This window comes from Phacochoerus africanus, chromosome 8, assembly GCF_016906955.1.
Source record: "Phacochoerus africanus isolate WHEZ1 chromosome 8, ROS_Pafr_v1, whole genome shotgun sequence".
In the NCBI taxonomy this organism is placed as follows: domain Eukaryota; kingdom Metazoa; phylum Chordata; class Mammalia; order Artiodactyla; family Suidae; genus Phacochoerus; species Phacochoerus africanus.
The window spans coordinates 146,739,086-146,871,671 of record NC_062551.1 but is presented as its reverse complement, the minus strand read 5'-3'; the positions used below and the strand labels follow the sequence as shown (position 1 = coordinate 146,871,671).

Genomic DNA, 132,586 nt, shown 5'->3' with positions numbered 1-132,586 from the left:
CTGAACTAGATGGATCGTTGAAACCATCTAGTCTCAGATACTGCCTCCTTCCTGTCTTGCGTGCTACAGAGGCTAAACAAGAGACTCAAGAGGAAGTTTGTGAAAGTGGTTCGTAAATTATGAAGTCTTTATGGTGGTAATTTAGGATGGAGACTAATTACAAGCTCTTTCATCTGGTCCTGTACATGAAAACCTCTCTCTGATATGCTCTGGGAGTTCGCATTGTGCTCAGCTGAAACAAATCTGACTAGGATCCATGAGGACGCAGGTTCAATATGTGGCCTCACTCAGTGGGTTAAGGATCCGGCATTGCCGGCAATGTCGTGAGCTGCTGTGTAGGTCACAGATATGGCTTGGATCCTGCATTGCTGTGGCTGTGGCATAGGCCAGCAGCTGCAGTTCCGATTCGACCCGTAGCCTGGGAACCTCCATATGCCACAGGTGTGGCTCTAAAAGACAGAATAGACTAGAACAGAACAAAACAAAATAAAACAAAATGCTCTGGATCTCTCTGTATCTGCTCATATCTGGTGATAGATGATGCTGAAAATCATGTGGAAATTTTTCCAAATGTCCTCTAAATTTCATTAGTGCACTCAACCACCCTAGCTATTGCATTATGAATGGATCTGGACCAGCGGCTTTAATTTTTAAAATTTTAATTTTATGATCCAGGACGCACCCCTTCATGACCAAAACCAAAGTCTCATGAACTACATCATTCTCTGTGTGTGTAATAAACTCTGATATTTTCTATTCTCTTTCATCTCTTAACAATTGGTCAACCCATCAAGTTAATTTCATCACTTTGTGCAACCTCCACCAGGAACCACCTTGCCCACAAAAGGAGTTGAGCCACCTCAGCTGAGGCAAGTCACAGTTGTCCATTTTGATAAAATCAGTAAGCCGAGTACTGCAGCCAGACTTTCTAACCTGCCTGAGGGTAGTATACAAAATTCCTTGCAAGGCCTTTTATAAAAAGGGTTAGCTGCAGAATTATCACAAATGGCAACTATAGTCATCTTAGAATAGAGGGATATGTGCAGGGAGAGGGGTAATTTTTTCTCAAACTTAAAAAAAAAATTAAGAGTTGCCGTCGTGGCGCAGTGGTTCACAAATCCGACTAGGAACCATGAGGTTGTGGGTTCGATCCCTGGCCTCGCTCAGTGGATGGAGGATCTGGGGTTGCCCTGAGCTGTGGTGTGGGTCACAGACGTGGCTCGGATCCTGCGTTGCTGTGGCTCTGGTGTAGGCCGGTGGCTACAACTCCGATTCAACCCCTAGCCTGGGAACCTCCATATGCTGCAGGTGCAGCCCTGGAAAAGACCAAAAAAAAGACCAAAAAAAAAATTTCTCTTAAGAGAGCAAGCCAAGAGGAATTAGAGCAGCTAATGTAGACCACCATTTGGATACAAAGCCTTACAGAGAAATAACGTGGTGATCAAATAAGGGAAATCAAGTCAAGGGGAGATTTTGTTTATTTGTCTTTGAAGTGCTTGAAAAAAATTCATACACTGATGGAAATGATCCAAGAGAGGGAAAGTTGATGATGTAGGATGGAGGGAGGATTTGCAGGTCTGGTGTCCTGAGTGTGCTGGGGGAGGGAGAGAATGCATAAGCGGAAGATTTATGTAGGATCACTAGGTGTGCAGGGAGCACAGGGTATGGACATGTGGACGTGGTAAGAGTGAGCGGAAGTTCTTTTCTGATTCTTCAGTTTTCTCCATGAGGGAAGAAGCACAGTCCTCAGCTGAGAGCGAAGGTGGGGGTCCAGAGAGGCACAAGGGTAAAACGGCCCCTGAACAGAAAGTGACCCTATGCGTGTAGAATGCAGGGAATTGAATAGATCAGGAAGATGTAGGATGTTAGCTGGGCAACAGTGAGGCCCTCTTTAAGTTCCTGGCGGCAAGCTTAAAATGAGAGCAGTATAGGGAGAAAGTTGAATTTACAGGGTTGTGATTTCGCAACCAGCAGGATAGAATTAAGGTGACCAAGGGAGTTTAGGGAGTGATTAGATTATTGATTTTTTTTTTTTTGCCTTTTTAGGGCCACACCCAAGGCATATGGAGGTTCCCAGACTAGGGGTCAAATCGGAGCTGTAGCTGCTGGCCTACACCACAGCCACAGCAACGTGGGATCCAAGCTGCATCTTCAACCTACACAGCAGCTCACGGCAACAGTGGATCCTTAACCCACTGAGCGAGACCAGGGATGGAACCTGTGTCCTCATGGATGCCAGTCAGATTTGTTTCCGCTGAGCCACGACGGGAACTCCTATTCTGAATTTTAAGTTGAATTAGAGGGAATGCAGGGCCACCAGGGGTGAAGGACAATATTAAAAAAAAAAAAAAAAAAGGTGTCTAAGATGCTCCTCCCTCTGCTCTTTGCATGACTGGCTCCCTCTTGTGGTTCAGCCGTTCTCTGACGTTACCCTTGTCATTCTCTTCCGAGTACTTTCCGTATCTTCTTTTCGCCCATACTTTGGAGACATTATGAGTTAGGTTTCAAACCACCTCAATAAAGCGAATATTGCAAAAAAGCTAGTCACACGCAGTTTTTTGGTTTCTCAGTGACTCTAAAAGTTATGGTTACACTGTACTGTAGTCTAGTAAGTATGCCATAGCATCATGTCCAAACAAATGTACACACCTTAATTTTAAAATATTTTATCGCTAAAAAAATGCTAACCATCATCTGAGCCTTCAGGGAGTCCTAATCTTTTTGCTGGTAGAGCACCTTGCCCTGATGTTGAGCGCTGCTGACTGCTCAGGGTGGTTGTTGCTGAAGGCTGGGCTGCTGCAATTTCTTAAAACATAGCAGTGAGGAGTTCCCGTCGTGGCGCAGTGGTTAACGAATCCGACTAGGACCCATGAGGTTGCGGGTTCGGTCCCTGCCCTTGCTCAGTGGGTTAACGATCCGGCGTTGCCGTGAGCTGTGGTGTAGGTTGCAGACGCGGCTCGGATCCCACGTTGCTGTGGCTCTGGCGTAGGCCGGTGGCTACAGCTCCGATTCGACCCCTAGCCTGGGAACCTCCATATGCCGCGGGAGCGGCCCAAGAAATAGCAACAACAACAACAACAACAAAGACAAAAGACAAAAAAAAAAACCATAGCAGTGAAATTTGCCACGTTGACTTTTGCTTCCTCTTTGCCCACTCTTGCAGCTTATGGAAGTTCCCATAAGGGAACTGAATTCAGGGACTGAATCGAGCTGCAGCTGGGACCTACATCACAGCTTCAACAACACCTGATTGTTGACCAGCTGTGCCGCAGAGGAAACTCCTGCCATATTGACTGACTCTTCCTTTCACGAAAGATTTCTCTGTGAGCATGAAATGCTGTTTGATAACTTCTTTCAAAATTGGAGTCAAAGGAGTCCCCTTGTGTCTCACTGGTTTCAGGATCTAGCATTGTCACCGCTGTGGTTCGTTGTTGCTGCTGTGGCCTGGGTTTGATCCCTGGCCAAGGAACTTCAACATGCCACGTGTGCAGATTAAAAAAAAAAAAAAAATTGGAGTTAATTCTCTCAAACCCTGCTACTCCTTGATCAACTAAGTAAGTTTACCTAATATTCTAAATCTTTTGTTGTCATTTCAACAATCCTCCCAATATCTTTATCAGGAACAGATTCCATTTCAAGAAACCACTTTCATGGTAATTTAGAATTCAGCACTTTTACCACTTCAGCCCTGGTTCAATTCCTTGTCTAGGAATTGAGATCCCATATCATATCATTCCATGGCCAAAAAAACCCCACAAAAAAACAGAAAACCTCTCTCTTTCCTCACCCATAAGAAGTAACTCTTCATCCACTAAAAGTTTTATCATGAGATTGCAGCAATTCAGTTATATCTTTAGGCTCCACTTTTTTTTTTTTTTTAGCCCCGCCCAAGGTATATGGAAGTTCCCAGGCCAGGCATCAAACCTCTTTGATCGATCTATCTATCTATCTATCTATCTATCATCTATCTTTGCCTTTTCTAGGGCCGCACCCGTGGCATATGGAGGTTCCCAGGCTAGGGATCTAATCAGAGCTATAGCCGCCAGCCTACACCAAAGCCACAGCAATGCAGGATCCAAGGCATGTCTGTGACCTACACCATAGCTCAGGGCAACTCCAGATCCTTAACCCACTGTGCTAGGCCGGGGATCGAACCCTCAACCTCATGGTTCCTAGTCAGATTGGGTAACCACTGAACCACAACAGGAACTCCTTTATCTCTATACTTATCTGCATCTTTATCTCTTAGCTGTCATCTATTTATCTTTTTTATCCATTCATCCATCTATTTATTTATATGTATCTATCATCTATCCATCTACCTGTCTGTCTGTCTGTCTGTCTATCTATCTATCTATCTATCTCTGGTATATTTCACACTACTAGACTATAAGCCCCCTACGAACAAGGACTTTGCTCATTCATTTTCATCCTTTGATGCCACAGCACTTCTCTGGCATAGAAAAGACCAAAAGCATATGAATAGAAGAACAATGAATGACTAGACTATGATTTGAAGGTCTTTATTGTTCCTTTCCTGCTCTTCCGCCTATGCCCCTGTTTGTCGGTTTTCTCCTTCTAATCTCTACCGAGAAAAAGGAGATCCACCCCGACCACCATCAGAGCCATCTGCTGACCTGTCCACTTCAGGCCTCCTCCGAGGCGTTCTAAGGTGAGGAGAGGCACACTCAAGGAGAATTTCACCACAGTTATGCAGGCCTTGGATATTTCAGAGGTGAGCTGGAAAGGGTGCCAGAAAGACACATTAGCTTTCCATTTCGTTTTCTTTAAAACATGTTAATTAGCATTATGGCTGTGGTACAACAGGATCAGTGGCGTCTCTGAAGCACCAGGATGCAGGTTTGATCCCTGGCCGGGCACAGTGGGTTAAAGGATCTAGTGTTGCCGAAACTCGGGCCTAGGTCGCAACTGTGGCTTGGATCTGATCCCTGGCCTGGGAACTCCATGTGCCACGGGGCGTCTAAAAAAGAAAGAAAAAAAATCGTGTATTGAGGTTTAATTTACATGCCATAAAATTCATCCATTTTAAGTGTAAACTTTGTTAAATTGTGGTGAGTTCATACAATTATAGAACCATAATAACCACAATTCAGTTTTAGAACACTCACACCACCCTTGTGGCCTATTTGCAATCCATCTCTGCTCCCACCCCCAGCCCTAGGCAACTGTCTCTACAGTTTTGCATTTCCTGGAATTTTCATGGAAGTGCAATCATACCATAGGTAGTCTTTTGTGACTGCCTCCGTCCATTTAGCATGACACTTTTATTATGTGTAATAGCTCTATACATGTATAACATTTTGTTTATTGATTTACCAGTTGATAAACACTGCTTCCAGTTGGAGGACTATTATGAATAATAGCCATATGACTATGCGTATATGGAGTTCCCATTGTGGCTCAGTGGTAATGAACCCGACTGGTACCCATGAGGATGCGGGTTTGATCTCTGGCCTTGCTCAGTCAGTTAAGGATCTGCTGTTGCCATGAGCTGTGGTGTAGGTCACAGATGTGGCTCAGGTCCAGCGTTGCTGTGGCTGTGGTGTAGGCTGGCAGCTACAGCTCTAATTTGACCTGGGAACTTCCATATGCCACAGGTGTGGCCATAAAAAGACAAAGGAAAAAAAAAAAAAAGACTATTTGTATAGACGTGTTTTTGTGGGCATTTTCATTTCTCCTGGGTAGATACCTAGAAATTTAATTGCTACGTCAAATGATTAGTATATGTTTAACTTTTTTTTTGTCTTTTGTTGTTGTTGTTATTGTTGTTGTTGTTGTTGCTATTTCTTGGGCCGCTCCTGCGGCATATGGAGGTTCCCAGGCTAGGGGTCCAATCAGAGCTGTAGCCACCGGCCTACGCCAGAGCCACAGCAACTCGGGATCCGAGCCGCGTCTGCAACCTACACCACAGCTCACGGCAACGCCGGATCGTTAACCCACTGAGCAAGGGCAGGGACCGAACCCGCAACCTCATGGTTCCTAGTCGGATTCGTTAACCACTGCGCCACGACGGGAACTCCTGAGCAAACATCTTTTCATGTACTTATTTGCCACTTGTATATCTTCATGGTGAGGTGATAATTAAAATATTTTGATCACTTTTTATTGGGTGGTTTGTCTTCTTGCTGAATTACCAAAGTTCTTTTCATATTCTGGTCTTAAGTCCTTTATCAAATACATGTTTTGCAAATATTTTCACTTTCTTAGTGATTTTTTTTTTTTTTCTTTTACAGTCATCGCCCGAGCATTTGGAAGTTCCCAGGCCAGGGATCAAATCTGAGCAGGAGCTGGGACCTATGCCACAGCTGGGGCAACACTGGATCTTTAATCCCCTGTGTCTGGCTGAGGATTGAGGATCGAACTGGTGCCTCCACAGAGACAAACCAGATCATTAACCCACTGTACCATAGGGGAACTCCAATGATGTTTCTTAAAGGGCAAAAGTTTTAATTTTGATGAAGTTCAATGTGTTGATTTTGTCTTTGATGGTTCATGCTTTTTGTATCACATATAAGAACTCTTTGGAGTTCCCTCGAGGCTCAGTGGCTTAAGGATCTGGCATTGTTACTGCTATGGCCTCGGTTATAGCTGTAGTTCAGGTTTGATCACTGGGCCAGGAACTTCTGCATATTGCAGGCATAGAAAAGAAAAAAAAAAAAGAAGTAAGAATTAGTTTTTGTGTGTTGCTGTTGTATCCTGTGAACTTATTAAACACACTATTAGTTTTAGTCATTTTTTTCATGGATTCTTTGTAATTAAAAGAAAAACTTTTTTCAGCTCTATTAAGGTGTGTATAACTGGGAGTTCCTGTCATGGCTCAGCGAAAACGAATCTGACTAGCATCCATGAGGATGCAGGTTCGATCCCTGGCCTTGCTCAGTGGGTTAAGGATCTGGCATTGCCGTGAGCTGTGGTGTAGGTCACAGATGAGGCTCGGATCCCAGGTTGCTGTGGCTGTGGTGTAGGCCAGCAGCTGTAGCTCTGATTCGACCCCTAGCCTGAGAACCTCCATATGCTTCGGGTACAGCCCTAAAAAGACAAAAAAAAAAAAGGTATAATTGACAAAAATTTAATATAGTTAAAGTGTATGACATGATGATTTGATATACATTGTGAAAAGATTCCCATCATCAAATTAACATATCCATCACCTCATGCCTTTACATTTTTCTTTTGTGTTGTAGACACAAGTTTTACTCTCAGCAAATTGCAATTTTACAATATAGTATACAACGCAACACAATACAGTATCACCATGTTATATATTAGATTCTAAGACCTTACTCATTTTATAACTGAAAGTTTGTACCTTTTTACCAGCGTCTCCTATTTCCCCCACCCTCCAAGCCCCTGATAGCCACTATTCTTCTCTTTGTTTCTATGAGGTTGACGTTTTTTGGCAGCACCCACACCATGTCGAAGTTTCCAGTCCAGGGATCAAACCCGAGCCACTGTTGCAACCTGCACCACAGCTGCATCCGCAACGGATGCTTAACTGCTGTGCTACAAGGAACTTCCCATCCTGTGTAATTTATCCCACCAAATTCATGCATTCCCATATTTGCACAGTAGATCACAGTCTTTTGGGGGGAGGGAGGAGGTGTGCCCACAGAATGTTTAAGTTTCCAGGCCAGATTGAACCCAAAGCACAGCAGCGATTCACGCCACAACAGTGACAACTCCAGATTCTAAACCTCTAGGCCACCAGGGAACTCCAATCATAGTCTTTATCCAAGTAAGTTGTGAACAAAACTTAGGGCAGAGACAGCTCACTGTGGCATGCCGTTGGAGACCTTTCCTCTGGTCACCTGTGGTCAGCAATGAACACTCTCTAGGAAGGGTTGCTCAGTCCAGTATGTATTGACTTACTTAACCTGTGCGTCCCTTTCTTCTGCTATTAAATGCGGATAATTATACCTAATGCAGAGGACTGCTGTAAGGATTATATGGTGAAACACCTACCATGCAGTTAGAACAAGGTATGTGCTCAAAAATTTGAGTCATTATTACTGGGAAGGCAAGAGTTTTATAGTCAACAGCTTGGCCTTTATCTTTTTTTTTTTTTGTCTTTTTGGGGCCACACTCAAGACATATGAAGGTTCCCAGACTAGGGGTCAAATCAGAGCTGTAGTTGCTGGCCTATATCACAGCCACAGCAATGTGGGATCTGAGCCACGTCTGCAACCCACACCACAGCTCACAGCAACGTGGGATCCTTAACCCACGGAGCAAGACCAGGGTTCGAACCTGCATCCTCATGGATACTAATCAGATTCATTTCTGCTGAGCCATGCAGGAACTCCTATCTTTTTTCTTTTTTTTTTTTTTTTTTTGGCGTTACCACGGCATGTGGAGGTTCCTGGGGCCAGGGATCGAACCCAAGACACAGCAGCAACCCAAGTTGCTGTAGTGACAATTCAGATCCTTAATCCAGTGCACCACAGGGAACTCCAGCTTGGCCTTTATCTTCATCTTGTAATTTCCTACTGTACCTCCTTAGACAAGTTGTTTAACTTCTCTAAACTTCAATTTTTCATTTTAAAATAATTGTAAGAGCAGAGCCTTTGTTACAAAGTTGTTGTGATGGTTGAATGAAATCATATAAAGTGTTTCACATGTTGCATTACATTCAGTAAGTGTTTGTTGCCATGATTCTTCATGACATTTATCTTGTACACATTTTAATCTCCTCCCTCCACTCTCTAGCCAAGATACTTTGAAAAGCTTGATGATACCAGATTATATCTATAGCATTTCCCTGATCAACCTGTTTGGTAACTGAATTGCTAGTTTGCAGCATTAAGGTTCATTTACTTTTTTTTTTATTTGTCTTTTTAGGGCCACATCCTTGGGATATGGAAGTTCCCAGGCTAGGGTTCTAATCGGAGCTACAGCTGCTGGGCTACATCACAGCCACATCAACATGGGATCCAAGATGCATCTGTGACCTACACCACAGCTCCTTCCAATGCCAGATCCCCAACCCACTGAGCGACGTCACGATTGAAACCGCATCCTCACAGATACTGGTCTGATTCTGTTCTCACGGCACCCCAGCGGAATTCCTAGAGAAGTTCTTTAGCTGATTCCTGTTTGGTCTTCCCTGTGCCTGCTTTTATTATTCTTATACAGTTACTAAGAGTTTGTAACTTCTAACAGTCCCATGTGGGTGCTGCTGTGGAGAATGAAGGAGAAAGAGAATGTTGGGGTGGAGGGGTGCAGAGGGGCAGAAAGGAGAGCACTCTCTGGGGGCTCGAGACTATACAGGGTGGTCAAGAGGAATCAAGCTGCTCGCAGGGAGGCTGAGTGAGCCATGGAAGGAAACTTCCAGCCACCATCTCGGGAGGAGCCCCCTGAAATCTTGGGGAGGTGCTGGACTTCCACAAGCCCTGAGATCAGGGACCCAGCTTAAACATATACACATCTAATATATGTGTGTGTGTGTATGCATATACACATATATGTATGTATGTATGTATTACATATGTGTATTCATGTATTATACACATTTTTTTGGGTCTTTTTAGGACCGCACCCGCAGTATATGGATGTTCCCAGGCTAGGGGTCCAATCGGAGCTGTAGCTGCCAGCCTGCACCAGAGCCATAGCAATTCGGGATCCGAGCTGCATCTGCAACCTACACCACAGCTCTTGGCAACACCGGATCCTTAACCCACTAAGTGAGGCCAGGGATCAAACCCGCAACCTCATGGTTCCTAGTCGGATTCGTTTCCACTGCGCCATGACGGGAATGCCGTCGCGTGTTATATATACCTATACATCGTGTGTATGTATATATTTATATTATACATATAAATATAGCCAAAAGGCAAGTGTACTTGAATGCTTCTGTGTCCAAAACACAATTCAGGCCCTTTTATAAGCATCCAGAAAACTAATAATGTGACCCAACTTCTACCTTGCTGTGAATTCCCCGAGGGTGGAAACAAATCCTTTTAGAGTTTCTTAGAACAGAGAAAATCCAACTGTGACGCTGCAGAATATTGGCTCCTCTGTCCTGCTCTTGGTTTTCCTCTCAGCAGTCATTTGCTTAGGTTACAGGTACGATTAGCGAGCTAAGGCTTTAATGTGTGGGTTGAGGCTTGTTATTACTCCCGGCTTTACCGTGACTGTGGCTTAAGTCTTATTATTCTTGGATTTCAGTCATTACTGCCATTATTAGATCTGCTGATCATCAGTCATTTCAGAGCCAAAACCAATAAAATCCCAGCAACTGGAATACAGAGGACAATGTAATCAACTCTGTTATTCAGGGGTTCATTAATTCAAATCCCCAATTTAGAATTTATTAGAATTTCCCCCTTGGATATGCATTTGAGTTTAACTATGTTCTGTCAGTGGCAAAAGACTTTGCAAAGTGATAAGCAAGATTGCCAGAGGAATGATTGTCCCACTAAAGAAAACAGTAGGCTGAGGACATTGGGCCCTCATTAGAGGTTTCCACGTACTGAAACAATTAGAAGCATGCATGTATACACAAAGATATCACAGTGTATTTTGCTGATTTATTTTCCTCTCTGTCTCCCTCATGACACAGGGCTTTGTTAAGGGCAGGAGCAATACTCTTGCACAAAGTAGTACTTAGCACACGTGAGCTAAATGAAGAGATTTTTCCGTGGTGTATGGATGGCTCAGGTGTTAGACTCACAGATCTTTCACTCGTGTGTGTGTGTGTGTGTGTGTGTGTGTGTGTGTTAAACTCTCAGTCCACTGAGCTGGAGTTGAGAGTACAAGAGATTTGTTGGAGATAATTGGAGATAATGTCTATACAAGATAAAAAAAGGGGGGAAGAGGCAGGACTGTGCAGAAAGAACCTCAGACCATGAGCTGAGAACGTCTTGGATGATCCACTGTGAAGCGCCGGAACAAAGTTTGCCCAATAAAAGAGGCCTGAACTGGGCAAAGACAACCAGGCCCTAGAATCCCATCAGGCTTAGTTCTTGGCTAGGGGCTGCAGAAAAAGAGCATGCCTTTAGCTCACAAGCTGATCCTGAGGCAGATCCTGAAGACACTGACAACTGGAAGCTGTCAGCTCACAGCACTCCATGCCGCTGGCAGCAACTGCTTTCTTTCTTTTCTTTTTTTTTTCTTTCTTTTTTTTTTTTTTTTTGGTCTTTTAGGGCCGCACTCGTGGCATATGGAGGTTCCCAGGCTAGGGGTCTAATCAGAGATGTTGCTGCAGCCTATGCCAGAGCCACAGCAATGCAGGATCTGAGCCGCATCTACAACCTACACCTCAGCTCACGGCAACGCCGGATCCTTAACCCATTGAGCGAGGCCAAGGATCGAACCTGCAACCTCATGGTTCCTAGTCAGATTCGTTTCTGCTGTGCCACAATGGGAACTCCAGCAACTGCTTTCTTAAAGGGAGATCTGTGTAGGCTGCACTTCTGTGATTGCCACAGCTTCCCAAGGTCATGGCTCTTCCCCATGACCCTAATACAGATATGAGGAGCTCCCATTGTGGCTCAGGGGAAGCTAATCTGACTAGCATCCTTGAGGACACAGGATTGATCCCTGGCCTTGCTCAGTGGGTTAAGAATCCAGCGTTGCTGAGAGCTGTAGTTCAAGTTGCAGAGTCAGCTCGGATCCCGCATTGCTGTAGCTGCCATAGGCCAGCAGCTACAGCTCTGATTTGACCCCTAGCCTGGGAACCTCCATATGGATGCGGCCCTAAAAAAAAAAAAAAAAAAAGCAAACAGAGGCAACTGATTCTGCCTTATGCTTCCACAAACATCTCTCCCCCCCCTTCTCTGATGAGTTGTGAATGGAGAGAGAGAAAGCTCCAGTGTCCCCAGTATTGGGTTGACGTTATGAGGGTCAGACAGCCAATTGGAAAAGTCTGGGAATTGCTGCTGTTGTCCACCACCAGTAGGAAGTGCTGGGAGTTCCCGTCGTGGCTCAGTGGTTAACGAATCCGACTAAGAACCATGAGGTTGCAGGTTCAATCCCTGGCCTTGCTCAGTGGGTTAAGGATCCGGCGTTGCTGTGAGCTGTGGTGTAGGTTGTAGACGCAGCTGAGATCCTGCATTGCTGTGGCTCTGGCGTAGGCTGGCAGCTACAGCTCCGATTGGACCCCTAGCCTGGGAACATCCACATGCCGAGGGAGCGGCCCAAAAAATGGCAAAAAGACAAAAAAAAAAAAAGGAAGTGCCAAACCCCAGCCAGGGCAGGGACAGATTTGGATGGCTCCCAGTTACCCCGAGTGACTGATAGTTTTGCCCTGGTCATTTCAGTAACCTTACAATCCCGAGGTCCCTTATTTTATAGAAATGAATTTTGTGGTTCCACCTAGGATGCTATGGTGGGGTTTTATTGTATCTTTATTTTCTTTCTTCTTTTTTTTTTCTTTCGTCCGCACCCACGGCATATGGAAGTTCTCAGGCCAGGGATGGTACCCACACCACAGCACTAACCAGAGTCACAGCAGTGACCACACCAGATCCTTAAATCGCCAGACCACCAGGGAACTCCTGTGCCTTTATTTTCAATTATACAAGTCAAACATGGTCTGTGCAGAAAATCTAGACAATGTAACCTATTCTGGGGAATAAAGTAAAAATCATTCATAATATTGGAGTTCCCATTGTGGCTCAGTGGGTTTTGAACCAAACTAGTATCCATGAGGATGCGGGTTCAATCCCTGGCCTTGCTCAGTGGGTTAAAGATCCGGCATTGCCATGAGCTGTAGTCTAGGTCACAGATGTGGCTCAGATCCTGAGTTGCTGTGGCTGTGGTGTAGGCCGGCAGCTCTAGCTCCAATTCAACCCCTAGTCTGGGAATTTCCATTTGCCTAAGGCGCAGCCCTAAAAAGAAAAAAAAAAAAAAAAGCCATTCTTAATATCACCTCCCTAAGACAATTAGCAATTTGCATTTTCTCTTCCGGTCACATTTATGACAAAGTAAACCCCTCCCCCATCTGTCAAATGTCATGTACATTTCTCAAAGATAGACCATTCTTGGAGTTCCCTTCGTGGCTCAGTGGTTAGCACATCTGACTAGGAACCGTGAGGTTGTGGGTTCGATCCCTGGCCTTGCTTGGAGAGTTAAGGATCCGGCGTTGCTGTGAGCTGTGGTGTAGTTTGCAGACGAGGCTTGGATCCCGAGTTGCTGTAGCTCTGGTGTAGGCCAGTGGCTACAGCTCTGATTGGACCCCTAGCCTGGGAACCTCCATATGCCTCGGGAGAGGCCCTAGAAATGGCAAAAAGACAAAAAAAAAAAAAAAGATAGACCATTCACCATTCTTGTTCATTCTTTCATGCAGCTGAGACTGGCCTGAGGTTCCTAGTGCTGTGGTTAGATAGCAGTGGCTTAGAGGAAGGCAGGCGGGCTGAGAGAATTGGAGCCGCCAGCTTCCAAAGCTGTATTTTGCTTCAGGCCCTCTTTGAGGGTAGATCTAAGAATCCTGGGACCTTATCGCGAACAGACCTCCTTCCTCTCTTTGGCTTGGAGTCAGGCTAGGCTTGTGGTTGTTCATGGGTCTGGGAAAAACACAGGGCTAAGGCAAATTCATGCTTTGGGTCCATACATGCATGTGACGGCTGTGCGTGTCACCATGCAGAACGGCAGGCTGACTCATCTAGCTGGCATTTACTGAGTGCCTACTGTGTGATGGAACCCTTTTTATGCCCTCAAGGAGTATAAAGTCTAATGAGGGTGATAGGAAAACTGACCTTTAAAATACATTTTGGGGGAGTTCCCATTGTGGCCCAGCAGACTAAACCTGATTAATATCCATGAAAATGCAGGTTTGATCCCTGGTCTCACTCAGTGGATTAAGGATCTGGCGGTGCTGCAAGTTGCAGGGTAGCTCACAGAGGTAGCTGGAATCTGGCATTGCTGTGGCTGTGGGGTAGGCCAGAAGCTGCAGCTCTGATTTGTCCCCTAGCCTGGGAACCTCCATATGCTGCAGGTGCGGCCATAACGTTTAAAAATAAATAAATAAATACATACATACATTCTGATATCCACTGAGCAGTAAGAGGTACTTGGTGCAACATGAGAATAAAGGAGGGAGTATTTATCTGTAGCATATATGTCGGGTCTCCATGGCTGTGGTGGCTTTCTGGGGAAAAGGGCAGTCAAGTGTGAGACAGCACCATGTATAAAATACAAGAGTGGGAGTTCCTGTCGTGGCTCAGTGGTTAATGAACCCAACTAGCAACCATGAGGTTGCTGGTTCCATCCCTGGCCTCAGTCAGTGGGTTAAGGTCCCGGTTTTACCGTGAGAGGTGGTGTAGGTGGCAGACACAGCTCGGATCCCATGCTGCTGCGGCTCTGGCGTAGGCCAGCAGCAACAGCTCCGATTTGACCCCTAGCCTGGGAACCTCCATATGCCACAGGAGCGGCCCTAGAAAAGGCAAAAAGACAAAAAAAATAAATAAATACTTTTTAAAAATTAAAAAAAAAAGTCTCAGTCTATGTCACTTTGTTATGGCAGCCTCAAAAACTATCATACATGTGATCTGGTCAGTTGTGCACACACATTTTAACCTATATTCTAATATATTTAGCATATACTCATAGCGACAAAATCAAATCTGTGTTCTTCTAGAAAACCCTGGGAGTTCCCTAGTGGCTCAGCAGGTTAAGGATCTGGTATGGTCCTGGCTATGGCTTGGGTCACTGTTGTGGTGCAGGTTTGATCTGTGGCCAGGGAACTTCTGCAGGCAAAAAAAAAAAAAAAAAAGAAAAGAAAACAGAAAAGAAAAGATCAGGGTTCAGACCCTGGCTTGTTTTAAGGGCTTGTGATTTGATATTGCTCTAGGCTTTTTACTCCTCTGGCCTTTGATCTGCCCATCTGTAGAATGGAGAGAAGAAGAATACTAACAGTTATCAGTCCTCTTATGTCCAAGACACTGTATATTTATTATCTTATTCTATACTCAGAATAAATCTATGACATATTACTCTATGTTTGACAGATGAAAAAAATCTTAGTTTGCCCAAGAAGGCAGAATTTCAGCTCAGGTCTAAATAAAGCTCCATTGTGGGAATTCCCTGGTGGTTAAGTGGTTAGGACTTGGTGCTTTCACCACGGCAGCCCTGGTTCAAGCCCTGGTCTGGGAACTGACGTCCTACATCAAGCCGCTGCACACCGCAGACAAGAAAATAAATAAATAAATAAATAAATAAATAAATAACCATAAAAAATAAAGCTCCACAGTGGAATCTAAAAAAAGGACAAAATGAACTTCTTTGCAGAACAGACACTGACTCACAGACTTTGCAAAATGTATGGTTTCCAAAGGAAACAGGTTGGGGGGTGGTGAGGGGATGCGCTGGGGGTGTGGGATAGAAATGCTGTAAAATTTGGTTGTGATGATTGTTGCACACCTATAAATGTAATGAAAGTCATTAAGGATTAAAAAAAAATAAAGCTCCATAGCCCATGATTTCTAAGTTTCCTTCCAAGGCCAAAATGCTATAATTCACATGTGCCTGAAATATTTAGGCTGAATAAACACTAATGACTAATCAAGCTGCACTAGTAAACACAATAGATTCTCCCGTGATTACTAAGTGGCTACGGAAGAACCACTAACTCTGCAGGGAAATGTGGTTTCTCAATGAAAGAGAATGTAGCAGATAAAGTGTGGCCCACAATAAATTTTTGAGCAGCAAATGGCATTTTCTTAGGTTGAAATTATAGGAGCCTGGAATTTGGCAAGTGCTCCAGGCATTGTAAAGAATAAATGCCCTGAATCTCTGATGGCTTTAGGAGAGGATCAGGCATGTTAGATCCAGATAAAGAGGTAGCTTACAGCCACAGCAACACCAGACCTGGGCCAAGTCTGTGACCTGCACCTTAGCTCACAGCAATGTTGGATCATTAACCCACTGAGCAAGGCCAGGGATCAAACCCCATATCCTCATGGATACTAGTCGATTCTTAACCTGCTGAGCCACAACGGGAACTCCAAGGGGCATCTTTTTTCTTTCTAATTTATTTTATTAAAGTCTAGTTGATTTACAATGTTGTGTTAATTTCTACTCTACAGCAAAGTGATTCAGTTATATGTATGCTTTTTCATAGTCTTTTCTGTTATGGTTTATCCATGATGGTTTATGCCATGGCATATGGAGATTCCCAGGCTAGGGGTCCAAGCAGAGTTATAGCCACTAGCCTACACCACAGCCATAGCCACACCAGATCTTTAACCCACTGAGCGAGGCCAGGAATTGAACCTGCGTCCTCATGGATACTAGTCAGATTCATTTCTGCTGAGCCACAGTGGGAACTCCTATCACAGGATATTGAATATAGCTCCCTGTTCTATACAGTAGGACCTTTTTTTTTTTTTTTGGCTTTTCGGGGCTGCACCCATGGCATATGGAGGTTCCCAGGCTAGGGGTCCAATAGAAGCTACAGCTGCCAGCCTACACCACAACCACAGCAACATCAGATCCGATCTACACCACAGCTCTCGGCAATGCCAGATCCTTAACCCACTGAGCAAGGCCAATGATCAAACCTGCAACCTCATGGTTTCTACTCGGATTGGTTTCCTTTGTGCTATGTCCAAGGGACGTCTTTTAATGTTGCTGCTAAAAAGATCTCCTTCTATACTGACACGAAACAAGGGATTATCCAGATCCTGCCATTCCAAGGCAGATACCATATGATATTGCTTATATCTGATATACAATATACAGCACAAATGAACCTTTCTACAGAAAAGAAACTCATGAACTTAGAGAATAGACTTGTGGTTGATAAGGTAACCGGGAGTCTACGAGAGCAGAGGGGACCTCTGAAGACAGAAAGGAACAGGCACCTGCAGGGAACAGCAAGTCGTTTGAAATGCACAGATGGGGGGAAATGAAGTGTGATTGTGGAAGTCTTTTTTGTTTATTTTTTTTGTCTTTTTTTTTTTTGCTATTTCTTGGGCTGCTCCCGCGGCATATGGAGGTTCCCAGGCTAGGGGTCAAATCGGAGCTGTAGCCACCAGCCTACGCCAGAGCCACAGCAACGCAGGATCCGAGCCGCATCTGCAACCTACACCACAGCTCACGGCAACGCCGGATCTTTAACCCACTGAGCAAGGGCAGGGACCGAACCCGCAACCTCATGGTTCCCAGTCAGATTCGTTAACCACTGCGCCACGACGGGAACTCCGGAGTCTTTTTTATATTTTAAGTTTTATTGCAGTATAGTTGATTTACAAGTTTGTGATTATTTCTGATGCATGACAGAGGGATTCAGTTATACATGTACACACATCCATTCTCTTTCAGATTCTTTTTTTTTTTTAAGGCCGCACCCGTGGCATATGGAAGTTCTCCATACGAATTGGAGCTGCAGCTGCCCCCCTATGCCACAGCCACAGCAATGCCAGATCCAAGCTGCGTCCGCGACCTACGCCAATGCCGGATCCCGGATCCACTGAGCAAGGCCAGGGGTCGAACCTACATCTTCATGGATACTAGTCAGGTTCGTTACCATTGAGCCATAATGGGAGCTCCCGTTCAGATTATTTTCCCACATAGATGAAGACAGAAATATTGGGTAGAATTCCCTCTGTGACACAGCAGTTCCTCGTTGGCCAATCATTCCATATACCTCAGTGTATGTATGCCAATCCCAAACCCCTGATTGTGTGGTTCTGACACAAGCACACTCAGAGACAGGAAATGTTGGGAGTTTCCTTGTGACACAGTGAGTTAAGGATCTGATGTAGTCACTACAGCAGCTTGAGTGGCTGCTGTGGCTTGGGTTCAGTCCCTGGCTTGGGAACTTCCATATGCCATGGGTACGGCAATAAAGAGAGAGAGAGAGAGACAGGAGACATTGTTAACAGCAACAATGATAATACCTTATATTTTTACAGCACTTTACCGTCTGTGAAGTGCTTTCTCAGGTCTTATCTCTCAGTGTCAACAGAAGTTGAACGATTTCATACCCTTGGCAGGTAAGAGTCAAGAGGCTAAATGGCTTGGCTGCAGCCTTACGGGAAGCTAGTGGAAGAGTTGGGTCTAAAGCTCAGGGCACTTTCCTCCCAATTACGAGTGGGATGGAGGGTCAGAGGGCCTTTCACCAAGCTCAGCTCTGTTTCCTTGCCTCTGACCTTGCTCTTTGAGCTGCCCGCAAGGCAGCCTGGGGATAGGAGCGGCTCAGGTTCTGTGGGTCCTCCTGGACAGGAAGGAGTTGGGGTAGAGCCCAGGACATCCTAAATACACCACCTCCTAGGGCAGGAAAAAGATCTCTGGCCTCTGCTTATCATCTCATTCATTCTGTCCCTGACTTTTTTTTTTTTTTTTTGGTCTTTTTTGCCATTTCTTGGGCCCCTCCCATGGCATAGGGAGGTTCCCAGGCTGGGGGGCCAATCGGAGCTGTAGCCACCGGCCTACACCAGAGCCACAGCAATGCAGGATCCGAGCCGAGTCTGCAACCTACGTCACAGCTCACGGCAACGCCGGATCCTTAACCCACTGAGCAAGGCCAGGGATCGAACCCACAACCTCATGGTTCCTAGTCGGATTCATTAACCACTGAGCCATGACAGGAACTCCTCATTCTGTCCCTAACTTAGGAGTGTTGAAGGTCAGAGGAAAACCAGGGTAATGACACCTCTTTTCCACAGCAGCTCTCCTGCCTGGCCTGGCTCTCAGGCAGGTTATTTTGTAATTCCAGGAACCCTATCCAGGGATGGACATTGTGCAACACGCCAGGGGAATACCCTCAGGGTTGATGTGCTGGAAACGTAAAAGAGGAAATGCTAGGTGTTTTACAAATGTCAGAGAGTACTTTTATCTAAAATGCTAGGTGTTTTACAAATGCAAAAGAGTCCTTTTACCTAAAATTCAAGGTGTTTTTGCAAATATCAGAGAGTACATTTACCTAAAATGCTAGGTGTTTTACAGGTGCAAAAGTGTCCTTTATCTGTTTGGAAGAGATTGTGGTCCTTTCTCTCTCCCTCTGCCTGCATCCCTGCAGCAGATGCTCTGGGGCCCGTCCCTCCTCCCACCCCCATCCCTTGGGCCATAACCACTTCCAGGGTCTCTGGGCTGAAGGTCAACCGCTGGTGCCTGGGTGTTTGGCAGAGGACATTTGCCAGATGCAGTGACCACTGTGCCCTGTCCTGCTGCAGGCTGCAGCTTCCGGAGTTCACGCCTCCTGGGAACAGCGTTCCATTAACGGGATTTGGTGGATAAATACACCAGCTCCTTCCCCTCTTGTGGGGTAACTGCGCTGACTCCTGGAGTGCTCCAGTTGAAAGGATTTCTGGTGGTCCATAGCGGTGACTTGCTTAGCGTTACAGCTGTCACTGGCATCTGGTCCCTCCATCTCTCACTTTCCCACTCCTCTACCAGTGTCTTCCAGAGTCACCTTCCAAATATACGACTCATGATTTGCTCCTAGCAAAACCCAAACCAGGACAGCCCTCCCTGTCCAGTGAACTTTTTGTTGCTTTGGACATTGTGAAAGCAGATGGAGAGGAGGAAGGGCAGAGACACAGACAAATCATTCAGATGTTCCCCACTCAGCACGCACGTGCTTATTAAGTGTAGCTCTCATGCCAGGCAGTTGGGTCAGTTGGAAATCTCATCTCCTAGGGCTCTGAAGAACCATCTGGGAATTCCTGTTGTGGCTCCGTGGTAACGAGCCGGACTAATATGCGTGACGATGCGGGTTCGATTCCTGGCCTTGGTCAGTGGGTTAAGGATCTGGCGTTGTCGTGAGCTGTGGTATAGGTTGCAGATGTGTGGTATAGGTTGCAGATGTGTGGCTCAGATTTGGCATTGCTGTGGCTGCAGTGTAGGCCAGCAGCTGCTGCTCGGATTCAACCCCTAGCCTGGGAACTTCCATATGCCTCAGGTGTGGCCCTAAAAAGCAAAAAAAAAAAAAAAGAGAGAGAGAGAGAAAGAAAAAGAAAAAGAAAAAGAAAGAAAGAAAGAAAGAAAGAAAGAAAGAAAGAAAGAAAGAAAGAAAGAAAGAAAGAAAGAAAACTATCCAACACTCAAATCCTAGCTCATACATCCAGGCCAGCACTACCTGGATTGGAGGTGGGAGTGGTACTGGGGGAGGCTAAGGGTGAAGGAGGTGGGGCTTCAAAAAGCGGAGTGGAAGGAGTTCCCTGTTAGCCTGGTGGTTAAGGATTCGGTGTTGTCACTGCTGTGGCTCAGATTCCACCCCTGCAGCAGACAGAGGTCCTGGGAGTGGGGGACGGGTGACAAGCATAAACAGGGCCAGTGGATGGGCAAAGGCTCTGGGCAAGTTGAGTGCATCCCTGTGGGCCTGTTGAGCACCCAGTTGTTCAGGGCATCAGCTGTCAGGGCTGAGGTCACAAGCAGAGCTCCCTCATTTTCCTGTCCTGGAAACTGAGGACCAAAGAAGAGAAAATGATTCCTGTGACCCTTTATGCTGAAGTGTTCTTTCTCTTCCTTAAACTTTTTGTCATTGTAGCCCAGGAACCTTTTCAGACATTTTTCCTAATTGCCCCCTCTCCAGAGAAATCTTAACACAGGAGTTCCCATAGTGGCACAGCGGAAACGGATCTGACTAGGAACCATGAGGTTGCGGGTTCAATCCCTGGCCTCGCTCAGCGGGTTAAGCATCCGGCATTGCTGAGAGCTGTGGTGTAGGTTCCAGACACGGCTTGGATCTGGCATTGCTCTGGCTGTGGTGTAGGCCAGCAGCTGTAGCTCTGATTGGACCCCTAGCGTGGGAACCTCCATATGCCACGGGTGCCACCCGAAAAAAGCAAAAAAGCCAAAAGAAATCTTAATAACACAGATATTTGTATATCTCTTCTGTACTATGGATCTCTTTATGTGCTATATATATTTAAAAAAAAAGAGAGATTTTTTCAGCCCCCAAGAACCAATATTTGCCCCATTGGGGGTGATACTGCGCTTGTTGAGGATGCATAGGACAGAGAGACCCAGTGTGGCCAGGTTATCAAGGCCTTGAAATTCAGGCAAAGAAACTGAACTTGGTGCAGTAAGCGACAGGGAACCATAGTAGGTTCTTGAGCAAGAGAGGCATAGGGAGGACAGAGGTGAAAAGCCTACCCTGTTGTAATAGTATCCATCAAACACTATGTGCCAGCTGCTCTGCCAGCACAGAAGTTATCAAAGGCCAGGGAGTTCCCATCGTGGCGCAGCGGAAGCAAATCCGACTAGGAACTATGAGGTTGTGGGTTCGATCCCTGGCCTCACTCAGTGGGTTAAGGATCTGGCGTTGCTGTGAGCTGTGGTTTAGGTTGCAGATGTGGCTTGGATCCCACGTTGCTGTGGCTCTGGTATAGGCTGGCGGCTACAGCTCCGATTGGACCCCCTAGCCAGGGAACCTCCATATGGCGCGGGAGCGGCCCAAGAAATGGTAAAAAGACAAAAAAAAAAAAAAAGGCCAACATGGCCCTCCTGTGCCCTTACAAGCTAGGGAGAGATGGTGTTAAATATATGCACCATAATTATTTATTAGAGTTGTAATGAATGCTACAACCAGCTTTATTTTTGTTTTATTTAACCAACATTTATTTAGTCCTTGTTATGTTCCAGAGACTATGCTAGGCATTATATAAGTATTAGCTCATTTAATCCTACGAGAGAGGATAGACAGCTATTATATCCATTTTACAGATGGGGAACCTGAGTCGTGGAAAGTGGCTTGTATAAGTGGAGCTGAGATTCAAACCCGGGCAGTCTGGCTCCAGAGTCAGTGTTCTAAACCACTATACTAGGATCTGGAAAATATAGTACATGTGTGTGCACACGTGTAACTGTAATTTGGGCTGCACAGGGCAGGGGGCCAAGAGAGATTTGCAGAACTCTTGCAATAACGCTAATGGAGCCAAGGGCTGAAAGTTAGAGACTGGTGAACTACTTGACTCTAAAATTCATAATCCCTGGAGTTCCTGTCATGGCTCAGTGGTTAACGAATCCGACTAGGAACCATGAGGTTGTGGGTTCGATCCCTGGCCTCACTCAGTGGATTAAGGATCCAGCACTGCTGTGAGCTATGGTTTAGGTTGCAGATGCGGCTCAGATCCCGAGTTGCTGTGGCTCTGGCGTAGGCTGGTGGCTACAGCTCTGATTAGACCCCTAGCCTGGGAACCTCCATATGCCATGGGTGCGGCCCTAGAAAAGACAAAAAATTAAAAATTAAAATTAAAAAAATAAAATAAAATTTATAATCCCTGTAGAATTAAAAAACAAAACAAAACAAAACACACCCGGGTGAGCATTAAGGTTCTCTCAGCTTCAGCTCGTGTAACCAGAACAAGCCAACTGACCTCTGGCTCCCTTCTCAGCAGAGAGTGAGCAGAAGAGGCCCCCCTCTCTGTGCTATAGGCAGAGCAAATGTAATACAGGGACTGTAATTAAGTCACATACGTGAGTGCGCAGTGAAGGACGTATGTGCCCCTGCCCTTGAAACTGGAGAGGCAATGAAACCCAAACCATGTGCTCAGGCTTTGACCTTTTAAGCCACCTTGGACCTTTTCCCTCCCCCACTCTTTCGACTGTTCCCAGTGAATGAAATTGACTTTTTGTTATGATAATTTTAGCTTACATAAGACTTGCCATAATTCTGCAGTTTTTTTTCCTTGGTTAAAAAGAAAATCTGTTTCCCGGAGTTCCCATCGTGGCTCAGTGGTTAACGAATCCGACTAGGACCCATGAGGTTGCGGGTTCGATCCCTGGCCTTGCTCAGTGGGTTAAGGACCAGGCGTTGCCGTGAGCTGTGACGTAGGTTGCAGACTCGGCTCAGATCCTGTGTTGCTGTGGCTGTAGTGTAGGCCAGCAGCTACAGTTCCAATTCAACCCCTAGCCTGGGAACCTTCAGATGCCGTGGGAGCGGCCTAAGAAAAGGCAAAAAGACGAAAAAAAAAAAAAAAACCCAAAAAAGCTGTTTCCCTAATGGTCTTATTCTATTGCTCTAGAGGGGTGTCCAAGATACTGGTTTGAAGGACCATGAGCTAAACCCAGAAGAAATCCCTCCCCGAACCTATCTTCTTGTTGCTGTCCTGTCTGTTTACTTACTGACCTCCGACTAAAAGCCAGGCACTGTGCTGGGGGTGGGAAATAGAGATCAAGTCGTAGTCCTGCCTCTTGGGCATCACAGATGAGGAGGGGAGGCAGATAGGCACAGTGATCATTGCAAGACAGGGATGTATTCACATATATACACCATCTGCTCCCTGATGTCTTTACCTTGTAGACGTTTGCATGTATTGTTTCTAAGGCTGGGAATGTGTTTCCTTGGCATTTCAGCAGGCTGATTCCTGTGACATAAAGCATCAAACAGGAGCCCCTAACCTGGTAGAGGGACATCAGAGAAGGGGGAGGAATGTCAGGCTGAGACGGAAAAGATTAGCATTCAACTTGGACGTCATTATCTCTGGTTAGTCTTCTCCTCTTTGGCTGAGGGAGGTGTGCCACTTTGATACTCCTTAGCGTCTGGCTTAAACCCTTATTCCAGCAAATATATTTGTGACTGCCGAATAAATGGCACTTAGCGATATCTTGGACTTGTCTCTCAACTGGATGTCTCCTCCCTAGCACTCTGATCTCTCTGAGAAAGGAATGTGTAGAATTTACTTTTTATCTTCATCAGTGAGGAGAGGTCTTACCAAAACAAGCTCTCACTAAGTGTCTGCAGATTCTGGGCTGGATGGAGGCATGGACCGATGGATGGATGGATGGATGAGTGCAGACAGATGACAGCAGGAGGAGACAGTAAATAACAGTGCCCACACGGAGGTAAATGGGCCCTGGGTGGGAGCATCAATGACACTTCCATAGGAGTGATGACCTTGAGTGAAGTCCTAAAGAATAGGAATCCTCTTGCGGCTCAGCGGTAACCAACCCAACTAGTATCTATGAGGGTGTAGGTTCTACCCCTGGCCTTGTGCAGTGGGTGAAGGGTCCCGTGTTGCTGTGAGCTGTGGTGTAGGTCACAGATGCAGCTTGGATGCTGCGTGGTTGTGGCTGTAGTGTAGGCCAGCAGCTGCAGCTCTGATTCAACCCCTAGCCTGGGAACGTCCAAGCTTTAGTTGATTGAGGTCAAGAAGGGTCAATATCATTTAGGTGGGGCCCTAAAAAGAAAAATAAGAAAATAAATAATCTAGTGCAGTGCTTTTCAAACCTTAGTGCATTTATGAGTCACCCGGAGATCTTGTTAAAATGCAGTAGCTGGAGTTCCCTGGTGACCTAGTGCTTAAGGATTTAGCATTGACACTGCTGTGGCTTGGGTTACTGCTATAGCTTGGGTTCATTTCCTGGCCTGGGAACTTCTGAAGGCAGCAGGCAGAGCCAAAGAAAAAAAAAAGGTAGTAGCTAATTCCGAAGGTCTGGGGAGGGGCACCGTGCTCCCCATTTCCTAACAAGCTGCTGCTGCTGGCCCTCAGGCCGAACTCTGAGTACCAAGGATGCTTGGGAGTGTGGGGAGAGGGAAGAAGTCAAGAAGGAGGAAAGGCGATCCAGGTAGGGGTCAGTGTTGGGGTCAGTGCTGGCTCCACTAGGGTACCAGCAGAGACCTCAGGGGCACAGGTGGGGGAGGAAGATGAGGGAGAGGAGAAGCCCTGTCTTCAAGGGTGTTGTTGCCCAAAAACTGGGTTTGCCTCTGGTGGGTGTGGAGCCAATAGACACAACCAAGCCAGAGACAGGGAGTCGGAAGGATTTATTATTGTTGTAGCGAGTAAAGAGAACACAGAGGATCTTTCCCAAAGCCATGTCTCCCCAGCCTCAAAACTGGCGAAGCTTTAAGCTAAGGATACATGCATATTCATGAGGGGGCTGAGCAGAGGGGAATTCACCACAGAATTGGGGCAAAAGGTCAACAGAGTCCAAGATTTAGTTGATTGAAGGCAAGGAAGGTCAATATTATTCTGTCCTCCCACTGGGGAGGGGGGCTTAGTTCCTGCTGAACTCAAGGATACATTATTATGTATGTCCTTCAAGAACTAGGACCTTGCCCCAAGGCTGCACTATTGTTTCTTTCTTTCTTTCTTTTTTTTTTTTTGGTCTTTTTGCTATTTCTTGGGCCGCTCCCGCAGCATATGGAGGTTCCCAGGCTAGGGGTCTAATCAGAGCTGTAGCTGCCAGCCTACGCCAGAGCCACAGCAACACGGGATCCGAGTCGCGTCTGCAACCTACACCACAGCTCACGGTAACGCTGGATCGTTAACCCACTGAGCAAGAGCAGGGATCGAACCTGCAACCTCATGGTTCCCAGTCAGATTCGTTAACCATTGCGCCACCACGGGAACTCCTCTTTCTCTTTTTTTGGGCAGGGGACCTGCTGCACTAGAGCATCTGGACATTCCCAGGATAGGGGTTGAATAAGGAGCTGCAGCTGCTGACCTCACACAGCAACGCCAGATCCCAGCCGCATTTGCGAACTACAGCACAGCTCACAGCCACGCTGGATCCTTAATCCACTGAGCTGGGCCAGGGATTGAAACTACATCCTCATGGATACTAGTTGTGTTCATAACCCCCAGAGCCACAAAGGGAACTCTTCTATTGTTTCTTTGTTTGCTTGTTTTTGTTTTGTCCTAGCCCAGGGCATGCAGAAGTTTCTGGGCCAGGGATCAAACCACACCACAGCAGCTATCCAAGTCCTGGCAGTGACAACACCAGATCCTTAACCAGCTGCACCACCAAGGAACTCCTGTAGTATTGTCTTTTGACTGCTCTTTTTTTTTTAAGAGCATTAATTACTGAGACCTGTTCAAGGGCCAGCATTGTGGCCAGGCTTAGATCACAAGATGGCTTAAGCCAAAATGGGTTCTCTCAGCCATTTCTTAAAAAAAAAGAAAGCCATTCATGGTTTTCTTTCTCCAGGAACCCCCTGACCTAACTGCTTACCAGATACATGAAAAAAAGATTGAAGTGAAAAAAGAAAAGAAAATGGAGATTCAGGAAGCTTAGGTTACTTGTCCCAGGTTTCACAACTAGTGGGAGGTGGGATTCCAGCAAGGGCTGAGCAGGGTGTGAAGACCCAAACAGGCAGAGAGAGGTTCAGAGAAGAATTCTCAGCCCCGTTGGAGAATTCAAGTATAAATGAGAAATTTGCAGCCCTCATGCAGCTGCTGCAGAGGTGAGGTCAATAGATGGGGAGTTTGAAAGGCTAGAGTCCGAGGGTGGGCTAGGGCGGAGCCTGGGGCTCTTCGAAGATTCAGAGAGCAGCCCGATTCCAATTACCAGACTCTGGCAAAGCAAGGGAGGAAATTGTGTTGGGGAACCGATTGACTAAAACTGCCCACCTTGGCCTGGCATGATAATAGCCACCTGCATGCGTTATCTCTCAACAGGAGGCTCTTATAAGGATGGCGCTGCCCTGAAGCCTAACCTGGAGGGCTTGGGAGGGGCCAATAGTGATACCAGAAAGATGATACTGGAATCCGGGTTCTTGTTCACGGTAGTCAAAGAAGGAACTCTGCAAGCACACAGGCAGCAAGCAGGCAAAGTCTTTATTAAAGAAAAGCAAATAGCTCCCAGGACAGCTGGGAGGGAGGAGGAGAGCCCCTTTTTGCTATTATCCTAAAGGGGTTTTTATCCCTTAAAGATGGAGGGGGTACAATTGTGGGGTCCAGAAAGATGTGGTTTTCTTGCATTGGCCTTGTTCAATTACCTATATCAGTCCTTGTCCAATAGGAAGTTTAGGGTTGGAAATATCCCATAAGTTTTATGGTTTCTTTGTCCTTTTTTTCCTCCGGTAAACTGAGTCACAGGGGCTTAGGAATTAATGTCCCTCTGGGTGTAGGTACACTCCTGATCGTAAAGAAGGCCTGTGGGGCTGTTACTCCCTGGAGCTCTTAAGCCACAAAGGTTAATCAATGGCCATATCAAAGGATGCATCGAAGCCCAGGCTCCTACACTGACTCCCTGAGTTAATCTTCTGCCTCAATAGGAGGGAGGAGATGACCAACCTCCCAGGATCCTTAGCCCCAGAATCCACCTTGGCTGAGAGGTGTGGGAAGGACCCTGAGCCAGACCAAGTACAGGCTGCGCAAGATGACTGGCCAGAGACAGCCTGGAAACTGACCCCATTCCCATAAATCCAGACACGGTGAGCCACGAGGCAGAGCAGTTCTCCAGGGGTCCCTCACCCTGCTCCACCCAGGCGTCCCTTCCCAATAAAGTCTTTTGCTTTGTCAGCACTCGTGTCTCCTTGGACAATTCATTTCCTCGTGTTAGGCAAGAGCCTGCTCTCGGGCCCTGGAAGGGGTCCCCCTCCCTGCAGCAGCTGGGGGAGTCACTTGGTCCAGATGGCTAGAGGACACCATGGTGAAAACTGCAGAAGGCTCCATGATGGAGAGTAAGGAGGCCTGGAAAAGACGAGAGAGAGGGAGTGAGGAGCATTTTGTTAACTTGGAAAACAAAAGGATGGGAGAATCTGGAAGAGAAGAGACTTACTTGGCTTATAACAGTGTTCCTGTCTCTTGTCATAATAAAATCACAACCTTCTTGAGATGTACATAGATCATTTCATAGCTGCACAATGCACAGGCTCTCTCTAACCCCATCCATTCATTTCATGTTAAATAGACCACCTGTTGGGAGTTCCTCTGGGGCTCTGTGGGCTAAGGACCTGGTGTCACTGCTGCTGCTCCGGTTGCTGCTATGACGTGGGTTCAGTCCCTGGCTAGGGAAATTCCACATGCAGCCAAAAAAAAAAAAAAAAGAGAGAGAGATTACCTATTTAATCTCCAAGAACTGCAACATTCACCTAAGAAACATCCAGAATATGTTTATCTAGGAACAGAATTGAGTCACTTCATTTATAACGAGCTCTGTTCTTCCAGCCCACTATGTGATGACTCATTTAGTCCCTTTATCAGAAAAACTGAAAACAGATTCAGAAATCAAAGTTTGTGGCACAAAGAATCCGTCTGTAGTGGCTCGGGTGGCAGTGGAGGTGTGGGTTTGATCTCCAGTCCATTAGGGTGGGTTAAAGGATCTGGCGTTGCTTCAGCTGCAGCAACAGCTCGGATTCAGTCTCTGGCCCAGGAAGTTGCATGTGCCTCAGGTACTGCCATGAAAGAAGGAAAAAGGGAAGGTAGGAAGGGATCAAAGTTTTGGAGTTCCCATCGTGGCGCAGCGGAAACGAATCCAACTAGGAACCATGAGGTTACGGGTTCCATCCCTGGCCTCGCTCAGTGGGTTAAGGATCTGGTGTTGCCATGAGCTGTGGTGTAGGTGGCAGATGCGGCTCAGATCTGGCGTTGCTATGGCTCTGGTGTAAGCCAGCAGCTGCAGCTCCAATTAGACCCCTAGCCTAGGAACCTCCATATGCTGCGGGTGCAGCCCTAGAAAAAGTCAAAAAGACACAAACACACACACACACACACACACACACACATACACAAAAAGTCTTATACATAGCACTGTACTAACTAGGAATACGTAGGAACTCCCTAAGTCAACATAGGAATAAACTGCATTCTGTCGAAAATCAAAATGACAAAATAGCATTTAGAATGTGACCCATGCATATGAGCCCCTCAGGTAGGATAGAGAGAAGGGTGAGAAGTCCCGGATGAAGAGACAGGGACACCAGAAGAATCATCTATGTGGATAAAGAAATCACAAGGATAGCAGTGGGAGTAGTGTTGGGAAGAGTCGTAGAGAACCAGAAGCTAAACCAGGTACCCAGCATTAGAGGATGTCTGCAGCTAGCAGGGTCCTGGGCAGTGTGGTCTGATGATAAGAGGTTCACTGCTGAGGTTTGTAAGGTCTTTGAAAAGCCCTTTAATTCCCTTCACTAAGAAGTTGAAAATAGGACTTGGTGAAAAACAATTAGGATAGTTACATTTTATCTATCTATCTATCACATCTTTTCTAGTGTACATGGAGGTTTCCAGGCTAGGGGTCTAATCGGAGCTGTTGTTGCCAGCCTACACCACAGCCACAGCAACGCCAGATCTGAGCCACGTCTGCGACCTACACCACAGCTCACGGCAATGCCGGATCCTTAACCCACTGAGCAAGGCCAGGGATTGAACCGGCAACCTCATGGTTCCTAGTCGGATTCCTTAACCACTGAGCCACCATGGGAACTCCTAGTTACATTTCATTTAACAGATGCACAGTGCTTATTATGAATCTCGTATTGTTTGGAATACTGTAACAAATATTGAGTCCTTGAATCCTATGAAACAGGTATATGAGACAGGCCTTTCTTTTTAAGGTCACACCTGTGGCCTGTGGAAGTTCCCAGGCTAGGGATCAAATCAGAGCTGCAGCTGCCAGCCTATCCTACAGCCGTGGCAACACCAGATGCCAGCCACATCTACCACCTATGCAGCAGCTTGAGACAATGCTGGATCCTTAACCCACTGAGCAAGGCCAGAGATCGAACCTGCATTCTCACGGACACCCTGTCAGGTTCTTAACCTGCTGAGCCACAACAGGAACTCCTGAGACAGGAATTATTACTATTCCAATTTTACAGGAAACTTAGCTTAGGTCACTGCTTGAACCTTAAGAAATATATACAGCATTCAACTGAGACGCTAAGGCCCAAAGAGGTGAAACTATTTGAGCAAAAGCAGAGTAAGCAGGAAGGGATTGGAATGCCTTTCTTTTGAGGCTCAGCTCACTGCTTTTTTTTTTTTTTTTCTTGCCACACCCACAGCCTGTGGAAGTTCCCAGGGCAGAGATCCAACTCCTGCCACTGCAGTGACAACACCAGATCCTTAACCCACTGCACCACAAGGGAACTCCCAGCTCCCTGCTTTTCATGCATAACATCTTGCCTGTTGCTCACACATAAGCTCTTAGAAACAATTGGGTCATTCTTTGATGTCCCTTGCAGTCTTTTGTCTCCACTAGAATGCAAATTCCGTTTGTGCACTTACCCTATTGCCCTGTGAACATTTGTGTTCTGGTGTTCCCTAAAACATCGAACTGCCGGTGGATAGCGATTAATTCTTTCTCCTTTCCATCTGGACAGCACTGAACACAGAACCCCCCCATACATGAGGCACTCTATAATATTTATTAAGTGAATTGATTAAATCCCGGAAAACCCACCCTGATTCTTGCCTGACTTCTGGTGCTTTACAGGCTCAGATTTATCGTTCTGGCATCGAGGAAGCCTGGAGGGATCACCTGTCTCACCCGATGGTGCTCTGTGCCATCCGTGTTTCATTACTGCAGGATGTGTGTGGCTCGTTCTGGGCCTGAAGCTATGCCAGAGAGGTATCTCACCGATAGCTGATCTTCTGCAGAGCAGCCTTGATTGTCTGTTTTTCCAGGTGTTTTAGTTCCTAGGTCTTGTTTTCTTCACAGAAGCACCAGGAGATTCAGACACCCTTCTTTGTCTCTGCTTTGCAGACTGAATGCAATGTCCTTGAGTCATTAAGTTGTGTAAGAATTTAAGATAGAAATTTGTCTTGAGTAAATTGACAATCTATCAGACATTTCTTATATGTTGGGTATCTTGCATCTGTTATCTCATTTAATCCACAGGAAATTTCTGTGAGTGAGGTGGTGGTGTTCTCATTTTACAGATGTTGAAAATAGAGGAGTTCCCATCGTGGCTCAGTGGAAACGAATCTGACTAGCATCCATGAGAATGCAGGTTCGATCCCTGGCCTTGCTCAGTGGGTTAGGCATTGCCCGGAGCCATGGTCTAGGCTGCAGACATGGCTCGGATCTGGTGTGGCTGTGGCTGTGGCTGTGGTGTAGGCCGGCAGCTACAACTCCGATTTGACCCCTAGACTGGGAACCTCCACAGGCCATGGGTGCGGCCCTAAAAAGACCAAAAAAAAAAAAAAATTGTCATGGCTAGAACTGAAAAAACAAACTACCCAATTGTAAATTCCAGATGGCAGAGAACGTATCTGTCTTGCTCATCAAATAGAGCAAGTCTCTCTTCTCCTGCTGGATGCCGTCAAAGCTGGCTGATGCCATCTAGCTCACTGTTAGTTTATTGACAGTCCCCTCACCCAGAGTTCACTGTCCCTCAAATCACTGATGGTTTCTAAAAAAAAAAATGCTGGGGAGTTCCCTGATGGCGCAGCAGGTTAAGGATGGGGCATTGTCCCTGCAGCATTTCAGGTCACTGCTGTAGCATAAGTTTGATCCCTGACCTAGGAACATGCCATGAGTGCAGCCAAAAAGAAAAAAAAAAAAAGACATTAAAAAAAAAATACTGGCACATAGCCAAGCACATCTTACTCAAACAGTTCTTATGAAATAGATTTTAATTTTTTGCCTCTAGATACAATGTGCTATAGTGGAAGGAGCATACTTTTGGGCCACATACTTACATATGTTTACCGGTTGCATAATCTTGGGTCCATCATTTAGCTGTTTGGCACCTCTATTTTCTTGTTCTTTTTAGGGCCATGCCTGTTGCTTAATCCACGCAGCAAGGCCAGGGATGGAACCCATGTCCTCATGGACCCTAGTCGGGTTCGTTAACTGCTGAGCCACAACAGGAACTCCTAGCCATGGCAATTAAGTTGGGAAGCTGACAATAACAGAGTGTACAGAGAAATAAAACCAGGATAGTAAGAAACAGGAAGGAACAGTTGAAAGAACTAAACAGAGTCTAGGGCTATACCACCCTGAACATACCTGATCGCATCTGATCTCTGAAGCTAAGCAGGGTCAGGCCTGGTTAGTACATGGATGGGAGTACATAGAAAGAACTACGAAGAGAAAACAGAAGCTCTAGAGATTAGATAAATGCTGGCTTATCCTTGAAGGTATAAACATGGACAATATAAACAGTAGACAACCAGCATTTAAAAAAAAAGAGAAGTCGGGAGTTCCCATCAGGGCTCTGTGGTTAAGGAACCCAACTAGTATCCATGAGGATGCAGATTCAATCCTTGGCCATGCTTAGTGGGTTAAAGATCCAGCATTGCTGTGAGCTGTGGTGTAGGTCCAGAAACGGCTTGGATCCTGCGTGGCTGTGGCTGTGGCTGTGGCTGTGACTGTGGCTGCAGTGTAGCCCGGAAGTTGTAGCTCCGATTCGACCCCTAGCCTGGGAACTTCCATATGACGTTGGTGTGGCCCTAAAAAGACAAAATAAATAAATGAATAAAAATTAAGCCAAAGTCCTCATGATTAGCAAAGGATTGCCTCTAAAAATAGGGAGCCTCTCGTGACCGGAGGTGTCCAAGCAGAGACGGTGCTCATGTTTCAGTGACATCATAGAGAGAGGCCGTGTACCTGGGGCAGGTACAAAGACCATGGGCAAAGAGCGTGGAATCTGGTGGTCGGCTGCCTCTTCATAATAATGTATTGCCAGAGTGACTCTGGAAAGTTCCTCAGCTTGTTTCTTCACCTGTAAAGCTGGGAAGATGAAGCCCCTTCTGGCCAGGGATGCTGTGGGGATGGTGTCCAGTGACAGAGCACGGAGCTGACAGTAATCCCCCAGAAAATGGTGTCAGGCAGCAGCCGTGTAGAGGGGGGTGTGTACGCTTCTGTGTCTCCACATTCACCACAGACTTTTTCTCCCAAGTGAAATTTTATGATGGTTTCTGAAGGTCCATGGTTCCTCTCCAAATACCCTGGTTGGGAGAGAGTGGGAGAAGATGTAGGGTCAGGAGCCCCCCCTTGGGGACCCTCAAGTCCCCCACAACAGCTGCTGTCCTTAGTGAGGACGAGTTTAGTGAGGTAACAAATGTCTGCTTCTTCGAGAGGATGGAGCTTTCCTTGTGGAACCAATGATCCTCCACATTGGTTGTCTTTTTTTTTTTAACTGGTGGCCTGACTCTCTTTTGCGTTTCCATTAATAACGATCAGGGAGTTCCCATCGTGGCACAGTGGTTAACGAATCCGACTAGGAACCATGAGGTTGCGGGTTCGGTCCCTGGCCTTGCTCAGTGGGTTAAGGATCCGGCGTTGCCATGAGCTGTGGTGTAGGTTGCAGACATGGCTCAGATCCTGCGTTGCTGTGGCTCTGGCCTCGGCCGGGGGCTACGGCTCCGATTAGACTCCTAGTCTGGGAACCTCCATATGCCTCGGGAGCGGCCCTAGAAAAGGCAAAAAAAACAAAAACAAAAAAAAAACAAACGATCAGGAATGCCACGTTTCTAGGGCATTTGCATTTTAGGGAGAAATACCTTCACACTTGAAGGCAAAAAAAGGAAAGAGAGAGAGAGAGAAAGGAGGCAAGAGAAGATTCCTAATAGTGAAAATCAAGGCATGACCCCGCGAGCATGCTCCTGTTATGAACAGCAAGGGCCCTGAGATCTTCCTGAATAAATAGGGCTCTCCGTGTAGGAAATGTGATCTGATTTTTCCTCTTCCTTTGCCATGGAAAAATTCCACTCCCACCACGAGCAACTTCTTTGGCTGAGAGCCAAGAAGCAATCAGGCTGCGTTTTTCTACTTTTCTCCTTTCCTAGAACACAGAGTTCCGAGGGACCATTCCGGAGCTTGGGCTTCCAGAGCCCTCAATGCTGCCACTCAGCAGGCGGGTCCATTTAAAAAGAGATTTATGCGGCCCAGCCAGAGGGTGTTAGCCTCTTTTTTCTCCAGGTGTACTACATAACAAGCTAACCAAAGCGCCTTTAGGAGACGTCAAAGGGATCCTGCTTGTTAAAATGTTTTTTAGATTTAAAGCTCCCATTGGTGACTTAAAAGGGTGCGCGCGTGTGTGCGCGTGCGCGTTTGCTTTGAAATTTTAGATCGTCGTTTCAAAATACAGAAATAACGTCAGCTTGAAGCAACCAATCAAACAATATCCCCTTCTGCTTAATCTTCCTGTCCCCTAACTCCCATCATAACAAATGTGAACATTTTGGTACATGTTTTTTCACACCCTTATCTATGCATATATATACATGTGTTCTTGTATATGTACATACACTGTGTATATATATATATGTATATGCACATATAGTCACATATTTAGAGAGTTTTGTCATATTCTTTTACAATGGAACTTATAAGCGCATAAAAATAACTTGCTGTTTTCACCTATATTTCATTCCAACCCTTCCAGGTAAATACAGATTGAACATTATTTTTATGCATAATGTCTATAGCTTGGATATATCATATTTAATTTCTCTATTCCCCTATAATAAATGTCCAAGCAGTTTCTAGTGTTCTTATCTCTTGCTGCTTCAAAGAACAGTTTGCATAAAACAGTCCCGTCTCTATCCTCTTATTTTCTCAGACTTTTAGTTTAGTAGGAGAGGTTTTGAATTTCCGGGTTCACCTGAGGATTTTCGCTGTTACCAGAGGGAAGGATTCAGTGCCTAGCAAAACACACAGCCCTTTGGCGACAGCTTTTTCCTCTTTGTTGGGGAAAGAGGCCTGGAAAAATAATGTCCCTTTCTCTTTCTTCCCCACACCATTATTCTCCTGCAGTAGAATGGGCAGGGATAATATATCCTTTGTAATTCAGCATGGAATAAGAATTATTAGTTTGCTGGGTGACTGGAGGATACAAGAGAGGCCCAAATTAAACAACCACATATTCCTCCAGTAAGCCTTTTGTTCCTTTTTTCTCCTTTATGAAAAGGCAGATAATAAGAAAGAGGAGGCACGGAAAGATTGTGCATTGCTGAGCTTTAATAGGCAAAGAGCGAAATGATGGCACCTGCGAAAGCATTGGCTTCTTCCTCGTTCAGGGTCTGAATATATCTTTCTTCTCTTTGCAGATCAGAGAAGAGAGGGAGTGAGATGAATGAGATGAATCACAGTGAAAGTTCCCTTTCATTATTATGCTTTTTCTCACCCCAGAAACTCCTCAGAGCTCAAGGTTGGAAGGGGTCTTAGGTTCATCTGCTCTGTTCTTCCCATTGTACCTGGCTTCATCTTGTTCCTAGTTTCTATATTTCTCCTGAATGCAGTTGTGTTGGGTTACTTCTTTCTTCCTCCCTCGGCCTTTCAAAAGCACACTTATTGAGAAGTTCACTTGTGGCACAGCTGGTTAAGGATCCAGAGTTGTCACTGCAGCGGTGCTGGTCAATGCTGTAGCATGGGTTCGATCCTTAGCCCCAGGAATTTTCACGTGCTGCCAGGGCAGACCCCCAAAAATAAATAAATAAAAAATAAAAGTAATGATAACTAGGTGTTATAGCGTGTCTACTTTATGCATTAAACATCTATTATTTCTTTTTTCTTTCTTTTTTTTTTTTGTCTTTTTAGGGCCATACCTGCGGCATATGGAGGTTCCGAGGCTAGGGGTCTGGTCAGAGCTGTGGCCACCGGCCTACCCCAGAGCCACAGCAACTCCAGATCCAAGCCACGTCTGCGACCTACACCACAGCTCACAGCAACGCTAGATCCTTAACCCACTGAGCAAGGCCAGGGATCCAATCTGCAACCTCACGGTCCCTTGCTGGATTCGCCTGTGCTGCGCCACGATGGGAACGCCCAGCATCTACTATTTCTAACTGTGACAACTCCAGAAAGGGTAGAGATAACGGTCCTCAAATTGGGGGCATGTTTACCTCCGCAAGTCAGGAAGATTTTCAAGGACAACACAATCATGGATAGTTTTTTTAAAAAAATCAATTTTCTGGAGTTCCTGCATGACGCAGTGGGTTAAGGATCTGACTGCAGTGTCTTGAGTTGCCGCTGAAATGTGGGTTTGATCCCTGGCCCAGTGCAGTGAGTTAAGAATCTGGTATTGCTGCAGCTGTGGTGTAGGTCACAGCTGCAGCTTGGATTTGATTCCTGGCCTGGGAATGTCCATAGGCCACAGGTCCAGCCAAAAAGAAGAAAAAGAAAATCAGTTTTCATATCCTGATGTTTCGTGTGTTCTGGTCCCAAACTGATCTTCCTGCAAAGTGACCTGAAGATCCTCTTTCCTTACATCCACTTCCACAGTCAGCTCTCTTTCCATTTCAAGAAAAGAAAAATATGCACCCCTCCCACCTCAGTTTGCTTTGGTGCATGACAGTGGAGTGTAAAAATATCCAGAGAAGCAACTCCAAGTATTGGTAACAGTGATTCTAATGACTGGGTGTTAATTCCTTTTCAAGTCAGATGGTTTCCAATTTTTTATTTTTAACAAAATTGAAGGATGACCTGATCAAGTCGATAGCCAACAGGTTATTAATGTTTTCTGATGACATGTAATTATGTGATTCTCTTTTTTTTGGTCTCACCAGTGGTGTTTGGATGTTCCTGGGCCAGGAATCCAACCCGCACTACAGCAGTGACCCAAGCAGCTGCAGTGACAACACCAGATCCTTAACCCGCTGCTCCACGAGAAAATTCCAACTATGTGAAATGAGCAGGACCCTGTGGAGCCCTCCCAGGTACAAATCCTTTCCACGTCCCCATTTCTTGTTGTAGGAAATAGGCTACATTCAGCCTCCTAGATCTTCTCCAAGTTCCAAAAGGCAGATTCACATAGTTGCTAATCAGGGAAGGGAGAGAATGCAGAAATAAAGGAGAAGTCAGATACAAGTCTGCCTTCTCCCCAGGTAAAGAGGTTTACAGGAAAAGATGGGCCTCCTCAATAAAGCAAAGCTTCCTTTCAAACCAATAATTGTCTCTTGAGTATTGGCTTTTGAGCTGTGAGCAGCCAATCCTGAATTCCATAACAGATATACTACTCAGGAGTTCAAAGAATGAAGTGACATACGGTCATAAAACTCCTTCCATTTCTGTCTATTTATTTATATGAACAGGTTTCTTAGCTCTTATATCCATAAAATAGGGATAGAACTGAAAGGCAATCTTCTCTATTCTAGCAATAGTTTATATTAATCCATGGATTTATGAATTAATTAAAAACAAAAATGCAACTAGGTCAATGAAAGATGGATTTCCAGGAGTTCCTGTGTGACGTGGCAGGTTAAGTATCTGGTGTTGTTACTGCTGTGGCACAGGTTCAATCCCTGGCCCTGGAACTTCAGCATGCCATGTGTGTGACCAAAAAAAAAAAAAAGAGAGAGAGAGAGAAAGAGATTTCAATATAATTTTCTTTAAATATGTAATAATTGACCAATTTTCAATACACATTGCAAGAAGGAAAATTAATGATTAATGCAATGTAGTGTCAATTAGATGTGCATTATTGAAGTCTTCTAATGGTTGTAGCTTTTTCCTTTTCCTTTTGTTGCATTAGGCATATTGCCCTGATTTGCAAATTGTGGGAGTACCAGCAATTTTAAATATTAAGACATTTTTAACTACCCCCTCCCACCCAGCCAAAGAAAGGTGATGCAATGATTTTAAAATGTCAATATTTATAATACCCAGGAAATTATAGCCTTTACAATTACTTAAACTAATGATCAAAAATTCTAGATGTCAGGATTCCCACTCTATCTCAGCAGGTTAAGAATCTGACCAGTGTCCATGAGGATGTGGGTTTGATCCCTGGCCTTGCTCAGTGGGTTAAGGATCCAGCATTGCCATAAGCTGTGGCACAGGTTGCAGATGCGGCTCAGATCTGGCATTGCTGTGGCTGTGGTGTAGGCCGGCAGCTGCAGCTCTGATTCCACCCCTAGCCTGGGAACTTCCATGTGTTGCAGGTGTGGCCCTTAAAGAAAAAAAAAGAAAATTCTGGATGTCAACATAAAGAGGTATAAGGTGAGCAAAAATGTCTAAAGACCGCAGGTATAGAGAAAAGAACATGGGTTTTGACGTGAGGCGTCGTGGAGGCTTTTTGTCGGTGTGAATCACTGGGCGAGTTTCTTTACCTGGGTTTCCTGCTTCTGTGTATGCTAGCATTAACTTGGATTTGATAACAGCACGTACTTCATAGGAGGATCAAGTGAGATAAGACACAAAAGAGCATGAAACATGGTAGGGTCATAAATAGTATTTTCTCCTTAGCACAGGGATGCAAGAAAAAGTATTGATTGATTCATTCAACTGTTATTTTTAGCACCCACGTGTCAGCCACTATTCTACCCCCTGAAGATACAGGCTGAATAAGATAAACAAGGTCTCTAGGTCATGGATAAGAGTGGACTCTTGGAGCCAGATTGTCTGGATTTGAATCCACTCTTTACTAGCTGTATAATCATTGACAACCTAATTTGTCTCGGTTTCATGACCTGCAAAACAAGATCATAACGGTACCTTGAAGGGTCCGTGGGTTGACTGGTAAAGGAGCCAGGCACATGGTAAACACTCAGTAAATGTTAGCTATTAATTAACATTATTGTTCACGAAGCTACCGTCTGATATGGAGAAAACAGGAGTGAGGATGTTTATCTGCACTTTACAGGTAAAGAAACGGAGGTTCAGAGAGGTTAAGTAAACGGTCGAAGTCAGATAGTAGTGGGGAGGTCAGACTTCATCCTCTGTTCCATTGGACCTCAAAGCTTATGTGCACAACTATTTCTATGTCACTGAGTAGACTCTTTCATGATCTGTCTTCCCTAGGACAGTCCCCTCTATAGATTCTGTTGGTGGGGCCAGGAGTTTTAACGAGTTTTCATTGCAGGACATAGAAACATCTAAGAATACAATTCGTAAACCTCCAGAGCGCTTCATTATTGGATCGGGTCTATCGGCTGTAAAGTCTAGCTTCTGTCCCTTTGGAGGAAAAAGAGCATCAAACAAGAATTCCCATTGTGGCTCAGTGGAAAGGAACCCAACTAGTATCCATGAGGATGGGGGTTCGGTCCCTGTCTGCTCAGTGGGTTAAGGATCCGGCATTGCCGTGAGCTGGGTTGAAGGTTGCAGACGCAGCTCAGATCCCGAGTTGCTGTAGCTGTGGTGTAGGCTGGCAGCTGTAGCTCAGATTCCACCCCTAGCCTGGGAACTTCCACATGCCCCACCTGTGGCCCTAAAAAAAGCAAAATAAAGAGCCTCAAAGAAATCATCAAAGAAATTCTGAGTCTCTGGAAACATGCCATGCATGGAGGTTGTGATTTCTTAGATTCAGTGTATTATCAACTGGCATTTTTTTGCTTGTTTTAAATTTTGGCAGTGCCAGGTTCCAGGTACTTTCCTACACAAAGAGGCTATCAGGTCAAATACAACAGTCTCGGCCTCTTTCCAGTACCCAGAGTCCCACACATAAAACCAGAAATCTCTGCACCAGTGGCCTCTATCTTATGAGAATGATAATACAGAAAACCAGCAGTAGGACTCTTGAGAAGGAAGCATCGATCTATAGGGCCGGGCGAGACTCCAGAGGAGTCGACATGCAAGCTGGACCTGGGGCAGGAGTAGGCTCTCTCTGGGTGGAGAAGGGGAAGCAGAATATTCTGGGGCCTGAACAAAGATGAGGCAGTCTGAGAAGGAAGGAGAGTTGGATGGAAGGGGCTGAGACCCCCCATGCAGGGAGGAAGTAAGGGCGAGGCAAGAGGCTGCAGCTCCATGAAGGCAGGGACACTCCTTCTTAACCACCATGCCTGAGATGGCCCCTGACCATGGTTGGCACTCATTAGTTCCCTACTGGCTAATTGATTGCTCAGATACTGTACCTACTTCCAGAGATTCTGACTTACTTGATCAGGAATAGAACCAGGGCATGGGTATGTTGAAAAGACTCCCCAGATGGAATTTCCATATTAGCTCAGCAGTAATGAACCCGACCAATATCTATGAGGCCTCTGGTTCTATCCCTGGCCCCACTCAGTGGGTTAAGGATCTGGCATTGCCGTGAGCTGGGGTATAGGTCACAGATTTGGCTCAGGTCCAGCATTCGTGTGGTTGTGGTGTAGGCTGGCAGCTGTGGCCATTTCAACCCTTCACCTGGGGACTTCCATATGCCTGGGGTGCAGCCCCAAAAAGGCAAAAAAATAAAAGCGGGTACAGTGGTATTTTCCTGTTTTATGGAAAGGGGACATGTAAGCTGCCAAAGATTTATTTAAAAATAAGCTTCGGAGTTCCCATTGTGGCTCAGTGGAAACATCCGACTAGGACCCATGTGGTTGTGGGTTTGATCCCTGGCCTTGCTCAGTGGGTAAAGGATCCAGCATTGTCATGAGCTGTGGTGTAGGTCACAGATGAAGCTTGGATCCCATATTGCTGTGGCTGTGGCCTAGGCCGATTAGACCCCTAGCCTGGGAACCTCCATGAGTGAGGCTCTAAAAAGCAAAATAAAATAAAATAAAATAAAATAAAATAAAATAAAATAAAATAAAATAAAAATAAAATAAAATACTAGGGTAGAAGTTTCCTTGTGTCTCATTGGGTTAAGGATCTGGCGTTATCACTGCCGCAGCCCAGGTTGCTGCTGTGGCTCAGGTTTGATCCCTGGCCTGGGAATTTCCACATGCTGGAGGCACGGCAAAAAAAAAAAAAAAAACTTAAAAAATAACAAATAAAATAAAATACTAAGGTAGGCCAAGCCTCTTTTAATTTAGGCTGCATGTAAGGCTTGTGTTCTTTCCTGATTTATGCACATCCTATGAAGAAGGAAAGGTGGCATCTGGAATGGACTATTTTGGCCCCTGTTGGGATGTTTTGAATTCAGTTCATTACACTGTAGCATAGGGACATGATGGCAATTTTTATTTAACAACCACAGCCTTGGAGTTTCCTTGTGACTCAGCAGGAATGAACCCAACTAGTATCCATGAAGACGTGGTTTTGATCCCTGGTCTCTCTCAGTGGGTTAAGGATCTGGCCAGCATTGCCTCGAGCTCTGGTGGAAGTTGCTCCTGGAGCTTGGATCTGGCATTGCTGTGGCTGTGGTGTAGGCCTCAGCTGCAGCTCTGATTCGACCCCTAGCCCAGGGTGTGGCCATAGAAAGAACAAAAGTGATTAAGCAGGATGGCACTCTTTGTACTTTATTTCATTCAGGAACAAATTCTCAGCAAGATCCTCTCTCTCTTTTTGAATTCAGAAGTGAGATGGTTGTCATGGGGATGTGTCTTAACATGTTTATTTGGATAGAAAAATGTAGTCAGATCGTTTCTGACAGAAAAAAAAACCTGATTTGGCTGGTTGTTTTGACAGTGAGGGCTGACTTTGCAGTTAGGTATTAGGTGGATATTTTCATAAATTAAATGCGCTAGAAATACAGCACCAAGATTTTTTTTTTTTTTTTTTCTGTTTTTGGCCACGCCGCTGGCATGTGGAAGTTCCCAGGCCAGGGATCAAACCCGTACCACAGCAGCAGCCTAAGCCACAGCAATGACAACCTGAATCCTTAACCTGCTGCTCCACAAGAGAACTCTAGCACTAAGATTTTTGAATAAAATTTATTTATTTATTTATTTTTATTTTTTAAGGGCTGCACCCACAGCATATGGAGGTTCCCAGGCTAGGGGTTGAATCGGAGCTGCAGCCACCTGCCTACACCAGAGCCACAGCAATGCCAGATCTGAGCCTCATCTTCGACCTACACCACAGCTCATGGCAACGCCGGATCCTTAACCCACTGAGCCAGGCCAGGGATCGAACCCACAACCTTATGGTTACTCGTTGGGTTTGTTAACCACTGAGACATGACAGGAACTCCTGAAATTTATAGTATTTGCATTTCCTAAACATTTCTGAACATACCAAGTTAATCCAAATGCCTCTAGGTGGAGAAGTAACAGTTCTGATTTAATAATTCTTTGATAATTCTTGAGAAAAACCTTTTTGATAAACTTCCCAGAAATCCAGAAGGTGAATGGCTGTCCTGACTATATAACAAATGCTTTTGCAAGAGAGTTGCTTTCTAGTTCTTCGCTCACAACAGAATTGAGGGAAGAATCAAGTTTCAGCTAACACATGACTAAAAAATGCATTTTTAAAAAATTTTATAATGATTTTTATTTTTTCTATGATAGCTGCTGTCAATTTTCTACTGTACAGCAAGGTGACCCAGTCACACATACATGCATACATTCTTTTTCTCACATTATCATCCTCCATCATAAAAAATGCATTTTAATGATAGATCATGCCGTAGTTTTGGGAATTTGGAAGGACTTCAAAGAACTGACTGATAACTGCTGAAACAAAACTTCTATTCCCAGAGTTCCCCTTGTGGTGCAGTGGGATTGGCAGCATCTTGAGTGTGCCTGGACTCGGGTTCGATCCCCAGCCCAGCGCAGTGGTTTAAGGACCCAGTGTTACTGCAGCTGCGGCTTAGGTCGAGACTGTGGCTCTGATCTGATGCCTAGCTGGGGAGCTCCATGTGCTTAAGGTGGCGAAAAATGAAAAAAACAAAAAGCAAAAAACTTCTATCCTCTGATTTGTGTGGAAATTTCCTTAATACCTAATGTATCAGAATGCAAAATAGTGCGGTATTAGTGCTGAATATTATCTCAACCTAGCAATAATACTTACACGAATTCATATTTAAAATTATAATTTCTCTTAGTAAGAGAGGTATTTATAATAAAATATTAATTTTATTAGTAGAGCAGAGCTGTCGTTTCCTCACCAGTATCCCCTTAACCCTCCTGTGAGATCACCTGCAGTTAATTCCTATGCTCACAGATGGCTTCCTGTGTTTTCCTGATTGAGCTTCAGAAATGACCTTCTACCAATGAAAACAAGTTGGCAGACTAACAGCCCAGGACAGTTCTGAGGTGTGTTTGACACAGTCATTCAAAAAGTCCCTGTTCGGAGTTCCTGTGGTGGCTCAGTGGTTAACGAATCCGACTAAGAACCATGAGGTTGCGGGTTCGATCCCTGGCCTTGCTCCGTGGGTTAACGATCCAGCGTTGCCGTGAGCTGTGGTGTAGGTCACAGACGAGGCTCGGCTCCCACGTTGCTGTGACTCTGGCATAGGCTTGGCGGGTACAACTCCGATTGCACCCTTAGCATGGGAACCTCCATATGCCTCGGGTGCGGCCCTAGGAAAGGTAAAAAGCCAAAAGAAACAAACAAAAGCAAACAAACCAAAAAAAAAAAAACCACAAAAAGTTCCTGTGAGGGAGGTCCCATCGTGGCTCAGCAAACGAACCTGACTAGGATCCAAGAGGACACAGGTTTGATCCCTGGCCTCACTCAGTGGGTTAAGGATCTGGTGTTGCCCTGAGCTGTGGCATAGATTACAGACATGGCTTGGATCCCCTGTCACTGTGGCTGTGGTCAAAGCTGGTGGCTACAGCTCCGACTTGACCCCTAGGCTAGGAACTTCCATATGCAGCCATTTCGGCCTCCCCCCACCCCCAAAAAAAATAAAGCCCCTGTGAGAATGAGCTCAGTTGTTCAGTTGCTCCTTGAGGTGACCCAGTACTTCATGTGCACGGAACTGGCTTTTCTCTTTTTCCCTTTTTCACGTCTTTCCCTCACCATGGTTTCTAAGATCACCTCTCAAAAAAAAATAAAAAATAAAAAATAACTTACACTATATTTCTTTGTTCAGGATCTGGGAGAATCCCAAGTTAAGAAAGCCAAATTCTAGGAGTTTCCTGGTGGCTCAGCAGGTTAAATATCTAGTGTTGTCACTGCTGTGTGGTGGGGGTTGGATCCCTGGCCCGAGAATTTCCGCATGCCACAGGCCTGGCCAAAAAAAAAAAAAAAAAAAGAAAGAAAGAAAGATTCTAAGAATGTAACGGTGAGCTTTCATCATATACATTTCATTGTATTATTATTATTATCATCATCTCCTTTTCAGGGCTGCACCCTTGGCATATGCAAGTTCCCAGGCTAGCGGGGGAATTAGAGCTACAGCTGCTGGCCTACACCATAGCCACAGCAATGTGGGATCCCGGCTGGGTCTGCGATCTACCCCACAGTTCACGGCAACGCCAAAGCCTTAGCCCACTGAGCGAGGCCAGGGATTGAACCTGGGTCCTCATGGATCCTAGTCAGGTTCGTTAACCGCTGAGCCGCAAAGAGAACTCCTTCATTGTATGTATTATAATGCATGAAAATAGTAAGGTAAGGTACCCAAGGACAGAGATTCTGTTTTATTCACTGATGTATCATAAATATTTAACACAGTGCTTGAATCATAGTGCTTAGTGAATAATAGTAATAGCTAATATTTATTGCGTGCTGATTATATGTTTGATACATGATTTTTTCAGAAAGCACTTAATCCTCAAAAAAAAACCTTATGAAATAGGTACTATGAGGAGTTCCCGTCGTGGCGCAGTGGTTAACGAATCCGACTAGGAACCATGAGGTTGCGGGTTTGATCCCTGCCCTTGCTCAGTGGGTACATGGCTCAGATCCCGCGTTGCTGTGGCTCTGGCATAGGCTGGCGGGTGCAGCTCCGTATTCGACCCCTAGCCTGGGAACCTCCATATGCCGCAGGAGCAGCCCAAGAAATAGCAAAAAGACAAAAAAAAAAAAAAGAAATAGGTACTATGACTGTTATTCCCCTTTTAGATATAAAGGAATTGAGGTGAATCAGGGGATGCAAATCACCCAGCCTCTAAATGATGGATCTCGGTTTCTAATTAAGGTCCTTTTGACACTGGAGCCCATTCTTTCAAACTTTTTGTTTTTGTTGTTCTATGTGTGGCTCCTCAATTAACCTTAAACTTTATTCAAGGCAGGGACTCTATTCAACTCTGTATCCCTAACATCTCGCCTAGAGTTGGAATAAAGTAGAAATTCGGTACTGTTTGTTAAATGAGTAAAGTGAATAGTGGCTTATTTGTACATATTTAAGTTGAGAAAGAAAGGAAAACAATGTTTTTTGGATCCAGTTGGAGAAAAGTCTTGAATATAAACTGAGATATGGTCTACTTTACGACAAGGAATTTTTTTTTTCTTTTCAGGGCTGTACCTGGAGCATAAGGAAGGTCCCAGGCTAGGGTGTGAATCGGAGCTGCAGCTGCCAGTCTACACCACAGCCACAGCAATGTGCGAGCCGAGCAGTATCTGTGACCCACACCACAGTTTGTGGAAATACCTGCTGAGTAAGGCCAGGGATTAAATCCGAATCCTCATAGATACTATGTTGGGTTCTTTTTTTTTTTTTTTGCTTTTTAGGGCCACACCCACAACATATGGAAGCTCCTAGGCTAGGGCCCAAATTGGAGCTGTAGCTGCTGGCCTACCCCACAGCCACAGCAATGCAGAATCCTCAACCCCCTGAGTGAGGCCAGGGATCGAACCCATGTCCTCATGGATACTAGTTGGGTTCATTACCACTGAGCCACAACGGGAACTCCAAGACGAGGCATTCTTAGGATGCTCCCATTTAAAACTCTGCTAGATTTTTTGACTTCATCACAAATTCAACCTGCTCTCCGTTTGGCTAGTGTTTGGATCTGTCTTCCTTGCTCAGTTTTCCTTCATCTAAGAATTTAGTTGATATTACTTTCTTTCATTTAGAGATTTCCTGGCAGAGTATTTAAGCCACTTCTGAACCTGAATTCCTTGTATCTGATAATCTGTAAGTCAATGAAAACAGGGGACTCTTTTGACCATTATTGTAACCTCAGAGCTGATGCAGTGCCTGACATGCAGGAGGCACTCGATAAAAGCTGTTAAATGAATGAATGAGGCAGCAGTAGAGGGTGGAAATCGTCTAGTTCGCAGTGATTATCCACAAACAATTGAAAAAATGAGGAGTTCCTGCTGTGGCTCAGCAGTAAGGAACCCAACTAGTATCCATGAAGATGTGGGTTCGATCCCTGGCCTTGCTCAATGGGTTAAGGACCCTGCGTTGCTGCAAGCTGCAGTGTAGGTCAAAGATGTGGCTTGGATCTGGTGTACCTGTGGCTGTGACATAGGTTGGCAGCTGCAGCTCAGATTCCACCCCTTGCCTGGGAACCTCCATAGACCGCAGGTGCAGCCCTGAAAAAGCTGAAGAAAAAAAAAATGGACACACAATAATAGGCCATCTATGGCACAGGGCTGCTGTAAGAATTAAGATTATATATAACATGTAATAATATACTTATGATGCTACTTGTATATATTATCACTGAGAGAGAGAGAACACAGGCGCAGAGCAAATACTCAATAAATGTTAATTATAGTCTTTACTGCCCGTTTCAGAAGACCAAACTTAGAAGGCTCCCAACAAGCGGTATCCCCTTCACCCATCCAGTCTTGATAAGCTAGACTTGGGTAGAATAAACTCAGTATTCAGTTCCAGTTCCTTCATGGCAGTTGGAGCAGGAAGAAAGTTGCACTCCTCCTAAGCCATTAACTTTGCACAGAGGCAACACACCTAAAGGCAACCAAAGAAGAGACTTGCCTCCTAACCCCAAGGCAACTTGGAGAAGGGCTGCTATTGACTGTGTTTAGAAAGGTGGGGTGGAGTTCCCGTCGTGGCACAGTGGTTAACGAATCCGACTAGGAATCATGAGGTTGCAGGTTCCATTCCTGGCCTTGCTCAGTGGATTGAGGATCCGGCGTTGCCGTGAGCTGTGGTGTAGGTCGCAGACGTGGCTCGGATCCCGCGTTGCTGTGGCTCTGGTGTAGGCCGGTGGCTATAGCTCCGATTGGACCCTTAGCCTGGGAACCTCCATGTGCCGTGGGAGCAGCCCTAGAAGTGGCAAAAAGACAAAAAAAAGAAGAAGAAGAAGAAGAAGAAAGGTGGGGTGAAGAGTGGAAATGACACAGTCTTGTCCATCCCCACAATCAAAGTTCTGAACAAGACATCACCGTTATATTGTTGTATTGGGAGGGTGGAGCGTAAGACATTGTTACTTTTTTTAGTGTTTCACAGTGAAAAGACCAAGGGTGGGAGTTCAACTTCTTCATCTCCAGAGGGAGCACCTTGGTCACAGACTGCTATTCCAGAAGCAATTTGTAAGCTGTGCTCAAGGACCATATGGGTTGTATGCCAGGTACAAATGAAGAATGTTGATTTCTTTCCTCCCAGTTCTTGTTTTTAATTTTTTTTAAAGGGCTGAACCCAGGGTATATGGAAGTTCCCAGGCTAGGGGTCGAATCAGAGCTGTAGCCTCCAAACTACACCACAGCCACAGCAATGCCAGATCCGACCCTCATTCTGTGACTTACACCACAGCTCTCGGCAATGCCGGGTCCTTAACCCACTGAGCAGGACCAAGGATGGAACCCATGTCCTCATGGATATTAGTCAGGTTCATTGTCGCTGAGCCACAATGGGAACTCCTCCTCCCAGTTCTTTATTTAACTGCTTGGGAAGCTTTTTTTTTTTTTTTTTTGGTCTGAGATGCAAGCTTGTAAAATAAATACTGCTGCTGCTTTTCAATAACTCTTAAGATGTTAGAGGTTAATAACCATGTGGACTAGTAAAATTTAGAGATAAGATGATTCTTTCACCTATTAATAATGTACTATTGCAACACATACTGCCACGTTAGTCCTTAAGCCACCATTTATTCTTCTCTCAATATAACCTTTTGGCTTCTTAAGTATTTCATGAGTGCCCACAGGGAGAAAGAAGCCAGACATCTTGGGCTGATATCTTGTGTCTTCTTCCCATTGTATTAATTATATCATTCTTTTCTAATTTGTCATTTCCAAGTCACTAGCCTTTCTTCTGTCCAGAGAAGCCACACAAAAGGCGAAGAGCGAAATAACTTTATCCACTCTTCATTCGGCTGTGTGTCAGTCATTCAATAATGTTTGCTCTCCACTGCTGGACTCTGTACCGAGCTGTGTGGAGGCCATGATGAACAAGATGAAGCCACTGGAGTTCCCACCGTGTGGCTCAGCAGAAACGAATCTGACTGGTACCCATGAGGACGCAGGTTCGATCCCTGACCTCGATCAGTGAGTTAAGGATCCAACATTGCTGTGAGCTGTGGTATAGGTCACAAACATGGCTCAGATCTGGCACTGTGGCTGTGGCATAGGCCAGCGACTACAGCTCTGATTTGACTCCTAGCCTGGGAACTTTCATATGTCACGGATATGGCCCTAAAAAGACTAAAAAAAAAAGTTGAAGCCACCGTGTAAGCAGATAGTTAGGGGGGGTCCCCAGAGAAAGAGAGCAAGGAATGGTTTTCTTTTTTCTTTTTCTTTTTCTTTTTTTTTTTTTGCTTATTTAGGCTGCACCCCCGGCATATGGAGTTTCCCAGGCTGCCAGCCACAGCCACAGCCACAGCCACAGCCATGCCAGATCTGAGCCGCATCTGCAACCTACACAACCAACACCGGATCCTTAACCCACTGAGTGAGACCAGGGATCAAACCCGCAAACCTCATGGTTCCTAGTCAGATTTGTTTCCACTGCGCCACAATAGGAACTCCAGGAATGGTTTTCTTGACATGACAGAACCCAGTTTGGCTTAAGCCATTTCATGACCTAAGCCTGGCCTCAATGCTTGCCCTTGAATGGATCTTAGTAATTAATGATCTTAAGGGAAAAAAGGAATGCAAGAACAGAGAAAAGGCAAACAATAGCGCAGTGCTAAAGCAGATCCAACTTCCTCCTCAAGGGATATACATAATAATATATCTTTTCTTTTTAAATTTTTGGTCATGCGCAGGCATGTGGAAGTTCCCAGGGCAGGGATCAAACCCGCACCACAGCAATGATAACACCAGATCATTAACCAGCTGAGCCACCAGGGAACTCCACATCATAATATATCTTTGAGGAGTTCCCATTGTGACTCAGTGCTAATGAACCCCACTGGTATCCATAAAGATGTGGGTTTGGTCCCTGGCCTCGCTCAGTGGGTTAAGGATCTGGTGTTGCCGTGAGCTGTGGTGTAGGTCACAGAAGCGGCTCAGGTCCCGTGTTGCTATGGCTGTGGTGTAGGCTGGCAGCTATAGCTGCCTATTCAACCCCTAGGCTGGGAACTCCCATATGCCATGGGTGTGGCCCTAAAAAAGACCAAAAAAAACCCCCCAAAAAACAAATGAAAAATAAATAAAAAAAGATACCTATATATGTATGTGTGTGTGTGTGTGTGTGTGTGTATAAAATCATCTTTGAGTTCTGCAGGAATTAAGGCCCCCACCCAAGTGGAGAACAGAATGATGATGACCCTCCTGACTTCAATCAACTGAGACATGGACTTTGTCCGCCTTTTGCCCAATTCTATGATGAATTTTCTGCTCAAGCCCCTTCTTCAACAAGCATGTACCTTTAGAGGTTCCCGTCGTGGCTCAGAGCTTAATGAATCGGACTAGGAACCAGGAGGTTTCGGGTTCGATCCCTGGCCTCGCTCAGTGGGTTAGGGATCCGGCGTTGCCATGAGCTGTGGTGTAGGTTGCAGATGTGGCTTGGATCCCAAGTTGCTGTGGCTCTGGCGTAGGCCGGCGGCTACAGCTCTGATTAGACTCCTAGCCTGGGAAACTCCATATGCTTTGGGAGCAGCCCTAGAAAAGGCAAAAAGACAAAAAAAAAAAAAGCTTGTACATTTAGCTTAAGACTTCCCCAAAAGACAAACAAAACAAAACAAAACAACTACAACAACAAAAAAAACCTTCCCCAATTTTGCTGTCTGGGGAGACAGTGCTTTGGGAATGATACCCACTGTTCTCCTTATTTGCTGCAACTAATTATAAATCCTTACTTCTCCCTGTCTTTGGCTTGGTTGTGTCTATTGGCTCCACACCCACCAAGAAGCAAACCCAGTGTTTGGGTAAGGACTTTGTTCAAGGAGCTTACTGTCTACATCAAATACAACAGATGGAAGTTTGAAATGCGGATAAAAAGAGAGCAACGGAGAGTGACAGCTCTTAGAACCACAGGGAGGGATGGGGTGGGGTGGTGTCCAGCTGTGCGTGTGTTAGTATTTGAAGTGGGATAGGCATAATATCTGCCACATCTTTAAAGAAAATCCTGGTGAGATATATGAAACGACATTTCAAGAGTGCGCTCTTAAGTACATTAGAGTATGTAAAAGCATCTCTGATGATGCAAGAGATAATTTAAAGTGCCGCTAGAGCCGATTCTAAGTGGTACATGGATCTGGCTTTAGATAATAATAAGCTAACTGTTAAGAAAGTATTCTCTTTCTAATTCCATTCTAAGTTGTGTGTTTATAGACAAACAGAAAGTCCTATTTACACGCTGCATGTCTTAAACACCTCTGACATTTGGTAAACAAACCGCCCTTACCTTTTTTTGCTGTTGTTGTTTACAAAGATTAGGCTCAGAAACTCAACAGGCAGATTTCAGCTGGAATTTGGTAGCTTTATTTTGTCTTTCTTGCATTTATTCTAGCATTATCATTTTATTTATGGTTAGTGAGTTATATACAGTTTCTTTTTCAAATAAATTATTTAAACAAATTAAGTCGATATAAGAAACATGATAAGCAGGTTAGAGCCAAGGTGGTACAAGGTTATGGCGAAACTGTGAAAGTAGTACGGAAATGACTAAAGTTGGGTAAACAAGAGCACCATGCTTGGAATGAGAAAATCTGAGTTCGAACTCCTGCTGCACCACCAAATAGCTCTGCGACCTTGCTCACCTAACATCTCAGCACCTTGGTTTTTCTCATCTGTAAAACGGGGACAAGAGTCTCTACATGACCCTCTTTGCAAGCTGGTGAGACTATGATGCAGGAAATGCAGGAATGTGTAAAGTATGAACAAATGTAGACCTTATATTACCATCTAGTAAAGCTGCTGAGAGGCACCAGGGTTTGATGGTGAGTCTGGATGGGGAGGGAGATTTGCCAACATTAACAGAGTACTTGCTGTGGGCAAAGTGGTATATATACATTCTTTTTTTTTTTTTTTTTATGGAAGACATATGGAAGTTCCCAGGCTAGGGGTCGAATTGGAGCTGCATCGCTGCCCACCTCCACCACAGCTCACAGCAACACCAGATCCTTAACCCACTGCGCAAGGCCAGGGATCGAACCGGCATTCTCATGGATACTAGTCATGTTCTTAACCTGCCGAGCCACAAAGGGAACGCCCCAAAATGGTGTATATTTTTGAAAATAGAAAAATGAATACAGGAGTTCCCATCATGGCACAGCGGAAATGGATCCGACTAGGAACCATGAGGTTGTGGGTTCGACCCCTGGTCTCGCTCAGTGGGTTAAGGATCCAGAGTTGTCCTGAGCTGTGGTGTAGGTCACAGATGCCGCACGGATCCGGCATGGCTGTGGCTGTGGCATAGGCTGGCAGCTATAGCTGTGATTTGACCCCTAGCCTGGGAACCTCCATATGCTGCCGGTGTGGCCCTAAAAAGCCAAAAAAAAAAAAAGATGTGTTTTTTTTGTAGACTGTGATGCTTAGTATAAATGGGTTTGAAACCCTAGGCAAAGGACACAGGAAGAAGCCTGATTACATGAGTCTTTGGGATAAACTATCCCATTATGGGATATCTTTCGAGGGCTGGGGAGCCTGCTCGGTGCTTTATCTCCCAGTTTGGGAACTGAGATCAGAGAGGCTACGTAACTGTCCCATGGTTAGTCGTGGTGATGATGCTCAGGAATAAAGACTTATTATATGCCCAGTGCTGTGCTAAATCCTCATAGACATTATCTCATTTAAACCTTACCCCAAGCCTATGAGATAAGTGTTATCAGCCTTTAATAGATAAGCAAACCAAGGCTCCAGAGGCTCACAGAGTTTGTGAACGGTGTGTTGTTTGACTCTAAAACCCATTTCTTCCAGTTCTGCTGCTTCCAATCAGCAGCTGAGTCATGGGACCATGAGGAAGGCTGTGCACAGGAGGGTCCATTCAGGGCTCTTGTGAAATGTTAGGTTCCAATCTCAGCCGGGCTTCTCTAGGGTCATCGATGTCACAACTCCTCTTTCCATTTCAAAATACATGTTCCTCAACTCCTAAAGCACCACTTCCTAGGGCCGTGTGAGTGGCTCCTACAGCTGCCTGACACCATAAGGTGATGTCGGTTAAGACATTTCAAAAGTAAGCAAAAGCACTGGCGGAGAGGGCAAGGGACGATGTCCACATCTAATTTGTGGGGGCTAGAAGCTTTAGTTCCTGTGGGAACTTAAAGAATCAATTCTCAGGAGTTCCCGTCGTGGCACAGTGGTTAACGAATCCGACTAGGAACCATGAGGTTGCGGGTTCGGTCCCTGCCCTTGCTCAGTGGGTTAACGATCTGGCGTTGCCGTGAGCTGTGGTGTAGGTTGCAGACGCGGCTCGGATCCCGCGTTGCTGTGGCTCTGGGTAGGCCGGTGGCTACAGCTCCAATTCGACCCCTGGCCTGGGAACCTCCATATACCGTGGGAGCGGCCCTAGAAACGGCAAAAAGACAAAAAAAAAAAAAAAAAAAAAGAAGAAAAAAGAATCAATTCTCAGTAAATACAAAGGGAACTTTGGCTTGTGCTAAATCCAATCTCATTTTAGAAAGAGAACAGGTTAAGGGCCAAAGGCCTATAAGCAGGCAGAGGAATCAATAGACTGCATATCTCCCGGGTCTCAATGCTTATTTCCCAAGAGCATTGGTTTTCAAAGAGGGCTCCCATGTCGGGAGCCCTAGAATTACCTGGGAATTTGTTAGAAATGCCCACTTCAGGGTTAGGGATCTGGTGTTGCTGTGAGCTGTGGTGTAGGCTGCAGGCATGGCTCAGATCCCATGCTGCTGTGGCTCTGGCGCAGGCTGGCAGCTATGGCTCTGATGAAACCCCCAACCTGGGAACCTCCATATGCCAAAGGTGCGGCCCTAAAAAAAAAAAAAAGCAGACTTCAGTCTTACAGAATCTGAAACTGTGAACATGGGTCTCATCAATCTTTTTTTTTTTTTTTAAGGGCTGCACCTGCAGCATATGGAAGTTCGCAGGGTCAAAGTGGAGCTGCAGCTGCCAGCCTAGGCCTCAGCCACAGCAGTGCCAGGTCCGAGCCACATCTTCAACCCACACAGCAGCTCACAGCAACACTAGATCCTTAACCCGCTGAGCGAGGCCAGAGATCAAACCTCACAGATACCAGTTGGGTCCTTAACTTGCTGAGCCACAGCTGGAACTCTTCAGCAATCTGTTTTAACAAGCCCTCAGAGTCATTGTGCTTGCATGCTCAGGTTTGAGAATGACTGCAAAGTAATTGCTATACATTATGCAGCACATGGCTGGAAGAATAGGGGAGATTTAAGTTACCCCCTACCCCCCAGAAGCTCTTTCCCCTCTTTGTTCCCAGGACAAGGACCGAAGGGGCTCAGTGTAACAACCTCCTGAGGTCTACAGTACACTTATTTTATTTTTATTTATTTATTTTTGCTTTTTAGGGCCGCACCCCTGGCATATGGAGGTTCCTAGTAGGAGTCGAATCAGCGCTCCAGCTGTCAGTCTACACCACAGCCACGGCAATACCAGATCCAAGCCGAGTCTTCGACCTACACCAGAACTCATGGCAATGCCAGATCCTTAACCCACTGAGCTTGATCAGGGATTGAACCCACAATCTCATGATTACTAGTCAAATTCGTTTCCACTGTGCCACAGTGGGAACTCCCACACTCAGATATTTTAGACAGGGATATGAGCCTATGGAACTGGTCTAAAACTGGGGGGAGGGAGTGGTGCTGGGTGTGCTCTCAGGTGGCCAGAGACCCTCTGGCCATGAGTGTGTGGAGGAGGGAATGGAGGGGAATGGCTAGGCTCTGGGGCATCATACTAGGCACCCTCAGCCCCTAGCCCCTTAACACAGACAGAGCAGCCAGGAATCTAGAGAATGCTCTTCCCCACACTGTCCCTCCAAATCTGAGAGCCAGGGCTGGAGGCACTAAGTACCCCGCAGGGGTTTCCCCAAAGGCGGGAGGCGGGATCCAGGAGGCCAGTGGAAGGAGGGCAAAGGAGCTGAGCAAAGGGATGCAAAGGTGCATGGGAGGCACCTGTGTGCCCTGCTGACGATTTTTTGCTTTATGCTAAAGGGATAATAATATCTGAGGCGAAGAAATAGAAATTGATTTGCACTTAAGCAGTATCTCTGGCAGCTGCATCACGGATGGCCTAGCGGAAGCCAGAGACTTGTGGGCTGGCCGTTATCACACCAAGTCCGACTGGGAAATGATGGCTGTGTGTGGGGTGGGAACAGATTTGAGAGAATATGGGTTGGGATATGCCGGCCAAGCGAGGGAGGAGATGGCACCCACTGGGACTTCGTGAGTTGTAAGTACAGTGCCAACATCGTGGCTTCGGAAGTCCTGGAACCGGAGGCTCTAAGACCCTGAGCACAGGTCAGTGATTATGCTCCCCTTTCCCTTGTGGGCTTTGGAGTCTGGCAGTTGAGAATTCAAAACTCCTGCGGGAATGTAACTTCCACTTGGGCAGGATTCAATCTCTTTTGGTTCACAGCTATATGCGGAGAGACTAAAACATAGTAGGCGCTCAATAAATATTTGTTGAACGAATGAATCAAGGAATGCATGGCTACACTCCAAGCCTCCCTTCCTCCGCTGTGTGTTCCCACCTGGAACGGGAGATGCATAAGAAAATCACCTAGCTCCAAACTTGACGCACAGTAGGCGCTCAACAAGTTGTATTTTTCCTTCCTCTCCACAGTGGACCGGGTCCCTTAAACGATTGCGAAAGAGGGTTTCTGTCCCCTGTGTCTTCTGCACCTCCCTTTGCTCCCGCGGGCCCCACAGGGGTCTCGGGGAGCACGTGAGCCGAGGAGGCCGTGCAGGGAGCGGGCGCGGGCGGGCGGCTAAGCGCGGAGCCAGTCTCCCGGCTTACGTAAGGCGCGAGTCCCGCGCGCCCGGCCGGGGCTCCGAGTGGGGGCGGGCGGAGGCGGCGCCGCCCAGCGGGATCCGGGCTGGAAGCCTAGCGGAGTGCCGCGTCCCGGCCGAGGTGTGTGTTTATTTGGCCACTCGGGGTGGAGAGGCGCCGGTCTCCGGCTCCTCGCGGCGGGAAGCGCATCCGTCTCCCCTCGGCGGAGGTGGGCGCTGGGCTGGCCCGCTGCTTCTCCCGGGATGCAACGGCGGCCGAGGAGGGGCCGAGGCGCGGACCAAACGCTGCCCACGTGCGGGGACCCGGGTTGGGGCTGGGCCCCTAGGTTGCCCTGGGCGTGGGGCGACGGGGATCCTGCCTGGGGTCACCGCCTCTTCTGGCTCCCGCACTCGGTAGAGACTGGCGTTGGGGATGCCCGGCCGGCCGGCCCCCTCCCCGGACGGGGCGTGGGGCGCGAGATCTAGTAAGGGATAGAGATGGGAGGGGCCGGGCTGACCCCCGAGTTTTTCAGGGCTGCCCCCGCTAGGGGCAGGCGCTTGGGAGTTCTTCGGAGTCGCAGCCTAGGGGCGAGGAGGGCGGGGAGCTGTAGCGTGGCGCTTACTCCGCCTTCGAGCCGCCCCGACGCGCGGCTGAGGGGAGGGGTTGTCTCAAAAGTCTCTCCTTCCCCTGCAGGGGCGGCGGCGAGTCCCCGCGGGAGCCCAGGGTGTCAGAAGCAGGGGCAGAAGCAACAAAGTTCCCGGGTTGTGTCCGAGGCCGCGGTCTGGGTTGCTCGTTCGGCCTCCCCTTCCTCACCAAGGCAATGGCTTCCAAACTCCTGCGCGCGGTCATCCTTGGGCCGCCCGGCTCGGGCAAGGGCACCGTGTGCCAGAGGATCGCCCAGAACTTTGGCCTCCAGCATCTCTCCAGCGGCCACTTCCTGCGGGAGAACATCAAGGCCAACACGGGTAAGGGGGTGCGGGGGTGAGGGGCGGGGTGAGCCGACGCGGGATCGGGTGAGGCCGGGAGGCGAAGGGCTAGCGAGCGGCTGGGTCTCTTCGGTCCCCGGGCGCCCTTCCCCCGCCCGAGTGTGGTCGTGCAAGCTCCTACGTGCCGGGGCGCATGCAGCCGGGTGCCCGCGGCTGTGCGGCTTAACCGCGCCCGGGGAGGAGGCCGAGGCTGGCTGGCAGAGGGTGGAAGTGCACGGGGCCACTCTCTTCGCCTGGGCTCCTCTTGCCGTGGGGAAAAGCCGGTGACTACCCTGCTGAGTGAGCGAGATCCAGACAGCTGAAAACCCCGAGCTTCCTTCTCGCCCTGCTTCCTTAAGGCCAAGCCATCCCCGCCCCTTGGCCGTCTCCCGCCCCCTCCTCCGCGTCTCTGGGGACCTGCAGCGCCCCCTTCTCTCGGCAAAGCCCCCACGGGCCGAGCGCCGCCCACCTGTGGGAGTCGGGCACGGCCGCGCGCTGGGGAACCTGTGGCGCCGCGGGGCTCGCAGCCACGCGTCGCTTCGGGCCTCGGGGCAGAGCCCTAGGTGGCTTTGAAAGGCCTGTCTGTTCGCTGCAGCCTTCTAAGGTAAACTCTCACCACTAACTCCCCCTCCTCCCCAAGCCCGGGCTTGGCCCTTGGGAGACTGGATCATGTTAAATCCAGCTTCCCTGGATGTGTCTTGTTGAGAATGACTCCCACGGCTTGCGTGGTGCACTTGGAGCTCTAAGACCGCCCGCTCTTATCTTTCAGCGCGGCCCTTCTCACATCTCTTCCCACCCCTCGCTCACACCAGTTCCTGATGAATTGGCATTAAAAGGCGCGAGGTAGCTGTGGGGCCCTGCAAGGTACATAGCCCTTCTGGGATGTAGATGCTCACAATTAGCAACTCCTTTGTGAAAACTTGATTTTGAAGACTGGGCGCTTCCCTGTCCTCGAAGTTCTAGGTGGTTATGGCCCATTACCGGCTAATTATCCAGCGACCTTCATCGCAGTAGCACAGATTAGTTGGAAGAGGTGGGTGGAGGACGGCGCTAGAAAACGGAAAGTCGAAAAGCCAGTGATTAAGAAGTAGCCCAAACGCAGAGTTTTATTATCTCAAGCAGGTTGTAAAAGCAATCTTTTGATTTTCAAGACCCCTCCCTCCCCCATGTCTCTGAAAGTGGAACTCTGTGTTCCAGATTGCCCCTGGAATTTTCTCTCGTGGGTATTGTTACTACAATTGGGTCTATTTTAATTTTAATACCGCATTCAAATGCATTTTATTCTGTGTTTGGAATGCAGTTGAGGTGGGGGGTGGGGAGAGCCGTGTGAGAGGGTGGGCTGGTGCTCCACCCTTGGGTTTTGTGGTCTGGTAGGGCTTCCAGGGAGGGAGATGGAGGCATGGGGGGGGGTGTGTGGAGACTGCTGGCATAAGATTGAACCCATTTTCCCACATTCTCCACCTGACTAAGGAACTTCTTTCTGGCATAGCATCCATCCCAGGACTGGATTAGCGGCGCTTTCCATTTTTAAAGAGAATGTGTTGGCGAATAGCTTATTTCTGCACTTTTCTTAGAGGTTTTGAAAACTTTCCGCTTGGTGTTTTCCCTTATTTTTTTGTTTTTGTTTTTAACGTTCCTTTGTTCCAAATGCCTTCATTTCCCCCTCAATGTTTCTTCCCTGAGTAAGAAGTGCATATGATGTTTAATTTTTTTCTTGTTCTGTTAGGAATCAGGTAGTTTTTGCATGAATCAACAAACTTTATCAAGGAGAGAAGTAGAGGAGAAATAATGGACAATGGTTTGTTTTGAAAGTGGCCTGTTTTTAGTGGACTTGGAGGGTGTTCTCAGATTATTTTTCTCTCACAGACGGTCTAAGAGTCTCAGGGGCTCACTGCCTGGTCAATAAGAAAACATTCCAGGAGTTCCCGTCATGGCGCAGTGGTTAACAATCCAACTAGGAACCATGAGGTTGCGGGTTTGATCCCTGGCCTCGCTCAATGGGTTAAGGATCCGGTGTTGCCGTGAGCTGTGCTGTAGGTTGCAGACGCGGCTTGGATCCCTTGTTGCTGTGGCTCTACAGCTCCAATTAGACCCCTAGCCTGGGAAACTCCATATGTCCCGGGAGTGGCCCAAGAAATGGCAAAAAGACAAAAAAAAAAAAAAAAAAGAAGGCATTCTACAGTTATTTGTTACCTGCTGTTTGCTTTTCACTAATTTTCTAGTAGAGAAGTACAACCACTCCTCTGTATGTACCCTTTTATAGTTGAAGGTTTGAAGGAGATGATGAAGTGCAGCAAAACCCCAGGAAATAAAACCTTGGTAGGAATTGGCAAGGGGCTCAGGCCATCTGCTCCAGCTTGGATTGGGCCACATTCCTGTCCACATGGCTTTCCTACAGCCACTGCCCAGGAAAAAGCTGCTCCTCTAGGGGAAGGACTACTCATTGCTTTTGGGAAGTTTCCCCTCACCTGCCCTGGCAGCATTTGTCTCTCTCCTCTGCACATTCTGTTGCTGTTGTCATCATAAGAGTTGGGATGCAGTGCAGCAGGTGTCTTCTGATTCCCCCAGTAGGTACTTGCTGAGTACCTGCTATATGTCAGTGTTCTAGGTGCTCAGGGCTGTAGCAGTATTTCCACCTTTACCATGTGCCACTTCCCACTAAGAGACTTAAAGGGCAGAGATCTGAAAAAGTGCCAGATGCATAAAAGGAGCCCAGCAAGTCTATGATGAAGGTGTGGATCACAGATTCTGTCTACATTTTCCCCAGAAGGAGTCAAACAGCTTTTAACAAGTCCATTGACAATCAAGTCCATAAATTAGGTCTAATTTATGGTAAAAGTTTGCATTTACTATGGACCAAGGTTCACCCTCATGATAGATGTCACTCATTGACTCTGCCTAGTCTGCCTGGAGCAATGCAGGCTGAGACTTAACAGTCAGATTCCTTATTTGAAGACCTACCCCCAAGTCTTTGGCTCATGTTTTCTTTAGCATGTGATTTGAGTAAATAGAAGGGAGAGTTCTCTTAGGTTGCCAGAAGTCGGGGTCCTACACTGTGTCAAACAGCATTATCTTTTCTATGTGTCTTTGAGTGTTTGTATACATACATCTGAGCCTGGGTGCGCGCGCACGTATGTTCACAAGTGCACACGCACGTGCGCGCACACACACACATTGGGCAGGTATTGAGTTCCACTGAAACTTATATGTAGTGGTAGCTTCTTTTGTTGAGTGATGGGTAGCTGAAACCTCCCTCTGAAGGGTATGAGGATCCTGTTTTAAGGGTTGGGCAAATAGGAGTTAAAAAAAAAATCACATTCTGTACTGGATCTACTACCTCAAATGCAGGAAAACTGGCAAGTTTCCATTTGGAAGCATCTTGGACTTGATTGAGAGAAAAGATGTTCAAGAACAAACCTGTTAATGCTCTTAATTAATATTAACTGCAGCTCTTGCTGAGGTTTGCGGATGGGACTAGCATTTCAAATTAGACTAGGGGTTGAGCCTTTATTTTCTGAAAAGATGACCTAATTCAGAGGGCTCAGTTTTTTTTTTTTTTTTAAATAGTCATTAAGTATAAATGTGTGTTTTTTCTTACCAGAATGAAAACTTCTGAGAATTGGGAGGATAAAGATGTTGTGTTAGGGAGACTAATGCCCAACAATGTATCTAAACCAACTTTTTGGCTGCGCCCACAGTATATGGAAGTTCTCAGGCCAGGGATCTAGCCACAGCAGTGACCAGGTCACTGTAGCAGTAATGCCAGCTCCTTAACACTCTGTGCCACAAGGGGACAACTTTAAATAATTCACCTTTTTGTAGATCATACAGCATCTTGGCTTATTCTGAAATTTCTAGACTATGCTGTATCCATCCCATCCCCCCCCCCCCCCCCCCCCCCGGGATGTAGCGCAGGTCAAGGGTTTGACCAGTTTGGAGGCATCATATCATCTTCAGTCTCAAGATCCCTTCCATATCCTTCTTTCTTTATTTTATTTTTTTGCTTTTTAGGGCCACACCCACGGCATATGGAGGTTCCTAGGCTAGCGGTCTAATCGGAGCTGTAGCTGCCGGCCTACGCCACAGCCACAGCAACTCGGGATCCAAGTCACATTTGTGACTTGCACCACAGCTCTCAGCCACGCCGGCTCCTTAACCCACTGGGTGAGACCAGGGATCGCACCCACAACCTCATGGTTCCTAGTTGGATTTGTTTCCACTGCGCCACAACGGGAACTCCTCTAGGTTCTTTTGTATGAAGGTTTTCACATGTACTTCAAGAGAACGATCTGTGAACACCTGGAGTAGGGTGTCCCGTGACAGTAAGGCTGGCTTTGCTGTTTGCACAGCTGGATCTGAGCAGACTTTGAATGTGGTCATTTCTTTGGAAAGTAGCTTTATCTGATCAAAGCCATGCCTTGTAGAAAATTTAGAAAATATGAAGCTGTGGAAGAAACTGAAAAGACAAGTAAAAATTACCCACAATCCCATCCTGACATTTGGAAATTCTAACAGACGTTATTTTCCTCTTTTCTGTGAATTTGCCCCACCACTCCCAACACATTAAGTTGGCATTACCTTATTATAACACCCACTTAGATATGTACTATGAGTATTTTCCTGTGTGCATTTTTGTTTGTTTCTTTGGTTTTTTTGTTTTGTTTTTTGGCTGCACCTGCAGCACACTAACTAGAGTTCCAGGGCCAAGGATTGAACCTGTGCCACTGCAGTGACTGGAGCCATAGCAGTGACAATGCTGGATCCTTAACCTGCTGGGCCATCAGGGAACCTCATTTTCTTGGGTTCTTAAAGCTTCTTGAAAAACATTTCTGTTTAATAGTCCATTCAGTAGACATTTTTCCCCCCTCTTATTTTTATTTTTTTGGCCACCCTGAGGCATATGGAGTTCCCAGGCCAGGGATCAGATGCAAGTCACAGTTGTGACCTATGCCACAGCTTCAGCAACGCCAGATCCTTAACCCATTGTGCCTGGCTGGGGATGAAACCTGTGTCCCAGCGCTCCCAGGACTCTGCCAATCTGGTTGTGTTGCAGTGGGACTCCCATTCAGCAGATGCTTTTTTGAGTACTTTTTGAGCACTCAGATGGCCTTTTGTTCTTGGAGGTGAGAGGACAAGGGGCTTGAGGGGGTAGATGAGCACAGATGGAATAAACAGCATAGTTTTTTTAAATGGTACTTGTTATGAAGGAACAAGTTGGTTAGTGGTGAGGGCTCAGGTGGACCTCCTAGATCGTCTAGTTCGGTAGTGCCTCTTTTTTTTTTTGTTGTTGTTGTCTTTTTGCCATTTCTTGGGCCGATCCTGTGGCATATGGAGGTTCCCAGGCTAGAGGTCTAATCAGAGCTGTAGCTGCTGGCCTACACCAGAGCCACAGCAACGTGGAGCCGAGCCTGCAACCTACATACAGCACAGCTCACGGCAACGCCGGATCCTTCACCCACTCAGCAAGGGCAGGGATCGAACCTGCACCCTCATGGTTCCTAGTCGGATTCGTTAATCACTGAGCTACGACAGGAACCTCCAGGTAATTCCTCTTTGGGAGGTAAATAACTACGGGGATGAACATGTAGTGATCTAGGAACAGTGTGCCATGGAGGAGGAACAGCAAATGCAAGAGCCCTAAGGTGAGATGCGTAGCTGGTTGGAAGAACAGAAAGAAGGGCAGTGTGTTTGGAGTCTAGGATTGTTTTTGATAGTTTGAAGGATTTTGGCTTGAGCCTCTGGGTTCAGTGTGCATTGGGGTTGAATTGCCGCGTGTCTAACCACTGTGGTGTGGAATGTTTGGGTTACTTGCTGTTTAATAATGCTCTTAGGAAGGCCATTGTATGGAAATCCTTGGACGGATATGGTTTCCTTGGGATAGGTTACTGGCAACAAAATGACTGCACCAGAAGAGTTTTTAACCCAAAGGTTAACAAGGGGTGGGGTTTAAACTTAACTTACAAACATCCAGTCAAGGTCTTGGTGTGAAAGGGTCTAATAATGCTCCTAAAAGTGCTACTTGCCTCATGTACTTTGTGGCTTACCGAATATGTAAGTACAGATACAGCTGCATAGACATTTGTACATATGTACTTACTTGTTTTGCTGATTAGAGAAATAGTTTGTGTTACAGGTTTAGAATTCCAAGAAAGATGAAGAAGCAAAAACCTGTAATCCCACTAACTAGGAGGAAAAAAAATACTGTTAATTAATTAATTGATTAGTTAATTTTTAGGGCCGAACCCAAGGCATATGGAGGTTCCCATGCTAGGGGTCGAATCGGAGATGTAGCTGCCGGCCTACCCCACAGCCACCGCAATGTAGGATCCACACCACAGCTCCCAGCCATGCTGGATCCTTAACCCACTGAGTGAGGCCAGGGATCCAACCTGAGTCCTTAGGGATACTAGTTGGGTTCATTACCGCTGAGGCACAATAGGAACTCCTGTTAATACTTTTATATGCAGTATATCTTCCAGGCAGTTTTTGAAGAATGTATTATGTATCACTGTTTTGAAAATTTCTTGTTTTATCTCGCAATATATTATTTAATATTTGCCAGTGTTATGTCTGTTCTTTAATGTGTTTCATGCTTTCTACTATTTCAATGTAATTTTGATTCCACTTCTGATGCAGATGGTAAAATTTTCAAATGTTACACCAGGAATGGAGCGGAAAATTTCTCTCCCATTGCTGACCTCTGGTTCCACAGCTGCTTTCCACAGGGATGCTTGGTTTTAACTTTTCTTGGATGTTCATCCAAAGAATTTGTGCAGACATGTATCTCACAGGCATATGCAGAGCGGTGCCTCTTTTTTTTTTTTTTTTTAAGTATAAAGTTATAATGTTCTTCTGTATTTCTTTTTTTTAAAACTTAGCACTATAGGTTGGATATGGGTTTCTACTGGCACATATCAACCTTATTACATTCTTTAAAAAAAAAAGGCTGCATAGTCTTTTATTTATTGTACAACCGTACTATTGTTTCTTTAACCAGCGATTCTCAGCTGTTTTGGTCTCAGGGTCTTTTAGCCCCTTAAAAAGATCATTGAAACTATAATAGAAAACATAAAAATCTTGCAAATCTCCCTCCAAAACCAACCAACCAAACAAATAAAAATCATTGAGGCGGTCCCGCTGTGGCACAGTGGATTCAGACTCTGACTACAACAGAGGTGCAAGTTTGATCCCTGGTTCAGGGCAGTGGATTAAAGGATTGGGCGTTGCTGCAGTTGTGGCATGGGTCCCAGCTGTGTCTTGGGGATTCGGCATTGCCACAGCTGTGGCATAGGTCACAACTCTGTCTTGGATTTAGTCCCTGGGAACCTCCATATGCAGAGGGTGCAGCCATTTAAAAAAAAAAAAGAAAGAAAAAAATCATTGAGAACCCCAAGGAGCCTTTGTTTATATAAGTTTTACCTATAGATACTAACTGTATGAGAAATTAAAACTGAGAAAATTAAAATATTTTACTAAATTGTTAAAATAATAAATCCCTTACTATTAACATATTTCTATAAAAAATAACTTTCAAAACAGACTCCAGTGGGAAGAGTAGTGTTTTTGCGTATTTGCAAATCTCTTCAATGTTTCCCTTAATAGAAGAAAGGCTAGATTTTCACATCTGGTTCTTCAGTCAGTGTGCTATGTTTTGGTTAAAGTATTGGAAGAATATTTGGCTTCATGCAGCTATGTAGTGCAAGGAAGGGGAAACTCACAGACCCTCAGAGATCCTTCGACCACACTTTGGGAATGGCTGATTTAACTAGTTCCCTGTTGATGGCAGTTGAGGTTATTTACAGTTTTTTAATTTTTTAAAAATTTTTTTGTCTTTTCGCCTTTTCTAGGGCCGCTCCCATGGCATATGGAGGTTCCCAGGCTAGGGGTCCAATCGGAGCTGCAGCTGCCAGCCTACACCAGGGCCACAGCAACGCCAGATCCGAGCCATGTCTGCGACCTACACCACAGCTCATGGCAATGCCAGATCCTTAACCCACTGAGCAACGCCAGGGATTGAACCCACAACCTCATGGTTCCTAATCAGATTCTTTAACCACTGAGCCACAACGGGAACTCCTATTTACAGTTCTTTAGTATAAAGCATGCTGTGCTGAATGTCCTGTATTAAATATTCTTTTGTTTTATTACTCAAATGAATTTATCACATCTGTAGTTGTATAATGATCATAACAATCTGATTTCACAGGATAAGTATTCTTTCAACAAGTGTTGGCGTGGCAGGCAGTGTTGGCTTGTAAGGTACAAAGAGGTGAGGCAAAGTCTGTGCCCTGAAGGAGCTGCTAAGTTTATTGGGAGAAACAGTCAGGTGAATAAGGATGACTATGACAGGCTGCAAGGAGTGCATTTGTTGTAGGTCCTAGGGGTGTAGGGAAGAGAGAGCCTTGTGAGAGCAGTGAGAAGGAGGAGCTGGGATTAGGGAAGGCTTTTTAGAGGACATTCCTGAGCTATTGTGACAAATGAGCCCGGCAAGAGGTGAGGAGAGGTGGTTGTTGCCACCACGTACCCGTACCCGGAATCCTCTTCCAGAGTTTGTTTGTGGTCCACAGAGATCATGCCTTTGTGACTTGATCACACCCTGTATATTGTCATTTGAGATCATCTTCATCTCTCAATTATATGTATTATCAAAGGAAAGGGTATTATACCTGCTTTCTCAGTTCTGTTACTTGGTGCTTACCTTTAAGATATATACACATAAGGTGCCATGACACTTAATCTGCTTCAGCCTTCCTGGAACTCATGGATCCATGAAACGAGTAAAACAGGGCACTAAAGTATTAGCTATATATCCACTCATTGTGAAGGACGTATAGAATCGACTGTTTTGTTTAAAATCTACCAAAGTAGGAGGTCCCGTCATGGCGCGGCGGAAACGAATCCGACTAGGAGCCATGAGGTTGTGGGTTCAATCCTTGTCCTCTCTCAGTGGGTTAAGGATCTGGCGTTGCCATGAGCTGTGGTGTGGGTCGCAGACACGGCTCGCATCCCCTGTTCCCATTGCTGTGCTGTAGGCTGGCACCTATAACTCTGATTGGACCCCTAGCCTGGGAACCTCCATATGCCATTGGTGTGGCCCTAAAAAGACAAAAAACCCCACAAAAATAAAATAAAATAAAATAAGATAAAATCTACCAAAGTAAATTGTTAAATGGTATTATGTTATGCTAGTCTACTCTTCAGCACTTTGTGGTCCATGGTATGAGAAGATTTAAGGACTTGGAAAGTATGTTTTTCTTGTAAAGTTTAGATAATATGCTTTTGCAATGAGTCAGATAGTCAGATGTATCAGCTATGTATTGCCTTTTAACAAACATATATATATATATATATACATATGTAAAAAAAATTTTTTTTTTTTGAGCAGGTAGTAGAGGATTTTAGTAACTCTCTTTTTCCCTGATGTTTCGTTCAGGTTGCCCTTTAAGACATAGTACAAAAGGTCTTTATTTCTACATGCAGTCCAATTAGATGCCGGATGTTATATTTTAACAGTCTCACTTCCAAGTTCCAAGAGTTCTTCTACTGGTTAAACGACAGGTCCGGCCGCCAGGATCCCTTCCTTAGCCAGAGAGACTGACAGTATTGAAATAATGCAGAGTCACTCCTGCTCATCACATTCCCAAGAAGCTTGACATCAACTCTTTTTTGTTCTTCAGCACTTTTTTATTGACCTGCAACCTGTGACCCTGGCACTTTGAAATTCTTGTGACTTGGTCATTATAATTAACATTTGCGGTGGGTCAGGCATGTGCTAGGCCCTCTGCTGGCTGGTGAATGCACGTTGTCTAGTGCATACAAGTCTACAGGGCAGTTGTTAATGGGGCATTTTTATGAATAAAGAAACAGCCTCAGAGACATTGAGCTACTTACTTGCCTTAGGCCAAAGAGTTAAATAGAGATGCCAGCATTCAAACTTGGGACTGAAGGAGTTCCTGTTGTGGCTCAGCGGAAAGGAGCCCGACTAGTATCCATGAGGATGTGTGTTCCATCCCTGGCCTGATCCGAGGGTTAAGGAACCAATGTTGCCGTGAGCTGTGGTGTAGGTCGCAGATGCAGCTTGGAAATCTGGTGTTGCTTGTCTGTGGCCAGCAGTTGTAACTCTGATTCAACTCCCTAGCCTGGGAACTTCCATATGCCATGAGCGCAGCCCTAAAAAAATAAAAACAAAACAAACCCCAAACCCCAAACTTGGAACTGCCAAAAAAAAAAGGCAAAACAACGCCCCCCCCCTTTTTTTTTTGCTCTTTCTTTGGGCCGCTTCCCTGGCATATGGAGGTTCCCAGGCTAGGGGTCTAATCGGAGCTGTTGCCTCCAGCCTACGCCAGAGCCACAGCAACGCGGGATCCGAGCCGCGTCTGCAACCTACACCACAGCTCACGGCAACGCCGGATCGTTAACCCACTGAGCAAGGGCAGGGATGGAACCCGCCACCTCATGGTTCCTAGTCGGATTCGTTAACCACTGCGCCACGACGGGAACTCCCCCCCCCTCCCCTTTTAAGTTGGAAATGTTGTAAAGTCGGGTTGTGATGATGGTTGTACAATGATAAATACAATGCAGTTCATTGAAAAACAAAACAAAACAAAACCCACAAACTTGAGACTTTGTAGTAGGGGTTAAACTTCCCATTACAACATGCTGCCGTGCAGGTACTCCGGTAAAGAGTGAGTATCTACTTCGTGAATAGCAGGGAATCTTTGCAGCTTAGTTCTCCACAAGTGGAGAGATGCAGCAGGCGCTTTAAAGGTGGGCTAGAGCTCTGTGGTTTGTTGTTGTCCTTCTGTTCCTAAAACATTTTTAAGAAATCTAAAAAAGGAAACACTGACTTCCTCCTTTCTCCTCCATAAAGGACCAAAAAAGGTCTAAAATAGAAGCCATGTGTAATTGTGAGGAGGCAGAAATTGCTTTTCATCATCACAGTAAAATATCTGGAATAAAACCTGTGCTTGTTTTTCGATTAGTCATTTGACACATGTTTCCATGCCTTCAACACATCTGGGGAGGTGTGCACAGGTACCCTTGAGGCATGTACGGTCCAGGATTCAAGTTCTAGGTTCCACATTACATTTGCATGCGTCACAGTGGGGTGTATGTGTGTGGACGGAGTGTCAAAGGTCATGGACACGGTGGGGGAGGGTGTTATGCAGATGTACCTTTCTCCCATAATGCTTTTCACACCTTTTTTTGTTTTTTGTTTTTTGTTTTTTGTCTTTTTGCTATTTCTTTGGGCCGCTCCCGCGGCATATGGAGGTTCCCAGGCTAGGGGTCGAATTGGAGCTGTAGCTACCGGCCTACGCCAGAGCCACAACAACACGGGATCTGAGCCGCGTCTGCAACCTACACCACAGCTCATGGCAACGCCGGATCGTTAACCCACTGAGCAAGGGCAGGGACCGAACCCGCCACCTCATGGTTCTTAGTCGGATTCGTTAACCACTGCGCCACGACGGGAACTCCCTTTTCACATTTCTGTTCATCTCTCACCGTCTGTGTTCAGTCCCATCACTTCCATGAAGCTTTTCCACAGCTGTTGCAGCTACATGTTTTCTCATCTGAAATTTCTCTCATACCCATCTGTACCTCTAACGTGGCATTCATTATCACCTCCCTGTACAATAATCTATTTCATAACTTCAGTTACTCTTTCACCATCGGAGTAGTACATTCATTAGCATCGGTTCAGCTCAACCCATGTTTTTTTTTTTTTTTGTCTTTTTGCTATTTCTTTGGGCCGCTCCCGCGGCATATGGAGGTTCCCAGGCAAGGGGTCAAATCAGAGCTGTAGCCGCCGGCCTACGCCAGAACCACAGCAACTCGGGATCCGAGCCGCGTCTGCAACCTACACCACAGCTCACGGCAACGCTGGATCCTTAACCCACTGAGCAAGGGCAGGGACCAAACCCGCAACCTCATGGTTCCTAGTCGGATTCGTTAACCACTGCGCCACGACGGGAACTCCTCAACCCATGTTTTGATGGCTTATTACGGCAGGAGGGGAGACATAGTATAAATGATGGAAAGATAGTCAAAGATAACTTTGTATCCCTTGTGCCTTACATGAGCACTCGGAAGAAAATACAGTGCAGTGTCAGAGTCACTGTGAAGGTCGCATCAGCATGTGCAGTCAGAGGAGCCCTCTCCGAGGAGCTGATGTCTAAGCTGAGCTCTGGATGTGGAAGCCTGGTGTGGGAAGACTTGGGGGCAGAGGGAAGAGCATGCGGGCACGGCTGGAATGTAGGAGTGAGCTTTCCATAAGTGGAGAGGGGAGGAGGCAGGTGTCTCTGGAGCACCCTGAGTGTGGAGGAGAGGAGGCTGGAAAGGTAGGCATAGGACTTTGTGGTGTGGCCAGGAGCTTGGGCTTATTATAACCAGATGCTAAATGATGGGGCTTTTGGTGGTGTTTTTGTTATCTTTTTTTTATTTTTTAGAAATAACAGCTTTACTGAGGAGTTTCCCTTGTGGCTCAGCAGGTTACCAACCCAACTAGTACCCATCAGGATGCAGATTCAGTCCCTAGCCTTGTTCAGTGGGTTAAGGATCTGCTGTTGCCTTGCACTGCGGTGTAGGTGGCAGAGGTGACTCCGATCCTGCGTTGCTGTGGCTGTGGTGTAGGCTGGCAGCTCCACCCCCTAGCCTGGGAACTTCTGAATGCCATGGGGTGTCGCCCTAAAAAGACAAATAAATAAATAAATACATAAATAACAGCTTTACTGAGATATAACTTTCACCTAATAAAATTTATCCTTTTAGAGTGTACAAGTCTGTGCTTTTTAGTGTATTGTGCAACCATCACCACTATTTGATGACAGAACATACTCATTACCCCAGAAAGAAACCCTGTACCCACTGGCAGTCATCCTCATTCCCTCCTCCCTTCCAGCCCCTGACAATCAGTAATCTACTTCCTGTTTGCAGGGATTTGCCTTTTCATATAAATGGACTCATACAACATATGCTGCTTTTCGTAGCTGGCTTCTTTCACTTAGCAGGTTTGCAGGATTCAACAATGTGGTGATATGCATCAGTGTGCCGTTCCTTTTTATGGCCAGATGATGCTCTGTTGGATGGATGGCTGTATCACATTTTGTTTGTTAATTCACTTGGTTGTTTCCTACATTAGTATACACTTTTTTGCGCAGACGTGTTTTCATCTCCCTTGGATGCATACTTAGAATTGGAATTGCGAAGTCATATGGTCACATCATCTTTAACGTTTTTGAGGAACTGCCAAACTTATTTTCTAAAGTAGTGGCATCATTTTCTGTTCTCTCCATTAATGAGTTTTCCAGTATCTTCACATGCTTGTCAACACTTGTTACTGTCTTTTTTTCCTTCTAGCCACCCTAGTGGGCAGGAAGTGACCATCCCATTGTGGTTTTGGTTTGCACTTCCCTAAGGCCTAATGATACTGAACATCCTTTCATATGCTTTTGACCATTTGTATATCTTTGGAGAAATGTCCGTTTAAATCCTTTGCCAGGTTTTAAGATTGGCCCATCTGTCCATTATTGAGTTCTTTATATATTATGGATACAAGTCCCTTATTAGAAATATGATTTCCATGTATCTTCTCCCATTCTGTGTTTTTTTTTTTTCTTAATGATGGTTTTGGAAACTTAAAAGTTTTTAGTTTTGAAGTCCAGTTTATCTGTTATATTTTTTCTTTTTTTGCTTGTGCTTTTGGTGCTATAGCTAAGAAACCATTGCCTAATCTAAGGTAAAGCTACTGTTTTAAAATACAGAACTGACAATCTGATTCACTTTTCTTTTTTTTTTTTTTTTTTTGCTTTTTAGGGCTGTACCCATGGCATTTGGAGGTTCCCAGGCTAGGGGTCGAATTCGAGCTATAGCTACTGGCCTACACTACAGCCACAGCAACGCCAGATCCGAGCTGAATCTGCAACCTACGCCACAGCTCATGGCAACGCCGGATGCTTAACTCACTGAGCGAGGCTAGGGAACAAACCCACAACCTCACAGTTCTTAGTCGGATTCGTTTCTGTTGGGCCATGATGGGAACTCCCTGATTCACACATTTAATAGGTCACTCATGCTATTTGGAAACTGAATTGGAAGGTTCTAGAATGAAACTACCAAAGGGTTAAGAGGCTGTTACAGCATCCACAGACAAATGGGTAGACTTTAACCTTCAGTAAGCACTTGTTAAATCAATGTATTCCAATAGCATTCTGTTAATAGGAATAGAAAAAAATGGTCTCTACCTTTAAGGAATTCACAAATATGCCCAGTGGAGCTTCCTGGTAGCTCAGTGGTTTAAGGATCTGGTGTTATTGCTGCTTGTGGCTCAGGTTCAGTCCCTGGCCTGGGAACTTCCACATGTCGCTGGTGCAGCCAAAAAAAAACCCCAAAAAACAAAAACCAAAGAACCATATATCCAATTAATTGTTTTGTCAGGCAGATTATACTGAATAAAAAGTAGTAAAAAATTTTTATAAGAACAGTGAAGAGTTCATATCTTCAGTGTATAACGTAGTTAGTGCCCAATAGTTGTTTGTTGTACTTATGGATGACAGAGTAACTGAAAGTTATGAGAGAGATGGCGTTAGAGCTGAGCCTTGATGAATAGGTAAGGTACTAGCCGGTGGAAAATCGGGAGCTGGGTGTTTTTGATGGATCACATCTGAGAGCGGGTGATAAAAATTTTTTTTTTTTTGTCTTTTTAGAGCTGCACCCCTGGCATATGGAGGTTCCTAGGCTAGGGGTCAAATCAGAGCTGCAGCCACTGGCCTATGCCACAGCCATAGCAACGCCAGATCCGAGCCGCATCTGCCACCTACACCACAGCTCACGTCAACACCGGATCCTTAACCCACTGAGCAAGGCCAGGGATCAAACTCGAAACCACATGGTTCCTAGTCGGATTTGTTTCTGCTGCGACACAATGGGAACTCCAGTAGGTGATTAAAATTAGGGTGTTTTGGTGTAGGTCACAGACGTGGCTCAGATCTGGGGTTGTTGTGGCTGTGGTGTAGGCTGGCAGCAACAGCTCCGATTCGACCCCTAGCCTGGGAACCTCCATATGCCGCGGTCATGGCCCTAAAAAGCAAAAAAAAAAAAAAAGAGAACAACCAAAAAAAAATTGCGGGTATTTTCATTGAAGCCTAGAGTTGGAGGCATAATAGGCATTGAGGCTGGAAGTGTCCCTTGGGGCTTATATGTAAATCAGGAGTTTGCAAACCGGAAGGCTGTGAGGAGTCTGCCTTCCTCAGGCTCCTTCAGTGGTGCGGTTGTAGTTTTTCTTAGCACATTGGACTGTAGTGGGGAGGAAGTGAAGTATAGCTGAGGTCGTATCACAACAGTTTAGATCAAGTATAGGATCAAAGTAATAGAAGGGGGCAGTTCCCATCGTGGTGCAGCGGAAACGAATCCGACTAGGAACCATGAGGTTGCATGTTCGATCCCTGGCCTTGGTGGTGGTGGTGGGGGGGGTTAAGGATCCGGCGTTGCCGTGAGCTATGGTGTAGGTTGCAGACACGGCTCAGATCTGGCGTTGCTGTGGCTCTCGTGTAGGCCGGTGGCTTACAGCTCCGATTGGACCCCTAGCCTGGGAACCCCTGTATGCCGTGGGAGCGACCCTAGAAAAGGCAGAAAAACAAAAAAAAGAAAAAAAAAAAGAAGGGGGTTTAGGAGAAGGTGAGGCAGGGATGGGAGTACCTACTGTCTGTATGAGAATGGTGGGCACGGGTGGACCCAGCTGCAGCCCTTGGAAGAGTGGAACTTCAGTGATTGTGGGGGAAAGCGGTCCCATTTAACAGGAGGGCAGACCAGGGGTGGGAGGATCACCCACCTGCAGGAAGTTCCTGGTGGACGATTAGCATAGCAAGTGCTTGGCTCTGTCTAGTGGGCTTTGGAGTCAGGCATGCCTCAGACTTAACCTCTTATGGACTTTGTTAATTTGTGGGGGGTTAAGTTAATGAATTTGTTTTCCTCCTTTGCAGGAATCCCTTTTTCACAGGGCTATTGGGAGGGTCATACGGGGTCATTTATGTGAAATGCCCGACAAGTAGGAGGCTTCTCTTTGGTTTATTCCATTCTCTGGAGTCAGATACTTTGATTTCATTTATATTCTCCCTTGGCGAATGTGATGCTTTGAATGGAATCACTGACACAATCTAGTGGTGTTTAGGCAATATATGGCGGGGTGTGTGTGTGTGTGTGTGTGTGTGTGTGTACACCACTCACCACTCTGCAGAAGCTATAAGCATTCACCCAACTGTGTGTGTGTTTTTTGTTTTTTAGGGCCACACCCATGGCATATAGAGGTTTCCAGGCTAGGGGTCTAATTGGAGCTATAGCCCCTGGCCTACACCAGAGCCACAGCAACTCTGGATCTGAGCCGCATCTTTGACCTACACCACAGCTCACAGCAATACCAGGTTCTTAACATATTGAGTGAGGCCAGGGATCAAACCTCTGTCCTCATGGATGCTAGTCAGATTTGTTTCTGCTGAGCCATGATGGGAATGCCTCACGCAGCTATTTTTGTCAACTCTATCAGTTGTGATGGCCTTCTGTGCCTCTTTTGGAAGACCCTCTAAAAGTAAAATTGCTTTTTTTTTGCCATACCTGTGACATATGGACGTTCTAGTGCCACAGCAGCTACCCAAAACAACGCCGTATCCTTTACCTTCTGTACCACAGTAGAACTCCTAAAATTGCTTTTTAAAAATGGTGCCATCCTTAAGATAGACAGTTCTCTAACTTTACCTATTGGGTGGGAGAGATTTTCTCGAGTCTTTTCATGTACAGGACAACTGACATATCTGATTCAATTTTTTTTGCTTTGTTTTCCTAAGTTCTTTTTTTTTTTTTTTTCCCATCTTTTGTCTTTTTGTTGTTGTTGTTGTTGCTATTTCTTGGGCCGCTCCCGCGGCATATGGAAGTTCCCAGGCTAGGGGTCCAATCAGAGATGTAGCCGCCAGCCTACGCCAGAGCCACAGCAACGCGGGATCTGAGCCGCGTCTGCAACCTACATCACAGCTCATGGCAACGCCGGATCGTTAACCCACTGAGCAAGGGCAGGGACCGAACCCGCCACCTCATGGTTCCTAGTCGGATTCGTTAACCACTGCGCCACGACGGGAACTCCTGTTTTCCTAAATTCTAACTCAACTGCCTCTGTATTTCTTCTTCTACATGACCCCTGTAGATCTTGGTAAAAATAGCCAGTGTGGTTTGCAGGAGAGCTGTAAAACACTGATTGTATATATGGGTATAGTTTCCCAATTTTCTTAAATGGTATAACTATAAATATCATCTCTGTGCATAATTTACTTTTTCCAAGAGGGAGATTGATTTTTAACTTGCATTACTTCAGTGGCTTAGTGTTTAAAAAATCAAGAATACAGCTTCAAATAAAATGAAAGTGCAAAACCTTTTCTTTGAGCTCAGTTTTGTTTCAGTTCTCTTGAGTCTCTAGGAACTAAATAGCATGCAGAACAATGACTGTGTAAAGTTTAATGATTCTATTTCTTAACATCTTAGAGTTGGAAAGGATTTTAAGTCCTTCTGTCCAAGTGGCCATTCTGTCTGTGCTAGATCCCTTCTATAGCATCTGACAGCCAACTTGCCTCCTCTGGAGGCAGGCTCTTTCATTGCGGGACAGGTCTAATTGTTGGAAGATTTTTTTTTTCCTTTATACTGAGATGAAAGCCAACTCCTTGAAACTGTCACCCATAAACTGTCATCCACTTATTCAACTTCAGTCTTTTGGTGTCACATAAATTAAATCCACTAGCTCTTCAGATAATTGAAAATAGTTTCTAGGCACCACTTCTCTGACTTAAGATGTTTCCCGCCACCTCCCCCCCTGCAAAAAAAAAGCCCTAGTTACACCAGCTATTCTTCCCATGATACTGTTTCTAGATTCTTTTTCTTTTGCTTTTTTCCCCCTTTTCTTTTCATGGCTGTATCTGTGGCCTACTCCACAGCCACAGCAATGGTGGATCCGAGCCACATCTGTGACCTGATGCCACAGCTTGCAGCAATGCCGGATCCTTAACCCACTGAGCAATTGCAAGGCCAGGGATTGAACCTGCATCTTCACAGAAACAGTGTTGGGTTCTTAACTGCTGAGCCACAATGGGAACTCTTTTTTTTTTTTTTTTTTTTTAATGGATGTTTCCAGCCTGGGGATTGAAATCTGAGCTGCAGCTGTGACTTATTTCACAGCTGTGGCAAAGCCGGAGGCTTTAACCCACTGGGCCGGGCTGGAGATCGAACCTGCTTCTTTGCAGTAACCCTAGCCCACTGGGCAACAGCAGGAAGTCCATTGTTTCTAGATTCTTTGGCAGCCTGATTTCACTGGGGCCCTTTTAATCTACTATAGCAGTCCCTACTGACAACTGGCTAAATGTGGCAGGATCTTTATAACTCCAAAAACTGGGTTTGCCTCTTGAACATAGCCAGAAGACACAACCAAGCCAAAGCCTGGGAGAAAGAGGGATTTATTATTACTTCCAGCAAGTAAGGAGAACACCAGGGATCTCTCTCTCAAAGCAATGTCTCCCCAAACAGCAAACCTGGGGAAGTTTTAAGCTAAGGGCACATGCATATTCAAGAAGGGGCCGGAGCAGAATTGAATTCAGTGCGGAACTGGGCAGACATCCACAGAGCTCGAGTCTTAGTTGATGTAAGACATAAGTCAGGAGGGTCAGTATTCTTCTCTCCTCCACCTTGGTGGGGCTTTAGTTGGTGCCCAAGAACCTTATTGTTCTATATATATTTATATATCCTTGAGCGGACACTGGGGGTCCTCCTGCACTGTTGGTTCTCAGTAGTTCCTCCTTTGTTTCTGCAGCCCCTCTTTCTGTTTCATAGCTCTTTGAAGCTGCCCCTTGCAACCCAGGGAAGATCAAGGAGGCTAAAGCCTTTATCCTGCAAATAAGAAAAGGAGAAGGGGGAAAGGCTTTGTGCCCAGCAGGGCCCCACAGGGTCTTGCTTAGCATCACTGGATTTGGAATCTGACTTGGCCACCCTAGCTGTGTGAACTTGGTCCAAGCAGCTAACCCTTTTGTGTTTATTCATTTATAAATGAGAGTAATGGTAGAGCGACCTCATAGGGTTTCTTTGCGCGTATTAAGTTAATATGTGTTGGCAGAGCTGAGGCTAGGGTGAGAGGAGCGAGGCACTCTCTTTGAGTGAAAAATTTAAAGGGGTGCCAAACATCAATAATCAACATAAAGAGGCAGTTTCCTGCAGTAAAATGAACAGCATAACCAGCATTTTAAATAAAGACCAGATCCAGCAGGGTGAGGTGAGTGAGAATGAGTTGTGCAAGTGCAGAGCTGGATCTGGTCTTAACATTTTTGGAGTCTTTCATTATGGATTTCTTTTGGCTTTAACGTTGATCATTTAATTTTTATTTTTAAAAATTTTATTTTATTTTTTGGCTGCACCTGTGGCAGAGGCAAGTTCCCAGGCCAGGGGTTGAATCTGCACCACAGTTGCAGCAATGCCAGATCCTTGAACCCACTGTGCTGGGTGGAGGATTGAACCCCTACCTCAGCAGCGACCTGAGCTGCTGTAGAAACAATGCAGGATCCTTAATCTGCTGCCCTGCTGTACCACAGCTGGAACTCCAATTCTGATAATTTATCTTATTTATTTATTTATTTATGTGTTTTGTATTTTTTAGGTCTGCACCCGCAGCATACGGAGGTTCCCAGGCTAGGGGTTTCATCGGAGCTGTAGCTGCTGGGCTACGCTCATAGCCACAGCAACGCCAGATTCGAGTCGAATCTGCGACCTATACCTCTGCGACCTATACCACAGCTCACGGCAATGCCAGATCCTTAACCCACTGAGCGAGGCCAGGGATGGAACCCGCCACCTCCTGGTTCCTAGTCGGATTCATTTCTGCTGTGCCACAACAGGAACTCCATTGATATTTTATTTTATTTTGTTTTTTTGCTTTTTAGGGCCACACTCGCGGCATATGGAGGTTCCCAGCCCCTAGGGGTCTAACAGGAGCTACAGCCACCAGCCTGCACCACAGCCACAGCAATGCCAGATCCGAGTTGAGTCTGTGACCTATACCACAGCTCACGGCATCGCCAGATCCTTAACCCGCTGAGCAAGGCTGGGGATTGAACCCTCAACCTCATGGTTCCTAGTCGGATTCCCTTCTGCTGCGCCACGACAGGAACTCCTCCATTGATATTTTAAAATATTGGAGGACTTTGTTGGTGGCTCTGCAGGTTAAAGATCTGTTATTACTGATGTGGCTTGGGTTGATACGGTGACCTGGGTTCATTCCCTGGCCCTGGAATTTCTGTAGGCCTTGCCAAAAAAAAAAAAAAATATATATATATATATACACATATATGTGTATATATATATATATATATACACATATATGTGTATATATATAGGATTAAATGATTATTTATCTTGATTACTTAAAGTTTGTTTTTTCTTGTGTCCTTTCCAATTTTGGCCCAAGATAAGTGTCTCATTTATCTCGGAAAACTGAAGTCTGGCACTTGCCTTCGGCCTCTACATGGAGTAAAACATGAGCCACTGCAGGTGCCAACCCCCAGCGCCCCCTGAGTGGAGCTCAGGGTGGAGACCAGGAGTGAGGCCCTCTGTGCTCTGGGAAGACGGGAAGAACAGATCTGCAGATAGTTAGATATTTTTAGGAGAAGATTTTATGAGCCCAATTCTTGTATCTCCTCATATCTAGCAAAACACTAAAATCCGTCAATGGTGACTGATGTCTGTGACTAGTAGTAACCTTCACGAGACCAGTAGCAAACTTCTGGAAAATGTGTGCCTGGCTGCACATGCCTCCCCCTTCACCTTTATGCCTTATATCTTTTTTTTTTTTTTTTTGGTCTTTTTGCTTTATCTAGGGCCACTCCGCTGCATATGTAGATTCCCAGGCTAGGGGTCTAATCGGAGCTGCAGCCACTGGGGCCTACACCAGAGCCACAGCAACGTGGGGTCCGGGATCCGAGCCGCGTCTGTGACCTACACCACAGCTCGAGGCAACACCAGATCCTTAACCCACTGAGCGAGGCCAGGGATCGAAACCCTCAACCTCACGGTTTGTTTCCGCTGTGCCACAACGGGAACTCCTATGTTTTGTATCTTGATAGTTCCCCTTTCCTCTTTGGGGCAGTATTTCAGAGCTACCTGAGAAACTGCCTCCTGGGCTGTCGTGAGTGGGCCAAGCAAAAGATGTCGTAGTCATTGTGAGAACAGCCACTCCCAAGGGTGGGTCACTGAGCCCTGAGGGAACTCAGGGAAGAAACTAACAGGGCTGGCCCACAGCCCAGGTGCCTATCAAAGGAGTTGATCCCAGTAAGCCCAGATCTTTACCTCTTCCCATAGAAACTGGTTTTCTGTAAATCTTCTTCCCATAGAAACTGGTTTTCTGTCAGTCTGGTTACCTGTAAATCTTGTGTTCCTACTACCTTCCCTTGGTTGCCAAAACTCATCATATATCCTAGCTTCGCCCCTCACCTCCTCAGAGAGGTTTCTCAGGGCTACCTGAGATGTTGTCTCCCGGGCTTAAATCCTAGTTGCACCCCAGATAAAACTTAACTGTCAACTTTGAGGTTGTATTGTTTTAGTTGACATCTCATCCAAGTTGCAGGATGGTGTGTTGGTGTTTGTAATTATTGCAAGGATGTTAGTTTGGTGGAGGAAAAGCATTCTAAGGGCCTCACAGTAGGATTTCTTTCTCCAGCAGTTATTTCTCATCAAACCTCATAATTAATCAAGGTCAGTTTTAGGTTTTGAAATGTCATGTTTCAAGTACTGCCGAAGTTCACACCCCAGAGAATAAAAAATGTGTGCACTGAAGAGGCATCTAGCCAAACCAAAGAGCACTGCAGCATCGCTCCTCCTCGATGGCGGGGATTGTGAGACAGCCCCAGATGGTGGCTGCGCCTGAACTGGAACTACTGTTAATCATGAGATGTTCTAAGTGACAGAAACCAGGAACCCATTAGGGGGTGGGAAGTGGTGTTTGTAGAAGTTATGGCGATAGACGTGTTCTATAATTCTGGTTCTGCTCCAGTTTGCCTTTATACAGACCTGATTATGAACGAGTCTCAGAAATCTATTTCATAATCATTGGTGAAAGGCAAAAAAAAAAAAGTTGCACAATCAGTGTTTTCAAACTTTGTTCTTGACAGTCCAGGAGTTACACTGGCAAGGCAAGCTGTCTGTTAGGGCACTACCCTATTGCAGTCGCCTTTCTTTCTGTCTGAGTGTCTTTCCTTCCTTCCTTCCTTCCTTCCTTCCTCCTCTTCTTCACCTTTTCCTTCTTCTTTCTTCTTATGTCTTTTTACAGCCATGCCTGTGGCATATGGAAGTACCTGGCCTCGGGTTTGAAGTGGAGCTGCAGCTGTGGCCTGTGCCATAGTCACAGCCGGCAACACCGGATCTGAGCCACATCTGCAGCCTATACCCACAGCTTGCGGCAATGCCAGATCCTTAACCCTCTGAGGGAGGCCAGGGATGGAACCCGCATCCTCATGGATGCTGTGGTAGGTTCTTAACCTGCTGAGTCACAATGGGAATTCCTTTTTGCTTTTTGATCCAGGTTTATGTAGTGTTGTTTTTTTGCACAGAGTAAGAGAACTAGTTGCTTTTTAAAGGTGAGATGGGAGTTCCTGTGGTGGTTCAGTGGAGATGAACCTGACTAGTATCCATGAGGTTGCGGATTCGATCCCTGGCCTCGCTCAGTGGGTTAAGGATCCAGCGTTGCCGTGAGCTGTGGCGTAGGTCGCAGGTGAGGCTTGGATCTGGTGTTGCTGTGGCTGTGGCATAGGCTGGTGGCTATAGCTCTGATTAGACCCCTAGCCTGGGAACCTCCATCTATTGCGTGAGTTTGATCATTTTTAGAGATTTTAGGTGTCTTCTGGTTTAGCATTTTAAAAAGAGGAGTATGGGAATTTTTTTTTGGCTGCCCTGCGGCATAAGAAGTTCCTGGGCCAGAGATCATATTTGAGCCGCAGTTGCGATCTATGTCACAGCTGCAGCAACACTAGATCCTTAACCCACTGCAGGGCGGGGGGGTCGAACATGCGTCCCAGTGCTCCAGAGATGCCATGCCAATCCCATTGTGCTACAGCCTCTCCCCCCCTTTTGGATGGGAAATTCTTGTCTCAAAACAGTGCATGTCACCTTCTTTATACCAATTTTTATTTTAATTTTTTAATTTATTTTTTATTTACTTTTTTTTTTGTCTTTTTGCCATTTCTTGGGCCGCTCCCGCGGCATATGGAGGTTCCCAGGCTAGGGGTCAAATCAGAGCTGTAGCTGCCGGCCTACGCCAGAGCCACAGCAACGCTGGATCCTTAACCCACTGAGCAAGGCCAGGGATCGAACCTGCAACCTCATGGTTCCTAGTGGGATTCGTTAACCACTGCATCACGACGGGAACTCCTGTACCAATTTTTAGAGAACCAGATGTGGCAGCTGCTCAACTATATATGTCTGCTTTGTTTTCCTCCTTTTCATTTGGCAAATGGAGAAAGTGCGAAGGTTTTAAATTGAGTCTAACGTTATCTAGTGGAGCATTTGATTTCACGTATATGCCTATCTTTCAGAGGAAGCTACAGAGACTTGAGTATAGAACAAGCTTCAAGATTGAAATCCAGGGGCCCCTGTACTAGTGGCAGTTGGCTTCACTAGGGCAACATCCTCAGTTATCTAGGAACTCTTTTTTTTTTTTGTCTTTTTGTCTTTGTTGTTGTTGTTGTTGTTGCTATTTCTTGGGCCTCTCCCTCGGCATATGGAGGTTCCCAGGCTAGGGGTCTAATCGGAGCTGTAGCCACCGGCCTATGCCAGAGCCACAGTAACACGGGATCCAAGCCGTGTCTGCAACCTACACCACAGCTCACGGCAACACCGGATCGTTAACCCTGAGCAAGGGCAGGGACCGAACCCGCAACCTCATGGTTCCTAGTCGGATTTGTTAACCACTGCGCCAGGACGGGAACTCCTTATCTAGGAACTCTTACCGGAAGAGAGGCAACTGTGTGGATACATTTTCCTTGCCTGAAAGCGATCCTGGTTAATGGACAGAGTTCAGTGTTTCCCCTTGGGTAGTTTTACCAGCTCAACTTTAGATTAGTTAGTGAGGTAAGACTTTCAGCCTTGATGAAATCCAGTGCTTTCTTCTCTTCCTCCTTACTTCTGCTTCTGGGCCAGCTTGGAATGAGTTTTAAAGAGATTTGCACACCACAAGTACTGGTCGTTGATGTTGAGTCATTACGATGTGTGGCCTGGAAGTGACTTTGCTCAAGAATAGCGGTGCTGTCACAGGGAGGGCTGATTGGCAACACTAGGGAACAGCCTGTGGCAATTGGCTGGTCTTCCAACATTATCTGTTGAATGAGGAAGATTCAGGTTCCCATCACTGGCCCAGTGGGTACATCCCCCCCATCCTCTATGCTACTGGCCACTCACCCTAGGTACCTCTTAGATTTCATGCTTTTCTGTTTTTTTTTTTTTTGTCTTTTGAGGGCCGCGCATGCAGCATATGGAGGTTCTCAGTCTAGGGGTTGAATCGGAGCTACAGCTGCCAGCCTACCCCACAGCAATGTGAGATCCGAGCCGTGTCTGCAACCTATACCACAGCTCACGGCAACGCTGGATCCTTCACCCACTGAGGGAGGCCAGGGATGGAACCCGCGTCCTCATGGATGCTGGTCAGATTCGCTTCCACTGAGCCACAATGGGAACTCAGATTTCATGCTTTTCTGGATTCGTCTGCTTTTCAGTCTTAAGGGACTGCCCTTTTCTGCATTCCTCGCTCCATGTTGGACATGACTTTTATTTTCTTTTCCCAAAGGACTCTGAATTTAACGTGATTGTATTGAAAGTTTGCGGGTAATGAAACAACATCTTGACCAGAGGTATTAATCTGTCAGCCATTCCTAATGCACGCTCCTCTAGTCCTGCCTGCCCTTCACTTAGCTTAGAGTTCATTTTGCTCTTTTCCCTTCTGGAGAATTCACTCTTTTTCTTTTTAAATATATCAATATTTTGGCCATGCCTGTGAAGGTATGCAGAAGTTCCCGGGGCAGGGATTGAACCTGTGCCACAGCAGTAACCAGAGCCACAGCAGTGACCATGCCAGATCCTTAACCTGCTGAGCCACCAGGAAACTCCTTGTATTTCTTTGTGTTTTTAGATTCCACATATAAGAAAGAGCACATGATATTTGTCTTTGTCTAGCTGTATTTCACTTAGCATAGTGCTTTTAAGGTCTATGTCCATGTTGTCGCAAATGGCAAAATTACATTTTTTATGGCTGAATATTCCTCTGTGTGTGTGTGTGTGTGTGTCTCTCACATCTTTATCCATTCTCTTATGGACATTTAGGAAATCCTTTCAAGTTGGCGTTTTCATTTTCTGTGGATAAATATCCAGAAGACTTGCTGGGTCATATGGTAATTCTATTTTTTTTTTTTTTTGGCTCTACCTGTGGTATGCATAAGCTCCCAGGCCAGGGGCTGAAGCCGTGCTGCAAAAGTCAGAGTGCCAGGTCCTTAACTGCTAGGCCACCAGGAAACTCTAGGAATTCCATTTTTAAGTTTTTGTGGCGCCTCCATACTATTTTTCATAATGGCTGCCCTCTGCTATTATTATTGTTGATCTGGCTGGTGGTGAAGGATGATTTCATGTTGGCCTCAGTGGATCTTCTGACCCCACTGGGAGCCCTGGCAGCAAAGAGCATTCGCACTGGTTCTTTCCCTCCTCCTCTTTCCCTTTGCCAGGACTGTCTGCTACCAGCCCTGGGAGACTGGTGAGTAGGCACCTATTTGGGGTGTTCTTGCAGTAGTTCTCCAGCAGAGGATTGCCAGAAAGCTATGATGGAGGGAGGGAGGCAGGCAGAGAGAGAGGACGAGACGAACCCCCCATGGGCAGCAGTAGCAATCCGTCCTGTTTGAGCAGATGGCAGTGGAGGAAACAGCAGCTCCCCTTGTGCAGGTCTGCAGCCAAGATCCTTCTGCACACAGAGGGGACGCCGACAAGGTGCCTGGCACAGCCAGACCCAGACCCAGGCTCTTTTGCTAGGGGCAGGAATTCCTTTTATGTTGCTGTGAACGTGAAATTCCTCCCTGTCTTCTGAATGGGACTAGTAATTGGGTTGTAGTAGGGTTACAAGAGAAGCAGAGAAAATCTCTCAAGAGCTTGTGAGCTTTGAAGTATGATCTTACGCTTCAGGGCTGCAAGTGCCTGGCACGGTGGATGCCAAGGCAAACTTGCTGAAGGTGAGCTTGAGGAGATGATTAAACACTCTGAGTCTAAAACTCATCTTTGGCAAACCTTTTGGATTACTTACGCCTTCTCTCATTTATTCTCTTGCCCAACTTCTGATGCCTTTATCCCAATTTGCTTTTTCTCCTCGGCTGCTTATGTAAGGCAGCATGTGGTCCATTGCCAGATGTTCATGGTGTGTCTATAAATGCATGTGTTCCTATTCTGGGCCAAGAAAATACTCCTGACACAGGACATCCACAATTTTTTTGGCTCTTGAAATTCTGGTATCCTTTTCTTATGATTCATTCCAAGTATTAAAAGGAAGTTACTGTGTGTTTTATTCTTTCAATCCGTTGGGGGAATCAAATAATTGGATCTGCTGCTGGGATGAGGAAGCTTAAGGATAAAGAATCTGCTGGATTCTTAGATCCTGGATCACCTTTCTCAGTCATGCAAGCCGCTCCCCTACCCAAAGTCATGGCTTTTGTCCATGCATATTTTTATCTTGGGTATTACAGACGCATACCCTCTGCCAACACATTTCTGGACCTTGAGTACAGAATTAGACGAAGTGAATGTAAATATCCAGTCTGGCTAGAGAGAAAAAAAGCAAATGCAGCCCTGGCCCTTATTCCCAGGAAGTGCACATGAAGCCCTGGCTCCCCTTCCCGGCAAGATATGAAGGACAGAACACTACCGGGCCGTGGGGGCCTGTGTCCGGGTCTGGACTCCACTCCCCACCTGGAGGATGGGTCTTGCGATCAGCGCCTTCACTGCCCGTGAAAGGAGGGAGACTCTCCTTAGTCCCTGAGCTGACTCTTCTCACCTTAGAGGTGGAATTTTGGAGGTTGCAAGGATCCTGGCATGGGTTTGAGGCATACTGGGACTCCAGTCCTCTAAGCTGCTCTGTGGCTCTGGCATAGGCCGGTGGCTACAGCTCGGATTCAACCCCTAGCCTGGGAACCTCCATATGCCGCGGGAGCGGCCCAAGAAATAATAACAACAACAAAAAAGACAAAAAAAAATGCAGGGATTGAGAATAAATTACCGGTATAATCTCGCTTATATGTGGAATCTAAAAAAGAAAGCCTGGCGCTTGTAGATGCAGAGAAAAGATTGATGGTTGCCAGAAGTGGGGGGTGGGAGCATCAGAAGGTACAGACTTCCAGTTATAAACTTTTTTTTCCCCATCTGCGGCATGTGGAAGTTCCTGGGCCAGGGATCGAACCCTACCCACAGCAGTGATAATACGGATCTTTAACCTGCCGTACCATCAGGGGACTCCTCCAGCTATAAGTGAGTCCTGGAGATGTCATGTATAGCATGACAGCTATAGTTAATTACATGTTTGAAACTTGCTAAGAGACTAGATCTTTATTTTATTTTTATTTTTTATTTTCTTTAGGTGATTTTTATTTTTTCCATCATAGTTGGTGAGACCAGATCGTTAAAGTTCTCATCATAGGAAAAAAAATTGTAACAGTGTATGGTGACGGATGTTAACTAGACTTATTGTGGTGATCATTTTATTGTATATACAAACAGCAAATCATGTTGTAAGTCTGAAACTAACGTTATGTCAGTTACACCTCAAAAAGAATCATACTACAAATTCTTTTGTTTTTAATTTTACAGTTCCAGGTAAAGAGAAACAACATTTATACTTCACATAAATTTAGGTTCAAATCTAGATTGAAAGGAAACTTTTTTTCGTTTTTGCTTTTACTATTAATCTTCTTTTGACTTAGGGAGTGTTCGATTATATACATCACAAATTCAAATAATTTCAGCTGCAATTTCCTTGGGTTAAAACACCAATACTGAGAATGCCCTGGTGTCACAGCGGGTTAAGGATTCGGCCTTGTTGGTGCAGCAGCTCAGGTTCTTGCTGTGATGCAGGCTCGATCCCTGGCCTGGGAACGTCCACATGCTGCGGGTGCAGCCAAAAAAACCCCCACAAAAACCCACCAACACTGATGGTGCCTGCAATGAGCTAGATATCTTCTCAGCCCAAGAATAAATGGCAGAGGAGAGGTTTTGAGGACGGATGTGCTCCTGTGAAGTCACTGTTCCTCAGGAGAGACATTCGGTCAGTGACAATGGGGACCTTAGTCTGATGTCCAAAGGAACAAAGAACAAAGAGGGTTGAAGTCTTACTTTATAGTGTCAGGGTTTTATTTTACACTAAGGTATAAAGCTATCTTTGATACTTTATCTTTAGAAATAGTTTACAATTCCTGGAGTTCCCGTCGTGGCGCAGTGGTTAACGAATCCGACTAGGAACCAGGAGGTTGCGGGTTCGGTCCCTGCCCTTGCTCAGTGGGTTAAAGATCCGGTGTTGCCGTGAGCTGTGGTGTAGGTTGCAGACACGGCTCGGATCCTGTGTTGCTGTGGCTCTGGCGTAGGCCGGTGGCTACAGCTCCGATTAGACCCCTAGCCTGGGAACCTCCATATGCCTCGGGAGCGGCCCAAGAAATAGCAACAACAACAACAATAACAACAACAACAACAAAAAGACAAAAAAAAAAAGAAATAGTTTACAATTCCTAATGTCTTGTGATTTATCAGGAAACTGTTAGGGTAAAGCTTAGAGGCAGCAGGTCTGGCAGTCTAGCCTAGTATGACCTCTCCCCTGGGGTGACTTCCAAGTGTCTGTACGGTACTTTAAAAATGGCAAGTTGTTTCCTTTACACTAAACTTTCTGCTTCTTCTGTTAGTCGTTTGGAGCCTTTTTTTTTTTTTAATATGATTTTTATTTTTTCCATTATAGTTGATTTATAGTGTTCTGTCAATTTCTACTGTACAGCAAAGTGACCCAGTCATTCATACATACATATATATACATTCTTTTTCTCACATTATCCTCCATCACGTTCCATCACAAGTGACTAGATACACTTCCCTGTGCTATATATATATAGCAGGGTCTCCTTGCGTATCCACTCCAAAGGCAAATAGTTTGCATCTACTAACCCCAAAGTAGTTTGGAATCTTTTTTCTTTGAGACTTAATCCCAAGAAATCTTTAAGAGTTGACTCAGGCACATCTTATGGGTGTTTAAGAATGTCAGATGGCTTCAAGAGGCGCAGGCATCCACTTGTAAGAACAGATTCTTTCTTGTGAAGAGGTCAGGCTTTCGATCCAAATGCAACCTGTGGTCATGATCTTCCTTCACCCGTTTAAACAGACAGAAGCAACAGTTGTGAGACCTACTGATGAAAGTACGCCCAGTCCGTTAATATAGAGAAGTCAGATAATAAAATGTTTTGCTTAATTCAATAATTGATTTTACTCAGGTATTCGAGGCTTGCCAGAAAATTAGAAGAGATAATATTTAAAGGAAGCATTGCTGTACATAACTCTTATTGTGTGATTGACGGCTTCCTGAGCCTGATTTACCTTCAATTCAGGACTGTGCTTATCAGGACTATTGAACAGGAGTGATCAAGTTCATTTAGGAGTTCCCATTGTGGCTCAGCAGGTTAAGGATCCAATATTGTCTGTGAGGATGTGGGTTTGATCTCTGGCCTCTTTGAGTGTGGGTTAAGGATCTGGTGTTGCAAATAACCGTGGTGCAGGTTGCAAATGTGGCTTGGATCCTCCTGCCTTGCTGTGGCGTAGGCTGGCATTGCAGCTCCAGTTGAACCCCTCACCTGGGAACTTCCATATGCTGTGCGTGAGGCCATAAAAAGGGAAGAAAAAAAAAAGAAAACTCATCTAATTTGTAGGACCTTGGGGATAGAAGGATGGAGTTGTTTGTTTTTATTTTTAGGGCCGCACCCATGGCATATGGAAGTTCCCAGGCTAGGAGTCACTTCTGAGCTGTAGCCACTGGCCTTTGCAGCAGCCACCTTGCAAGCCAGATCTGAGCCGTGTTTCCGACCTACACCACAGCTCACGGCAATGCTGGATCCTTAACCCACTGAGCGAGGCCAGGGGTCGATTGAACCTGCATCCTCATGGATGCTAGTCAGATTTGTTTCCACTGAGCCATGACATGAACTCCTGGAGGGTTTAAGGTAGTTCATTTCAAGTAAAGTGGCTCTTATTGATCATTAAAATAAGAGAGTCTCAGAGTTCCCGTTGTGGCTCAGTGGTTAACGAATCTGACTAGGATCTATGAGGTTGCGGGTTTGATCCCTGGCCTTGCTGGGTTGAGGGTCCAGCGTTGCCGTGAGCTGTGGTGTAGGTCACAGACGCGGCTTGGATCGTGCGTTGCTGTGGCTCTGGTATAGGCTGGCAGCTGCAGCTCCGATTGGACCCCTAGCCTGGGAACTTCCATATGCCGCGGGAGCGTCCCAAGAAATGGCAAAAAGACAAAAAAAAAGAAAAAAAGAGGGAGTCTCTGGCCTTAACTATAATCCAATATGGAGGACTTATTAACAACCTCCATTCAACAAGTAGAGTGAAATGTAGGTATGATGTATATAGACCATAACCTGTGGGGGGGCGGGGGCTTACAAGTCCAGCCTTGGTTCTGTCCACCAAGCTGTGTTCCCTGGCATACAGCTGAGTCAGCCTGGAGGAATGGGCAGCTTCTAAAGGGATGCTTTTTTTTCTAATCTGAAGTGGCATCCGTGGACTGGCGTCAGCCCAGAGGGGGTTACTACTCTGTTTGCGAGTTTTTGTGTTTTTTGTTTTGTCTTTCTAGGGCCGCACCCGTGGCGTATGGAGGTTCCCAGGCTAGGGGTGGAATTGGAGTTGCAGCCACTGCCCTATGCCAGAGCCACAGCAACACGGGATCCCAGCTGCATCTGCAACCTACACCACAGCTCACGGCAACACCAGATCCTTAACCCACTGCATGAGTCCAGGGATTGAACCTGCGTCCTCATGGACACTGGTCAGGTTTGTTTCTGTTGAGCCACGACGGGAACTCTGAATGGATTGGAAAACACATGGCTGTGAGGTGGTGGGTACACTAGTGCCTGAAAAGTCGTTCTTCCAGCCAACTTGTGCCTGCCATTCAGAATCCAGCTCCAGAGTGAGAAGTTTCTTGGGGGCTGAGGTCCGATTGAGGTGTCCAGCTCTGTGTCCCATCCCAGGCTCATCTCTATCACCACTGTGCCTCTCTCCTGCCTTGCCTCCATGAGTCTGTCGATGACTTGAGGGAAGAGACCAAGGTCCCTTTTGACCTCTGCCTGCACAATGAAAGGGACAAAAGTTGGACAACAAAAGACTTGTATGGGAGGTGAGGTTTGAGGAGCAGTTCTGGGCCATTTAGAAATAATTAAAAATGTTTTCTTCTTAAAGTATGTCTATATGTACACATATACATCTATACCTGTCTATCTATATATATTCCCTTTCTTATATTATCGTCCGTTGTGGTCTATCCAAAGACATTGGATATAGTTCCCTGTGCTGTACATAGGACCCCATTGCTTATTCATTCTAAAGGTAGTAGTTTTCATCTACTAACCCCAAACTGCCAGTCCATCCTGCTTCCCACTTCCCCACCCTGGCAACCACAAGTCTGTCCTCTGTGCCTGAGGGTGTTTTCTTTTCATAGATAGGTTCATTTGTGCCATATTTTAGATTTCACACGTAAGTGATATATGCTATTTGTCTTTCTTTTTCTGACTTACTTCACTTAGCAGCTGTCTAGTTGCATCCATGTTGCTGCAAATGGCATCATTTCATTCTTTTTTGTGGCTGAGTAGTATTCCATTGTGTATACATACCATATCTTCTTAATCCATTTATCCATTAATGGACGTTTAGGTTGCTTCTTTGCTACTGTGAATAGTGCTGCTATGAACATAGGGGTGCGTGTATCTTTTTGAATTATAGTTTTGTCCAGATAGATGCCCAGGAGTGGAATTGCTGGTTCATGTTAGTTTTAGATTTAGTTTTCTGAGGAACCTCCAAAACTGTTTTCCATAGTGGTTGGACCAATTTACATTCCCTTGGAGTTCCTGTCGTGGCTTATCGGAAATGAATCTGACTAGCATCCATGAGGATGAAGGTTTGATCCTTGGCCTCGCTCAGTGGGTTAAGGATCTGGCATTGCCCTGAGCTGTGGTGTAGGTGGCAGACGTGGCTTGATCTCATGTTGCTGTGGCCGTGGCGTAGGCCAGGGGCTATAGCTCCGAATCGACCCCTAGCCTGGGAACTTCCATATTCCTAGGGTGCAGCTCTCAAAAGACAAAAAAAAAAAAAAAGATTCAATTTACATTCCTGCCAAGGGTAGGAGTTTCCATGTCATTCTCTAGGCCAGGGAATACATTGTTGTTGGAGGAGGAAGCGAATTAATGCTAACTGTATTTGTGGAAGGCCTCTGGGAGTTGTATTGAGGATGGCAGAGGAGGGAGAGGGCCGTGTGGAGAGGAAGAGGCTGACTAGTCGGGAGGTATAGCATTGCAGGGTGCTTAAGAGTTTGGTAGGAAGCAGCTGTACAGAAATCCTTGAAGTCTTCTGTTTATTTAGTTGAAGATACAGCACCTAATGGAGGCAAGGTGGTTACACAGAGCAAGACCAGATATTTCTCCACAGAGCATATGACAGGACGTATGTGCCCCTGTCCCTTTTGTGCAGGGACTTGCTTCACATTCCAGAAGAATGTACTCTAACATCCAAAGTGCTTATGTTCAGCGTTCCCGTCCTGGCGCAGCGGAAACGACTCCAACTAGGAACCATTAGGTTGCGGGTTCCATCCCTGGCCCCGCTCAGTGGGTTAAGGGTCCGACCTTGCCGTGAGCTGTGGTGTAGGTTACAGACGTGGCTCGGATCCTGCGTGGCTGTGACTGTGGCTGTGGCCGGCAGCTGTAGTTCCAGTTTGAACCCTAGCCTGGGAACCTCTACATGCTGCAGATGTGGCCCTAAAAAGCAAAAAAAAAAAAAAAAAAAAAACCAAAAAACAAACAAACAAACAAAAAAACCAAAAACCTTGTCTTTCTGGCGTGAAGGAAAGGAAACCTAGGCTTTTTTTTTTGGCTGCACCCATGGCATGTGGGAGTTCCCAGGTCATGGATTGAACCTCATGCCACAGCAGTGACAATGCTGGATCCTTGCCCTTCTGTGCCATAAGAGAACTTCCAATAAAGTCTGGCTTCGAGCAAGGCCAGTTGAAGGGTGAATCCTGGACATCTGAAATGAGTCACTTGTCAGTGCCCAAATGTCTTAATTTTAGGGGTTTCTTCCCTAATTTTTGCCTCAGAAGGACTTTATTTCTTAACCAAGTTTTTTTTTTTTCTAAAAAGCTTATTTTATTACTAGAAGATTCACCAAAGTGATATCAGGGATAAACCGTTTATAAGATAAAATTTTTCTTCATTTTAATTTTTTTTTCAAGTAAGTGCTTCAGTGCCAAAATATTGCTACCAATCAGGAGTAGGGAATAAAGAACTTGTGGTTTGCAGAGTCACAAAGCTTTAGTTCTTTTCTTTTCTTTCTTCTTCTTCTTCTTCTTCTTTTTTTTTTTTTTGGCTGCCCTGAGGCATAGGGAGTTCCTGGGCCAAGATCAGATCCAAGTCCTGCTTGTGACCTAAGCTGCAGCTGCAGCAACGCCAGATCCTTAACCCACTGTGCCGGGCCGGGGCTGGAACTAGCACTCCCAAGACGCTGTTGATGCCATTGCACCACAGCAGGAACTCCTGGAGTTCATTTTTGACTATTCCTTATAGTGTGTTTGTGTATGTGGGCCTTCCCTGACATCTTGGAGAAAGGATGATTCTGGGAGTGGGCGGGGGTTTCTCCTCATGTAGGCAGCCTTATGGGGGTGGGGGGGAATCTAGGTCTTTTCCAGGGGTCTTTGACTCTCAGCATTTTCTAGCTTGAACAACAAAAAGAACATTGAGTAGCTATTTCTGGGGAGTTAGCCCAGCATTTTGGGAATTTGCTGCCTTGTGGACACTCATCCAGCTGTCTTCTGTATCCAGGTTGCCATCACTTCATAGGCAATCAGAACAAAAAGAAGATGTGTAGTATGTGTGTGATTTAAAGGATTCAGTTGTGTGTCTGCCACTCAGCCAAAGAGCTAGAATATCATCAGTGTCCTAGAAGCCCCCCAAAGCCCTTTTTCCATGACCCCAGCTGCTGTCCTGCACCTTGCAATTCTTGCTTTGCCATACACTAAAACTTTTTTTTTTCAGTTTTTAAAAATTGGGGTTTAATTGATTTATACTGTTGTATTAGCTTTAGGTTTATAGCAAGGTGAATCAGATACACACACACATTCTTTTTTTCCCATGTAGATTATTATAGAACATTGAGTAGATCTCTCTGTGCTAGAGAGTAGGTCTTTGTTAGTTATCTATAGCAGCGTGTATGTGCCCACCCCACCATCCCAATTTATCTGCTTTTCTACATTTCCCCTTTGGTAACCCTAAGTTTGACCTTGAAATCTTGGAGTCTCTTTCTGTCCTACAAATCAAAATTCTTTTTGTATCGTATGCTATTTGTCTCTCTGCCTGGCTTGCTTCGCTTAATGTAATTTCTGTGTCCATCCATGTTGCTATAAATGGCATTGTTTCATTCTTTTTTATGGCTGAGTAATATTCTATTGTACACATGTACCACATCTTCTTTTGTGTGTGGTCTTTTTAGGGCTGCACCAGCAGCATATGGAAGTTCCCAGGCTAGGGGTTGAATCAGAGCTGTAGCTTCCAGCCTAGGCCACAGTCACAGCAATGCCAGATCCGAGCCGTGTCTTAGACCTACACCATGCCCACAGCAATGCTGGATCTTTAACCCACTGAGCAAGGCCAAGGATCAAACCTGCGTCCTCATGCATACTAGTTGAGTTCATTTCCACTGAGCCACCTCGGGAGTTCCTGTACCACATCTTTATCGCATCCTCTCTTGATGGACATTTAGGCGGTTTCCATGTCTTGGCGATTGTAAATAGTGCTGCAGTGAGAAATAAAACACAGATGTTCTATGTGCTGTATGGAGGGAGGACAGGATGCCAGGGGAGCATATACAGGGGACCCAACCTCTTTTGGAGAAGTTAAGGAGGGAAGAAGGACCTGGGGCTGGAGAGGAGAGATGAAGTGTTGGGATCACATGGGTGATCAGAGAAAATCGTGGAGGCTGCAGAGGGGGCCAGATCTTGGAGAGACCTGAAAGCCACACAGTAGAATTCCTCTGAAGTGGTTTTTTGTTTTTTTTGTTTTTGGCTGCTCCTGCAGCATATGGAAATTTCCCAGGCCAGGGATTGAACTCTAGCTGCTGCAGTGACAACACTGCATCCTTAACCTATTGTGCCACAAGGGAACTCCCCCTTGGAAGTGTTTTGAGCGGGGCTTTGACATAGTTAGGTATGCAACTTGGACCACTCCTCCCAGCGGCGGAGTGAAAGACAGTGGCACACGATCATGGGATGTGGGGGGGAGCTAGATTAGCATTAGGAGGGAGCTGCTGAATATTGAATCATATCTTCTGAAGCCTAACCTTGAAGTGGAAATAAAATCAGTTTGCGATTTGTACCAGGGGCAAGATGACACTGGGAATTTTTGTAGTCTAATTATGAACCTTGTGTTTGAAGCTATTTATTTTCCAAGGTAAATATAGTTCTCCTTTGATGAAACTGCCTTGGGATTGCTAAGAAGAACAGAGTGATCTGGCCATTTAAAAATGGTTCCTTTTTGGAGTTTCTGTTGTGGCTCAATGGTAACGAACTTGACTCATATCCATGAGGATGCCGGTTTGATCCCTGGCCTTGCTCAGTGGGTTGAGGATCCGGTGTTGCCATGAGCTGTGGTGTGGGTCGCAGACGTGGCTCGAATGCCAGGTTCCATGTGCTACACATGTGGCCCTAAAAAACAGACCAAAAAAAAAAAAAGTTTCCTTTTCTCCTCCCCCTACCAGAAGGCTGAGGGGATTTTCTTCTGATACTCTGGCACTCTGGTGGAGCTTCTGGAGGAAAATCTATAACATTATGGGCTTGCCCCCATGACTGGGCTCTCCTGAGTTTTGAGCACATTGAGCCTCCAGCAGCTTGTCAGTTACAGTTCAGGTTTTCCTTCCTGGCACTGGTTGCCCACATGGTTTCCATTTTTGAGTTTCTTGCTCAGGGGAGCTGTGACCCCTTTTTTTGTCTTTTTAGGACCACACCTGCAGGATATGGAGGTTCCCAGGCTAGGGGTCTAATCAGAACCGCAGCCACCAGCCTACACCACAGCCATAGCTAATGCCAGATCTGAGCCATGTCTGCGACCTACACCACAGCTCATGGCAACGCCGGATCTTTAACCCACTGAGCGAGGCCCGGGATCGAACCCACAATCTCATGGTTCCTAGTTGGGTTCGTTAACCACTGAGCTATGATGGGAACTCTGACTGACCCCTCATATTCCCCTGTCTGTCTCTTCAGTCTTAAGGGCCATGGTTTGCCCTGTGTTCTCCCCTCTTATGGAACCAGGAAGGGTTGTTTATCTTTCAGTCTCTAGATTTTTACTTGTTAGGACATAGTGGTGACTTCTGAGCTCTTTACATCTTTCATGGGGATCCAGAGCATATACGTTTTGTTTTGTTTTGTTTTGCTCAGCATTCCTGGCATGTGAAAGTTCCCTGGCCAAGGATCAAACCCAAGCCACAGTGGTGACAATGCTGGGTCCTTAATCACTAGGCCACCAGGGAACTCCGAGCATATATTTGTTCACCAGTCTGTTCCACTCCTCCCATCTCTCCTCATTCTTGGAGGTGTCCTTATATTTGCATCTCTAGTGTCTTGCACAGAGCCTGGTTTGGAGATGCACAGAAAACTTTGGATGGATAAGTGGCATGTTCCTGGGGGGGGGGAGAAGATTTTCACCTGTGCTTCTGAGTAATTGGAGGGCCTGAGACAGATTGGGGTAAAGTGGAACCTCTCTGGTGGGGTGCTGGCAGGTCACAGCCCACCAGGTTGGAGGCCCCATGCCGCCAAACACCCTTCCTGTGTTGTCCTTATGCTGGCACTTTCTGGGTGAGTTATTAAAGAATATGACGAAAAGAAATATATTCAAATAAAGTAAAAGCCCTCCCTTGCCTTTGCTTAAAGTATTAATACAAGTTGAAGTTTGGTTTGAAGAGACTTCCAGTCCAGCAGTGGATTTTACCTGACTAAAGTTGATCTCCGAGTTTTAATCTCGATGTCTGTTAAAGCAAATGTCTTTGTCTCCAGTGTTAAGAGCCTGGGAGCCTGGTTGGCTTTCCGTGACTCCGTACTAGGACTGTAGGGATGGCTCCTCGGTGGTCAAGGGTGAATCGGCTGGCAGGTTCAGCATCTGATTTGTTTGTGACCAATAGCCTCTTTCTATTTCATTACATGAATTTCTATGGAACTTTATTGGCAAAGTAAGAGCTTGTATAACTTAATGTGAAAATTACCAGCTATTAATTAATTAATTAATTAATTTATTTATTTTCGCCTGACAGTAAAATTCCATAAAGTTTGCTTTTGAAAACTTTGTGTGAGCCAGTTCCTCCTCCCAGGGTTTGGGTTTCAAGCTCTGGGACAGGCTTCCTCTGAGGTTGATACAGGGATTGGCACATAGTAGATGCCGAATGAATATCAACTGGATTCAGAGAGTATTTATGCCGCAAAACCAACCACATCCCATATTCTCCAGTTTCCCCTTAGTGAGCAGGGCTTACCAGCCCTGCCCTCTGCCACTCTACCGTTGCAGTTAATCTTTCACATTTTGGATCTTTGCTTCTTTTAGGAAGTCATTCAGTCTTTGGAATGAATAAGCTGGCAGTTGGAGTATTTAGGGTGGCTATAGCTTGAATTAGTCTGTTCATTTGAATGTAGGCAGCTTTAATTTGAAAGAATTGAGGCCAGTAAAAATATCTTTTTCATATCCTGGAAGCATGAGTTGTGGAGAAATGACTATAGGTAAGTTCTATCTTATTTAAAATTTTAAAACTTGGTGTTACTTCATCTTTTGTCATTTTGTCTTTTTGGGGTCGCACCCATGGCATATGGAGGTTCCCAGGCTAGGGGTCGAATCAGAGCTGTAGCAGCCAGCCTACACCACAACCACAGCAACGTGGAATTTGAGCTGCATCTATGACTTGCGCCACAGCTCACAGCAGTGCTGGATCCTTAACCCACTGCGGGGGCCAGGGATTGAACCCGCATCCTCATGGATACTAGTCAGGTTTGTTAACCACTGAGCCACTAGTGGAACTCCAAACTTGGTGTTATTTTAAATATATAACCTTTTTTGTTGTTGTTGCCCATGCGTCAGGCATACAGAGATTCCTGGGCTAGGGATCGAACCTGTGGCACAATGCTGGGTCCTTAATCACTGGGCCACCAGGGAACTCCTAAAAATGCAACTTAATAGGTTGTATTTAATTTTGAAAATTTATGTTATCTGATCTAGTTAGAAATGAAAAAAACATATTTCTCAAGGTTATATCTATTTATATATATTTTTAAATTTATATATTCGGCAGTACCTGAATGGAATAGGTTTTTTTTTAAAGCGATTTTTATTTCTTCCTTTATAGCTGATTTACAGTGTTCTGTCAATTTTCTACTGTACAGCAAAGTGACCCAGTCATACATACATATATACATTCTTTTTCTCACATTATCCTCCATCGTGCTCCATCATAAGTGACTAGATATAGTTCCCAGAGCTATACAGCAGCATCTCAGGAATAGGTTTTTTAAGATGCTTTGCCACAAAATTTCTATTCTAAAATAGGTGGATCATTGATTTTTTCTTCTAATACATGTAACATTGAGGATGGTAATATGTCTATACATATCCATACATATTGCATAATACAATACCATTTTGTAATCTGACACTTAATATTTCCCTTTCTAAAGAAAGTTTTTCCTAATGCGGCCTTAATCACTGGTGTTCTGGTTGATTTCTTAAACATGATTAGTGTTTTTATGGGGGATGGGGAGGTTGTTGTGATGCTTAAAAATAAATGCAAGTTGTTGGCCTTTCTGGTTACTCTAAATTTATTAAGTTTATTTTTGAAAACTTCCTGGTGGTTTATGAATTATTTTCATGAGTGTGTGTGTGTGTGTTTGCACATAGTGTGTACACACCAAGGGTGCAAAAGCTGTGTAAGACAACGTATGTATGTCTACAGCCTTTCTTTGGAATACTGCCTGCGAAACTGGGTCAGGTATGTGTTTTATCCAAGCCTGCTGGCACTAGCATTTAATGATACTGCCGCCTCTTCCAAGCAAACTAGCAAGGGCACATGAAGGTCCTGTTTTCTGCAATGGACCTGTCTTCTGACCAGTGTTGTATTTGAGTTTGCTGTTGTAGTGAGGTCTTCATTCAGATGCCGATGGGGTAAGTCCATCTTGCTCTGGCTGTTGTTGATTGTTCCTGGTTTTCATGGGGGGCACTGAGAGATGTGGTGGAAGGCATCAGACTAGAGGGCATGCTGCTTGTCCTGTGCCAAAGAAGAGCCAAGGCTGCCAAAAATAGCTGGGAAAGGATGTTGTCCTTAGATCTTTCTCTCCATTAGTAAATTGGATTGAGACGATTCTGGAAGTCTTCCACAGAGCTATTTTAAACTCAGAGTTGCACCATCTATGATGGATTAGCTCAAGGTACTCTCTCAAGGGACAGGAGGTTTTCTGCTATGCTTGGTTTATTGTCACAGCCTCCTTTGATCCCACCACACCAACTCCAGGACCCCTTCCAAATTGTACACTGCCGTGAGCATGTGACCTATGAAGACACACAAGGCCCTGCCCGCCCAATTTAATGCCCTGCTGTTGCCATCTTGAATTTTTATTTTTTTATTACTCAATGAATTTCATTACATTTATAGTTGTACAATGATCATCACAACCCCCCAGTTTTATAGCATTTCCATCCCAAACCCCCAGCCCATCCTCCTACCCCCCCCCCCCAACCATCTTGAATTCTTAAATTTTTGAACAAGGAGGCTCCATATTTTCATTTTGTGCTGGGCCCTGCAAATTAAGTGATTGGTCTTAGCCGTGGGAATGGCATCGATACATAATTTTATGATAAAGTAAAATAGGCACAGTAAGAGATTAGTAACAACCATAACTGCTAATGTGATAGAACAATTATAGCAGTATCCTGTTATGATAAAAACATGAACAGATAGGTGATAAAAGTTTTGTGGATGTTTTGTCTATTTCTCTCAATATATTTTTGTACACACTGAATGCTTTTCATCTTTGAGCACTTCATGCACTGCGGGCATCATTTTTGGAGTTTGAGGTGCAACAGCAAAACTAGCATGAATTTCCTTTTCTTTCTACACAGTTTCTCAGGTAGAAGATTTGTTCTCACCATACATTTTTAGCAGCCTGAGCAGACACGTTCTCGACTTCTCTCCTTATCAGAACTTTCACCTTTTCACCTAAAGGAAGCATTTTGTGACTTCTCTTTGGCATAGCAAATGGCCAGCGTCACCACTCTTGTACTTTGGATCATTGCTACGTACAATAGGGTAACTTGAGCACTGCGGTATGGAGGGGAGACCATCAGTCTGATAACCAAGACCGCTAAGTGACTGATGGGATATTCTGGAAAAAGGGATGATTCGCTTCCCAGGCAGGATGGAAATTTCGTCACGCGACTCTGAATGGTGCCCAACTTAAAACTTAGGAGTTGCTCATGATTGAATAGTAAGAGTGTGATATATTCAGTACTCTCTTCAAAATTATGCACCAAAAAGGGGAACCTGTTTACACGTGGCCAAAATCCCCAAGGAGTGAATCCCTAGTAGTGAACTCTCTGATCCTTTGACAGTCTAGGTCAGTTCATCTTTAGAGGTCATTGGTCCTCACTGGTGCTTCTCAAACTTAGATCTTTTAGCAAATGCCTGCATACTTGTATTAAAGTCCTCATGGTCGCAGTTCCTGTAGTGGCGCAGTGGTTAACGAATCCGACTAGGAACCATGAGGTTGCGGGCTTGATCCCTGGCCTTGCTCAGTGGGTTAAGGATCCATGGTTGCCGTGAGCTGTGGTGTAGGTTGCAGACGCAGCTCAGATCCCGCATTGCTGTGGCTCTGGCGTAGGCCAGGGGCTACAGCTCCTATTCGACCCCTAGCCTGGGAACCTCCATATACTATGGGATGGGCCCAAGAAATGGCAAAAAAACCCAAAAAACAAAGTCCTCATGGTCATTTGAAAGGAGAGGGTGGAAGGAGCTGGGGGTAATATACTTTATTCTTCTGAAAGGAAGTAATATGGGTGACTAAGGGATGTATTTTGCAAGAGGTTCTATGAAATAAAGTAGTTACTCTCATTTAAAAATAAAATAAATAAAAAAAATAAAACTTAGGAGTTGCTTATTTCCATTTAATATTTTCAGACTGTTGTTGGACCTCGGGTCACTGAATCCCAGGGAAACTATGGATAAGAGGGGACTCTGTTACCAATAGAGGCAGGAGACAACTAGGGCAAGAACAGTGGGAGGGGAACGAGAGAGTTTTGGACAGGATAATTTTGAGGATTTAGAGGTGTCATTTTGGATGCTGTTACGTGATTAAGTCCAGTTGTATCCCAGGACTATAAATCCGTCCACCCGAAGGGAGCTGAAATCCCAACTCCCAATCCAGTCTTCAAAATCCTTCTGTAATATCCCTACCTGGGCAGTCTTTAAGTCTGCACTCAAACATTTCCCTTCCTACACTTGTCTAATTCCCAGTACAAGTTCCAGTTCATATCCCCGGGGATTAAATAAGATACGCCCTTTCCATGTATCAAGTATCAGGTTATAGGTAAATTATTATCATGTCCTTCTCCAGGTCTTGTCTTCTCTCTCTCTCTTTTTTTCTCTTATTCTTTCATTTTTTTTTTCTTGTCTTCTCCCCCCCACTTTTTTTTAGGGTCACATAGCACATGGAGGTTCCCAGCCTAGGGGTCCAACTGGAGTTACAGTTGCCAGTCTACGCCACAGCAATATCAGATCCGAGCTGCATCTTTGACCTACACCACAGCTGATGGCAGTGCCAGATCCTTAATCCACTGAGCAAGGCGAGGGATCAAACCTGCAACCTCATGGTTCCCTAGTCGAATTTGTTTCTGCTGCGCCATGATGAGGACTCCAGGTCTTCTCTTTTCCAAACAAGACAATTCCTACTCATTAACTGTTTTCTTGTGGGATATTTGGAATCATTTCCCATCTTGGTTTTTCTCCTATTTGTTGTTTGTATCCAGCTTAAAGACTGATGGGCTCTGGGGCTGGGCTACCCCCTGCAGAGTAAGCAGCAACCTTGCCGCTCTCAGCATTCTGTCTGACAGACTAGATTTATTTTTCAGATTCCCAAGAGAACTGAAAAGCATATGTTTACACAAAAACTTGTACACGAATTTCATTACAGCATTGTTCAGAATAGCCCCAAAGTGAAAACAACCCACATGCCTGTTAACTGAGCTATGTATAAACCAAATATGGTATGTCCATTCAATGGAATGATAATTGGCCATGAAAATGAAGTACCGATATATGGTACAACATGGATGAACCTTGAAAACATGATGCAAAGTGAAAGAAAACAGACACAAAATACCACACAATGTGTGCTTGCATTTGTATGAAATGGATGGAATAGGCAAATCTAGAAAGTGGATGAATAGTCTTCAGGGCCTAGAGGGGTAGGGAATGGGGAGTGATTGCTAATAGTAGGTACAGGGTTTCTTTCTAGTGTGATAAAAACATTCTGAAATTAGGAAGTTGTGTTGGGTTCCACAATATTTAGAGTACTAAAAACCACTGAATTGTAAACTTTAAGGTGTTGAATGTTATGGAATGTAAATTATATTTCAATAAAGCTGTCATGAAAAATATGGGTATTGGAGTTACGTGGTGGCTCAGTGGTAATGAACCAGACTAGTATCCGTGAGGATGTGGGTTCGATCCCTGGCCCAGCTCAGTGGGTTGGGGATCCGGCATTGCAGCTAGCTGTGGTGTAGGTCATAGACATGGCTCGGATCCCCCATGGCTGTGTCTGTGGCTGTGGCGTAGGCCTGCAGATGCATCTCTGATTCGACCCTTAGCCCGGGAATTTCCACATGCCAAATGTGTGGCACTAAAATCAAAACCAAAACCCAAATCACAGAAAACATGGGTATTACTCCTATCTGAAAGTGAGACTCTTAAATGAGGATTCAATGACATAACACATATAAAGTGCTTAAAGCATGGCGCCTGGGTATTATGTACACAGTTAAGGATTGCTATTGTTGCTCTTAAGAGAAGTAGTACTGCTTAAGTGTCAGTGAGCTGCAATTCTTCTTCACTGCTATATTTGTAGAATATTACCTGTTAAATAGTATGCAGTCAATAGATCCTCCATGAATGTGTTTTGTTCACATTCACATTTAGCCACATTTATGTTCTATTACTTGCAGCATGTTGGTGAATCCACACCCCTGGGTCTAACTTTGAGCTCCTTGTCTGGTGGTAGGACACTTCACAGTCTCTGTTTCAGTGTGGAGGTTGCAGTTAGGAGTGTAGACTTATTCTTCGGAAGGAAAGGCTCTATTTTAAATTCAAGGTGAAGGTGGTGGCAAAATGATTCTTGAGCTTTTTTCCCAGTAATATAATTCTGCTTTATGTTTTTATAAGAACTTAATTGGCCTGTCAAGAATGTGTTTCTTGATGGTTCATTATTAGATCCCAGGAGAGCAGAGGACTTCATCAGGGTTAAAAAAAAAAAAAACTCAGTTCCTAGAAATTTAACAGATTTAAGCTACTAATTTGTTCTCTTGAACGCAACCCACCTTTTGCACATGCAAGAGGTGGTTTTCAATTAACATAGGACCTTCCTTCCTTCCCTTTCTCCCTTCCTCCCTTCCTTCCTTCCTTCCTTCCTTCCTTCCTCCTCCCTCCTTTTCTCCCTTCCTTCCTTCCTTCCTTCCTCCTTTTCAGGGCCACACCCATGGCATATGGAAGTTCCCAGGCTAGGGGTCGAATCAGAGCTGCAGCTGCAGCTACCGGCCTACACCATAGCCATAGCAATGCGGGATCCAAGCCACATCTGCAACCTATACCACAGCTCACGACAGCACCGGATCCTTAACCCCCTGAGTAGGGCCAGGGATCCTCTTGGATACTAGTTGGCTTTGTAACCTGGTGAGCCACAACAGGAACTCCCCAGGAGCATTTTTCCTTTGGAAAAATTTTTTAAAAAAATCCACATCTCAGCGTTCTTGTTGTGGCTCAGTGGTAATGAATCCAACTAGAATCCATGAGGATATGGATTTGATTCCTGGCCCTTTTCAGTGGGTTAAGGATCAGGTGTTGCTGTGAGCTGTGGTGTAGGTTGCAGATAAGGTCAGATCTGGTGTAGCTGTGGCTGTGGTGTAGGCTGGCAGCTGCAGCTCTGATTCAACCCCTAGCCTGGGAACTTCCATATGCTGTGAGTGCAGCCCTCAAAAGACCAAAAAAAAAAAAAAAACCCCAAAAAATACCCACATCTTTTTATGAACTTGGCATTCCACTAATAAGAAGACTGAGTTACTTTTACAACTGCTGTCAGCAAGGTGCCATCTGCTTATACTGAGACTTATGGAGAGAAATAAACTGGTTGCTATTTGTATCAGCCAGTGTTCTTTCTAGAAGAACAGTGGAAATTTTTTCCTTGAGGCTCTCAGCTTCCTTTGGTCTCCTGTATACCATGAACCATGTGGCTGTTCCTGGTTCCTTGTTATCATAGGCTGGTCGGAGGCTTGGATTCTATGTGTGGCTCACTTCTAGGCAGTAGCCGACTTCTCTCCTGAGTTTTTGTGTGCCACCCTCTAGACTCCAACTTTCCTACTCTAATTTTTCTCTTTGCTTAATTATATTTCCTTTTCTTTTTCATTTTGGTCTGTGTATATCTTCAAGAGATGCTTTTATAATTCTTTGGGAGACAGTGCCACCATGACTGGAGCCAATATTTGGAAAAATTCCTCCAGGAGTTCCCATCGTGGCACAGTGGAAACGAATCCGACTCGGAACCATGAGGTTGTGGGTTTGATCCCTGGCCTCACTCAGTGGGTTAAGGATCTGGCATTGCCGTGAGCTGTGGTGTAAGTCGAAGATGCTGCTTGGATCTGGCGTGGCTGTGGTTGTGGCATAGGCCGGCAGCAACAGCTCCGATTAGACCCCTAGCCTTCGAACCTCTGTATGCCACAGGTGCGGCCCTAAAATGACAAAAGAAAAAAGAAAAGTGCCTTCAAATGCTTTTCCCTGAAACTTTCCACTTGTGCCATCAAGGAGGGATGGGAGAGAAGGCAAAACTGTCAGAAAAAGCATTTTTCAGCTTTTTTTTCTCAGAAACGGTTTTTTGAGTGTCTCTCTTTTTTTCTTCTATCTTTTTAATAGAAGTTGGTGATATGGCAAAGCAGTATATAGAGAAAGGTCTCTTGGTCCCAGACCACTTGATCACACGCCTCATGCTGTCGGAGCTGGAGAATAGGCGTGGCCAGCACTGGCTACTGGATGGTAAGTTCAACCTGTGGGTCCCCTGGGCTTCTGCCAACACTGGGTCATGGTTTTCTTGCACAGTTGCATACTTCTTACAGGTTGCAAAAAATGCTTTTTTCCCCCCAAAATGTTCAATCACCTAAATAGGTATATTCTAGTTTGGCAATATAATAGGAACCCTGGTTGGTGAAGCTTTTTAATTCTTCTGGCTGCCGACTCCCATCCCTAGAGTCATCAACTTGAATTCTCATTATTGTTCCAGTCTTGACGGTGCCTTTTGTGTCCATAACTAAGTCATCATAAGTATAACTCAGAAGTTCTTTCATTCATGATGGGCCACACACGTTAAAAGCATTAGTTAACATTTTTCACCTATCAGATTAACAAAGAAAATCTGAACAACTTTTTGAGTGTAGAATATAAGTATTTTTCAGAGTATAAAATGGCCAACCTTTGGAGGGCAGTTTAACAGTCTTTGTACTTTTTGATTAAGGAATTCCATGCTGGATTTTTTGCCTAAAGAAATATCTTCAAGGATGATTATTTTTCGTGTTATGTGTAAAAAGCAAGACCCTTGTATCTGTCTTAGAGTTGCCTTAGTTTTGGTATGTTCATTAACCAAATAGTCTGTACCTACGTGTTGATATGGACAGAACTCTAAGATAAATTACTGAGCAAAAAAAGCTACGTGCAGTTTCGTATATGTCACATACTACTATTTTTGTAAAAATGGAGGGACAATGTAATATTAGTATAAACAACTTAGACTAATATCATGATATCACTTATATGGAATCTAAAAAATGTACAAAACAGAAATAGACTCACAGACCTAGAAAACAGATTTATGGTTACCAAAGGGGATAGTGGTTGGGCAGGGATAAATGAGAAGTTGAAGATTTAACATCTACAAACTACTATAACAGAACAAGGACCTCTACTGTATAGCATAGGGAACTATTTAATGTTTTGTAATAACCTATAATGGAAAATAATTTGAAAAAAAAAAAAACATATTGTAACCGAATCACTTTCCTATACACCTGAAACGAACACATTATAAATGAACTATATACTTCAATTTAAATATAAACTGCTTTAGGAAAAAAAAAAAGTAGGGAGTTCCTACTGTGGCACAACAGGATTGGTGGCATCTTGAGAGCAGTGGGATGCAGGTGTGATCCCTGGCCAGGCACAGTGGATTAAGGATCCGGTATTGCTGCAGCTATGGCTTAGGATGCAACCGCAGCTCAGATCTGATCCCTGTCCGGGAATTCCATAGGCTGTGGGGCGGCCAAAAAAAGAAAAAAGAATCAAAAACTTTAGTTAGTAATTTATATGATACTTTGCATAGGAGAATGCCTGCAGATGCTCACACACAAAATAATCACATATTTTGCACTCCAGGAAGCTGGAATTAAGAATTATATACTTTGCCCAGTATAAATGTTTTGATTTTTCTAAAGGAAAAAAATGGACTGGGTGGACTATTGACTGCTTAAATAGCCAGATTCCTTCGGGCAGGAAAACAGAAACCTGATGAATATACTGCTTTCTAGGAAAAGAAAATGCAGATAGCAAGATTTATATAAAAAACTTCTTTCCTGAAGTTCCTGTTGTGGTGCACCAGAAAAGAATCGGACTAGGAACCATGAGGTTGTGGGTTTGATCTCTGGCCTCACTCAGTGGGTTAAGGATCTGGTGTTGCCGTGAGTTGCGGTGTAGGTTGAAGACGAGGCTCGGATCCTGCGTTGCTGTGGCTCTAGTGTAGTCCGGTAACTGTAGCTCTGATTTGACCCCCTAGCCTGGGAACTTCCATACGCCATGGCCCTAAAAGGCAAGAAAAAAAAACAACTTTCTACTGCAGAGCAGTTGTCCTTTAGTTCACGTAACATATTCTGTCCTATCTTAATTTGGTGAAAGTAAAGCTTCAGGAAGTTGTGACAGTTGAAACCTTGATGTTTGCCAGCCACAGAGAAGCCATAGAGAACTTCCTACCCTGAAATTAGCAGATTGCCTATAATTTCCCCTAAAGTCTGGAGCCAAAGGTCTCCAAAATGACTAATACGTTGTGGAGTATTTATTTTTTATCAATGTTTCTCAAAGACTATAGTGTTAATGGCTAGGCAAATAAACAGACCCTGTAGTCAAATATGTTTAGAAAATGTCTGTTTAAATATTAAAAGTTAAGGATCCTGCGTTGCTGTGACTGTGGTGTAGGCCAGCGGCTACAGCTCCGACTGGACCCCTAGCCTGGGAACCTCCATGTGCAGTGAGTGCGGCCCTAAAAGACCAAAAAAAAAAAAAAAAATTAAAGATTGCTAGAGTTCCCATCGTGGCTCAGCAGAAACGAATCCGACTAGGAACCATGAGGTTGCGGGTTCAATCCCTGGCCTCGCTCAGTGGGTTAAGGATCTGGCGTTGCTGTGAGCTGTGGCGTAGGTCGCAGGCTCAGCTCGGATCTGACCTTGCTGTGGCTGTGAAGTAGGCCGGAGGCTATAGTGCCGATTTGCCCCCTAGCCTGGGAACCTCTGTATACCGTGGGTGCAGCCCTAAAAAGCAATAAATAAATAAATAATAAAGTAGTAAATTCGAGCAATTTTTATTTTTATTTTGAGCATGTATTGGGTGCCAGGCTTGTTCTCAACATTTGACTTTACCTCATTCAATCCGTGCAATAACTATATGAAGTAGATTCTATGATCTCCATTTAATAGATGAAAACACTGAGGCACAGGAGGTTCACTTGCCTATCCAACATTATTAAGTCAAAAGTTAACCAACTTCTTAGGATACTCATGAGCCTGTAACATGATGTGATTTAACTCTTCCTAGAAGGAGACATCATGAGGCATTTTCTTTTCTTTTTTTTTCTTTTTGTCTTTTTGCCATTTCTTGGGCCGCTCCCGTGGCATATGGATGTTCCCAGGCTAGGGATCCAATCGGGGCCGGAGCCACCGGCCTATGCCAGAGCCACAGCAACTTGGGATCCGAGCCGCGTCTGCGACCTACACCACAGCTCACGGCAACACTGGATCCTTAACCCACTGAGCAAGGCCAGGGATGGAACCTGCAACCTCATAGTTCCTAGTTGGATTCGTTAACCACTGCGCCACGACGGGAACTCCCATGAGGCATTTTCTGAGTTTATTTGAGCCCGAGCACAGCATCTCCTGCCCTATTCTCAACACCCACTGCAAACATCTGGGATTTGCCCCTGGACCATTCTTTGTGAACTCTACTATTTGACTTATATTCTTTGCTTAGTAGGTGTTCTGAAAAGTTGGCTGTAGGCTAGGTCGTATCTTTCTAGGGTGTCTTCCATTTTGAAAAAGTAGAATTTTGAAAATGTTCTCATGGGGTGGAGGGAGCCAGCAGACTGAATTGAAAACTTTTGTTAAGAACAAGGCTGTAATGGCCCGTGGAATGCATGTGTTTATTCCTTAGGCAATAATGAATAAAGCTCCTACTGTGTGTCTAGAACGCTTAGGTGCTCTTGATAATATAAGATACTTTATTCTTCCTTTCTTTCTTTCTTTCTTTTTTTTTTTTTTGCTTTTTAGGGCCGCAGCCATGGTATATGGAGGTTCCCAGGCTAGGGGTCGAATCAGAGCTGCAGCTGCCAGCCTGTGCCATAGCCACAGCCACCCAGGATCCAAGCTGCATCTTTGACCTACACCACAGCTCACAGCAACGCTGGATCCTTAACCCACTGAGCGAGGCCAGGGGTCAAACCCACAACCTCATTGTTCCTAGTCGGATTTGCCTCCGCTTCACCACAACAGGAACTCCCAAGATACTTTATTCTTAAGGGACTTCTCCCAAGAGGGGAGTTAAATGTGTAAAAAATTGGGTTTTGATAGTACGATAAAATCATATCTATGTGGTACCCCGAGGACATAAAGGAGAGAATTATCTGTTCTAATGGTGGGAGGTGGGATTGGAACAACTTTATTTCATTTTATTTTATTTTATTTTTTTGTCTTTTTGCCATTTCTTGGGCCGCTTCCGCAGCATATGGAGGTTCCCAGGCTAGTGGTTGAATCGGAGCGTAGCCGCTGGCCTACGCCAGAGCCACAGCAACACAGGATCTGAGCCACGTCTGCGACTTACACGACAGCTCACGGCAACGCCGGATCGTTAACCCACTGAGCAAGGGCAGGGGCTGAACCCGCAACCTCATGGTTCCTAGTTGGATTTGTTAACCACTGCGCCACGACGGGAACTCCCCGGAACAACTTTATGGAAAAAGAGATGAATAGAGAGATGTTCTTCAGGTTGATGAATGGGGGTGGGCAAGAAGGATTTTTCAGCAGAGGGCCAGTGTGATTGGTAAGAGAGGAATGACTTAGCCTGGTGTTCTCTTGGGCCTGCAAATAGAGAAAGGCTGGGGAAGTCCTGGGGTGGAGGACTTTGATTCTGTACGAAGATGGTGGGGCTGGAAATTATTGGCTATGGGGCCACTGAAGCCTTGTAAAGAAGGGGAGTCACGTGATCAGATTTTTTGGTGTCCCAGAAAGACTACTGTTGGCAGTAGAGCATTTAGGTACTGGGATAGGGAGGAGGTGGTGACAAAAGGATGTATAAGCGATTGTTGTTGGAATAATTGGACCAAGGGATGTTGAAAGCCTGAATTGAGGCAAGACCAGTGAGATGGAGAGGATGTACCTTTTTTTTTTTTTTTTTAATCTTTTTAGGGCCACACCTGCATCATACAGAAGTTCCCAGGCCAGGGGTCTAATTGGAGCTGTAGCCACTGGCCTACGTCACAGCCACAGTAATGCAGGATCCAAGCTGCATCTTCGACTTACACCACAGCTCACAGCAATGCCAGATCCTTAACCTGCTGAGCGAGGCCAGGGATCGAACCCATGTCCTCAGGGATGCTCGTCGGGTTTGCTCACCGCTGAGCCATGGCAGGACCTCCATCACCGTTCTTGAAAGAATGCATTGAGGAGGAAGGGTTGCGAGGAGTTGTAACTGATGTTAGGTATTGCAGGCTCTTGGCCTTTCTTTTTCTTTCTTTTTTTTTTTTGTTGTTGTTGTTGTTGCTATTTCTTGGGCCGCTCCCGTGGCATGTGGAGGTTCCCAGGCTAGGGGTTGAATCGGAGCTGCAGCCACCGGCCTACGCCAGAGCCACAGCAACGCAGGATCCGAGCCGCGTCTGCGACCTACACCACAGCTCACGGCAACGCCGGATCGTTAACCCACTGAGCAAGGGCAGGGACCGAACCCGCCACCTCATGGTTCCTAGTCGGATTCGTTAACCACTGCGCCACGATGGGAACTCCCTCTTGGCCTTTCTTGATTGCCTGCCCGGCTGTTGGAGTTTCTTGGCTCTCATCACCTTCCCTGCACTTACTTCTCCAGCTATGTTTATTTCTCCAGACTCTAGACATTCCACCCACAAAAGTCAGCCCCCCACTACTTTTTGTGTGGCTGTTTGCCATGGCTGAAAAAAGCAAAGCAGAAAGAACTTCAGCTTCGTTACCACCTCACAGTATTTTCGCTGGTTTACATGCTTTAATTGTAAGGCTTGGGTAGTTTTAAGTAAGCTTAAAAATCTGTTTTAGAAAAGCATCATCTATGTTAAACTCCTTTGGGAAGGTGGTTGGTTAATAACTACTCCTTCCAGTGAGTTCCAGACTACCCACTCTGAAACCTAGCTCTGTCGTTTACTGGCGATGACCTTGGGCAAGTTACCTTAGCTCTGCACTGTTATTTTTTTTTAATTTTTAAAAAATTACTCCTCATGGAAAACAGAGATTCCGAAAAAGGATGGAGTTACGTGAATATAGGGAACGTGCTTAGAAGAATAGAGTAAGTGCTCTGTAAGTATGAGCTTTTGTGATTTGCTGTACACGAGGTGCAGGTCATGAATTCTTTTTTGGTGACTCCGTGAAGTGTCATGTTCCAAAATAGTTGAAAAACTATTTAGCCATGCAACGTCTAAAAGTCAGCTTCGGTTATGAAATGTTTTCTGTGTCTTTTCACTGCTTTGCTTTTGCTGTAACGTCTCCTTTCAGGGCGAATAACCGTTCAAGTTCTTGTACATCCAGGCCTGTTTTTGGTGAAGTACGTCAGTCTCCTCACTGATTTAGCTTGTAGCGTTTCTCCTTGAAAACCCATCTGGTCACGGTTTTGGGTTGTGATTTTTCTTTCAAGCTCTGGAATAAATCCATTTGGCAGAGGGAGGGCCGTCAGGAAGGCTTAAGTTCTCGATGGCGCTTTCAAAACGCCTTCTGTCAAGGCACATGCTCTGGGGAGGACGTGCCTGTTGAGCGTGCTGAAGGTGATAGAATGTGGAAAGGTCAAGAAGCGACTTGGGGATGACGGACGACTCATCCTCCTGGTCCATATGGCGGTCGAGAGGCGTCCTGCAAATGGCGGGCGGAAGTGAGTGGCGTGGCCGCCAGCCAAGGCTCCCCCAGGGGTGGCGGGGCCTGAGCCTGGTGAGGGCTCTGGGGTTTGGTCAGCCGGGTCCGTGCTGAAAACAGTTCAGCCCCACCTTGCCTTCACAGGACCCTTTTCAGTTGGGTAAGAAGCCCTCTTTTATTGTGTGACTATGTGTATAGAGGTATGGGTTTTCCCTTTTAATTCCATTAGACGTTTCACGTGTGAGAGCAGTTTTCTAAAAATAATATCCACTTTTTAAGACACACCGACTTCCAGCTGGTTGTAGTGCACAAATAAGCCTTCTAATTTTGTTAGGAAACCTTTTTTCTTTTCTCTTTTTCTTTTTTTTTTTAGGGCCACACCCATGGCATATGGAGTTGCCCAGGCTAGGGGGTAAATCAGAGCTGTAGCCATAGACCTACATACACCACAGCTCATGGCAACAGGGGATCCTTAACCCACTGAGCAAGGCCAGGGATCGAACCCACGTCCTCATGGATACTAGTTGAGTTCGTTAACCACTAAGCCATGACGGAAACTCCAGGAAACCATTTTTTAAAAAAAGTATATTGACTGCTTACTAGGTGATGTAGTAGCTAGGGAACAGTAACCAGCTCAAACAGATTCTTCACTTAAAAAAAGAAAAAAAAAAGCTGGCAGTGAGATGGGGCTGGTAGTGTAGTGCATTAAGTAATAGGTTGTTTTTTTTGTTTGTTTGTTTTTTTTTTCATTTCTAAACTTGACTGCTGAAAAGGTGCATTTAAATTGTAACCTGCATGTTCTCAGACTCGGTCATAATTTATCCCAAGAGGTAACAGAATTGTCTCCCAGATACCGTGAAGTATCGGCATCAAAACATTTCAAATCTTTGTCAAAGTTCGGTTTCACAGAAAGTACCTTGAACTTTGGAATTATAAGTAGGATATAATTTTAGCCTTTTCATTGGTGATGATACCTTTAAAAGGCGAGTCATCGTGTCGGCCGTGGTCATCTTTTCCATTAGATTCGTTCTGAGCAGTGCTGAACACTGTTTTCTGTGGGTAATTCTGGGACTTTTTTTTAAAGCACAAGCCAGAGAAGTCAGAGCCACTTGAATGTGTGCAGTGTTTGTATTTTTGTTTTCCCTGAGAGTTGAATGATCTTCGACCTCAGATATTCCAGGATGTGTACTCAGAGCCCTTGGTGTCCAAGGAAAAGGTAGATGCTGGGGAACAAAGCCACATGTGCTGGCACTACCGTATTGCGTCCTGGTTTTGCACATGTGTTTTACCACCCTGGACTGGTACCCTTAACTGCTCTGACCTTATCCCCTTCCTAGTTTTCTTTTTTGTAAATTTATTATTATAGTTGATTTACAACGTTCTGTCAATTTCTGCTGCACAGCCAAGAGACCCAGTCATACATGTTTATAACACTCTTTTTCTCATACTATCTTTTATCATGTTCCATCCCAAGAGATTGGATATAGTTCCTTGTGCTATACAGCATTTTTCTTTTGAATCAGGCCTCTGAAGAGTGTTACATCCCACTGGGCAACACATGCCTACAGAAGAAAAGCCAACAATCGCATGTCTTCTGAATCACATCTTTTAGGAAGTACCAAGGGCAATTTTTTTTCTCTGGCCTTTGTGAATATAGGGTATGTTTCAAAAATAAAATGAATGCTAAGCTTGTTTGGAAGGTTACTGAGGACATTCTCTTTGGGAAGGAAAGAATCAGGCTTTCTGTGTGTGTGTGTGTGTGTGTGTGTGTGTGTGGTGTGTCTGTATAAAAGGGTAGTAGGTTATCTTACTCATTATCCTTCATAATATTGTCACATGTCCTTTGCATCTTAGATCATTGTTAAGGCAGTAGGTGTACTCTTATACCTTGGACGGAAAGTGAGTGCTAAAGACATCATCCTTGGTGCCTCCCCAGGCTTGTCCTTCTCGACTCACTCGTATATAGCAATGAATATGAACATGAAAGAGATATATGTATATATAGACATTGATATAGATGTTAGAGCCTAGCATTTCAGTAATAAACTGCTGAGCAACTTAACAAAATACATAAAGTCTTTGTAAGGTTCATCTCTGATTTAAATCCACACTGTAAGAACCTGGTTTTTTTTACTCTATGACTTTTCCTTTGTCCGGTGTCCTTAGGTCTGTGTGAGCTCAGGGTACCTGACTGAAAGACATGGCAAAACTCTGGATCTTTTCTTCATTTCCTTGGATTCTCTCCTGAGACCCTGTCCCTTTGTCCAGGGTCTGGTGGGTTTCTTCTGAATGATGTGACTGACTGCCCAGGATGAGGAGCCGTCTTAATGTAGTAGACAATCCTGACTTTGTTTATTCAGTTTGTATTTTCAGGGAATGACTAGATTTTAACATGCAAGCATTCAGGGCCTTATGGAAAACTTGTATACAGCTATTTCAACGCATTCTAGAAAACTTGGTTCAGAGATCAAAAAGTGAATTGAGGAGTTCCTGTCATGGCTCGGTGGTAATCAACCCGACCAGTATCCATGAGGATGTGGGTTTGATCCCTGGCCTTGCTCAGTGGGCTAAGGATGTAGCGTTGCCCTGAGCTGTGGTGTATGTAGGTCGTAGATGCATCGAGGCTCTCATCCCGTGTTGCTGTGGCTGTTGTGTAGGCCGGTGGCTACAGCTCTGATTCAGCCCCTAGTCTTGGAACTTCCACATGTCATGTGTGAGGCCCTAAAAAAAAAAAAAGAAAAAAAAAGCATTGAGTACACATTATTAGATCCCTCTGAGAGGAAATAGCACACTTCCTGACCCCATAGCTTAGGAGGAGCAAAGGCTGCATAAACTACAATCCCTATAGGATCTTGGGAGTATCAGTGAAGGGGATGAGAGGGGAGAAATGAGGTAGCACAGAGGAGAAAGTGGCCTTCTTTCAGGGGTGAGGGAGGCAGCTATTAGGAAGGCTTCCTGGAGAGGGTGACACCTAGAGCTGAATTTTGAAAGTGGGAATAAAACACATTCTAGACAGAGGGAATGCTGTGTGCAGAAGGCATAGAGGCATGAAACAGCACTGTGTGTTCTAGAAACCACAAGGAGTTGGGTGATCCTAGAGCTGAAAACGTGTGTAGGTGAGGCTGGAAAAGTGGGTGGTGGCAAAAGTTAAACACTTCTTGAGGCTCAAAAACAGAGAGTTGAATAAGTGTCAAAGTTAATATTAAAAATGAGTTCGAAGGAAGTTAAAAATAAAATTTAAAAGTTTGAAAGAGTGAATAATTTATTTTTTAACTTTCTTTCCAGCTAACATTTAAAAATTAACTAAATTTTTTTTTAAAATTTAAGTTCCCATATACTTTAGATATTAAGCTATGGTTTCCCTGTCTTTGGGCCTGTTTTGTCATTAACCTTCAATTGCACGTAGCTCATTTGCTATTGCTATTAAAATACATCTTCTCATCTCCTCTCCCCTTTCTCCCAATTTTTATTAGCTTTTTTTCTTTCTTGTCCTTGCTCATGGCTGCATGTGGAAGTTCCTGGGTCAGAGATTGAACCTGTGCCATAGCTCCGAATCCTTAACCTGCTGAGCCAGCAGAGAACTTCAAGAATTGTCTCTTTATAATTTAAGTAAATAGAATGTCTCAGTATTAGGGCCCTCGCTCCCCCATTATATACAGTGCGTCTTTTTGATGTGCAGTTGAGTTATATTGGATGTTACATTGGATATTCTTTCTCTTTATCTTATTTTGTTTCACCTTTCCCTGTTGCTATGTTTTCTTTTGCCTTCAAACGCATTGGAGGCAGAAGAGAGCAAACCACTCTTGATAGTTTATGAACCTTTTTTGTGCCAGGCGCACCCTCCCTCGGGGCCTTTGCACTGCCTCCGCCCGCCACCTCCAGCGCCTCTGCCTCCAGATGTGGATTGCTGTATTTAAGTCTCTACCCTAATGACCCCTCCTCAGTGAGTCCTTCCTGGAGCATCCCATTTACCCACGTCACTCTTTCTTCTTACCTTATAATTTACAGATAAATACCTAAATACCTAATGCCAAAAAGAACACACTGTATATAACAGGGGGAAAAAAAAACCCCTAATACTGAGACATTCTGTTAGTTAAATTGTGAAGGAACATTTATAGGTATTAGGTATTTATCTGCAAATTTGGTGCCTCCCCCCCCCCCATGCCCACCCCCATGTACCTCTCAGAAAGAGATTATATCTGTTTTGTTCATGGCTGTATTTCTACTTCTTTCCGCTGTGTCTGACACATAGAAAAAAGACTTATATGTCCAGTTATAAAGAGGTCTGGCCTGCAGCCTGAGCCGAGCCTGTGGAGGGGATACTTGGCTTGTGTTGTCTACCTTGGGCTAAAATGTGGGCCTGTGGTGAAAATCACAAATTTCTTTTGTTTTCATTGAGGTACAGTGGGGCCAATTTTCCTCTAATTTGTTTTATTATTATTATTATTATTATTGTCTTTTCTAGGGCCGCACCCTCAGCATATGGAGGTTCCCAGGCTAGGGGTCCAATCAGAGCTGTAGCCACCGGAGCAACAGGATCCGAGCTGCATCTGTGACCTACACCACAGCTCATGGCGATGCTGGATTCTTGACCCACTAAGCAAGGCCAGGGATCGAACCCGTAACCTCATGGTTCCTAGTTGGATTCGTTAACCACTGAGCCACAATGGGAACTCCCTTGTTCTTTTTTATTCTTATCTTTTCTTCGGCCACACCTGTGGCAGTTCCTGGTCCAGGGATCCAACCTGCTGCACAGCTGTGGCCATGCTGGATCCTTGCCCCGCTGCACCGCAGGGAACGTCTTCCAATTTGTTCTTAAGAACGAGCAAGCAAAATTGTAATACAGAAGAGCCTTTAAGCAAAGGATTTGCCGATGATTGTTCCTTCCTTTGCGCGCTATCCATTTTCCCTTAACTGGGAAAAGGCATCAGTGGTTTTAGTATAACTTGTTTAAGAACAGGGATTTTAAGTTAGCAGTTTCATCAATGTCCTTAAACAGGAAAAATCCGTATGCTAATGCTAGAGGATATCCACACCATTGAGAATTTCCCCAAGAATGCCTACCTAATAGCAATTCTTTAATTTCAATAGGCCACTTTGAAGATCCAAATTTGTGGGTGAAAACCAAATTTTCTGTATCTTGTATTTGTTGGTGGATCACTAAGTACTGATTATAGCACATCTAGGCATTTTTTTGTTTGTTTTTTTGTTTTTTTGCCTTTTTTTTTTTTTGCCATTTCTTGGGCTGTTCCTGCGGCATATGGAGATTCCCAGGCTAGGGGTCAGATTGGAGCTGTAGCTGCTGGTCTAGGCCAGAGTCACAGCAATGCGGGATCCGAGCCGTGTCTGCAACCTACACCACAACTGGTGGCAATGCCGGATCCTTAACCCACTGAGCAAGGGCAGGGACCGAACTGCATCCTCATGGTTCCTAGTCGGATTTGTTAACCACTGAGCCACGACGGGAACTCCAGCATATCTAGGTTTTTAAATCGTTTACTACTAACTTAAGCTCCTTGAGCAGTACCCACAGGTCACAGATCTCTTAAACTCTAGGATATATAGCAGAAGGAGCCGCCAGTGTCCTTGAGAGTGGGCAGGGAGTCGGCCCCAGAGCTCTCTTGGCATCGTGGGAAATGTGGAACTCACAAAGTGATAGGATGTTGCCAACATCTGGAGCACAGCTGCTTCTTAATCGTCTCCCCATCTGTTATAAAAACTCACTGAAATGGAATATGGAGGTCTTAGATACACATACAAATAAATATTATGTAAACAGATAAGATAGGAAAAAAGAAAAGGCCTTCATAAAACAGATTTTAATGGATTCGGTTTAAGTTACTACTCAGGCTTCTGGTTGGCGGTGTGAATGGTTTGAATGCCACTGGATTAGGGAGGACCCTGGAGGACAAACGGACTGCTTTCAGCCTTAATCCTTCAGCCATCAGTTGTGATGAACAGTGCCTTGCATTTGTACCTTGGTGCTTGTTTCCCCAACAGCTGGGAAGGGGTGGATGGATGGTCAGAAGCCACCATGTTGGCTCCAGATCTCAATGGAGGTAGAAACAGGGATGATGTTGCATGGCCTTTTCACATCTGGTAGACCCAGGAGGTTGCTGGAAGTTGCCCTCAAAACTGTCCTTTTCTTTTCTTTTCTTTTTTTTTGTCTTTTTGCCATTTCTTGGGCCGCTCCCACGGCATATGGAGGTTCCCAGGCTAGGGGTCAAATCGGAGCTGTAGCTGCCAGCCTACGCCAGAGCCACAGCAACGCAGGATCCGAGCCGCGTCTGCGACCTACACCACAGCTCACGGCGACGCCGGATCGTTAACCCAAGGGCAGGGACCGAACCCGCAACCTCATGGTTCCTAGTTGGATTCGTTAACCACTGTGCCACGACAGGAACTCCCTTATTTTTTTTCTTTCTTTCTTTAAGAGCCACACCTGTGGCAAATGGAGGTCTCAGGCTAGGGGTCGAATCGGAACTACAGCTGCTGGCCACAGCCACAGCAACGCCGGATCTGAGCCGTGTCTGCCACTTATCCCACAGCTCACAGCAGTGCCAGATCCTTAACCCACTGAGTGAGGCCAGGGATTGAACCTGCATCCTCATGGATACTAGTTGGGCTCATTAACTGCTGAGCCACTACAGGAACTCCTCAGAACTCTCATTTTTTTTTCCATCTAGTGCTTCTCTGCTTGGGAATGCAGTGGTGGACTCTGGCTCAGCACCCGTCCTCTGGCGTGAATGCACCCTAAATTAGAGAAACAGAAATGTCCTCGTCCTCAATTGCCCCCTACCTCAGCTTATTGGTGTGGCACCTCTTGCTCCAGTGACCCTCCCACAGGCTCTCGGCATGGCTGAGAGGACCCCGTGTCAAGGGCTGGTGGCCAGCACTGCTGGGAACTTCATACCAGTCGGGAATTTAGTGACATCTGCTCGCACCTAGTAAATCTTTTGACAGGTAAAACAACCCTCAGGCACCATAATTAGATACAGCATGATAGCTTCTGGGAGAATTTTCTTTCTTTCTTTTTTTATCTTTTTGCCGTTTCTTGGGCCGTTCCTGCGGCATTTGGAGGTTCCCAGGCTAGGGGTTGAATCGGAGCTGTAGCTGCTGGCCTACGCCAGGGCCACAGCAATGCAGGATCTGAGCCATGTCTGCAACCTACACCATAGCTCACAGCAACTCGGATCCTTAACCCACTGAGTAAGGGCAGGGACCGAACCCGCAACCTCATTGTTCCTAGTCGGATTCCTTCAACCACTGAGCCACTACAGGAACTCCCCAGGAGAATTTTAACTACGGAGCAATGTTAGCTTTGGACATGGATTGGCTGTTTGAACAGGACAGCCCATCTTTTCTACTTGTGAGATGAGTGACAGGTACCCCATGGGGTAGGTTTTTCATATTCCTGGTCAGAACCCATGCAGTGGGACAGCCTCATATACGTAGTTAAGGGAGGAAGGCAAGCTTTCCATGCTTAATTAGGATCCTTATTTTACTTCACCTGCTAGGCTTTCTGGTTTCCTCAGTAATGGAATGTATCCACTTGGACTAGGCTGTCTAAGGAGGTTGGAATACTGCTAGCCATTGAAAAGCATGTCTTTTGAGGATTACTTTTAGTGAAACATAAATGCATACCCCAATGTTGTGGCATTTTTTTTCTCAGCAGAAAGATTATTAATGCTGCCACCTGTTGACAGAATTTGAGTGTGCATCTAGTCGGTTTCATCCCTAATCCCAGCTTGCCAGGAAAACCATATCCGCATGGCATCTGACCATATCCTGGACACTGCAGGAATAAACAGCCCCAGCCCTTAAGGATCTTAGAATTTTAATAGGCACCACAAGCGAGCATATTTAAGGAAGAACATAAACCCACAGCTGGCGCAGCAGATTGTCCTTGGGCCTGCCAGTGTCATCCTTGCCTGCCTAGTCTAAATCACTAGAGAAGATAAACTCTGAGAATGCATTTAAGTACTTTATGTATGCACTGAAATATTTCCGTGTTCAGAGTGGCTATTCTTATTTAAATACAGATGACAAGACTTCCGCGGGAATCACCTTTTAACATTCCATATGTTTGCTAATTATTTGTTCCCTTTCAAATCCCAGTATCCTAGCAATTCAAAGTACCACGGAGTTGAATCTCACACGAAGTGAAAATCTGCAGAAGAGAACCCAGATCAGTGAATATCAAATGGTAACTGAATAGATTCTAGAGCAGAAGGCCCACATTTCTCATGAGCTCCCTCCTGCCCCCAAGTCACCCTGATCATCTCATGTCCTGAAACAGGGGCATCTTGCTCGACAGGTTTCCACTAATCTTTATAACTGCTGCTCTGACATCATGTTCACTTAAAAAATATGTATGGCTTGGGGTTCCCATCGTGGCGCAGTGGTTAACGAATCCGACTAGGAACCATGAGGTTGCAGGTTCGATCCCTGGCCTCGCTCAGTGGCTTAAGGATCCGGTGTTGCCGTGAGCTGTGGTGTAGGTTGCAGACGCGGCTCGGATCTGGCATGGCTGTGGCTCTGGCGTAGGCCGGCGGCAACAGCTCCATCAGACCCCTAGCCAGGGAACCTCTATATGCTGCAGGTGCAGCCCTAAAAAGACCAAAAAAAAAAAAAAAAAAAAAGAAGAAAGAAATGTACGGCTTTATCCAGCCGATCAGACGTGCTGGTCACATTGTACCTCTTCTGATGTTACCTTCTTGGCAGTTGATTGACATGAGAAGTAACTGTGAATTACTTTGAGGGTTTGCTTAGCCCAGCTTGAGACACGGACGTAAATCAGTTTAAGGAATGATGGAGCTCCCATGCTGCCTTCTACAATACTCTGTGCTCTGAAGTCGGGACACTAGGATCTGTAGGCTGAAGGATGTTCCGAGTAGTAAGAATCTCATAAGCCCTGCTCCTCCCCCTGTGGAGCCTTTCCGTGATGCCTGACCAGAGTAACAGCCAGCCCCTCTCCAGGACCTGTGACCCCTCAGGCCTGTGACACTGCACCCTGGGCTTCACTGGAGCCCATGCCTGTCTCCAGGGCCTTGGTTGTTACGGCAGCTACCCCGGCAACCCTGTGCTGCAGCGTATCCGCTCTGGCGACAGCCCTGTGGCTGGAGCGTACTAGCTCCAGCAGCTCTGTGGCTGCAGTGGATCAGCTCCTTTACCCAGCGAGAAACCAAGTGAGCACTCGGAGAGTTGGGGAACTCAGGTTTATGACACCGGCGGGCTCAGAGGAGATAGCTCTCCAGAGTCTGAGCCCAGAAGAAGGGTTTCACAAGGCTTTTATGGGCTACGTCGTCCGGGTCCATGCTTGGCTAGTTGAATGGGAGTCACGTCAGGCAAGGTAGTCGTTGCGGAACCAAGTTTACAGAAGCTGATGCATGGGGGTGGGGTGGTTGGGGTCGTTGGATGGACTTTGCTTAGTCATCATGGCCGGGGGCTCTCCTTTCTACGTTTTTATTGGGACATTTTCTCCTACATGGTGACCACTTCAGACATGAGGATACCATATCTGCCCTGAGAATTATAGTATTTGAAGCGAGTTACTTCCAACCATGATGCTTGGTTATTAATAGAAAGCTAAGTCATCCCTGTAACCTTTTTTAAATCCAGTTCTCTTTTGGAGTTCCTGTCGTGACTCAGTGGTTAACGAATCCGACTAGGAACCATGAGGTTGTGGGTTCGACCCCTGGCCTGCTCAGTGGGTTAAGGATCCAGCGTTGCCGTGAGCTGTGGTGTAGGCTGGCGGCTGCAGCTCCGATGAGACCCCTAGCCTGGGAACCTCCATATGCTTCGGGAGTGGCCCTAGAAAAGGCAAAAAGACCAAAAGAAAAAAAATCCAGTTCTCTTTTTTCACTAATTCTTGGCTTTTCCAACACTCTCTGGAATCCTCTTTCCTTACAATTTTCTCCCCCTTTCCCAAACTCCCTCACTCTCTTTGCAGAATACTCTTTCTACTTTCTGTCTTAAGGAAAACCCGAGTCTCCCTTAGGATGCTACTTTCTTTCTTGTCTCTTTCGATATTGAGGAGATTCACTCTCCCATGTGAAAACATTATTCCGTCTCCCCATGCATGGCCTCTTTTATTGAAGCCCAAGCTTATCTTTTATCTTTCATGCCTTTCCTTTCATCAGACTTGCTTTTTGTCTTTTTATCTCCATTCCACATGGCCTTTCCCCCAATTTGCCACTGCTCCCACAGCAGCTTATCCTGGACAAGCCACCATTCTGGGATTTACAAACTGTGTGTGTGTGTGTGTGTGTGTGTGCGCGCGTGCACGCACGCACATGTGTCTTTTTGCCTTTTCTAGGGCTGCTCCCATGGCATATGGAGGATCCCAGGCTAGGGGTTGAATTGGAGCTGTAGCTGCCGGCCTACGCCACAACCACAGCAACGAGGGATCCGAGCCACGTCTGTGACCTACACCACAGCTCACGGCAACGCCAGATCCTTAACCCACTGAGCAAGGCCAAGGATCGAACCCGCAACCTCATGGTTCCTAGTCGGATTCGTTAACCACTGCTCCATGACGGGAACTCCCACATACTTTTCGAATTAGGTATCTTCATCCTCATTTTATAGATGCAGAGTGAGGTTAGGTACCTAAGCTAAGTGGACTGCCACCCCAAGCAGTTTATTCTCTGGAGTCTATATTCCTGTCTGCCAGGCTGTTTTTCCCTAGTCATGTTTCAATTCCTGTGCAGTAATACTCATAGGAGTGTATTGGAAAGCATTTAGATATCCACCAGTAGGAGGATTGGTCAAATTATATATGTCCAAACTTAGGGAGTACCCGGTAGGTATTAAGAGACTGGGGGAGGGGGGGACCCAGAATGTGGCATCTATGTGGTCTGTAACTGGAAATGCTGAGCTATAATTGTGGCAGAGAGCACAAGAGCACCAGCAACTGCCCAAACTCTTTAGAGCATCTCAGAAAAGGAATTAAGTGTGGGTGAGTCAGTGAATTGGGAACCTTTCCTTCCTGCTACCTTTTGATTGAATTGAAAATAGGAGAGTTCTACCAAGAGTAACAGCAGCCCTTTACTGAGCGCTGACTGTGTTCCTAACACTTGGTATCTTAAATATTTTACAAGCGATTGTCTCTTTTCATCCTCAAAACCGCCCTGTGCAGTAGGGATTAGCCTCATTTTCAGGTTCAGTTTCGAGGGTGTGTCCCCCACGCCTCAATTCTTATGTGAAACTTCTAGCCCCCAGCACTTCTAAATGTGATTGTATTTGGCTATAAGGTCTTTAAAGGGTAATTAAGTTAAAATGAGGACTTCTGGTGGGCCCTCACCTGCACTGACTTGGTGCCATTGTTAGAAGCAGAAATGTGAGTATAGTGACCTACACAGAAGACAGACCGTGTGAATATATAGGGAGACGATGGCCATTTGCAAGCCAAGGAGGGAGGCCTCAGAAGAAACCAACCCTCTTGATCTCAGACTTCTAGCCTCCAGAACAATGAGAAAATAAGTTTGGTTCTGTGGTTTTGCAACCCCAGCAAATTAATACACCAGTGTTTTATATCTGAGAAAACTAAAGATCAGGGGGATTACAAAACCAGTGGGAGTTCTCAGTTACGGCTGGACAGAGCTGGGGTTGAGATCTGGGTGTGTCTGATTCCAAAGCTTGTGCCCATCAGTAACATACAGGTCACACTGAGCCCTGAGCGTGTCTAGCTTAAGGCTGCTTCTCCTCCCTTAGGAAACCACGACGGGCACCCAGATCTTTGACGTCTGGTCCACTGTTCTAAGATCGAACCCTTTGTCCCCAGCCACACTTTCTTTAGAGCTAAGACACCAACCAGACAGCGGAATGGCATTAACAGGTAGCTTGAGTTAGGTGCCTAGGGACTCTGGGAAAGATTTGCTTCTGTTTGTGGTCTTCCTTCCGAGTTTTCCCATTAACCGAGGTCACAGGGGACTCATTCTTCCAAGGGGTTTGTACCTGCTCAGAAGTGGTTATAATTACCCCCCAAACGGGGCAGGTGACAAGTTATTGTTCTTTTTTCTCTTTAGGACTGCACCTGCGGCATATGGAATTTCCTAGGCTGAGGGTCGAATCAGCACTGCATTAAAGGTCTTTGCCCCAGCCCCAGCTCCCGCCACGCCGGATCTGAACTGCATCTGCGACCTTGCGCAACTTGTAGCAACACCAGCTCCCTAACCCACTGAGCAAGGCCAGGGGTCATACCCTCATCCTCAAGGTTCTTAACCTGCCGAGCCACAATGGGAACTCCCAGCTGTCAGATTCTTGATACTGCACCTCCACTGCTGTTATTACTGAGCAGTTTGGTGGTTCTTAATCAATTGGGATATGTATTGAAATCATTTGGATCATTTAAAAAATTAAAAAAAAAAAAAGTCCTACTCTTCCTCCCAAATCTTCCATTCTCATCAGTCTGGGTTGAGTCCGAGCATCCCTAACCTTTTCTTTTTGGTCTGTCCTTGTCACTTTGTACCCCGCCAGATGGAGAATCCTTGAAATTGTGCAATGACACGTTCCAGTTGTTAATTACTTCTAAACCACTGAGACAGTTGCTTTCCAACAATATGAACATCTTAAAGCATAACTCTTCCACTTTAGACATTTCATTTCTCTGGTTCTTTCACCTTGAGCCTGTTTTGTGAAAGGGAGAACATGATAAGAGCTGTCTTCCTAACAAGAGGCCTCTAAGCCACCAGAATGAAGGATGCTCTGGTTGTCAGCTGGTCTGAATGTGAGAGCCCAGTAGGTAGGCACCACCCAACAGGCTTTTGAAATCTCTTCCTTGGGAATTCAGCTTCTTTTGCACACAGTTGTATTTCTCACCCATTCCTCCAGAGGTCCCCAGCATTTGGAATCAGTTGGGGAGCTGAGCCAATTGGCTTCTTCCCTTCCCTCTTAGACAAGGAAACTTTAGCCAATAAGATTTGAGTGTTGTTGCTGTGTGATTTGTTTGTTTGTTTTGCTTCCTTGTGCTGAACCTGTGGCATATGGAAGTTCCCAGGCTAGTGGTTGGTTGAATTGGAGCTACAACTGCCACCCTACACCACAGCCATAGCCTCTCGGGATCTGAGCAGAGTCTGCAACCTACACCACAGCTTGTGGCAAAGCTGGATCCTTAACCCACTGAGCAAGGCCAGGGATTGAACTGGAATCCTCATGAATACTAGTCAAGCTCTTTATTGCTGAGCCACAACAGGAACTTCCTAGATTGAGTTTTTATTTGTTGAAGGAACTGTCTTTTTCTCTTTTAGAACTGCCTATTTCCTAGGGCTTTTTTCAGCTTTCAACTTCTACCCAGAAAATAAAGAAGAGTGTTTCCTTTTCAGGGTTATGGCTAGTGATGCTGGAACACGAGGCCCTGGAACTGTGGCTGAGAATGTAGGTCTTTAAAGGGGTCTCTAAAATTCTTTGTGTACATTCATCAGTAAAAATGTTGAGTCTACATCTTTGATATATAGATATGTATTTATAAATGAGGTACACGTACAATTTTTTAAATATATAACATAAAACGAACCCTATAAAACCGAAGATTAAAAAGAGTGAAATGTTCTATTCTGTACTCTCTTTGGAGAGTCTTCCAAAAGTCTCTTTGGAAGTTACTGCTTTAAAAGATGGCTTTTTGAAAATGGGTTTGAGGAAAGAACAAAGAGATTGATTTGGGGTTGTTTTGGCTGCAGGCTTCTTTTTTTTCATTTTTCTTTTTTTGCTTTTTAGGGTAGCACCTGCAGCATATGGAAGTTCCAGGCTAGGTGTTGAATCAGAGCTGCAGCTGCCAGCCTATACCAAAGCTCACGGCAACACTGAATCCCTAACCAACTGAGTGAGGCCAGGAATCAAACCTGCATCCTCATGGATACTACTCGGGTTCATTACCACCGAGTCACAACGGGAACTCCCTTGTTTTTGGTGGCGGTTTTTTTTTTTTTTTTTTGCTTTTTAGGGCCACACCTTTAATATATGGAAGATCCCAGGCTAGGGGTCGAATTGGAACTGCAGCTGCCAGCCTAGGCCACAGCCATAGAAACTTGGGACCCAAGCCGCATCTGCGACCTATACCACAGCTGAGGGTTAACGCTGGATCCTTAACCCACTGAGGGAGGCCAGGGATCAAACCTGCAGCCTCATGGATACTACCCGAGTTCGTTCATCACTGAGCCACAATGGGAACTTCAAAGTCAGTTTGTTTTTGAACTTAATAATCAAAAGAAAAGTTGCTTACTGAACTGATGTTAAAGTAATCAAACATTCCATAATGGAAAGCTTACATACTGAGTTTACAGAGCTCAAGAGTCATATAATTTCATTGAATTATTTCAGAATAGGGGAGACTAATCAAAGGAGGGTGTACACTGATTAGAAAACTAGAAGACAACTATTCTAGTGTTTTCCCGCTCTGTGCTGGGAATATCTGCCTTCCAGGGCTAATATAGCCAAGGCGTCCACATTGTTCTGATCTTGGGCACATATGATTTGACCTTTTACTTTCCCAAATACCGAGTGGTCTTAATCTGACCTAACATAAATTATGTTGAGATTGGAGAAAAAAAATCTAGCTAGCAGTTTATTTAAAGACCGTTTTGAAAATACTATATGCTCAGTTTTAAAGAATTAGAAGCCATAAAAGAGTAGCAAGGCACCACCTGCCTTATCATTGCAAAAGCACCACGAACATACTTCTAATCATAATCTCCCAACATGTGGGTGCCTTTACGTGAAGGGGATGCTTAGCCGGTGAGTCAGTGTGGGAGGAAGAAGATACAGCTGGGTGGCTATTGGTACGAGAGCCTAGGCTGCAGGATGAGAAACCTATAGGTGAAGTTGTGGGAAGAGGTGAGTTGGGTGTAACTGGGAAAAATTTAAGACCAAAGGAAATCAGAATTCTCATCCATGACTAACCCTTATCTATGCTTCCCTAAGGTTTTCAGTAGAACAGACAAACTCTAGGTAAAAGATACTATTGTGTAGTCCCACCCCAGCCAAACCTGGAGTTATGTTTAAAACAGATCAATCCCTCGGGATAAAAAAAAAAGGAAAAAAAGTATGCAATTTGGTGTCAGCTAGCTGCAAAAAAGGAAGTGATGACCATGAGTCCAAATTTCAATTTTAGTTTGTTTCCCCTCATTTAGAAAACTAGGATGAATTTATAAGTTTTAAAACTATTTGGATAGTTTTAAAAAGCACCAGTTCTTTGATATCCTGCTGTGGTGCAGTGAGTTAGGAATTTGACTGCAGCAGCTTGAGTTACTGTGGAGGTGGAGGTTCTATTCTTTGCTCCACACAGTGGGTAAAAGGATCTGGTGTTGCCACAGCCCATTGGGTTAAAGGATCTGGCCTTGCCACAGCGCCACAGTTACAGCTCAGATTCATTCCCTGGCCTGGGACCTTCCATATGCTGCAGGTGCAGACATTTTAAAACAACAAAACCAGTGGCTTGGATCCCCCATTGCTGTGGCTGTGACATAGCCGGCAGCTGCAGCTCCAACTCAGCCCCTAGGCTGGGAACTTCCATATGCCACAGGTGCAGCCTAAAAAGCAACCAAACCCAAAACAACCCCCCACCCCGGCCTCCGCCCCAAAAAAACCCAGTAGTTCTTTTGAGATTGGAATTTTGTCTCCCCCCACCCCTTTTATTTTCTTTTGGTCTTTTGTCTTTTTAGGGCTGTTCCCGCGGTATATGGAGGGTTCCCAGGCTAGGGGTCTAGTCAGAGTTGTAGCCACCGGCCTACACCAGAGCCACAGCAATGCAGGATTCGAGCCGCATCTTCGACCCACACCACAGCTCACAACAACGCTGGATCCTTAACCCACTGAGCAAGGCCAGGGATCGAACGTGTAGCCTCATGGTTCCTAGTTGGACTCATTTCTGCTGCGCTACAACGGGAACTCCAGTCTCCCTTCTTAAGGTGCCAGCAGCTCAAATGAAGGTTTGAGTGAAGGATCGTTCTTGACTAGATTAGACTTAAAAAAACATGTGTATACATAGTGGTAGCCAAAGAATAATGTACTCATAGGCTGTTAGAGTTAAAAGGACACAGATAAAATTTTGTGCCTTCAATTTTTTAAGAGAAGAGGAAGTGACGGTGGTATGACTTGCCCAGAGTCTGGAGCCGAGCCTACCTTGTCTAGTGACTTGTAGCACTTTCTGCTTTTATCGAGTGACTCCTTAACCTTGAATGTTCCAAATGCTTAAGCCAGATATAAAGTAGCATGTTTTCTTCTCATATTAAACGTACAGAGGTAGATAGAAAGTCCTGGTGAAAGCTCCTTTCTGGGTAGTTTATGTGCCCGTTTGATTATTCTGTCACTGAAAATATTTCAACAACTGATTGGAATTGGGAAGTGTCTCGCGTTTGATATGTTTTGTTTTTGGCATTTAGGTTTTCCTAGAACATTAGTTCAGGCTGAAGCCTTGGACAAAATATGTGACCTGGATCTAGTGATCACTTTGAACATTCCATTTGAAACGCTCAAAGATCGTCTCAGCCGGCGCTGGATTCACCCTTCTAGTGGAAGGGTGTATAACCTGGACTTCAACCCACCTCATGTACATGTAAGAATAGATAAAGCACTCTCACAAATTGACAAGAAAGAGGTAAAACATTGCATTTAAAGAGTGGGTGAACAATATGAACTGGCTCTTCCAAAAAGAGCGAATATCCATGGCCAACAAATGTTTAAGTTCTCATTCACTAGGAGTCAAGGCATGTAAAGTAACATGTACAGCAGCCACTGCTGGTTGGGTACTGGGAAGACTCATCTGTATTGGGCAATGTGAAATACTGCTTTTTACAATGCAACCCTGCAGTCTACATTACTTTTTTTTTTTGTCTTTTTCTAGGGCTGCACTCATGGCATAGGGAGGTTCCCAGGCTAGGGATCGAATTGGAGCTACAGCTGCCAGCCTATGCCAGAGGCACAGCAACGCAGGATCCGAGCTGCGTCTGCGACCTACACCACAACTCACAGCAACGCCGGACCCTGAACCCACTGAGCGAGGTCAGGGATTGAACCTGCAACCTCATGGTTCCTAGTCAGATTCGTTAACCACTGCGCCAAAACCGGGAACTCCTAGATTAAAATTTTTAAATATATATTTCACTCAACACCCTTGTGGGCGTACCATATGGAAATGGGAGCACTGGCAGGTAAGGTCATGCACATAAATGGGACTCATTTCAGTGCTGTTTGTAGTGGGAAGAATAAAACCTGAAAATGAATGTTCATCTATAAGGGTGGTTAAATTTGAGAATACCCACATTTTGGAATATTATATATTCAGTAAAAATAAATACATAAATAAAAGAATGACTTAGTACTATATTCTTTGACATGGAGAAATATTTCCCATGGGTATTGTTGAGTGGGAATGAATTTTGAAAAATAAGTGACAACCCCCCTTATGTACATCTGTTTATGTGTTTTATAACTGCTCTCTAGCTTCATTATGAGTAGGGATAAAGGTATGAAGGATCTGTCCTGGGCTGGCAAAATGGTGGGAGCTGGGACAAAATAAGGAACAGGGTTAGGTGAGTGGGGTCCTGGGTGTGGTGGGAGTGAGGAAGTACGGGGAGTTGGGAGGGGCAGAGGAATAAAAGATTGCCCTTAAAAAGAAGTTCAAACTATACCATCTATGCATTTACATAAAATTAAACACATATCAAGATATGTGTTTAAAGAAACTTCTGACAAATTCATTTATTTTTTTATTTTTTTGTCTTTGTCTCTTTAGGACCACACCTGTGGCATATGGAGGTTCCCAGGCTAGGGGTCTAATCATAGCTGTTGCTGCCAGAGCCACAGTAATGCCAGATCTGCGTCCCGTCTGTGACCTACACCACAGATCATGACAATGCTGGATCCTTAACCCACTGAGTGAGGCCAGGGATCGAACCCGCAACCTCATGGTTCCTCGTAGGATTCGTTTCCACTGTGCCAAGATGGGAACTCCAGACAAATTCATTTAAAGAGTTATTGTTCTTTCTGGTCAAGACATGAATTAGTTCAGTCTGATAATTCTTTTTTATTTTTTAAATATCTTAGGGCCGCATTGGTGGCCTATGGAAATTTCTAGGCTAAAGGTTGAATCGGAGCTGCAGCTGCCGGGCCTGTGTCACAGCCACAGCAACACAGGATCTGAGCCCTGACTGTGACCTACACTGCTACTTATGGTGAGGCCAGAGATTGAACCTCAATCCTCATGGATCCTAGTGAGGTTCATTACCACTGAGCCGCAAAGGGAACTCCCAGCCTGATAATTTTTAGTTTCAGTTAATTTGGTGTCGATTGTGTTACTTGTTATTATCCCAGTGTGGAAGCGGTGGCTCTTGTGTCTCATTGGGTTAACATTTATGGAATATATGTTATTGTTAATATAGGTTAGCCTTGAATATAAGTTAGAGTCAGTAGTAAATACAGAAAACTACTTCAAGGGGTTAAGCTCGCCTTCCTAGCTCCTGGGTGACCTAGGTCGTCATTATGAGTCCTTTCCACTTGGGCTAAGCGCTAAGTCTCCTTTTGCGGTCTTCTTTTTAAAAATCTTAAGTTCTTCAGGTCCTTTATTAGATCCCCTTTTCCATTTCATCCCAAGAAGCTAGTATGGAGGAAAAAAAATAGATAGGGAGGAAAAGAGGGTTCTGAGTAGGCATTGGAGTCTAAAGCCTTCATATTTTGTCTTTGCCTAAATCTGCAGATGCAAAGATTCTCTTCAAATTTGAGAAGCTGTAATACTGAGTTTCTTCCCAAAGACTGGGTCTCCCTAAAAGAAGACCTGTAATTACAACACTTTTGCAAAGACAGCAGTGAAAGTGCTACCTGGTCAACTGCTGTGGCCAAGCTCTCCAGACACTGTTGTCCTAGTGTCATTCTGCTTTCTCTGGAATTGGTTGTGTTTCCTGGTGCTCTGAAGTCCCAGAAATGACCTCTGAGCTTTGCAGCAATACGTAAAATCAAGGAGAGGGGAACATAGCTGATGTACAGCCTTTTCCCATCCCCATCTCTCCTGTTTCACCAGGGCATCAGCCATGAAATACACAGATGATAATTATGTGGCTCACCAGTGCAGGTACATATCTAAGGCCCTGAGCTCTAATGGAGTTTTAGGGCATTTCAAACTTAGGGCCAGTTTTGAATTTTCCAATTGAATACCTGAGCCTTTTAGTTTTGCCGTAGCCTGCTTTTTGCCAGATTTGTTTCTTTTCTTTCTTTTCTTTTTTGCATTTTAGGGCCGTACCCACAGCATATGGAGGTTCCCAGGCCAGGGGTCTAATCGAAGCTACAGCTGCAGCCTGCACCACAGCCACAGCTATACCAGATCCAAGCCGTGTCTGCAACCTACACCACAGCTCACGGCAACGCCAGATCCTTAACCCACTGAGTGAGGCCAGGGATTGAACCTGCAATCTCATGGTTCCTAGTCAGATTCATTTCTGCTGCGCCACGACGGGAACTCCCAGATTTGTTTCTTATAACTACCGTCCTTCTCTAGTAGTGGACATGAGAGGCAAATTAGGTTGTGCCGTTTTGCTTTTTTGTAAGTATGTGTAGGTTCTGAGGAGGTGAAAATACATCAGTTTTTTTTTAACAGTTTTTCTGTTCTCAGAATGTTTGTTCCTGATTCTCATAATCATGACTCATGCCTATTTTAATCTGTCTTTATTTTTTTAATTTTATTTATTTATTTATTTATTTATTTATTTTTGTCTTTGTTGTTGTTGTTGTTGTTGTTGTTGCTATTTCTTGGGCCGCTTCCGCGGCATATGGAGGTTCCCAGGCTAGGGGTCCAATCGGAGCTGTAGCCACCGGCCTACGCCAGAGCCACAGCAATGCGGGATCCGAGCCGCGTCTGCAACCTACACCACAGCTCACGGCAACGCCGGATCGTTAACCCACTGAGCAAGGGCAGGGACCGAACCCGCAACCTCATGGTTCCTAGTCGGATTCGTTAACCACTGCGCCACAACGGGAACTCCAAATTTTATTTATTTTTTTAAAGACCACACCTGTGGCAAATAGAAGTTCCCAGGCTAGGGATCAAACTGGAGTTACAGCTGTTGGCCTACACCACAGTCAGAGCAATGCCAGATCTGAGCCACATCTGTGATGTACACCGCAGCTCACGGCAATGCCGGATCCTTAACCTCCTGAGTAAGGCCAGGGATAAAACCTGCATCTTCATGGACACTCGTCAGGTTCTTCACCTCCGGAGCCACAACGGGAACTCCTTAATCTACCTTTAGATGTCATGGTTTGCTTTAGTAGAATAAGCTAAGATTAATATCAAAAGAGCTACATGGTAGAATTTGAAAGGTAGCAGAGATGGACACTTTCTCCTCCATCAGTGTTTTTCCCAAGTAAATCGTTTGGTCTGAGACATTTCTTTTCCATGTGGAGAATTCAGCCTTTAGAAACCGGTTTGAGGACTATTTTGAGGGCCAGAATGACATTGTCTAATGGTCGGTTGTTGTTGGGGGAGTCGGCCTGGAATTTTGAATTGTGAGTTAAAGGTAATACTTATCAAAAGCACTAGAAAGATCTGAGAAGTTAGTCAAGATTTAATGTCCGCTCTCATGAAGAAAGGTTAACATACTCTAACGAGTGCCTTTGCTTTTTCATCTACTTGCGCCGTCACTGTTGTCACCCAGGCCTCACGCATCACGTGGTGGGAGTCCAAGGTGAATACATAGTTTTGCACCAGCATGGTCCAGCTGCCAGCCATCTAACTGGTTTTTCTGGTATTTTAGGGGATTGATGACATTACTGGTGAGCCATTGATCCAGCAGGAAGATGACAAACCTGAAGCAGTTGCTGCCAGACTAAGACAGTACAAGGATGTGGCAAAGCCAGTGATTGAATTATACAAGTGAGTGTGCTTTGATGTTTCCATGGCAGATGGGCGACCCGAATAGCGTGGAGCCTCTTGGGAAAGACATTGGACTGTGGTGGGCGCATGTTTCTTTAAGCTAAAGGCCTAGTACCTCCCAGGTGCAAGTCAGATGAAATGCTAGAGGTGTACCTGGCAGAGGATGCCTGGTTCTTTTTTTTTTTTTTGTCTTTTTCTAGGGCCACACCTACGGCATATGGAGGTTCCCAGGCTAGGGGTGTCATCGGAGCTGGTAGCCAGCCTACACCACGGCCACAGCAATGTGGGATGCAGGCTGTGTCTGCAACCTACACCACAGCTCACAGCAACGCCAGATCCATAACCCACACAGCAATGCCACAACCTCATGATTCCTAATCGGATTCATTAACCACTGAGCCACGATGGGAACTCCAGAGGATGCCGGGTTCTTTTATACTGAAGCTCTTATAAGGACTGAAACCTTGTCATCTTTGTCTGATTGTAAAACTGCCTCTAGACTTAGTTTCATTTTTCTTCTACGGGATTGAAATGAGTTTCTATTTTGACACTCCCACATGTAAATATCTGATTTGAATAGACGTTTAGAAGGGACTTTTGGCCTAGATGTGTCTGGAGGGAGTTGCCAAAGAAATGCTAAAACTATAAATCACAGTTTGCAAAATGATGACAACAGGGGTCAGGCAGGTATTGGAAATGAGTATCAAACCTGGCAGGGGACGTGTCAAGCTGGGCCATTGAGTGACAGTTGAACCGGACAACTCCACTGTTGCTCCAGCCAATTATCATCACCACAGGGGCCCTCAAGCTAGCTCATTATGGCCAATGATTCTGGTTTTTCAAGAGACGCAGAAATCAGGCTCTCTCTGTGGAAGAAAATGCCAGTTTTTATACTGGCAACAGATTTTGTGAACAAAGCACGAAAGCCAAACAAAACCCATATCCGGGCTGCATGACCGCATGTACAGTCTCGGCTATAATCACTTTCCAACCTTGCAGTCCTCAAATACTTTAGCAAGATCAGGGGTTCTTGATCTTATTAGGGTGTATCTTGCGTTTCATGATTTGTTGTTGTAAGTAAGGGTTTTAGAGTCCCAGAGAGTGTCCCTGATTTGCTTTTTTTTTTTTTTGTCTTTTGTCTGTTGTTGTTGTTGCTGTTGTTGCTATTTCTTGGGCCGCTCCCGTGGCATATGGAGGTTCCCAGGCTAGGGGTCGAATCGGAGCTGTAGCCACTGGCCTACGCCAGAGCCACAGCAACACAGGATCTGAGCCGTGTCTGCAACCTACACCACAGCTCACGTCAACGCCGGATCGTTAACCCACCGAGCAAGGGCAGGGACCGAACCCGCAACCTCATGGTTCCTAGTCGGATTCGTTAACCACTGCGCCACGATGGGAACTCCTGATTTGCTTTTTTCAGTGTGTGTATTGAGGCAGATTCGGGATTGTCCTTATAATGTTGCTCTTTGATATGTTTTAAAGCGGAGAAGAAAAGGAGGCATGATGGCAAGCCAGCCAGAATTGCAGAAGCTCTGGCCTTATTTAGATATGCCCGGGGAGTTCCCGTTGTGGCTCAGTGGTTAACAAATTGGAGTAGGAACCAGGAGATTACAGGTTTGATCCTCGGCCTTGCTCAGTGGATTAAGGATCCGGCATTGCCGTGAGCTGTGGTGTAGGTTGCAGATGCAGCTGGGATCCCTCGTGGCTGTGACTGTGGTGTAGGCCAGCGGCTACAGCTCCGACTGGACCCCTAGCCTGGGAACCTCCATATGCTGCGGGAGCGGCCCAAGAAATGGCAAAACAAAACAAAACAAAACCAAAAAAAGATAGGCCTCAGTGGCGTGTTGAGACATTTGTAGGGACTGTTTTGTCACTTTCTGATATGTAACATAGACCACGAGATCCTGCTCACTCTATACCCGAGATCTTCATCTGCCCTGATATGTCAAAAGGAGACCTAAAATGCCTTGTTGTTGGACTTTGTCTTTCAGGAGCCGAGGAGTGCTCCACCAGTTTTCGGGAACGGAGACTAACAAAATCTGGCCCTATGTTTACACACTTTTCTCGAACAAGATCACACCTATTCAGTCCAAAGAAGCATACTGAGCCCACCCAGTAGAAGAAGCAGGAAGATATGGTCCATTCATTCAATCGTATGTGTAGTGTTGGTGCCGTGTCCCTATTAGAAGCTAGCCGAGATAGCTCGCAGCGTCTTTTCTAGTTTAAATGGTGAACTGATAAGAAAACTAATGAATAGGAAGAGTTAACGAAGAGGCTCTTCTGCTTTTCTAATAGAAGGGTCACCTCCACAGTTTTAAGATGTCTCTGCACATGTCTCAGGTCCTTCATAAGAAAGCAAGCAAGCACGTACAGGCTGGATTTCTTTCCCATGTGTGTAACCCAAGCTCTAGCTGATTTGACAGCCATGTTGTCGCCATAGTAGCCTTTTTACACGTGAGGGTGGTGGTCCCTGGTTCTTCCCAGCCCCCAAAGGCTGAACCACAGCACTAGGAAGCCTGAGAATGTCAAGGGCTGGAGCCTAGCTTTGTCCTGGCATAGACGCCCTCCTGGTGACAGTGGGATTGAAGCCAGCTGCTCTCAGTGGCCTTGAGTGGCTCTCCACAGTTCATTTTTTCTGTTGGGTATGACACCTTTCTGCATCCATGCTTCATAGAATCACAGAATCTCTCCTTTCTGGATATCCTGGAATGAGAGGATTTGGTTTCTACCACGACAGACTGTATTTTTTTTACATCTATTTTCTCCCTTCCTAGACTGTTACAAATACAAATTGTTACTGCTTTTTTCCCCTCTCTAATTCCTTTCTAAGAGCCGAGAGCTGTGGGATGGTATTGACTCTGTTTGTGCACCAGGATCTGAGCTATGTGAAGGGTCTCCTTAAACTGCTGGGCTGACTCTCATGGGTTGACACTGCTCCTTTGATTGTAGCAAAATAAAACCCTCAGAGTCTTTGGGGAGCCCTCACAATGGGACTCATTCACCTCCATACATGTTACAAGATCATATCTTATGTATAGAAGTAAGACTGTATGGAATTACTGGACTAAAATAATAGTTTAGCTGTTTAGTCAAGACAAAAAAAATGTACTTTGAAAATGCTGCTAAATATCGATGCTGATAGCGTTTTTCTTCTGTGAGTGACCCAAGTATATTATAAATAGTTGGTAAAGGGAATGGAGCCTGTGGGGTTGAGGAAAATGTTGCACTAGCTGTGCCTAGACTGATGATGACAGGTTTACGATGACGGGAAAACAAAATCAAATTTTTTTATTCTATTCCAAAGATGCTTTCTATAGGGTGGCCATGAAGTCTAGAAATAGAGCTCATACTATTTTGTCATTCATTGGAATGTAATATCAATAAACCAAGATTTGCCTGGTTTCCAGACTTGGTGGCCATCTTTTATAACTCTTGCTCACCTCTGGGAAGGACAATGAAATTTTATTCCTGTTGCCTTAGCAATAAATATTCCTCTTTATGCATCATGATTGTCCCCAGGGAGGGTCCCTTGCTGTTCCTGGGAGTGACCTCCGTCTGACTCTTCATACTGGTGAAAAAACAAAAGAGGCCGATGTCAGCACCTCAGTGGTGTTGAGATACTTACTTAGGTTCTGAAGATGTCTCAGTGAGTTCCCAGTCTGTACCCTGACCCATGGATTCTGCACGGTGGCATGTCCACCGTCCTTACCAATACTGCCCCAGCTCTCGCCAGTTCCTCTCCCTTTTGTCCCCCTCCTTGTGAGTGTTCTTTGGCTCCCTTAGTGGAAACATAGACGGATTTCTTCCTCATCCTCTGAATCACAGGGACATGAGATGATTTACTTTCTAGGTTTGTGCAATTCAAGTGCCCAGTTGGGGTATGGAAAACATCAGGGCATGAGAGTGGCTTCTGCGTGCTTTGGGCGAGTCGTTTGAATGCCAGTTGATGGGGATGGGGTGAAAATCAGACCTGCAGATATAGCTCCGGTTTCCTGGGGAACCAGGTTTAGAGAAAAACACCTCTGAAAGGAGAAACATCACACACTTTAGAGTAACACTGCCAAGGAGACCTATTTTTTTTTTTTTTGGTCTTTTTGCCATTTCTTGGGCCGCTCCTGCGGCATATGGAGGTTCCCAGGCTAGGGGTCGAATCAGAGCTGTAGCCACGGGCCTACGCCAGAGCCACGGCACCACGGGATCTGAGCCACGTCTGCGACCCACACCACAGCTCACGGCAACGCTGGATGGTCAACCCACTGAGCAAGGGCAGGGATCGAACCCGCAACCTCATGGCTCCTAGTCGGATTGGTTAACCACTGCGCCACGACAGGAACTCCCAAGGAGACCATTTCCACAAGCCAGGAAAAGTGGAAAGCGACGGTGATCACAGGGATTCTTCAGAAGAGGAAAGTGGGTGGGGGTTTTTTTTGGAAGCAGAAATCCCTTCA

At 45.4% G+C, this 132,586-nt stretch overlaps 1 protein-coding gene across 2 annotated transcripts; it reads left to right on the top strand.

Moving 5' to 3' along the window:
- The first annotated feature begins 54,347 nt into the window (after positions 1 to 54,347).
- On the top strand, positions 54,348 to 131,546 carry AK4 (adenylate kinase 4). Of its 2 annotated transcripts, none has more exons than XM_047788762.1 (6): positions 54,348 to 54,450; positions 55,003 to 55,274; positions 100,797 to 100,916; positions 123,658 to 123,830; positions 128,020 to 128,138; positions 130,130 to 131,546. In XM_047788762.1, exons 2-6 carry the CDS (start codon positions 55,130 to 55,132, stop codon positions 130,242 to 130,244), a joined length of 672 nt encoding a protein of 223 aa, XP_047644718.1. In that variant the 5' UTR covers positions 54,348 to 54,450; positions 55,003 to 55,129; the 3' UTR covers positions 130,245 to 131,546. The 2 variants fall into 2 exon arrangements, with proteins under 2 accessions (XP_047644718.1, XP_047644719.1); XM_047788763.1 differs by lacking the exon at positions 54,348 to 54,450 and adding an exon at positions 54,461 to 54,538.
- Positions 131,547 to 132,586: the final 1,040 nt, after the last annotated feature.

Excerpts from the sequence above, each read along its gene's own strand:
- AK4 (XM_047788762.1), top strand. The coding sequence starts at position 55,130 with ATGGCTTCCAAACTCCTGCGCGCGGTCATCCTTGGGCCGCCCGGCTCG. Across the intron at positions 123,831-128,019 it reads TCAACCCACCTCATGTACAT|GGGATTGATGACATTACTGG; the intron begins GTAAGAATAGAT and ends CTGGTATTTTAG. Across the intron at positions 128,139-130,129 it reads CCAGTGATTGAATTATACAA|GAGCCGAGGAGTGCTCCACC; the intron begins GTGAGTGTGCTT and ends TTTGTCTTTCAG.